General features: G+C 41.7%; 8 protein-coding genes across 11 annotated transcripts; 4 read left to right on the top strand and 4 right to left on the bottom strand.

The window, feature by feature from the left end:
* Positions 1-17282: 17282 nt before the first annotated feature.
* On the bottom strand, positions 17283-24109 carry slc52a3-1 (solute carrier family 52 member 3-1). The gene is made up of 4 exons (XM_069660457.1): positions 23832-24109; positions 21082-22171; positions 18704-18827; positions 17283-18490 (listed from the first exon to the last, which is right to left on the bottom strand). The coding sequence occupies exons 2-4, from the start codon at positions 22086-22088 to the stop codon at positions 18278-18280; spliced, it is 1344 nt and encodes a 447-aa protein (XP_069516558.1). The 5' UTR covers positions 22089-22171; positions 23832-24109; the 3' UTR covers positions 17283-18277.
* Positions 24110-28051: 3942 nt separating this feature from the next.
* On the bottom strand, positions 28052-31468 carry LOC138589437 (ubiquitin-conjugating enzyme E2 variant 1-like). Of its 2 annotated transcripts, none has more exons than XM_069659706.1 (4): positions 31423-31468; positions 30252-30400; positions 29633-29758; positions 28052-28683 (listed from the first exon to the last, which is right to left on the bottom strand). In XM_069659706.1, exons 1-4 carry the CDS (start codon positions 31442-31444, stop codon positions 28537-28539), a joined length of 444 nt encoding a protein of 147 aa, XP_069515807.1. In that variant the 5' UTR covers positions 31445-31468; the 3' UTR covers positions 28052-28536. The 2 variants fall into 2 exon arrangements, with proteins under 2 accessions (XP_069515807.1, XP_069515806.1); XM_069659705.1 differs by having other exon boundaries at positions 31417-31456.
* Positions 31469-32223: 755 nt separating this feature from the next.
* On the bottom strand, positions 32224-39245 carry peds1 (plasmanylethanolamine desaturase 1). Its single transcript, XM_069659704.1, has 6 exons — positions 39090-39245; positions 38088-38207; positions 37866-37957; positions 37574-37718; positions 37239-37451; positions 32224-35767 (listed from the first exon to the last, which is right to left on the bottom strand). Exons 1-6 carry the CDS (start codon positions 39223-39225, stop codon positions 35646-35648), a joined length of 828 nt encoding a protein of 275 aa, XP_069515805.1. The 5' UTR covers positions 39226-39245; the 3' UTR covers positions 32224-35645.
* A 3325-nt stretch (positions 39246-42570) lies between these two features.
* On the top strand, positions 42571-44565 carry cebpb (CCAAT enhancer binding protein beta). Its single transcript, XM_069660779.1, has one exon. It carries the CDS (start codon positions 42754-42756, stop codon positions 43633-43635), a length of 882 nt encoding a protein of 293 aa, XP_069516880.1. The 5' UTR covers positions 42571-42753; the 3' UTR covers positions 43636-44565.
* Positions 44566-57632: 13067 nt separating this feature from the next.
* ptpn1 (protein tyrosine phosphatase non-receptor type 1) lies at positions 57633-65519 on the bottom strand. The gene is made up of 10 exons (XM_069660876.1): positions 65462-65519; positions 65019-65331; positions 64282-64372; positions 62884-62984; positions 61825-61923; positions 61594-61731; positions 61296-61505; positions 61036-61197; positions 60710-60870; positions 57633-59652 (listed from the first exon to the last, which is right to left on the bottom strand). The coding sequence occupies exons 2-10, from the start codon at positions 65073-65075 to the stop codon at positions 59361-59363; spliced, it is 1311 nt and encodes a 436-aa protein (XP_069516977.1). The 5' UTR covers positions 65076-65331; positions 65462-65519; the 3' UTR covers positions 57633-59360.
* Positions 65520-66578: 1059 nt separating this feature from the next.
* Positions 66579-76333, top strand: LOC138589745 (kelch-like protein 12). 2 transcript variants are annotated; one of them, XM_069660174.1, is made up of 12 exons: positions 66579-66809; positions 67537-67763; positions 67943-68096; positions 68665-68882; positions 70248-70397; positions 70510-70624; positions 70728-70834; positions 70920-71115; positions 71234-71392; positions 73207-73305; positions 73390-73576; positions 75351-76333. In XM_069660174.1, exons 2-12 carry the CDS (start codon positions 67581-67583, stop codon positions 75496-75498), a joined length of 1716 nt encoding a protein of 571 aa, XP_069516275.1. In that variant the 5' UTR covers positions 66579-66809; positions 67537-67580; the 3' UTR covers positions 75499-76333. The 2 variants fall into 2 exon arrangements, with proteins under 2 accessions (XP_069516275.1, XP_069516274.1); XM_069660173.1 differs by lacking the exon at positions 66579-66809 and adding an exon at positions 66962-67019 and having other exon boundaries at positions 75372-76333.
* A 2036-nt stretch (positions 76334-78369) lies between these two features.
* tuba5 (tubulin alpha 5) lies at positions 78370-84665 on the top strand. Its single transcript, XM_069659825.1, has 5 exons — positions 78370-78494; positions 80131-80356; positions 82095-82243; positions 82982-83662; positions 84025-84665. The coding sequence occupies exons 1-5, from the start codon at positions 78492-78494 to the stop codon at positions 84322-84324; spliced, it is 1359 nt and encodes a 452-aa protein (XP_069515926.1). The 5' UTR covers positions 78370-78491; the 3' UTR covers positions 84325-84665.
* Positions 84666-86944: 2279 nt separating this feature from the next.
* Positions 86945-107791, top strand: kdm5bb (lysine demethylase 5Bb). Of its 2 annotated transcripts, XM_069659771.1 has the most exons (29): positions 86945-87265; positions 88632-88709; positions 89179-89301; positions 89920-90090; positions 90592-90648; positions 91507-91662; positions 91770-91863; positions 93018-93136; positions 93836-93889; positions 94167-94325; positions 94459-94578; positions 94671-94829; positions 95505-95686; positions 95789-95951; positions 96076-96195; positions 96286-96480; positions 96814-96995; positions 97173-97297; positions 98395-98545; positions 98689-98803; positions 101004-101359; positions 102619-102757; positions 102845-103024; positions 103618-103779; positions 103891-104376; positions 104468-104552; positions 104650-104858; positions 104949-105215; positions 106353-107791. In XM_069659771.1, the coding sequence occupies exons 1-29, from the start codon at positions 87113-87115 to the stop codon at positions 106488-106490; spliced, it is 4698 nt and encodes a 1565-aa protein (XP_069515872.1). In that variant the 5' UTR covers positions 86945-87112; the 3' UTR covers positions 106491-107791. The 2 variants fall into 2 exon arrangements, with proteins under 2 accessions (XP_069515872.1, XP_069515873.1); XM_069659772.1 differs by lacking the exon at positions 90592-90648.
* The last annotated feature ends 2783 nt before the right edge of the window (positions 107792-110574 follow it).

Below are 110574 nucleotides of genomic sequence, written 5' to 3'. Positions count from 1 at the left end.
GCACTCTATTGGTAGTGATGTAGAGGAACATGAAGAGGGCTAATGAGGTACACAATTATGCTTTTCAAACTGATACCACGCTCTGACAACACTTTGGATCGCCTCTCTCTGCGTTTGACATTCTAGCAGAAACGAAGCTCCGGCTCCGGCGACGTCCTGATTGTGATTCTCGTCTAATTGCTCTGCGCTGACGGATGACACTCAGCAAAACTGTCATTTTAATACGTCCAAACCTCAGAGGAGACAAGCGCGCTGTTTAAGCATTTCAGCCGACTAGAATTGAGTGAGCAGGATGTCGCAGTTGAATCCCTCTCCGTCCCAGAGGAGCTTTTACTGGGACGTTCCCAACAGAATCCTATCTCAAACCGAGCCAGTGTATCTGGCGCGCGCACACACAGTGGACATATGGCCAATCTCCCATCGTCTGCTGCGCTATTTACGGCTCAGTAGCCTGTCATTTGTTTTGCCTCTCAGAAACCAGTATGACACCTGTTTGAATTCTCAATAAAAGGCTTTTTTATGTCTGGCAGAAAGCTGTTGTCACTTAATCTTTCTCTCTACATCACTAATAATTGGTGCCGTGCTTTTCTCAGGAGATTGACAGTAATGCTTCTGGTTTTGGTGATGAGAATTTGGCTCACTGTGATTGTCAAGTCAGCTATCAAATGTCAGCGAATCAAAGAATTGTTGAAGCGTCCATGTGCATCTGCTCCATTTCCTCTTTACACACTGACAGCACACTCTGGCTAAAACCACATCTTTAGTGACACTATAGAGAGCTACTAATAAGGGCCGTATCACCAACGTGTGGTCCATTATCTCTTCCTCTTGCTTTGCTACCCACGTGAAGTCTTAAGCCTATCCCAGAATGCACTGGGCAAAAGATATAGACACCCCTGTACAGGTTAGAAAACAGCACTTTACAGTCGTGTATTATCATTTCTTATTTAGCTGCATGATAAAGAAAAAGGAAGCAAAAGTTGTGATTGCATCAGAACTACTGTTGATTTAATGTGCCGTGTTCATCCCGGCTGTGATTGGCTGGGCTCTGTCCAGGCTGTACTCTGCCTCTCGCCCAGTGTGAGCTGGGATGCGCTCCAGACTCCTGTGACTCTGCATATGATGAACAGGTATACATAATGGATGGAAATTTAACGCGGTCTGATTAACAAAGGCGCTGACAGCTTCCTCGTGGAATATGATTATATTGTTATGGATTTTATTCATAACAGCAAAAATTGAAATTATGCTAATTTGAAGGTTGTTGCTTAAGTAAGAGCTAAGCTGCTGATACTTGATATCACTGTGAGACACAAGTGTTAACAGTCGGGTTCAGTTGTACATCTGTGCAAGTTTCACGTTTGAATTGGAAAGTTTACACACACAAATACAGGTGTCAAAAGTAGTTTTTAAGAGAACAGATGGGGCTGCATCCTTCCAAGGCCGTACGTGAAGGCCGACTGCGTCACAGCGGCGCGTCGAAGGCTGTCCCAATTCGAAGGCTCCTTCAGATGCGGCTGACAAATGCGTCCTCCTTTTCCCGGGCCACGAAGGATCCATCGGGTGCATCCTTCATCTCCCAGTGTATCCCGAGATTCTAATTCGATTATAGTGGTGGACAGCCGAGGAATACACTTTAAAATGTAAAAGTTTTTGGTTTCAACTCAATTGAATAGCTAGTGTTACACATGTTTAAAAAATGAAATGGCACTTGAAACAAATTCTCTTTAAAATAATAGATTAAATTACGTGAGTAGTTAGTTATGCTAGCTAGTTAGCCCGCTAGCTACCTGTTGCTAGGCGACAGGAGCAGCGTTTGGTGACGCAAGGGCCGCAAACAAGAAATCCTCCGTAGACCAGCCCGTCTCATTTCTGTTCGGCCTTAGCGGCAGCCTACAAATGACTCGTCCTCCGTAGACCACCTCCTTGAAATACTGCAGCCTCTGGATTGAGACGCTGTTTTTTTAATATATATATAGATAAATATAAACTCAACAGGGTTCTCTATTTTGCATAAACTTAGAGATGCTGAACCACTTACAAAGGATTAGGAATACTTTTTGCTCTCTGTGTCTTTGAAATGTTGTTTGTTTTTGCTCCCAAATGTCTAAAATGTTATAATATGTACGTGACATCCTGCTCTGTGAAATGTAAGCCAATATAGCAGTAAGACTGTCATTCCCATTGATTTCATCCTCACCCAACAGAGGCTGTACTGGCTAAAAAGACACCTTTGATATAGTAACGCCTGATATTTAGTGCCTATTAAATTTGCGTATACTTATTACAGTTTCTATATGTTGTGTTTGTGGACCAGAGGACCCACAGGTCAGGTCGTGACCTTTAAGGGTTTGAGCACCCAGGGGGCGTGTTAATCTAAGGTCAAGGCCCTTTCCGTTTTTTTCGCTGATTCCAGTATTTGTAGGCTCAGCACATTGTGATTCCTGCCACCGTGGTTCATTCAAACCTCCATTAACACTTCATTTTACGGGTCAGTAGTTTACATGGTAGTTTCCTGGAAAGAAATGTAATATAATTTAGGTACAACTTACAGGGACAGAAGAATATTTAAGAGGTTATTACTTTAAAGGTATTTTAGTTGAGTTTATGAGCAGCTGTGTTCTTAAGAAATACATTTAATATGAAAAAGCGTGACCTTTTAAACACCCATTTGACCTCTGTAATTGTAGAAATGTGACTAGCCCAGGTAACAGCTCCTTCCTGTGACAGTATACACAGGTTTAATGGACTCACAGTGGGTGTAGTGTGTAATATTTTCTCTGTGACCCTCGCTGAGTTTGGGTCTCCTCTAACCTGAAACTCATCGATCCAGCGTGATAAGCTCACGAGCAGAGAAATGAATCATCCTTAACCTCACACTTCCACGCCTGATCAATAACAGGAAACCAGACTCCTCCGCTTCATTTTCGGCGTGTGTGATGATCCATTTCTTCATTAATTTGGTGGCAAGCCTCCTCTCTGAGATCAAAGGTTGTTTCCAGAGCAAAACAGATGTTTGCTCAGAGCGTTGTGGACCGGAGGAGGCTAATGCACGGGGCCCGGGGGGCGTCTGTGCCCTGGATGTGGAATCATCTTTTGTAGCTGCGTGGAAATGTCTTCCTCCTCCACTGGCTATGAGAGCGGGAGAGAGCCACAGGCATGATGCACATGAAGGAAAGGACAAAATACTCTGCAATAAAGACTGGTGTTAAATTAGGGTAAACAGATGGAGGGAGTGATGAGTTAGACTTGAGAGGTGTGTGAAAGTATATCTGATTGATCCTTGATTACATTAACATGCACAAAATATTCAGACTTTTGCCTAAATAAAAAAATAAAAACGTTTCAAGCTACTGAAAAAGAAAAGAACAACAACAAAATATTCCCTTTACATGCAGCCATGCATGCTTTGATTAACCGATGAACCAGATCAGCCTTACAGACTGTCGGCCTGTTGGTTTGTTCACACAGCGGACCAGAGACAGAGACAGACAGTGTATTGCTAACTCTTCAGAAAATGCTCCTTTCAGATTAAAGGGCCAGTTCGCCGATTTTCAACCTCAGTCCTATCATGCTATTATGTGGAGCTAATGCCATTATGGTAGGAAGAAATGCAGTTTGGCCCTGTGCCTTTGGAGGATGCTATCCGCTTCTCCAATGGGCCCTGGAAACCGCCGCCAGACTACATAAAATGCGTCATCTGGCGGGGGCCAGGGAGCTTGCGAAATTACATTTCCTCAATCTAGGACGCCCGACTCCGATGTCTCGTTAAAATCGTCAGGTTTGAAATGTAGACTGCAGACCTGAAGATTTTTTTAGACGATCCACCGGTATGTTCCTCGTCGTATTTTGGATTCTGTACCGCTCTGAGGCTTTCCTCCAGCGAAACAGTAGTATTTCACTCCAGCGTCTCTCGCTGGGCCGTTCCTTTCACAGGGAGGGGCGCAATGCACGCTGGGTGTTGTAGGAATGTAGAATGGTCGAAACCACAAACTGTACAACTTTCTCCACAGCTCTGGCACCAATTTCAAATATTATTGCTTCAATTGATTACAGAGAACACCAGCTTTGACTGACAGGGGCTTTTTCCAGGGGCGAATTGCTCCTTTAAGACTTAATTGACAATATCCATATGGAATATGCTGTGTACGTGACCCATATAACATTTGGAAGAGTATTGTAACATTAGTGTCCATGTAAAAGTATTCTTTGTAAGACAAAAAAGAAACTAAATCCATGCCTACAGCTCTTTGAGGCTGCAGCGGTGCTTTAAGCTAAATGCTCATACAGACAATGGTCTGATGCCAATTTAAAGCAGGTAAAACATTAAACATTTTACCATCTTCTTCTTTTAGAGTAAAATCATGTAACAAATTGCTACTCAGCATTTCTCACAATATTTTTGTTAACTGACTCCTCTATCTACTCGACATCATCTATTGTGTCCCTTTCTTCTTCTGGCAACACTCTGTTATTGATATTGGTTTGCACCAAACTGTCTAACACTGTGGTTTGGCACCCTTCCTGGTTGGTTACAATAGTAGCTGCTTGATCCTTTAAATGTCAGAAAACAGCTTTCTTCAACCTTTTTTTTTAATCCCATTCATCCAAACCTTACGTTTGCAGACTTTGGTGCTCTGTAATGTCACTTCCTCCTTTGCTCACGACAAACATGAATCACTTCACTTCCTTAGACTGCTATGGGTCTCTACCAATTGAACGTACACAGTTGACGATGATGATGCTGCTAGATGAAAAGTAATTGAATTAACAACCTTTTACCAACTGATCCAATGGAGACCGTTAAATCCTATGCCAAATTTTGTGTCCATGCAAAAGCGGTTGAGAGGTGTCACTTAAAACACGTGAACTCTGCGACATTGTGATACTTGACATGTTAAGTAGGCTAAAGATGTGAACATGCTGGTGGATCCAGATCAAACCAGACAGGATGACCGTGTTTTTACGATTCATCTTCAGAGGACCGTGAACTTCTGCACGTCATTTTCACTCCAATCGTTCGAGTAGACGTTGAGCTACTTCACAGGACAACGGAAACTTTGTCCGACTGGTGTTCCAAGAGGAAAAGTTGGAGGATCATCAAATTTATGAGAACACATCTTCAGGAGACGGTGGTTGCGTGTAGAAAATTGAATGGCAATCCATTCTATAGTTGTTGACGCAGCTCAGTCTAGATCATAGTGGGTGACTGACTGACCAACAACAGCCTCCACATTTGACACACCGCCATGTCGGCTAAAAGCTTCTTCAACTACCAACAAACTATCTCGATCTTTAGAGCTTTGATTTGAGCTTTACTTATCAGTAGATCCACTCTGAGCAAAGCCTCCTCTGCTCTCTGGCCTCTCATCACAGCAGCCATACTGTATCCACTCTACCTGTTATGGAGGGAGCAGGATGCAGCGCTCAGGTTTAGAGTGTCACCCTCAGGCCACGGAGTGCTGAGTCAGTCGCCACTCGCAAGGTCTCCTCGCCCTGCTTTCACCCTGACGGCTGAATTATTCATTAAAGCAGAGGAAAGCACAGGGGACCCTGCTAATTTCTCAATGGGATTGTTGGCCGTCCTCACAGCAGGCCGTCCAATGAGAAGACGCGCTCAGAGGGTGTGTTTAAAATGATCTGCGAGCATTTTACTCGATATATTTATGAAATGGACATCGCCCGCTGTCCACACAATTAAAAGTGCTCTCATTGACTCATTGAGGACAGATCTTGTGTTTCCTGAACTGATATGGCATTAGCTGCTTTCAAGGACGCTGAACAGTGCTGTGTGGGCGCCCGAATCAGACCCTCGCAGATTTATTGAGTGCACTCACACCATCGGATACATCCAGCAGAGGCTCTCAGAGTTGTTTTAAAGGTTGGGGACTTTGCCAGTTGTCGTCATCAAAGAGAGTGTCTCTGTGTTCGTGTCCTTTTCGTAACTGGCACCCAGCCATCGAGGCATGCAGAGGTTAACTTAGCATATGACATTCTCTCCAGAGCCGAAATCCCCATAATACACTAAATCACGTTAAAGTGAGAGCGTAAAGGGAGAGAGGGCACCGCTTGGAACATGTTTTTCATCTCCAACTCTGCTACTTACTGAGCAGAAGTGCAGGCATGAGAGAGATCAATAAACTGTGAGATAATTAAATAAATCACGAGAGCTTAAAAACCCAACATGGCTCCTGCTGAGGCCTTTGATAGTAATTAAAAGGAAATACGTAATCCAAATGCCACACACATTTAACACACGTTAAACACACGTAAATAGTGTTATGCAACAACAGCAGTTTCAGTTCATTATTTATCAGTTGTTACATGTTCTGCGCTTCACATACACCAGACTCAACACAGAACGACCCTGAATCGGGTTACCTATCGCACATCCATCAGAAATGTTCAATACCTACAAGGTCAGTCGTATCAGAAATCATATTCCCATGAGCTCTTTGGAGGCTGATATTCTTCACTGTAACGCACAGACACATGATGTCCATAACAGTCAGCCAGTACAGGAAATGTAAAGCTTTTACCCTTGAGATAAAACGCTTAGAATAATATGTGTAGCTTGTGCTGTAACTTATTACATTTGCAGAGTTGTCATCCATCAGTCCCGCCTGACGTCACTGGCTTGTTACCCCAGCTAGGAGGTTATGTATTGTGTGTTTATTATGTGTTTTTGTGGAGGGCTTTTTTGTCTTTATTAGATAGGACAGCTGAAGAGAGATGTGGGGTGACATGTGGAGCCGAACCTGCGATCAGTGTGTCGAGGACTGTAGCGTCTGTGTATGGGGCTCCTGCTCATCTGAGCTAAACCTGCGTCCCAGGTTGTGTTCTTTGGAGCTGTACGTTTGTTTGTCAGGATTTTGGAAAAAGTACTGGTAATTTTTTTTATGAAACTTTGTGTAAGAGTGTAGCATAAGGAAGATCAAATGTCACACATGATCGGGTCACAAATGACCAAAAACAGCAGAACCGATTCATGAAAATGAAATAATATTGCTTCAATTTCAAACTGTGTCACAGATCACACTCTCAAAGCAAGATGTGTATTTGATAAAAAGCTGCCATATCCATCTTATTCAAGCCAAAGCATTTCATAGCTATCCATATGTGCATGCTAATAGTGTAAAATGTAGACGTGCGTAATAAATGCAGTGTTAAGAGGGTGACGCTTGAGTTAGGCACGGCCATTTTTTGACATAATTCTAGTTGCTTTGGACATATATTGGGTGGCTGTGGCTCAGTGGTAGAGTCGAGAGTAGAGTCTTTTAATTAGAAGGTTGGTGGTTCGATCCCCAGCTCCCTCCGTCTACATGTCGAAGTGTCCTTGGGCAAAACACTGAACCCCAAATTGCTTCCTGTGGCATAGCCATCGGTGTGTGAATGTGATGACTGATTGACAGTTGGGCGTAGCAGCCTCTGCCATCAGTGTGTGAATGTGTGTGTGAATGTGTGTGTGAATGGGTGAATGTGACGTGGTGCAAAAGCAGCTTTGAGTGGTCGCAAGACTAGAAAAGCGCTATATAAGTGCTGTCCATTTACCATTTACCATATCCAGACATATGTAGAGGTAGGGCTAAACGATTTTGATAACTTTCAAAAAAAAATTTAACTTTTTAATTTTTTTTAACTTTTTAAATTTCACCTTTAAAGACCCCCTCCAGTGAAAATGAAGTGTTTAACCTTGTAAACATCCATGTGGTGTTCTTCATGTGCTACAAGACATATCAGGGACAACATCAGCAGTCATCTCCGTGGCTGGGCCTGTCTGCTTTTAAACTGCAGTGTACCAAGGACAGGCTGAACAACACGTTTTCAGATTGGCAGGTTTGAGACGTCACAAACCTAAGGAGCCAATCCCATTAATGGATGGGGGGACGCTATGTATATCAGTAACCTATGGCAACCACTTTGGCGATGCACGAGCCAGCTGTAACCATCATCAAACACACTACTGACTACTTACGTTAACGTTACTACTACCAATAACTAAATTTCAAGCTAGCTAAGTTTCAACAAGTTGCCGCTAAACGATGGCAGAGACGTGTTTTGGTTTCAGCTGTGATTCGGGATTCTTTAATGAGGAAGAAGGAGGAGATGTTTTGGGAGGATTTTTACAAGGTCATTAAATTTATTTTGCAGAAAAAAAACATATTAGACACAATTGATTATTTCAAGCAGAACGTTTTACGTCTTACAACATGACTGGAGCTGCTCTTTAACAAACATTGTGCCTCCTGCCATTTGAAAATTGCAGACGGCATATTGCGATTTCGATCAAATTTTGATTAACTGTTCAGCCCTGTGCAGTGGCTGCGTTTGCAGACTTTCATTTCACAGAAGACTGGACTGTTGGTCTGTGTTTACTTTATATCTTCTGGGAATGTATAAGATGGATCTTGTCTCTGCATCCTCTCTGCTGCTCCCTCCGCTAAATATTTCAAAATACTACAAAAGTATTGAATTAGTAAAAGTTTGTTGTAAACTTTGCAGGGTCGTTTAGTTTGCTTAAATGAGGTGCCAATGCATGTATTTAAAATGTGTGTACAGAGGAAAATAACAAGACTGTGGGGAAGCAGGGAGCTACGATTGGACATTTTAGATCATCAAGGAAATAGAGAAATAAATGTCAGAGTTCTGATATTCTAACAAGGGCTATGAATAAACACATAACAGTTCATTATAAGGGTGCTGTTTAAAGTATTAATTTGCCCCTTTTACCATTTAATTGCACAATAAGACAACACAAAACACAGAACAAATCCAGCATGGGCGAGTATCCTGTCTTTTTTTCTTACACCCCATTGTGACTCCATTGTTCCCCTCAGTCTTGTTCTCCACTGTACCTACACAAGGACATTAAGTCTTTATGTCATGATCACTTACATTGTCCTTCATTGCTGCTTTTTTCACTGAAATGAAACACTTTAAGTAAAAAGGTCTCAGCATTTCCACTCACCAACACACACACACAGAGGAGTCTTTAACGCTGAAGGCCATGTGACACCCCCATCAGAAGCCTCTCTCATGTTCTCAGAGGGGATAAGGTGTTCATGAGCAGCGGTTTAATGCAGACTCAGCATGAAATAAAAATCTGTTGTTACAGTGTGCATGAACAGACGCATCCCTTTGTCCTTTTTACCTCCGATTTCTTCACTTTATGTTCATTACATCTGCTTACAGGGAAGATAAAAGGCTTTAGTAGAATCTATAGGTCCTAGTGTTTCCCTCCAGCTCTCTAATGCTACCTCTGTTTGTACTAATTACACAGCCAGCATCTCGACACATTTGTTTGTCACCTCTTTTAGCTTTAAATATCAGTTTCATGATTACAGAGAGAGAGCTACACCTCTGGAAGCGGCGGAGTTGTCAACAGGCTCACATATCTTCTGCAGCCTCCCACCACCCGACAGACGCGTGCGCCGAGATATATGCCGACCTGTATGCAGACACACTCGCCCATAGCCACGCATCCTCGCAGCAACAGATGGACGGCCTTGAGGCAGTGCCTGAGAGACTCGAGTGAGGGCAGAGCTGCCAATTGATTGCTAAGATCAGGTGTGCGTCCACACAAAGGCACCTCCTGCTCTTTTCAAGTAGCAGGGTTATACTCGCCTCAGGACAAATGGAGACACAAAACAACAGTGGCATCTGTGGCAGGTAATGATCCCTTCACCAAAAATCTGGGTAATGACAAACCTCGACCATTTGTTGCAGTTAAAATCACTGTTGCTCTTTGTGAGCTCGGCGTGTGTCCTGCAGCAACATGTGCCGGAGCTGTGAGAGCAGCTCGGTCGAGTTACAGCCGTAGATCAGCCGGAGTTGGAGTGGAGCCAGAGAGAGCAGGGTCGGACGAAGCAGCGTGAGCTTTTTATCTGCTGCTGATCCTACCTGCATCCATACACTGGGCTGCACGCTATGTATAAGGTCAAAGGTGGATTAAAGCTCACTGCATCCGCTAATGAGCATGTTAAGGTTTTATCTTAATCGCTTTGTTACATCACAACAAACGCAACATTCTTCATTTGTCCTCCATAAGCCCATTACTCAATACCTACCCCTCATACAAGAATAACTTATCCCTTACCATTACTTACAGCCTCTATAACTGGTATTTGTATAGAAACTTCCACTTCTGTTGCACCACTTTTTACCAATTCACACGGTGGCCATTTTCCTCTGATGTCACGCTCAAGCATAAACGTCACACTGCTGTGTTCCAGGTTATAAATTGTATAAATGTAGGAAATCTGACAAATCATGATCATTTCCCCGTCTTCCCTTTAATCTGTAGCTTAAAAAACAATAAATAGTGAAAATTCATATGGACCTCGGGCCATATTTAAAGGCTTAATATGCGACTTTTATATCCACTAGATGTCGCACTTGAGCACCAGCATGAAACCAAAACAAACGCTACTCCGTTGTACCATTTCAGAGACATTTCTAAGTGTTTTGTTCGACTACGTAGCAGCAATTGAACAAAATTATAACAGAGCAAACAATGGAAAGTGGTTGTTAGGCCTGTACAGGCTCATCTAAGCAGAATGCATGTTACAGCTCGAGCTGCAACAGACCGCAGGCAGCATTGTACCGCTGCGGGCTAACGTTAGCACACTTTAGTTTACTATGCATGTTGCTACAGCCCCCCGCCAGCATGGTTAATCACACAGAATTACTGTGATATGATAACGCTACTGAACACTAAGCAAGCAAGCGTAACATAAGCAGTGAGTTAGCTATCGTCACTAATGTTACTCTAGTATACGAACATGAACTCGCATGAAACGGGAACGCAGAGCCGTCCGGTCCAGCCGGGGAGCTGAGAACAACACACACAGGGAGTTTGACTTCTCTCTCTTGTTTGGAGGTTATTTTTCTAGGATATATTTACATAAGACATACTTGATCTTGGATATATTAATGTGTAATGTGTTGTTGCATATTAAGCAAATAGGCAAAACAACATATTTGATAACCCATTAGCAACCGCTAAGGTTAGCATTACAGCACTTCCTCGCTAAAATTAACATTTGATAATGTTAAAAGATGTTTTCAGAGACGTAAATGAATTCAAAAATTATGTTTACACACTCGTTTAATAGATGAAACAGTCATGTTAACTTTAATGGATTATCAAATATGATGTTGTACCTTAATATATGGCTTAATTCCCCTCCTGATTTTCACACCCAATTGTCTCTTCAGTTGCTGATCAATTTGGAAGCAGTGAAATGGTTTAATTTGTTTGATTCCCTACGTTAACTTGCAACCTGGAACATGGCTATAATAGCAATATCACACGAGAGGGAGTGCTGTTGTACTGAATATTAGCACGGCTGTTATTTGGTTAGATAATCACAGCTGCAACTTTAACACCTCATGCAATATCCAAACACACCTGTCAATCTAATCTGATATTTGCTTTTCTGCACTAAAATCTCACTATTTAAAGACGTTGGGATGCTGCTTGGATGCAATGAGAAATGCATGAATGCTTGTAAGAAAATGAGCGATGCGTTTTCAGAATCTGGGAGAATTATCTCCCATATCTGACTGAAACAGATGAATGTTGAGTTTTGTCACACTGTACCGGGAGAAGGAACCTGAGACAAACGACATCTCGACACGCACTAAATGTCCTGTTCACCAAAAGCTCGACTGACTTGTTGAAACACAATCTCCACCTGTCTGTGAGTGATCCCCTGTCATGTTTCCCCACAATGCCACTGCGGCACGGCTCAGACAAGGACCCCGTCACCCCTTGACTCAAACATCAACCAACAGGGTCTCGCCTTGATCCCCTTCTCCTCTCCTCGTGCTTTAGTAAACACGATAATAGCAGTGCAGTGTTGGTGTGGGCTCCATGTTAACACTGTGGCTGTCAAAGGCCATCATGCCCCTTCAAAGGATGATGGCTCTCTAAAGTGGGCTCTCTCGGCAGCAGCCATTTTCCACTTGACTGGCCCCACACACACGAGGGGGACTGGTAGCCCCTAGCAGCTGGGCGAGACTGGTCACTGGGGGTGGGGAGAAGGAGATGAATGGGCTGGATGTAAGGGGAGGGGGCTAATAGGAAGAAGGGAAGGGCTTCTATATGCATCAAGAGGAGTGTTTAGTATTTTGTCCGTAGATTCCCCCTATTTTACCCTCTAAAACTGCGTCTCTCAAATGGGGGTACCCCAAGGAGTAGTTTTGGGTCCTTTAGTTTTTTTTTTATATGTTAATTTTCAAAGATATCGTCATGCATAACTCCAAGAATGATTTTACTATGATCAATTGAAAGTGAAAATCCAGTTTTTAACCTTGTAAACATCTCCATGTGGTGTTTTTCATGTGCTACAAGACATATCAGGGACAACATAAGCAGTCATCGTCATGGCTGGGCCTGTGCAACCTAAGGCGACCACTTCAGCGATGCACGAGCCAGCTGTAACCGTCATCGTCATTTTCGCAAACGCACTACTGACTGCTAACGTTAATACTATTTATTATTAGATTTCCAGCTAGCTGAGTTTCAACAAGTTGCCACTAAACAATGACAGAGACATGTTTTGTTTTCAGCTGTCATTTTACGAAAGGAGAAACGTAGTACATTTTTAATCAGGTGGAAGGAGGAGATGCCTTGGGAGGATTTTTAAAGGTAATTAAATGGATTTTGCAGAAAAAACATATCAGACACAATTTATTATTTCAAGCAGAGCATTTTAAAACATGACTGGAGCGGGTCTTTAATAAAAAAATGTAAGTGTAAGCCACATTTTATATCTAATATTCCAAATTTCAATGCAGTTATTAAGAGCAGTAAAACTGTCAGCTATTCCCACAAATTCGCAATCAGATTTAAATGTATTTTTTTTATCACAAAGCCAGTATTGATATTAAATGACGAAAATCAAGAAAATTGCAGTAAAGCTGAAAACACATGAAGTGAGAAAGAAAACAAAAACAAAGCCTACAATATTGCGCTCGTATCAGGAAGATGACGATTTAATTTGATTTACAAAAAACTTTTGCTGAGAAAAATCTGCCAAAACAAGGTTGTTGTTGAGTAAATCAGACACTGATGCTGTAGCGCTGTATTGTTTCCCTTTATTTAGGCTCTTTTAAACATAATATTTCGCTCTGGTCAGAGGTAACTTGGCTGAAAAATGCTCCAAAGGGGTCACACTACTGAAAAATGCTGCTCTAAAATCCTTCAGCTCCTACTCAGGTGTTTACACATAAAGGATGACCTCCTTATTGTTACTATACCTGTGTTTCATCTCCTCTCTAACATTAGCATAAAGCATCATTCTGCACGTCAGCTGAAACATTTCTGCTGCTCGGCAGAATCCTGGCACATCTCCTGCACTCCCTTGATGAGAAACAGACAGCCAATATCTCATCAGAGGCGGGAACAAAAGCCCATCGAGATGTTATGATATGAATGATAATTCGGCGAGTGTCTGTTTGCGCGGCCGTGTGGGCTTTGAGTCAACACTCCGGGTCCAGCCAGGTCTCACTCGGGACAGGGGGAGCGGGATGCATTTTCATAAATCATTTCTTGACACCACATCAAGGTTATGTGGTTGGCAGTGTGTAGCCTGTAAATTGCCTTTGCATTGACAATGCAAAGGAGCTCCGCTGGGATTTAAGGAGTTCAGTTGCTATTTATGGCTGGAAAATTAGGATGACCTTTTCCCAAACTGTGATAATGGTTCCTTCGATGTAAACCAATGAAGTGGAATGTCTTATCATATCCTGGAAATATGAGGCATTAATGCAGAAGCTTTATGCATGCACACAAGCTAGCTTTTGTTACCCCTGCACGATGCAGAGGCTCTTCACTACCCACAGTGTGGAGGTAATAATTAGCTCACTACAGCGGGGTAACAAGTTAGCACCCCCGTCCTGCTGTGCCGCTCTGTAATTGGTCCCCTCATGTGGCACAGTCGGGCCCCAGAACAAAGGGTTCCCAGAGGGGGAATCCATGCTGACCCATGCCGAACCCTCCACAACAATGACAGGCAGGAAGCATTTACATATGCTGACAGACTTGTCTCTTCCTAGGCTGGAGTGCTAGGCACTTCATTAAAGCAACATCAATACCTGCTGATAGAAAACGAGGAGTGGGCCCGCGTGCATCACTGTCTGCTCCGAGACACTATAGTGAAATGACATAGGGCTGTCACATCCAATTTCAAATAAATGGACGGCGTTTATTAAATGGAGTGTGTGTGGAAATTGATGGGAGAGATGCTGTCTGAGCTGTGCCCGTCTGTGAATTGTCTGCATGCATCAGCAATCGGTTTACCCACAAGCTGTTCACCTGAACATCAGCTGCCAAAATCTGTCGGGCTGCTGGTTCAGCCAAGCAAATTTCCACACTTCCTGAGCATTGTTTTGTTTATTTACACCAATAAGAGAACGGTCGACCTTCCTTTTGTGCGGCTGCGCTTTTACACAGTTTAAGATGTTAACATGCTCCTCTGTGAACCCTGCGCTCAGAGCAGGAAGCGCGTGCAAAGTCAGACACAGGTGACATATCTGTCGATTCAGCAGGAGTGCAGGTTGGTTCAGTCATTGCTTCATGCTGCTGTGGCTTCATTCTCTTATCCAGTTAAAGGAAGGGTAAATCCTCCTTCCATTTGACACGCTGCTCATTTAGCTGAGAGGCACAGAGGCTGGAAGGGGGGGGCTGTGGTGGTGGTAGTAGTAAGGGGTGGGGGGGGGCTCTTTGGGAGGTGTCGTCCTGAGCAGATGGACCTCTCAGTGGCGTAGTAAGTGGAGTCTTCACATGGCGGAGGAGTCTGCAGGATCTCACAGGACCGGGACTCAGCATCCAGGTGGCCGCAGCCCCTCCTGACCAGCTGGAGGAGCGATGGGACCATCTGACACTCGCGGGGAAATGATACACTTTTCTTTGCTGCTTTGTTTTGTCTCAAACACAAAAGCCCTGAGCCAATCAAGGAATTTAGCTAATGAAGCTTAGAGGAAAATCCTTTTGATTACATGTAAATACTCAAGGTCATGTTCACATCAGGAGATTGTTGTTACGTGCACGCTTCAGGTGGAAACTCCTGCAGACAGAAATAATAATATTGATGTCTAAGATTTTATTCAAATCTTGAAATCTGCATCGACTTCCGACTGCAGTGATGTCTGCAGCGCACACAACACCGCAATGTAGATTCAACAAATCCAAGTGAGAAAGTCCCATCTGTGCTTCCCCTCCGCTGATCCCGGGCCCTGGAGGCTACACAGGGCTAATTGTGGCCCCATTTTCCCTTTCCTTATCTTTTTGTTTTTACTCAGTGCCGGGGTCAGGGAAGCTCCCAAGTGACCAGCGGAAGGAGCAACAGCCATTGGCCCCCGCTGAGCATCAGTAATTAGAGCCCCCCTCTCCTCCTCCTCTTCCTCCTGGAGGCCGGGGAACCTCTCGCTCTCCTTCTGAAGGGCAAAGGTTCAGAGAGGAGGAACAGCTGCTGATGGGAAAGCACTCAGCGGTTCCCATGGATGACCAGCGTCCCTGCGTCCTCCTCCGAGGATGTGCTGCAGCATCTTTGATAGGGATGATGGGGGCTCGGATCAGACGTATTATAAGATCATTGTCTGTCTGGTTCTCGCGGCTGCTTATCTCCTGCTTTTTGTTTGTTATCACCATCTCTGTGACCAGTTGGTGATTTATTATTCTGTCAGAGATTTATTACTGACAGCATTTTAATCTGTATGTGAACGGAAATCATACAAGACTCTCACATGCATCATGTGATTAACATGGCCTTTAAAGGTTTAATAAGTAGGATTTTCCTAGAAAAATAAAATATTAACTTTTACAAATATAATATAAATCATCACGTATGGGCCTCTATACATGTGTGTTGATGAGTGTGTGTGCAGACCCTTGTAAGACCCTTCCCTCGGCATCTATTCTGTTGTTTTGCTTTGCACGGGACGTTTTCAGGAGGGGCGCTGTTGTGGTTCCCTGAGCCAGTCACAGCGTATAGGTGAGTGTAGGAGTGATTCAGATGAGCAACAGGGCCCCATTCAGAGCGTCGAACATGGCGAAAGAACGATGCAGAGTTGGTCTTCTTTCTATTGGACAGGTAGGTGCGTCAGACCGGGTAGCGCAAAGCGGTTAGCAGGCTAGCGCAAAACTAACCGGCGGTTAGCATGCTGGCACAACGGTAACAGTGATGCTGTCGGTGTTAGCTTGGCGGGTTGGGCGTGTTCTCGCACGAGAGAGTGAGAGTGAACTTCTGGTGCCCAGGAGGAGGGGCCCAGTTTGAATGTGTTGTTGACGAAATGCAAGTAAAATCCTTCTTACTATTCCTGTAAATATGTACTACCTTTGTGAAGCTTGTAATTTACCTTCAAATCTAATCTACAGGGCTATGAAATGATGGAATGGTCTGTTTTTCATACCAAATATTAGGTCCACCCAATGATGGAAGAATTACTCACATCCTATACTTACATTAAAGTACTCGTACAACATTGTAAAAGAACTTTACAGAAGGTCTACATTAAAAATGAACAGAGTTGAAGTGTGAAAAATAAAAGTAGTTCTGCAGAAAAAACCTGTTCTGCACCTTTCCTGTGTCTGATGCTTTTTAAGCTGATGCAACAGTGTTAGCAGCATTGTACTGATATCGCTGCTCACAAATAAGTTTATATTGTGTACATATAGTAAGGAAGTTTTGTCCTGTGATTTTCAACATAGAGGTTTTTCCACCTTCAACAGGTCTCCAAAGATAAATCTGGGGGTTGTTAGATGATTAACGGAGAGGAAAAAGAAAAGTTCTGCAGACCAAATTTGTTTTCTTGTTCTTCTCATTCTTGCTTTTCTCAAACTGTTATTCAAATGACATCATGTGAGAAGTTTAGAGATTAAATGTGTGTGAGGTGGAATTGATAAAAACTCAGAGGCATCTGAAACATAGCACAAGGATCCATCCTAACACAGGACAAGTAGCTGAGAATCACTGGTTTAATCTACACAATGTGTTTTATTTTCTAAGCTTATCATCTTTTGTGTCTTGTAAAATCTTTAGTTAGAAGGAAGTGGTTACTTTATCTGTTAACTATTTAATTCCTAACTTAATTCCCTCTGAAATGTCATCAAATAGAAGCGTAAAGTAACTTAAAATGGGAGTGCCCAAGTGCAAGTGCCTCCAAATTGTACTTAAGTACAGTTCTTCAGTAAATCTACAAACTAGAACTTAGAAATGCAGTAAAAATCGGGTCAAAAATAACAACATTTAACACCAAAGTTTATGTTTACTGCAGAATTTATATCGTCCATTCACTGTTCATCATATGCAAATGATTGTTCCCGAGCTGGAGGTGGTAGTAAAACACTATATGTAGCTGTCTGTCTCCCAGCTGTCTCTCTGTCATATTCATAGTAATAAATTGCATCAACAACCTGTTTCTATTAGCTTAACATTAGCTTTAAACATGCATGTTTACATTTAAAAGGAAACGTCCTGGATAATATCTGTATACGTGTCTGCATTAAGTCTGGAGCTTAAATGCATTAAATCCATTTAGACTGTTTTGTTTTTTTCATGCACACATTATGGATGTGTTTCTTTGGCAAGGATTCGTGGTTGCCTGCAGTGACAGGTGTTAAGGTATAGAAGTGTGCTTGCGCCATCTAGTGGCCAAACAATGTCTCAATTGATGCAATACAGTACTGCTAAAGAATGAATAGGGAGGAGTTGTGTCAGTGTGTTAAACCTCTTATATTTAATATTTACACACGTTAATAGCTTTTCCATCATCTTGTATTAAATGACAGAAACATTGATAAGTGCAAACAAGGTTTAAACATCACAAAGCTACAAAAGAAGGTAAATAAATGCAACTTATTGGACACAAAGATGGCAGCCTCTTAGTCCTGCAGACAGACCGTCAAAGGAGGTCCACATTTCAGGAAACTTGTTTCTTGCCGGGACTTTCAAGAAAAGATCGATTCCTCTTTCACTTCTTTGGGCGGCACTTGAAGCTAGAGCCAGTAGCCTGTTAGCTTAGCTTAGCATGAGGACAAGAAACAGTGTTTTTACACTTTGATTTGTGTATGGATAAGATAAAGAGTTGGACAGAGCAAGGCTAGCAGTGTCCCCTAGCTTCTAGCATTGAAGCTAAGCTAACTGAGCGCTGTTCCCCGCAGGAAGATATGGCAGTGGTATTGATCTTTTTATCCATCCCTCAGCGACACACTCAAACTACCCTTTCTCTGAGTGTCCCCGCCTCCTAAGTACTGTTGTTCTCAGATTAAATATCATAAAGGACACTTAGTGTTGCAAAAGTCTCCGGACTTAAACAGACTGTAGACGCTAACCAGCGGGAACATGGTGACCGAGCCGACCAGTGAGCCTATCTGCGCTGCAGCTCCACACCAGACGAGGGCGATGTGACTCCGGTCCCTCAGGATGACACCCACCATGACTTTGACGTAAGTCAGCGTCCCGGTGAAGAATAGCCAGGAGAGCACCTGAGGAGGGAACAAGAACAAAGTGGACTCAGCAGCTGCTCATCTGACTGTCCACACCTCAGAAACACATGACCTCATCATCTGTTATGAGAATAAGCCGAGTTGCTCAATACTCAGGTGTTTTGTAAAGGAGGAGTTGAACTTTGCTATGAGCATTCCTTTGATAAAGCCACTGTGAGAACTGTTTCATCACACATGTTTACGTTCACTTACAATAATTATCTCTCCCACCACAGAACCTTGAAGCAAAGGACACGGACTCAGAGCTGCCATGGCCATGTTGTAGCTGCCGAACCCTGTCCCCAACACCGCCAGCGCTCCTAGAAAGACCAGGGACCTGAAAACACAAGAGGTTCATTATCAGCAGCAGCTTCCTCCTTTCTAACATTCCAGAGATAACTTTTATCCCACATAAACGACACATGAGGCCATTTATCTGAGGAATATTGATACCCTGAAAATATTAGAAGTTAAAGAAAAGGTTAATTATTTATGAAGCCTGTCATAAAAGAATAGTTGGGTGCTGATATGAACGGCTCTAATCATTAATCCATTTCATACTGGCCGTTAAAAATGCCTTTCTAATGAGCGATCAATGCGAGTGATGGGGACAAAATCCCCAGTCCTCCTAAAAATATATTCCAGTTTATTTGAAGTTAAAGAGACTTTTAAGTCCGAGTTGGTCTAATAAAGTGGCTGTCTTCATAAGTTAAAGTCTGAGTGTGAAGTTCCCTCTTTTTATGCTCATGTGCTTCCTTCCTGAGCTGCAGAGGAGAGACACCAGAGTCATCATGTCCATGCACGCCTCTGTTCCACTCGCTTCTCTAACTCAATGCAACCTCTAATTCAGGACTTATTTCATCAATCTTTCTGAAAAAAGGAAGCATTGAGCTCAGGTTTACGTTAGATATTACTTAAAAAATAGGAAGTTGCTATTAGAAACTAGCTTTGCTTGATTGTTGTGAAGTTAAACAGTGATAAGTGCAATGTGCAGGTGTAACAGTTATTGTAACTCGGTTCCTTCCAGAGGCATAAAATGCACCAAAGCTCCACCGTTGCATCAATCACTGCCATCCAAAATGTTTACACCATTCACTTCTATTAGTCCTGCTTCTGCTGTTACAGCCTTGTCGGCGACCTATCTTTTAATTATGGTTTAATTATGATGTATCATTTATAAAGCAGGGCAGGGATTTTTTGGCACAACTTCACTCACTTTCAAGGTGCATGGAGGAGGGACAAAGTCTGGAGGGATCAAAAGTCAACATCAGTTGTGTATACACAAACAACTGATGTGTTCTAACATCATGAATATTACAAATGTTAAATACATTTACTTCATGAGCTCAGAGTGGAAGTTCAAGTTTCAGTTTTGCTAACTATCAGCTTTAGATACACTCATTCATGTTTTTGAACAGAATGAGGACCGGGCACACTTTGTGCATCACTTTTATAGGAGACGCATGTACACTATTATCGCTATCACTATTGCACCATTATCATGTAATGACTGTTCTGCCCTCTTATCTTTGTACTAAATTGTTCTTTATGTAATCATAATGTCCCTATGTTATTACCATATGACTTTATTATCATTATCATAGCGATAAGTTAGAAACAGTAGAATGTAATTTATTACTAATACTTTATCGTACTGCTCTAAATATAATATACATTTTGTTATAGGATTATATATATATACATACATGTCAGTGGTATTAGAATACAATTATGATAATAATTATGTGTGAGCGTGTGAATGGGTTTTTTTGTAAAACTTTTTGTCACCTTGCTCACTAGTTTGATGTTATTTCACCAATAAAAGCAGGACAATAATATTTACAGATATTTAAAGAAAAAAAGAAATCGCCTGATTTGAAATTTTTAAAAAAAATTTAAAAAAGGAAAAGCATGTACACTGTATAAGGAAATGTTCGTCACCTTAAATAGTCTAAATAGCTATTCCATAAGTGCCCTAAACCTGCATTGTTTCTACTGGCCAGCAGGGGGCGACTCCACTGGTTACACACCGAGAAGTCTCATTGTTTAGAAGCCTACAAGAAAAGCACCATATTTCTCACTGACCAGCACGTCATTAAAGATATTAATATTAAGTTCACGGTCTTGATCACTATTTCTGAGTCTTCTTCAACACAGCATGAAGTTAGTTATGTGAGTGATTCTCCCATTTAGAGTAAAACAGACGATAAAGAAAGGTATGTTTTACAGCGTGTCCTGCTTGTGATTGACAAGTCGTTGCCATGACAACCTGAAGAGTCTATCCATCCATCCATCCATCCTAGATTATGGATGCACTTTGCTAACTAAGCTAGCGCTGGTTGATAACTTGCTAGCTCCCAAAAAACACAATGTGCAAGGCCAAAATGACACTTGAGACATGAAAGTGATAATCCACAAACCAATGGGTGTCATCCCAACGGCCATGTCCAATTTATATGTAGAGCTTACGGAAGAGCATTAGAAAGCATTCTTAATCACCATTAGGACCAGCTGAATTATCACCTGTAGTCACACAGGCCCCTGGCTGCTGTTGACAAACAAAGAAAATCGAGTGAGTGAAAAATTCTGACCTGTTTTGGAAGAACATTGCAACAGTGCAAGCCAGCGGGTTGGCGACGGAGGACAGAGTAGCAGAGAGGTGATAGGCCAGGTTTCCGTAGGGTATACAGGAGTACGTCTGCACAGAAGGCAGCAGGCCGTTGGTTGCACAATTAATCCACACCACCAGGAAGTAGATGAAGGTCAGCTGGGACACAGAGTGTCTGTGGGCAGCCAGCAGAGGCCTGCTCTGTGCTGAACCCTCACCCTTGCCCTTCACATCCTCTCCATCCTTCTCTGCTCCGGGGTTATCCAGCCCAGAGCTCACAGATGCCCCAGTGTCTGTTACGAGGTTTTCCGTAGACAGCTCAAATGTCCGAGGAAGCCTGTTCAGTGCGGCGAACGCAGCCAGGCTTATGCACATCATGGCTGACAGGAAGAAGAAAAACACCATGGGGGAGAAATTAGGAGGAATATACTCTGTATGTATCGTCCACGTGTTCCCTCCTGTGTTGTTTCCTGCAGTCTGAGAGGAGTTGACACATTTGGCGATGCCCACACCTTGACCCAGAGCGACTACGGCAGGAATTAAACCACTTAACCCCTCTCCAATGAATAACGTAGTGATGTATTTTGCTGGAAGCTGCATCATGAAAGGCAGGAAGGTAACTGAGGAGGTGCAGTCCACCAGAGAGAGGAAGAAGGTGATGATGAAGAAGGCAGTGCTGTGCGGCGCCCCGAGCACTATCGTCGTCTTGTCCCAGAAGAAGGCGAGCAGGATGCAGGCGAGGACTCCGATGGAGAGGATTAAGTAAATGACGACACGCTCTTTAAGGCGGCCCGGGCACAGTTTGTGCATGAGGGTGACCAGCAGAGGTCCAATGTTGGCCAGCTGGATGATGACTGTCAGGTAGGAGGGGAGCTCCCAGCCCTCCGGGAGCGTGTTGACAATGAGCGGCAATTCCACCCACAGACCGTTCACCGCCACCCAGGAGCCCAGGCCAAAGGCGCAGGCCAGCATGTGGATGAGCAGAGCCATACTGCAGGCGGGTCAGTCTGAAGACAGTTCGAAGAGGAAGAAGTCGTCTCTCCAAATAGTTTCACCTCCGCTGGGAGTCATAACTGGAAAATAAAGTCAGGAGCATTAAACTCAGCCATAAGATACTGTAAGGTTTATGATGTTACACGATTTAGAAGAATTGAATCATATACAAAAGTCATTCAGCATAGAGATCTATCAAACAAAAACACTAAACTATCAAAAAGAAACGGAAATAACTTAAGAGCTACTCGAGAAGTTGAGGACTTTAAATTCAACCTTCGTGCAGTTCCTCATGAACCTGTGATCAGCTAATCAATCAGTTATCTGTCTCATGGTGTTGCTTTAATCATGACTGTGAAATGAATGTTGAAAATGTCGAGGAGAACATTAGATGTGTGGCCTGTTGACTCATAATTCCTCTCTTGCTTCGATCACATGAATCAGATCCAGTCAGTTGTTATAACTTGTGCTCGAGGCCGTGATGGATTAAGAACTCTGATCCTTTTTGAAAGCAACACATCAGCAATCTAAAAAATACTCTGTTTAAAGCTAAAATCAGTTTTTGACTATAGTAGACGACTTAAGTAAATTACAGATACGTGATAAATTATAAGATTGTTAATAGCTGCATTAAAAACATCCCATAAGAACAGTTTGCTGTGATGAAGCCGCTCGATGTGGCGCTTGTTTGAACTACTTTATGTACAATTACATAGCTCAGACTAGTATTTACACGAGTCAATGTTTTACACCTGTAAAAGTAGCAATAAAATACTGTGTTAGAGGTGAAACAAAAAGAGCGGTACTTAATGCAAGTATCAAAATAAAGGTACTCATTATGCAGGAAAATTAACCCTGTTAAACCCTAATTGAATATCATATTTAATCACTATTATACTGTAGTTCTTGCATCCATGTTGCAGCAACGTTATATTGTTGTATCTTGTGGAGATCAAGCAATTTGAGCTGCTTTTGAATTATCATATTCATTATTATAAATAGTCAATTTGTAGCAATGCATTCTGTTATATACTGTTTATATATTTGTGTGTAAAATCTTAATCCGCAAAGCAACTAGTAATTTTATTGTTCAAGTTAATGTAGTGGAGTACAAAGTACATAATGGCCCTCTGAAATGGTTTATAGTTCAGGTATTAAGTGGCATATTGTTTACAGGAGTAAAAGAAACGTTCCTGGCTGTTCCTTATGAATCCTGATTCCCTTTTTTCTCAAAGTGTTTCTGTCATTAGATCAAATGTCAGCTGAGGCCAGTTCAGCTACTTTGTCGTTATCAGTAAAACTTTGCAATTTCATGTGAAAGCAAGTCAAAACAAGTGTATATCTTTATAGAGAAAGCCCGCCAGAAATCAATATTATTTAATTTATCTTCCATAGTATGCTGTTTGAGTTTAAAGCTGATTCTCAACCGTTACACACGTTGTGAACCAAACCATATGCGCCTCCATGCTCTCTGTCTGTGCAGGTTTAGCGTTCACACTAATCTCATGATGATGGACACAAAGCAGAAAATTACTACTTTAAATGCTCACATGATGTTGGTTAAATAAAGGCTTGTTAGAAAAAGTAACGTGCCTTTAAATAACAGAATCACCTGGTGTAAAATAAGTGTGGTCTTAGTGCTGAATCTCATGTTACAGAGGGTCTGAAAGTACATTTGTTTACCATTCACAAACTACGGGAGCCGAAAGCAAACAAGCTGCCTTTTAGACATGTACTCACAAGTTTCTTCAGTCCCTGCTGGCGCTGAAAACGACTTGCTGTCATCTTACATAGAGGTTAGTGACAGACCTCCTTTGGCTGTTCTTACATAGCAGCACTGATGGGAATCACATGGCTCCTGGGTAGGTCAGAGTCCACTCCAGCCGTCGATAGAGCGCCACTGGATAACAGAGGGCAGTGACTGTATCCACCGAGCTGACTTTACTGCACCCACCTCTCAATTAGGTCAAGTCTGGGCTGAATCACCTCGAGGTGACTGTGACATTTCGGCTCACCTACATTCGCCTGCTACAGCAGAAAACACTAAATGTGCTGCAGCTAGAGATGTTTCGGTCCTGAACGATTCGTTCAAAAAGAACGAATCTTTTCAGTGAACGGAATGATCCGTTCACTTTCATGCATCAAAGTCGTTCCTTTCGTTCACTTGGCTCCGCTCGCGGCTCCCCACTTCTTGTTTTAGGAAACCAGACTGATTGATGTTAGCACGAGCCAATTGCGTTTCAGAGGAGGGCTGTTTGTATCACATCTAATGTATCAAATCACCATCATTGGTTAGGAGAACGACTGAACTCTCTGTCTCTCCCTCGCTCTCGTTCACTGAACGAAGCGAGCGACCCGATTAGGTGCATCTGTGTATACAGGTCAATTCACAGATGTGTAAACCACTGACAGATGAACACAAACTAAACTTATTTTTCGTGAACGAGTGAGAGTGAGTGAGTTACGGGTAAACCGGAAATGTCACTGAACGACCTGGTGAACGAATGTAATGAACGAATCGTTCAGCTGAACGAGATCCGAAGATCCGGGTCACTCAAGTGAACGAGAGTTGACATCTCTAGCTGCAGCACTTGTTTTTGTCCGTCTGTGGCTGCACTGCCCCCTGTTGGCCTCAGGTTAAAGCTACAGCTTGTACAAGGCGTCCACTTGTGTACACTGTAAAGGAAGTAGGAGTTTAGTACAATGAGGCACTAATTCATTTATTTTCAGTAATAAAAAAGTATTGTCCTCGTGTAAAGGAAGTCATTTTGACCTGCCATAGCAGGAGAAGCACAGGTATGAGTAATAATATTACAGCAGCTCTATTGGTACATTTTGTAGTATTCACATTCTGGGGAAGTGAAAGCTCGGAGCTCATGAGTTGTCATGTGTCTGCTGACATTTCCAGAAATGGTGGAAAACATGGAAGTTAATGTTTCAGTTCGTGGTAATTAATATTACTTTCATTATGTTGCTTGCTTGCTTGCTTGTTGGAATCTGTAATTTTAGATGCCGAATGTAACTTTGATTTTGCATCTATGTTGCTGTTACCTTGCAGTGTTGTTTCTTAACATATCCACCTGAAATCCAAGCATAATGTTCACACAACTTCTCATGTAATAACAAGCTAACTAGTTCCACTTAAAGGCTGCATCTGTCCTTTTAACCAGTAAGAACAGGGGTCCAAACTGGCTCACATGAATGGCATGAAGTTGTCAGTAATGTTATAATGTGACATATATAAATAACATTTTTCTCACAGCTAATACCAATTGTCAGTTGGGCTATTGACATGAATTTAGCTCGAGGCTAACAACCTATTAGACAAACATTTGCTCCCGCTCGTATTTTTCCGTACACCACCTAACTGGGTTTCTAGCCTGTGGATTTCAGGTACAGCTTTAGGTAAACCTTAAATGAGACGACATGGCACTTATCACTTATTAAGATAAGGTTATAAAGTGCTTTACGAAGGGCAGGCACAAAACAACTTACACAATAAAAGAGGGAAAAAATACAATACCAAATGCAAGATGCATGTAGTATGTCATGTGGGGCCTATCTATACATATACATCCCCACATTAAGATACCACATACTGTACAGAGATGTACATATGCACACAGACTTGTTTGCCTGATTAGAAAATAATTACTCTGGAAATATGACTGACATGTTAAACTAATAACAGCTGTGTGAAACCTTTCATACATTCTGTTATCTTTCAGGACTTGTTGTTGTAACAAGAACATATGTTGTTGTTGCTCTCTTTGACCGTCTCTATCCTGCATCTCCTTCTATCCCATTTTCGGCCCATCCAGTCGAGGCAGATGGCTGTTCAACATGAGTCTGGTTCTGCTCGAGGTTTCTGCCTTTTAAAAGGAAGTTTTTCCTTGCCAATGTGCCGAATATTGCTAAGTGCTACTCATGGTGATTCATGTTGGGCCTCTCTTTAAATAACATAACAAAGAGTCGGTCTAGACCTGCTCTTTTTGTGAAGTGTCTTGAGATAACTCTGGTTATGATTTGGCGCTATACAAATACAATTTGATTGATTGACATGAGTTGTAAGCATGCTGTCTTTTAAAGTAATTAAACAATAAAATGTAACTCAAACTTTTTCTATAGTTGTTGAAGCTGGAACTAACATGAAGGTTTGTGAACATGAAGTATCTTTAAGTTATCTCATCATAACAATTTACGTTCATATAGATCAGGAGTAGACCTTACTCTTTGTAGTATCATTTACAGAGATCCAACTAAATCCTCCTGCAGAACCTGACTCATCAGAGAGAACAGTCTTAACTGAGACAGGAAGACATCATTAGAACGATGGGCATCACCACAACAGAGGAAGCGTCACTGGTGGCACCGGAGGCGCAATGTTAATTATTGTCAATTAAAAACGTGCAGCAAAAAAGTGCCCTGCAGTGGAGAAACATGATGCAGTGACCCATAGGGTGCCCTTAAAGTGGAGAATACATGATGAAGGGGGTTCTATTGTGGTCCAGTGTGTAAGAAAACATGATGTGTCAATACAGTAGAAAAAACCTGATGGTGTTCCATGTGATGCAGTGCCCTCTGGGTTCTCTTTAAGTGGAAACTGTTAACTCCTTAAATGTGAGCCACATGTGCATCAATGTTGATCACACTCACTCATATATTGTGGCTTGACATGGATTCTAACTGGGTGATGTTTATGTCTGTTCCCAAGTGATAATCTTGTGTTGATTTATTACTGGAATTATCCCTCCATTTCCTCCTTCTTGAATGTAACATAAAAATGTTTTTAATGACTCATAATAAAGTCAAAACATTGGAAACTTTATCAAATAAGCTGTCTCAGCACAAACCTGAGCTATGAGCAACTGGAGTTCATCTAGCCTTCTGAAAAAGCAGAAACTAACTGGGGGTAAACTGTTCCCTGTACGGTTTAATGTTTCAGGAAATTCGCTTATTTCCTTTCTTGCTGAGGGTCACTCTTCTCTTCTCTTCTATCCAGTCTATTTATTGGCCATGTCACTGTTTGTTTTTACCTTCAGACCAGCCAGTCTAGTTGTTCCTCTTTATTTCCTGTTTATAGACATGAGACAGATATTAATTTTCTTATCTAACTTTACACAAGATAGTCAAAAAAAAACTTCAAAACTTTGTTCCCAAACTGTTGAACTTTATCTTTAATTGGTCTCTAAAAGTGCTTGCATCACCTTTCTATTGAATCTGCCAGTCATTCATGAGCAGAAGTTATGCGAATAAACACTACACAGAAGACTAGTCATCATTCAGTGGAAATGCTCCTTAAATAGATTGTTGCGTGTGATCCAACAGCGCCCACACGCAGTGATCTACAACCACACAAATGCATGAAAAGCATGACTTGAGATTTATGACAGAAGTGAATAAAGTCAAACAAATTGTCACATGAAGTAGCAAAGACAGTTTCACAGGTCAGATTACTGCTCTGACGTTACACAGGACCAAAAGAGGTAGCTGATTTCACTTCTCTATCCAAGCATGGTTAAACTGGGAATTCTGCAGACTGACAGTAGATTTGCATACTATGCTACTATGCATATTCAGATCAGATAACGTGGTATAGATACTGCACACAATGTTCACTTTGGAGTTTTACACAGAAGTGAAAAATAGCCATGTGTGACTAAAAGGTGACCACTTCCTGGCACCTTGCTGAGCAGCAGTCGTGCATTTACGAAAAGAAAAAATGATTCTGTGTTTGCCAAAGTGTCAACAAACTGAAGGAACTATTTCATTAGACATGTGGCCACATGACAGGACATACTTGACATGATTTGCTAGTTCAATGTGTTCTGGGTAGAGGGTTTCATATACACCTTGAAATATGAGGACTATTCTTACAACTATCATCAATCACATGTTCAGTCGACTATGTGCAATAAGTGGCCGTTTTCAATGTTACAAAAAGGCAACACACAGAGAGGTACACTCAATAAGATTATTTATGTTATTGTACAATCTGCATTTTTTAACAAATAATAATAAAAAAAGATTAGTAACATGTACAGTATTCGAATGATCAGATCTGGGGTGGACTCAGGACTCCGCCTGCCTCGTCACATCGAGTCCACCCAGAGCTCCAGTGATGGGAGGGGGAGGGGGGGCCAGTGCCTGGAATGACTCTCATGAATGCTCAAGAAGTGTGTATACAGATATATGTGTGTATGTGCATATGTGTGTGTATGTTTGCATGTATCTGTCATTGTATGCTAAGTCTTCTGCTGTGTGTGTGTGTGTGTGTGTGAGTGTGTCTGTGTGTGTGTGTGTGTGTGTGTGTGTGCTCAGCCAAGGTGTCTGCAGGAGGTGGAATGTCACATGGCGCAGGATGAGGGAAAAGGGAGATGAAAGCAAAACAGAGGAGTGGGGGGAGGGAGGGGGAGGTAAAGATGGAGGCAAAAGTAGCAGGGGCTCAGTTGGAGTAGATCTGGCCCTCGGGTGGCTGAGGAAGCTTCATGTTTTCCTTGCAGCTCATGAGCCGTCTCAGCTCCAGCAGCACCATCTGGATACTGTAGGAGTTCTGCCACTTGGACAGTGCAGGCACTGCATGCATGTCAACCTGCAGGACAGAGAACAGGGCAGGATGGACGTGAGGGTGAACCTTGACATCTTTTCCAAGTGACTTACTGTTTTGTCTATAAAACATGAAAACATTGTGAAGTAACAGTCAGATATGAAATGTTTGAAATAACCCAGAACCGAAACATATTGAGTTTATTACACGGTAAGACTGGACGAGGGGGTCATCCTCGCACTGGAGAAGCAGGTACCATTACAAGTTCTGAATTTCTCCATTGAAATGTGTCCTTCTGCGAAACTACTAATCGATTAATCCACTAACTGTTTCAGCTTAACAAGAACAAAGTGTTGCCGCCCATTTTGAAGTGCACATGAAAATATGGAGAACGAAAACTGGGCGGATGTCACCGCTGGGAGGGAGCGCAACCGACTCACAACAAGGTGAATAATCAGGTTCACACTCGACACTGCCCTCCTGGGTAAAGCTGTGATATTTTCTGTGCTTCATTTTTGAGAATAACAAATATGTACACTTTAAGTTGGGTGGATCTAAGCCCACTCCCTAAAGGCAGGAAAAGCAGTCATATTAGCAACATTTTTGGGCTAACTACATTTGGATTTGGGCTAAACTGCTTGTGTGAAGGCAGATTTAAACACCTGCACACCTCAGCACATGCAATGTTCTATTGTTCCAGAATGAATGCAAAGGTTGCATTCACTGTAAGGGGATTCAAGCATACAGACTAGGTATGGCAGTCTTTCTTTCACTGTGTTAAGTTTTAATATTTAGCATGCACATACTCCTAAATAATATATAATGATATGCTCTTGAACACAAGCAATTTGGGTTTGGACTTTGACATTACAAAATATACAAGAGTCAAAGGTTGTTCTTTCTCTAAACGTATTCATCGACTGTGAACAATAACAGGATCAAGGGCAATAAAATCTACCAAAATCAGGCAATCTGGTTCAGAAGTGATACCTACCACACCGTTGGAGGTGTGCACGCCATTCAAGTTTATCTTTGTCACAAATTTGACAAACGGTGGTGACTCTGGGTATTCTGGCCCACATTCAACCTTCAGATTGTACATCCTGTTTTCATAGCTTGTCTGTGGACAGAGATAGGTAGGCAAGAGGTGAGAGGAAAGCACACTACAACATCAACAAACAGCAGACAGTGTTCAGTGAATTCCACAGTACCGTACATGGGAGAAAATACCTCTGTTGAGCTTTATCTTCTAATGTAAATACATATACACTTTAGGAGAGTGTCTTGCAGCACTACAAAGTAAAGTCACTCCTACATTAAGCATTGAAAGAATCAATGCTAAAATCTTGATTTGATCTCCGTGCTTTGCGATGTGCAACCTGTTGCTTCCTGTAGCTTTGTGAAACTGCCTCAAATTCCGTTTCACAACTAAAATAGCTTCATTCATTACAATATTTCAGTCTGCCTGTAGATAAAGTGTTTTCATACACAACAGTGATAAACTAGTGCAAAACACTATTAGTTATGTGGTATAAGCACATGTTCACCTCTTGACTATTTTAAAGCTTATTATACATTAATCACTTAAGGGTTAAAAAATGTGCATATCTCACCCTTGGAGGGCCAAGGATCACCCCTCTCCATCGTGTTAAGGTCATGTCCTCGTCATCCTCCAGACCCCAGCTCACTGTTCCATCTCCTACACCTTTCTGGCCTTCCTCCAGCTCTTCCAGGAGCCGGAAATTGCGGGGGACTTTAACGGCTGTTTGTGGACACACACACCAAAGCCAGACTGTTATGCTCACACACGCACACTTGCAACAAGACTAAGGGATTTAGATACCACCGAGCTTACCAAACTGTCATTTTGCAAGAGATTCTGCCAGAGCAATGACTTGCAGTAATAAAGGTCATGGCTCACTGACTGACTCACTCAGACACACAGTGCGTGACAGGAAAATAAGGAATCCCTTAGTTGAACAGCTCAAAGCAGCCTTTTATAATGCTAGATGTTATTCACGTCCTCTTATTTAGCATCAGGCTTGGACGATGCTGCATCATTTGGCCTCTGCAGTGAGATATGGTGATGGTGCTGCACTGTCAACTGAGCCATGCATACAAACGCAGTCACACTGCCAAATGGTCAGCTCAGTTTAGTTCATTTCACCTGCATCTCAAGCTGCATGCACTGACAGTCAAGATGAATCATGTTTACTTGACTGGCTGGAAGTCAGTCTCTGAAAACGCACGTCATTGTTGATGTTAGACTGTCTAAGGTTAAAATGGCACTAAGGCGGTTTTTTGATGCACCAACCTTTTATAACAACATGAAATGCTGATGAACCGTTTGTTACTTGTTCGCTTTTAGAGTTATTAAGCATTTTATGTCTCAAATAAGCTGACACTTTACCTTGACAGTTGGGTGGCGGTGCTCTGGTTACCTAGCTATTACCATGCAAAATTACGTTTTTAAATGAATATCAATAGGTTTCATGATGTTTTATATGCAGATGACTGGGATTAATGATTCCACTCATATAACGGAACATGCAATCCCGTTATCTCGTTGAAATAACTTAACTAACGTTAGCTTAGCTAATAGCATCGCTTCCTATTCATTCTCTTAAAAGGTTCGAGCTTTGCGTTAGCTTGTATCTTTTCACATAGCAGGTGCGCCAGTAGTTAAACAACGTAATAATGGAACTTGCTAGCTACATCGGTTAAATGAATTAAACCAATTCTTCTACGACAGCTTCTTATGATTTATTTCTCTCTTACATTTACCTGATCCGGCGGCGACCGCCATCTTGTCGCTACACAGCGGGAGCGCGCACGTAGTTTTGCCATTGTGGCCAACGGTGCGTGCGCGAGGAACGAACGCTGAGCATCGCTTCCTTTGTTGTTGGTCATTCCCTGCTAGCTGCTAGCTAACAGTCCTAGCAACAGAAAGTATGTGGCTACCAAAAACAGAAGTGGAAGAAACTGAATGCTGAACAATGATTTAACATTTCAGGATTGTCACAAACTGGCAGAAACAAGATGTGACATTTTAAATATTAGTTTGATATACACAATCATAACTTTTTTAAATTTGAATTTGATGTCAAGCGTATGAGTGGAAAATGTCTCAAGTGTTAAAAGCAGGGCTGGCTTTAATGAGCCTGACAGAGGCTTGGTGTGCATTGATGTATAAGGCCTTTTCAAATAAGATATGTTGATTTATAACAGTAATATCAAGATCAGTTGTTACAAATAACATTTATGATAGCTCTGCTTACACCCGAATTTCATCCCATCTGGAGATTAATAAAGGATTATCCTATCTTCACAATTATAATAATTACAGCTGTGCTTTTCTTACAGCATTTCAACATGTCATCCTTGAAAACACCTTTTACCCTCTGATCTGACTGTAAAATCCTAAAAGACAGAGAAAATCAGATTATACACGCATTGATAGTCATTTATAAACGCAGAGCAAGAATAAAGTAACAATGTCCCTGCAGCCAAATTATAAAGCTACAATACCTTTAAACTAAAGCCAAGAAAGAAATGCATCAGAGAAAAGCAGTAGAGTAATTATCAACAGTTTATTTAGTTTATTTATAAATACAGTTTAATATATACATTGTAAGTCTCCCAAATTGAAGACAACAAAAAGGCATTAAGGCATTATTCTGATATCTAAAACTCCGTCACCACCAGCTTACTTAACCAACAACAACATCCATATGGGTCTTTCCTCAAAAGAAGTGAGAGGCAAGTGAAGGGCAATTTAAAGTCAACCAATAAATTGTTTTCCCATATCGCTGGCAAGATTTACAGAAGATCAGTTGGGGAGAGAATAAGGCAATTCAATTCATAAGTCCATTACAAAAATGATTCCAACACAGCATGTCAAACAAACCGATGACAACTGCCCACGCCACTTACCAACAAGTTTCACTTGCTTTCACAAACACACACTGTCACAAAATACCCTTCAAATCTACTGATGAAAGCCCATTGTCTCTAAGCAGAACACCAAACACAGCTTTATTACATTCTGCCTCAGTAATAAGAGGCAGAGTTATATGTACTGATATATGGCTGCAATAGAACCTATGATGCATCTAAAACCATTTGGCTATCTTTGGCCAACAAAATCTAATGAAAACTCGTGTTTGAAACACATTTATCTTTTAAATAACTTCTTAACTTCTCTAATGGCGGATTTGTTTTTAAACTAATTTATATTAAACTATTTTAATCACTCTAACTGTAAGCCTGAGACTATCTGGAGGAAAAGAATGAAGTTAATGCATGTTAGATCTATACTCACAGCCAGACTCCAACTGTGACAGCCACAAATAGCAATTATAGAAAGTCTGTCTCTAAGCAAAGAGTATCATGGTATGTTTTCAGTCTCCAAACTAAATATGTAATTTTAAGAATTTCTAACCATTATCCTAAGCTTATTTACCTACCTTTCAAAGTCCTTGAAAGGGTCATTACTTTTATCACAAAAAGCTATATGCAGAAGCTCGGACACATCCGGTAGAGCCAAAGGCAAGCTTCCTATTTAGAAAACAAGTTGTCAGTCAAAGTTCAAATGTGTCTACTGACTGCAGTTAGCCGTGCCTGAACAGTATCTTTCCTAAATCTGATCAAAAAGAACTACAGGAGCAGGCCTTAAACTATGATGCAGTCGCACATAACGGCATCCATTTACCAGCGTGTATTGCACTACCTAACGCACACAAAACTGCTTCTCACAATACTCTACAAGCTCTATGCAATCTGCAGTGTACTTCTGCTGCTGACCTATGGTGAATCATTGTGTATAATCAAGTATGAAGGATTCAGAAACTGGAATACATACATCATAAAAAACAGAATTTTGGCTTCAAAATCAACTAGCACTATAATTAAATTGTCTACTTTAAATTGAACCAGAAGCTTGATAATTCAGCCTTTAACCTGGTCCACCCAAAGCTGAACAGCAAGGTTTGCTTCTCCCTTTTAAACCTGAAACCTTAGCCAGGATTTCCTTGGAAGGAGGATAACATTTTGGTAGTTCAAACCTGGAACCATTTGGTCAAGGTTTAGGGTCATCTTTTGAAAGCAGCGAAATTAATTTAATCTTCCGCGAGCACAAAACTCCCTACTGCTTCACTCGAAAGGAAAGCTGGTGACCCAGTAAATTGCTTTGCACAAGCCGACATGCGTTATGCATGCATGCATTCTTAGGTCTGTGTGAAATCTTAATTAAAGTAATTTTGTCATGCAGTTCCTTAAGTAGCTAAATGTTTGAGCTCCAGTTGTCCAACTTATCAAATATGTGTAAACAATTAGAAAAAAGGCATTTCAACCTAATCTGATGACTTAAGACGAAAAGTTAAGGGCCTCTTATTACACTGCATAGTTATTGGCTGTACAATACATTTACAAAGTACAAATGACTAAAGAGTTAATAAAAACTTTCAACCAATCAATTAATTACATAATCTCTGTGACTCCTGGGTCGTCAGCCTTCACTAAAGCCCTCACAACATACCCAAGTTCTGCCTGACACGGTTACCAAGACGGTACACGGCGGCAGCATTCCTCTCAGGCGATGTTACCCTCTTTAACTGACCGTTCCGTCCTCACGATACAAAAGAAGAGCAAGAGGTGAGAAGTGAAAACAATGTTACATACAGTTGGCACATAACTTTGGAACATCTGTGTCTGATTTACTGAGACACAAGTCTTATAAAAGACAGAGTTACCACTGCAAACAACACAAACAAAGTGCTGCAAATGAAACAAAACAACAGAAAGACACAAGTACTGCATCTGTGGTGTGTAAGGCAGCTTGACAAAACTGAACTTGCCTCGTTCTTGCAAAACACTTAAAAATGCTTTTCAAACACGTGATCCTCATGTGGAAAGAAAGCTTAGCAGGGCCAGACGGACTCTGCAGAGCGACAGAACCATACATGTGTATCCGCCCAGATTTTCAATTTGACACTGACTACAGTTACACACACTTCAATGTGACTTTTCACACATCAAATTCTTTTTTTGTGTTTGCACTATCATCAAAGATAAGAATGCACATTTCTATGAAAGGCAGAGGAACTTCCTGAAAATAAACTCCAATCAAAATGCCAGAGTAGGATCTGACAGCAGAATGAGCTTCTGTAGCGATGACTTTACTGTAACTGTAGTCATTGTCTAAGGCTGACAGGACTTAACTGTTAAATATGGCTCCTAGAAACAACAATGGCTATTGATTAGTAGAAAAAAAAACATGATTCAAAACCAAATCCTGCCGTGACCTCTAATTAAATCACAGTCCCAAATGTGCAAGAATCAACAAATGTAACAGTAATCAACAAATTTGTTCTTTTGCTTTCATCCTTGGTAATGCGTGCAAAAATCCTATATCACCTCATGACTCGACGACTCACCATGGCCTAAATCCACTTTAACTGCTTGAAACATCAACTTATTAAAAGTGGAGATGCAAAGACTGATCCAGAGAAAATCAAGAAGTGCTAAAAATAAGGTGATTTATCTACTCCAAAGGAACAGTGGTGTCTCTGGAGGAGAAAAAAAGTGAGTCACTCTTTCAAGTATTCTCTCTCTCGGGGATTGTTTGACATTTTTAGACGTCAGGGAAATCTTTTTATCTCCTCAGAAAGCGATTTTCAAACCATGTTTCTGACCATACCTTCCGAGCAAAAGCATTTGTAAATCACCTCTTAAAAAGCTGATAAGTTGTGTTTGACATATACCAAGAGTTAAGGATATATTGCATTTTGAAATGATGATTTCCGTGAGTGAGTAATGAAAAATATTCCATTAACAGAGCCCTCCTCTTGTAAAAACAGACAATATGTGCAAGACTTAAAGCTATGGCATCAGAAACAGCTTGTTAGTTTTTTGTCCTATGGATTAAAGTTTAAGTGAGGCAAAGAAGGGGATGAGAAGCCTGGACGGAGCCAGCGTCTTCTGAGGTAGGGTGCAGTTAGCCTGCAGCGTTACTTGACTTTCTGAGCCCATTTCAGGTCGTCCGCTCTGGGCTTCTCTCCCGTCACGCTCTGGATCAGATCCTCCAGGTTCTTCCAGAAACCCAGCTTCTCCAGAGGGTAGTTCAGCCATCCTGGTGAGAGAAAGCCTCATGAAAAATCTGCCCGAATATCATCCCATAAAGTGTGAGATTTCAGCCCAATCCCAACTTCCCCGCTTTGCTCTTCCCATAGTTTAGGACTCTGTTGGAACACTTCAGAACAAGACACTAAGGGTGGGTTCACACCAGCTTTGATTAGTCTGATTGAAACGAACCCTGGAGCGTTTGTCCCCTCGGTGAGGTTCATTTAGGTTGGTGGGAACGCGGGAATCGAACTCTGGTACAGACCAAACAACCGGAATATGGTCCGCTAGGTCAGCTTCCGGAGGTCCGGAGGTAAACCAAAAACACTACGCATTGTGTGTTGTTTACAGGTGCTGACACTGGCAGAGACAGCCACGCAGCAGGATGAGTAGAGGACAGATGCACAAGAACACAGAGGTGTTCAAACGGTGCAGTGAAAAACTAAAGGCGATGGAAGTGATCAATCTGCGGAGCGATGTCGGTTAAAAGTGAGAAAAACTCAGGCAACAAAACATTAAATTCTGCGATTGTGTTGAGTGTGATCGAGGAGTGTTTTCCCTCTTTGTTAACTCCAGGTAGTTTACCTACGTGGAAATTCTGACCAATCAGAGAGCGGTTTCCTCGCGCATGAAAACTTTTAGTCCGCTGGTAAAAAGCCGGCGTGCGAACACAAACCAAACTCGAGGCAAAATGCAACATTGTAACAATCTTTGATTTGGATCAAACAAACGGACTTTAGGTGTCAAAGCACACATGTTCACATTGTATTTTTTTAAGCTTTATAAGCGGTACATGGAAATAACAGTAATGTTAGCTCATTACATGAAGTTCTATGGACATTGCTGATAGCGTTTTATCAACAGCTTGTTACAATAATCAAATGACATACTCCTTTGCATCAACTTCAAGCCAAACAAATTATGTCATTCCTCGAACCCGCTCTGTCTTTGTGTTCAATCCCACATCTCGGTCTGAGCAACAGAGTCACATTAAAGTGAATTATATAATAAGAATGGAAGATTATTATAAAGGCAGGATTAGGGACTATTTGACCACTGAATGTACTAACCTGTGTCTGAACAGAGCTAATTCAACCACTGATGGATTTTCTGTTTATCAACTTGTTCTTTAAAGTTAACTTTTTTATGCTGCAGTCTCTCAACTGTACAGTCATCGTTAAATAAAGGTAAAATAGAAAGAAAAGCTGAACATATCCTAACAGATTTCAGGCTTCTGTACCCACACTGAAAGCCATGTTATGCCCCCTCAGTGTGCAAAGCATTCCAGGAATTTTCTTCAACTGGTTTGTTTAGAGTCTGCATCTGAAACACTCCATTTTTGAGGGTTAGATCGATCCCAAAAGAAACTGAACACCCTACTATTTTGTAAAAAAGGGGAAAAAAAGCTAAGAGGGATTGGCAAAACACTACGCCACAAACACATTTTTATCTCTAATCCCCACAAGAAAACAAAGACGAACCTGTAGTGATGCAGAAGTACGTTTCGTGAGGGGAGACGTGGTGGACGCGGTGGTGCTTGCGAGGGAGGATGATGTGACAGTCCTGCAGGATTGTCACCCAGCGAGGCAGGCCGAAGTACGTGTGAGACCACTTGTGAATCTGGTTGGTAAGCGTCACAAAGATGGCTAGTGCAAACACGTAGCAGTACCAGGGGTAGATATGGTAAATCTCAGCTGCAAATAGGAGACAGAAGAAATGATTATGCATTGTTATTTTGAAGTAACAGCTCAGAAAATGAAGGAGAGTTTTCATGTGGAGGAAAATGTCAGGCTCGGTTTGTTGATCCAAAGCTCACCAGGGGAGAGGGTGAGGAAGTTGAAGGCCATGTTTGCTAGAGGGACTATGGTCAGCATGCAGTTGTCACCATTGGTCTCAATGAAATCGTGACGGGTGATGGCTGTGGGGTCGATGTGGTGCTCTCTGAATGGTCGTATAAAGGCCTGCAGGACAGATTGGACAGTCCAAATAGGGTGGGGGAAAAAGGAATAAAACAGTGTAAACAGAGGGAAATGTTCCAGATTATTTAGAGTACAAACATGGGATCATAGTGCCGGAAAAAAAGATAAACTGACTCATGCATGCGTTACCTTTCCAAAGATAGGCATATCCACTGAACCCCACGTATCAGCCCCCCAGTGAACGAGTCCTGACGCAAAGTCTGCGGTCAGTATTCCCGCCACTGAGGAGGAGAGCAGCACAGAAACACGATGAGAACAACCAACTCTTGTTTGGACTGCAGCTCTGCATAACAACAGAACTGACGACAATACAGCATCAGAACATTATATAATCCTTCTGTCAGTACTCACCAATACTCAACAGGATGAACCACACATGCCCCAGATGGAAATTGGCAAGCAGGTGAAGAAAATTGAAGGCCATGAGAGAGAAGCAGAAGACAACACTTAGCCATTCTTGACATCTTTTACCTGAAAATAAAAAACATGATTTAACACAGCAACTTTTCTGTTATGGTTATCAGTCGTGAACCTAAACTTGGTGTGACGTGACATAATCCACACTGTAAAGACCAAAGTTCAGTAAACTAGTCAGCATAACTCATTATCGGATGCTTCTCCACTGCAGTGACATTCAGCGAGGCAACATTCCTCTGCACTTTGCTTGTTACATGACCGGCGAGCAGCCGGGCTTGAAATACTTGTCCACATCCTGCAACTTCAAGAAGACAAACTTTGTGCCCAAAACAACTGTCAAGCAATATGATAACTTGGTTAAGATCATCCACTAATATGAGGAGCTTAAAGGCATCAAGTATTTGTACAATGGGCGTGAAGGGGTTATACTCTGTACACTGAAATCTAAATCACATGAATGAGAGTGGGAGCACTCGAACATTACTTTCTGGTTGTACATGGATCTTTGAGTTGCAGAGAGCTTTGGCTGACTTAGCAGCAGCCCTGTTATGAAAGGTCACAGCAGCTCCATGGCCAAATGAGGCTTCTGAGCCTAAAGCAGAAGCAGTGGATTCTTCTAACCTCTGCCTGATGCTCGAAATGTCAAAGGACAGCAGCCACTCCAACACCAATTCAACGAATCTCACATGATTCCTATTGTGCAACAACAAAAGTCTGACTGTGGCAAACACAACTGTCGCTGATTGTTTGTGTCGTTTTAGCCCAGCATTTAGAGATAAACTGACGTTATGTTTGAGATTTTAGTAGTTTTTTCCCCCTCAGTTTGTTACTTGGTAACTACGGTATGCAACGCTTGTCGTTATGTCACGCCACTCGTGGATACTTGAACCGGGTGAACAAGCCCATAAGACGGAGCTATTGAGGGAATCGACTCACCTGGCGAGTATAAAGTGGCCAGTTCTCGGGCACCGGCGTGTTGTGGACCCCATCTGGCCGTACCCCGGCCCGGTCCCTGCGGCTCTGGGCTCTGTGTTTCCACTCCACAGCCGTTCTCGTTAACCATTCTCGCCATTTCTCCACTGTGGGCCCAGCCCCTTCAATCTCTCTACTCACAATCAGGAACCAACGGAATCATCAACTTCTCAGCCCACAGACAGCGTAACGTTGTTCACCAATCGCGTGCAAGTCGATGAGCACAGCAGCCAATCATCAGACTGGAAAATGTTACACAGAAAGCAAAGTGACCAATGGGAGTCGCGAGTTGGAGGACCGCATTTCCTGACCCCACCCGTCCTGTCTGGTGCCCGCTCTGCTCTCAGCCCTCTGCTGGATGTACAGCAGATGGAGCTCTATGTATATGCAACACGATATGAAGCGCATGAAAACTGGAGCAGGTGTTCCGGCAACATATGTCACCCGTCAGATTTTGGGACGCTACAGCTGAAACAAGACCGGAAGGTTGATAATCCTTCAGGTTAGGTGTTCACGGCTCAACACTCAAAGTGAACGAAATATTGAGAGATTTTACTTAAAGCGAAATTAAGTGACTTTAAATACAAAAAATAAGACGTTCTTTCCCCACTTCAAAGTCCAACCCATGAACGTCAATTGAGGCTGTTAGTTGCTAACAGCCAAACTTGGTCAGGTATGTTGCTAAAAGTTGCTAATGGTGGCTAATGTTAGCAAACTTTATATGCTGTTCAGCTCTTGTTACTGAGTCAGTTCACAGAACTTACAATTACTTCGACTTTGTCACTATTTCCCTACATTTTACACCTTGTATTCATGAGTAGCCTACTAGTAAATGTTGACTCAAGCATCTAGATGAATCTATTAAATGCTTCTTGTTGCCACAGTTGGCTACTTCTATTAACCAAAGTTCACTATCAACGACTTGAGTATAATTAGCAATGCATTTATGTAAAAGTAGCTGTGTTACAAGAAGGCTAAAGGCCCTTGTTTCGTAGTTTTACAGTGGAAGTATTTCGGTGTTATCAGCAAAATGTACACACAAGTTAAGTGAAGTTAAAATACTTAAGTGTAGGTAGGGATGCAAGATATAGGATTTTTTGCCAATATCTGATGAGCCGATATTTTCCAACCTTTTTTGATGATTGCCGATTTCGATACCGATATTAGGCACACGTTTTTTACGTTTTCACATTTTTTACACAACATTTTCTTTCAAATAAAACTGTAATATTCATACAGCTTGGACAGGCTCGGATGATGAGATTTGGCTCCTCCTCGCATGACCGATGCTGAGCAACAATTGCGAACAGCAACCTTGCTGTCCGCTTCGGACACTTTGGAAAAACTGCCATAGAGCAGACATCTTGCATCCTTCTTCATGCTTGACGGAAGAGGTGGGGTGCAGGCAGTGCGTGCACACACTCGATTAATGTCATAGCATTACATCAGGCTTTTATAGGGAAACATCGAGCATTTAGGCATTATTGAAGTGCTGTTTTATCAGCGGAAAATATTGGCAGAAAAATGACATATCGGCCGATGCCGATATGTCATTTTCAAGCCCTAATCTGCAGATATCGATAACGTGCCGATAACATTGTGCATCCCTAATTGAAGCCAGATTGGCCCCTGAGAGTGTTATATTTCGGGATGTAATGTAGCTTATGCAGTCTCTTTGGGCTGCAGTTGTTGGCAGTCGAAATAGGGATTTTCAAATTAACTTTAACAGTTAGATATTATTGAGTAAATAAATTATGTTTTCCTTTGGAATATAGTGGAGTAGAAGTAAAAAGTTGTGTACAATGTAGATACTTAATTTAAGTACAAGCTCCTCATAATTCTTTTTTTTACAGTGCTTGCATATATTCAGTTTCATGTTATGTTTCACCTGTTGGTCGATACTGAAATCTTTGTCTCATTCACGTCACTCACTTTTAAAAAACAATTTCAGTGATAATGTGTAATATCTCCCTCTAAAGAAAAGAGAATTGAAAATAACTAAGAAGTACATGGTATCTCAGAATTGTACTAAGGCATGGCATTTGTCTGAAAGTACTAAGTTGCTTCACACCAGATAAGAACCATACTGGCAAATAGTAACAGCACATAATGAAAGTGACGTGTAGTGATGTTATTGAAATTACACGCACAACTGATTAGGGTCAGCAACATGTCATTCGTGCGCTGTGTTTCCTGTCTATGGGGTTGACATACTCACAGCAGATAGCACTTTATCCAAACAAAAATAGAACAATGAAATACAGCAACAAAGTCAAAGATAAACTCAAACAGCAGTGCTTGCTTATGCTGCGGATCCAAGTCGGTAAAAGTGGAGAATCAGTGTGTGTTTCTGGGAAAGGACGGAGATGTTTTGAAGACATTCCCAAACAAATCCAAAGTGTTTTTGGCTGCACGCCAATGAAATAGCTCCACAGATACACAAAGTATTTATGTGACCACTGCTTGTGTATTGTTGCTGATGTACACTCCTCTAGCTCACCACAAGATGGCAGTACGAGCTCACATTAATCCAAACCCCCTTCGCTTTTAATCAGGAATGAGAGTGTGTAGAACAAGAGCTGAGAGTCCAGTTCTGAACAGCCTGCGTGCATTAAGGCCCATTAGACTTACTGAGCATGTGTATATGACACCAAGGCACCTGAGCCACGTCACTTTGTCCTTTTATTATAATTAGTTTGTATTTTTAATTGTCAGATTGAAGAGAGAAGTCGTGATGCCTAATGAGACATTTGAGGGGAATCTTTAAGGGAGCTGAAACTTAAACCTCATTCAAAACACTGAACAGTTTTAGAGTTAAACCAGCCGGACTACATTTCTCACAACACCCACCGTGACCCCCTCAAACAGGATGTGAGAGGATGCGTAACACACCGGGACGTGCGGGTTTATGCTACTCTGTTTGGAAACATCTGTCCGGAGTGTCCAGGCTTTGGTTACAGATAAACTTATAACATTCTCAACAGTGACAGAGTTGGATTTTTCCATTATTATGATGAGCTGTGACTGTAGGGGGCGTACAAGGACGTGCTGCTGTCATCAAATGCTGGTTAAAAGTATTCAGTGTTTTGTTTTGACAGATGTTGCTTGGCGCTGGTTAAAAGTGTGGTATTAGTTTAAATTTTCTCTTTCTGTTTCCGTTTTATCAGTTTTCATTATGACGAATCACCCCTTAGGTTACATTCTCCCCTTTTAATCTGCTGCTGCATCCCAAAGTCTATGCCAGAGCTAACGGTCCCAAATTAAACACAAAAAAACAGTAAACATTTGTTTATTCTGTCCGGACATAGTTAAATGCGGGAAAGTTCGTCTAAAAGCAGCACAGGTTGTCCAGTTGGCTCCTCGCTGCGCGTCACACACCTGAGTCCCGCCCCCCGCGCGTAATAAAACCCCTCGAGACAGGAAGATCTGTCAATTCCTCCAATTCCATGCTCACTGCCTCCTCTCAGTAGTTTCACTGTCAGTCACAGACGGTGACACAGGGGATTTAAACTCAAAACATCTCAACTCTCGAGACTCATTTCACAACTGAGGCACAAGGACCAAAACAAACTCTGGGCGACTCATCTCAGCGCTCCATGCTCCTGCAATCCGGCGGGTGTTAAGATCCATGGAAGTGGCCGGCTTCTACGACGAGGGCAGCTTTGCTATCCACAATAGAGACAGCATTATCAGTCCCATCAACGGCGGCTCATACTGGAGGTGCGGAGACTCGATGACGGAGCTGGGCATTGAGGAGCGCGAGAGAGCGATAGACTTCAGTGTTTACCTGGACTCCGCTTTGCACTGCCCGCCCCAGCAGCAGCAGCAGCAGCAGCAACAGGGGGACGTTTTCTCTGATTTCCTGGCGGAGGGCAAGATCAAGAGAGCTGCAGCTTTGCACAACTACAAGAACTACTCGCTGCTGAACGAGCTGGAGACGAGTCAGTGCGACAACCTGAGGGACCCCAGGGAGCCCTACGCGCTGGGTTACACTGAGCTGCAGGAGACCCGCGTGGATAGTGTGCTCAGCCCTGAACTCATCCGCTACAGAGCTGCTGCTGCTGCTGCCGCCGCCGAGAGAGAAGACAGCCAGGAAGGCGTAAAGATGGAGAACGGGTCGTCTGGCTACGACATGAGGTCCTACCTTCATTACCAGTCCACCAGCGGCAGTCTTGGAAACATCTCCACTGCGTCCTCGACCTGCTCCAGCCCGCCCGGCACACCTGCCCCGTCAGGTAAAAGCAGGTCACCCTCGCACAGCGGCAAAATGTCCAGCGGGAAGTCAAAGAAACGCCTGGACAAGGACAGTGAAGAGTACAGGATGAGGCGGGAGAGGAACAACCTCGCCGTGAGGAAGAGCAGAGACAAAGCCAAAATGCGCAACTTGGAGACTCAACACAAAGTGCTGGAACTGGCTGCGGAGAACGATCGTTTACAAAAGCGCGTGGAGCAGCTGTCCAGAGAGCTGGCCACCCTGCGCAACCTGCTCTCCGCCACCGGACAGTGTTAGAAACCTGCACGCGGCTCTCCGGGCCCGCGTGTCTAATCATTGATGGACTTTAGAGCCGGAGGTGATCCACTGAGCGACGGTACGCTTCACAGGTGAAGACCACCAGTTTACAAGGACACTTTGAATGGGGGACTGAAGGAGTGGGTGCATGGATTGCGCAATCATTCACGATTCTTCTCATGTCACCTCAGCTTTTATTCTCAGATGTAATTTTTTGTGTATGCAGTATTTCTGTGCAGGTTTTACATACATGCGAGTGAATTTCTACATTTTGGTGTATCTGGAGCAGTGGTTGTCAAGGGAAGAGTTGTGCTGCAGTGAAATGATGCAACTCTTTGTAATAGTATTGGCAATGAATGAAATAAGTCTAATTATTTAATATTAAAACGGGAAATGCTTTAATTGTACTTGATATTTTATTGAATTAAACAGATTTATACTTTGTCTAAACAATTTCCTTTGTAATTTCTTCTTTTCTGTCCTTTTGAAGCAGGTGTGTGCTCAGACAGACAGACAGGGGTGTGTTATTCTCGCCTGGAATATTCTCACACATTATAGTCAGACTGTGTACTACAGTGTTCCAAATACAACATATTGCAGATGGAATTTATATCAGCATATTTGCATTCTTTTAATGTGCCAAAATTGAAAGAGACGTGTACACGCTGAAGGAATTTGATGTTTCATTTTGGATGTGGAGTAAATTCTATGAATTAATCATCACCAGTAAGGATACAGACATTTTATTAATGCCTCAGATATCCATCATCGCAATAATCATTTATTGCGATGGATGAAACCTCCCTGAATATTGAATAAAAACATAAGGGTGAATATGTGAAATTAGGGTTTTTCTGTTGTAATTAAATATAATAAATGTTGGGGTAATTCTTCAGTATCATTTTGTCCAAAATAAAAGCAACAAACAGACTCTCCACACTCTTTAATGCCGTTTGCATTCCTCTGTTTACTCACTGATTTGACACAAAAGTCCTCGGCTCCTGAAATACACCCAACCGAAATTTATACTGAAACGATACTGCTGAGAGCAGCAAAAAGGGAAAAAAGCCTCCGTCACACGGCACGCAGCGCAGAAATGTTAGCTTTATCTTTAGCACACGACTCTGTCAATAGTCTGCTGGGTCCACTGGCCCAGAGAGGGGTTCAAGGTTGCATGGAAATTAATCAGCAACTAACCTCCTCGCACCACCTCAGGTCTTCGCTTGAAGACCTGGCTGTAGGCGAGATAATCCTAAACAAACCTCGTTTAACCCGCCAGTGGAAAACATAGGAGTGACAAAGAAGGTTGCAAACATGACAGATAAGTCGACAATTGGTTTGCAGTGGAATTCACCAAGCCCATAGACTGCATGTCAGTGTGTGCACAATATGAAGCATATCTGTCACAAGCCAAGCAAACCCCAGACAAAGATAAAGAAAGAAAGAGGCATGGTGGGATTTTTGTGTATGTGATCCGTGACAATTCGGGGTGGGGAAGGTTTCCAAACTCGAGCAGAGGAAAAACCACCTCTGCTAGTTTTTTAAAAGGGGACACATTCAGTAGTTTGGCCCTGAAAAGTCACGTTATATCCTCCAGATTAAGCCTGAAAACTGTTTGTGCAGTGAGAGATGACATTTTGAAAATGCTGGATATTTCAACACACTCAATGATGGAACAGTTAAGCTTTGAAAACGTTGTGCAATATCCTCCCTTTCCAACACATCATCACTTGAAGAATGCTACACCCACATCTAAATAAGACATTGTTATCCTCCTTGTACAAGACAATAGCTGTGAGGAGTTGCTGCCTTACTGGGTACAAAACTTTTAGTAAAACAAAGTAAACATGATCCTTTTTAACAGATTCCTTAAAAGGTTGTTGATTTTTTTCCCCCCTTTTTAACAGATTCCTTAAAAAGTTGTTGATTTTTTTTTAACACAGCTGCATAAAACAGTAAATGTTCAAACAATGTGATCCTAATTTAACATCAAACACCCCAAAAGAAAGTGTGTTTGCGCACAGATCCTCCTCTCTCTGCTTCGTAGCTGTCAGCATTGGCACGAATCCATTCAAACATTGTGAGCATTCTTTCTTCGATGACCCCTTGTTTCCTCTTGGAGCCCCCAAGCAGTCTTTCCCTGTTCCTGGCTCACATGCTGACAGGAGAGAGGGAAATTCCCACACAGGATGACCTCTTTTCTTGAAAGTTTAGCCCAGCCCCCTTTTGCACATTTTACCGTCAGTGGGCAGTGTCTGTCCGTAAAGTCCTGGTTGCATCACAGCCCCCTCCACAAGCCAACTGTCCTCCTAAAAAACTCCTCTGATAACGCAATACAAACACAGACACACACACACACATACATGCATGCACACACCTGTCACCCTCATGTCCACTCTGTACAAGTTGTTAAGAAATGGAAGAATATTTGCTCGCCCAGTGATTCACGTTTGTATTTTTTTTGGCACTTGTAAGTAGTTTCTTGTTCCTCAAACACTTTTCCACAACCTTGAGTCAGATTGTTTCTCAAGTAATCAAATAAAGTTGATGGATCTTCTTCTTATTTTTTAATTATTTAAATTGGCCTTGGTCCAGTTTGTCTTGCTGACAGAACAGCACACCACAAGTACGTAGATGTGAAGTTGCAAAAACAAAACCGATAGATAAGGGGTTTTGTTGCATCTCCACAGATAAGGTTATTAAGCAACAGGTATGACACACTTCAAATTTAATACAGGGTTTTTAAACTGCAACAATTAGTCAATAAACAGACAATAACATTGCAACCATTTTCATAATCGAGCTAAAGTTAGAGCCATTCAAAACATGTCAACATTTGCCTTTTCTAGCTTCATAGGAGGGTTTGATGCTTTCCTTTGTCACACGATCGTAAACTTATTTGATCTTTGACTGTTGGTTTAAACAAAATGAGAAATTTAAAGATGTCACCTTGATGTGTGGAAAGTGAAAAAGGCTTTCTTAATATGTTTGCATTTTAAAGGAAAAACTATTAACAAAATCTCCCCCTAAAAACCCCACAGAAGTTATGTAAACATTACAAGTAATTACATTTGGGTATAAACCAACCGCAGAGGTGTAGGCTGAAGCTTGGGCCTATTGTGCCTACCCTTTTTACACAACATATTCTGTTAGGCCACCATTTCATTACTTAACTTTAGTTTTATCACACCAGAGCAGAACAAAGTAAGTAACATTTCCTACAAAAAAGAAAAGAAAACTGAGGTTCCAAAAGAGTTCATACTGAACAAGTAAGCAGCAAAACGAAGACAAAAAACAAAGAAAAACAATCGTCACATATTCTGGGCTTTTTTTCTTTATCACCTTTAAAATGTACTGACACAACAACACATTATAAATTCTATATCAAAGCTAATCCCCAGGTTTACCACATATTTTATTTTCAGTTAAATCGATCTAAACATTGCTACTTTGGACCAAGTTTATCAGTGCATCTAAAGGATAAGGCTGCTAATGTTCAATGTTTTTATTACATTTTACAAAACCTAAACCAACTGTGTTTTAGTGAAGTCTGAACGTTTATGCTACCCTTTTTTTTTCTGTGGAGCTCAGCCAAAAAGCTCATTACTTTCTACGGAAGACATAAATCTTTAAAAAAAAAATGGGTCACAAATATATTGATGCTCATTTTCTAAAACAGCTGGACAATCTTTTTTTTTTTTTTTTAGCAAACGTCACTCAAACAGGAGTAAACATGTGTTTGTTTGGGACTATTTTCAGCCAGGGATTCATGCACATTTGGTGCTCTAGCGAAACCTTAAAGCAGGATAGTTAATTTTGAATTGACTGAAAATAAACTACATAGCCCATACATATTTATCATCAAGAAGGAACCGAGTGCAACATGTTGACTCACTCTTGTGTTTTTAATAATTTTTGAATAGTAATGCAAGTCCAAGGCACAGAGGAATAAGAATAATATGTCAGGATTTAGCTGCACAAACATTACTTGTTAGTAGGAACAAGTCATGTGGATTTTGGTGGCACATCTTGATGAAAATAAGAAAAGAATATTAACAAAGTAACATATAATCTGTTTCTAACAGATAGCATTCAGTTTCCATTTTATTTACCAGATACAATGATCTCTTTAGGTATTTGTAATTCTACATCCATATGATCACAATTGCAGAGGAGCTGAGGAGTACCTCAAGGTTCTATGCTGGGTCCTGTTTTGTTTTCTATTTTTATGTCTTTATCTTAACATTTCTTTTCCATTTATGACTAAATTACGTTAGGATAAATGTAGTGAAATGTTTTTAGTTATTTTTGTATCCGGTGATAATCAAACTTGTGCAGCAAACAATGACTTGCTAATGTTAACCTTCTTATGATTCTCAGTTCTAGACCAGAGACAAAAAGTGGTTAAGATATATTGGAAAGTCTGGAGAGCTCTATCGAACGTAGCCAGTTTCGTGACATCTCTTTCTCACAGTTAAAAACGATATTAATAAGTGAGATTTCTTAGTATTGTTGACTTTAACACTGTGATTTTGCTTGTTCAATTACAGTTCCTCCTCTAAGTGAAAGGGACAGCAGATATCCGGACCATGGGCTGTAACGGGAAGCCACACCGCCTGAGCTACGGTAAATGGACGAGATCATGATCTGTCTTCAAGTGCACCAAGATTTCAACATCTCAGTCCACTTCTGCTATTTTGCCGTGGATGACTGTGAAAACACAAAACTGACGTGCAGAAGTGACTTGCGGTCACTACACAGCAAGTATCACTGCCCATATGTTGTGCAACTCCAGACCATCTTGCAAAAGGGCGTTGGATTAATTGTTGGAGAAACACTTGTGTGTGACGAGTTCATTTTGATACACTCGGGGTGTGTGAAGATTTAATCGATGTCTAAAGCAGAGGGATCAGAGGTGTTTACTCACTGAGAAGAAAACACTTAAAACCATGTGTCACTTATAAACCAGTTTTGTAGTACCAGTAACGTGACTGGGTAAATTATATAACTGATATATTTGTATGTGCCTTTAGGGACTAAGTTGCAATTATCTGTGTTTTTTTTGCAACCACTTTTGTTACAATAACAAAAAGTTTTAATCACTGTTTGAAAAAGTTGCTATAAAAGTGTCAAAAAGGCCTCTTAGTACTGACTCCCTTCATACATTATAGAATATTTAAAACATTTATGTAGCAAAAAACTGCTTCAAAAGTGACATTTTCAAAGGTCGTGGGTCATTTATTCAAACAAGACCGCTCTAATAGAGGACATATGCTTGTTTCCCCAAAAAGTAGAAATACTATGATTTTCCCTTTGCAAGAGAAAATCCAGCATTTATCTATTACACACAGATCACAAATATTACCACCAAACACATGTAGAAGAAGAAACACCAGCTATCAATGTGTTATATTATAAACAATGTATCGTTGGATTAGTATGAAGTGTGAAATAATAGGTGCATATCATTTTAATGTTGTTGGCAGAGTTTGAGCAATAGCGACCTGCTAGTTAGGGAAGGTTTCATTCATCTCAAAGCGTTAAAGTTTTACAATTTGATTTATGATCTGTATGTAAAATCTTCTTTTTTTATTATTCTTTATTTTGGGACGACAGTAAATATATGACAGCAGCTTTAGTTCCCCTGCCATCCACACATTCTTCAGATTTTAAGAACTTTAAGCAGAGGAAAAGTGTGCACAGAAGCAATAAGTAATTTATCAGAGGGAGACTTGAGAGGAAGAAATAAAGGAAAAGACAAAAGCAAAAACCAACAAGATACAAGAGTTATTCATTCAGTACCTCCACAAAACCAGGCAGCAAGGGCCTCACATATTTGACCAAACACATTTCTGGAGACGTAGAAAAAAAGTAGTGTTTTCCATAACATAAATGTCATTTACTACATCAGTCCACTCCTGTATTTTGGGGGATCAGGAAGCAACCAGCACCTTGCGATCGCTTTTTTACCAGCAGAGATCAAAATACCAAACAGATATTTATCAGGTCGCCCTGCCTGAAAACAACATTTCAATCAGGAGAGACTTCATTGAACAGAAGGTTGAACAATTATTTATTGACAAGTTTGGAAAGAATTAAATGTGCAAAGTCTTTGGCGATTAGACTCTATCGTGATGTCTTCAGGTACTTGAAGATGTCGAGAGGCCGAGAGCAGGATCCCCCCTGATGGAGTGTAGACACTGGTGGTGGTGATGATGGTGAAGATAAGATGAGCTGAGGAGCTGGACTTGGACACTGATGAGATGGACTGAAGGTGAAAGGGGTGGAGGAGGGTCGCAATGATCGAGCTGAAACGACAAACTGTCTGCGGAAGAGAGGCAGCTTTAAAATTTGACAGCAGCGAGATGATTGGTCGACAGACGTCGAGGCTGAATCTGGTTGGTTTAGTACTTACATAGAATACGCACATAATCAGCTGATCATTAGACAGGAAGGACAGAGAGGGAGAACGTGACATGAATGAATCATGCTATGTATGTACGGTCTTCCTGCTTGAACTTATGCTCAGCTACATTTGTAAAATAAAGGTAGCAAAGTAAAAAAGTGTCATATAACTGGTGTATAAAGTGGCCTAAAGTGGTAAATTGGTTTGAAATCAAAGGAAAAACAAAACCTAAATTCGTACACTGCATTTTAAAGATATCAAATAATGAACTGGTTGAATTTCCCCCTGATCAATAGATGTTTAATTACCAAATTTAAGCTCTTTCAATAGTTCAGGGTTCCCTCACATGAATTAAGTCATTCACAGTTAACAAATCACTTCTCACCAAGTATGAGCCAACACTGATTCAACACTGACACACTGATCTCACACTGGCTCCTCCACAAAGACAAGGTGACCTCAGTTTTTTTCTCGTGTTGTTCGTTATTGCAGGACTTGATAAAAAAGGAAGGTGAACAACAAGTCTTTTGAGGTGCGGAAGTTTCTATCGATATGAAAGTTCAGCCCATTGCTCTATTCCTCAAACTCTGCCCTGAAAACTTTCCTAGATTACCAGACACTCTGACACACTCTGCAATTAAGCCAACATCCCGTTTTATCTTGACAACCGGGCCTCAACAGCAGAAATGAACACTTCAGGAAACAGAAGGGCACTTTCTGTGATTTGTACATATAAATTTAGAGAAATAAAGTTACGTTAAACCAGCTCAGGGCTGCACGGTGGTGCCGTGGTTAGCAGTGGTTAGCAGTGGTTAGCGATGTTGCCTCACAGTTAGAAGCTTCCTGGTTTGAATCCCAGTTTGGACAGAGTCGGTCTTTCTGTGTGGAGTTTGCATGTTCTCTCCCAGGGCTGGGCACAGACATGTTTGGGGGCTCAAGCAAAAAAAAGGGCCAATTGCCCCACCAACATACAGTAATTCCCACCCTGATGTTGTCACACTGCCGCCATCCTATGCAGAATAAAACTAAATCAAAACAATGCAAAACTGCTAGCGAGTATGGGCTACAGAGGCTAATAATGAGGAAATTACAGCCAAGTCCTTGTGACCTACTTAATCATTTTTTAAAATAGAAAACATAAAAGATACGTTTTGGTTTGGTTTCTCTTGTCAGTCCCAGATGCGCAGACCCCACCTGGAGAGGTGGAGTCTGCTCGCAAGGTAGATCTGACCTGCAACAGGCCAGCCACCTCATACAGGCCTGGTGGAGGCCTAAAGCAGACAACAGCATAAAAACGACAGACAGGAGAGAGGTAATGGGAACAGAGGGAAAAAACAAACAAACAAAAAAAAACAAATACAAAACTCTGCCCACATCCAGCTGTCCTTCCTCAGAACCGCCCCGTGTTTTGTTTTGGTTGATTTCATAATTAAAACAGTGCCTACCTGAGTGATATCATTCACTGTAACCGGACTGGGGTGGGGCTGGAGTGATGTGTGCTTTTCATGACAAGTCAAGACACGTTGAAAAGTTAATCGATTGAGACAAAATCATTTGGGAGGGGAATGGGGAGTACTTCCGAAATTGATGAGGCATATTTTCCGTAGATACTACTTTACATTTCTATCTCTATATTGGATAGAATTAAAAAAGTAATGTTTTTTTCTTTTTTTAAATAAGGGCATTTTTCGACTCTGGTGGCACAAAGGCAGGGGCTCAAGCCCCCCCTGGGTCCTATCTGTGCACGTGCCTGTTCTCCCCGTGCATGCGTGGGTTCCCTCCGGATACTTCGGCTTCCTCCAACAGTCCAAAGACCTGCTCATTAGGTTCATCTGTGACTCTAAGTGTGAGCGTGAAAGTCTGTCCGTGTCAGCCCCTCTGCATGACACTGGAAAAAACTGACATTGTGACATTGTTTTAAAAGATATAGGGAATTATACCAGATAAACTACCAGATAACAAACCCCCCTCCTGCTTTTACCACACTTGGTTTAGCGACTCTGACAGCCTTATGATAAAGTAGAGAGAGTTCAGGTGGTTATTCCTGTCGGCACACACAACCTCACGCCGCGTGTGCGCTGCAGGTGTACCCGCTAAAAGTAAATACTCCGCGACACGTCCGCTCCATGAACGGTCCGTTTATGAGGCCACAGCGCAAACCAGCACCGGTACGAGGTGCTGCTGTTAACAGGAATACACGCACTTCGTGTAACGGAGCGTCTGCCTCGATCATCCCGCTGACATGACCTGTGACGGCAGCAACGTCACATGCATGTTTACAGTTGACAGAGAGGTGACACACAGACTCTGCAGCACAGCGGTCAGTCCACTCTGTGCTCTGTTAAAGAGCTGCACTAAGCTCACACGGACGTTTCCTGTAGATTAGTCATGGAAAACAAGAAACTGTCGATTTTTCGTTTTGCACCGATCAACAAAAAAATAGCAGCTTGACGTGTTTGCACTTAATCACACACAGTTTGTGTTATACCGGTAAAATGGTTAATTCAGGTCTTAAATTCCTATTAAGGAATGTTGGTATCTTGTGTACAATAAGAGGATATAAATTAATTTAGATGATTAAAACAAAGATAAGTCTGTCAGGATTGTTTGTCTCTGATCTTGTGACTGCCTGTCAGACCGCCTCAGGAGGAAGTTAAAAAATGTTTTGTTGGCAGGCTGCTGCAGAGAAACACCGTAACATGTACAGTGAATGAACAGCAAGTTCTCTACTGTACACTCCTGAAATCACAAATACCGGACATAAAAGAAGTCGTGTGGGCTTTGACATGTAGTGATTACTCAACAGGAAGTAGGGTGTGTAGGTGATGGTGGCAGCCGGGAAAGCATTCAACACCCACACCAGCTCAGCGATGTGACTATCCTCACGTTCGCAGCATCTTACCTTTCACCTCAATACAGAAAAAGTTGTTATTTGAAAACACAGAAAACCATTGACGAGCGTGCGTGTGCTTCGGTCATGGAGTCCCTGTTGCATCAGTAAACAAGACTCGCAGTCACGCATCGGATGCGACAAATGGTCGTCTTTTCTTTTTCCACTGTTGCCGTGAAGAAAACATAAACAATGAGCTAAAAGCACACAGTGGTAACATCTGTGGTCAGCAGGCAGGTCGGCCTTTGTTTACATGTGGACTTTATGTCGTAGTCAACGTCATCTCTCCTTGCTGCTGTGTCAAGAGGAAGGATGCGGGTCCTTGAAGCGCACTAAGGGGGAAGCACCAGCTCTAACCTCTAAGCATTTATACGCTCTGACCTATATGCATGAACTTAGCCTATGACAGCAGAGGGACTGTATGTCACTGCGAAGTCTGTGACGGTTGATCCTCAACAGCAGCAGCCGGGGGGACAGGAACAGGAACAGGAAGTGCTCACGGATGTCACAACAAACGTAAAGACATCTGACTCTCACTGAGACTCTGCAGTTTTATGAAAACAACAACAACATGCTTTTGCATTAGAGTCAAAAATCTAGTCATCATAATAACTTAAATCATAAGGTGTGGCAGGAAAAGCTGTTAAACCAAAGGTAGAACATTAAGCCACGTTTAAGTATGAATAGTGGTCCCATGCCAGTGCTGAAGAAGCAGCCAAAGCCTTTAGTTCAGTGCCCATACAACAATGTAGCAATGCTCCATTACAAGTGGAGGGGATATTTTATATCATACGTATGACCAGAGGAGCTGTCAGCAAAATGTGAATTATATGATCGCTTCAAAAGGGGCACAAGATAAATCTCAGGGGTTGTGCGATGATGATTAATGGGACAGGAAGGAAGAACAGACTTTTTTTATAATCTCTTCTTTTTTAATAAAGTGTTTTTTCTCTTTGGGCCTTGAACAGCTCTTTGAATGAAACCATGTGAAAAGCGAGGAAGGTACAGCTCCCGGCTTTTAATTAAGGGTCAAAAAAGTTGGGAATCCCTGGTGTAAGGAATTGTTCAACATATTTGCTTTTTGCCAACAGTAAGAAAAAAGCAACACCTCTCTTATATCTGTATGCTTAAAATGAACCTAGCAGCAGGTTAGCTTAGCTTAGCATAAAGACTGTAAACAGCTAGCTTATGTTTGTCCAAATGTAACAAAATGTGTCCTTTAAAGCTCATTAATTAACAGGTTATAAACCAAGTGTACACACAAATCTGTTCGTTCCGAATTTTTATCCAACTGTCTTCACTGTGTTTCACACTGGTTGCAACATTATGAAGCTATTTTACTAGAGAATAACGGCTTCACAATACTTTTAGTGCTGTAAGGGAGAGTTGGGCTCTCCCTTTCTTTCCCACTTGTAACTAAGGTCGTGCAGATAAAGTCTCCCAGGAGAAGTTGGAAAGCTTCACGCCACCACTTTCTGGCTGAAAGGCCTGATGGGAAACCTTTCCTTTTAGCGCTCTTAGCGTGTTATTCTTGGAAGGGACATCGTGGCAGAAGAGAAACAGATTGACTGACCAAAGGCTGGAGGAGAGTACATGTCGTGGGACACCAGTTTAGCTCAGTGGTTAAGACGTGCGCCGCACGTATAGAGGGTCAGCACTCGATGCAGCAGATCCGGGTTTACTCCGACCCTCGGCCCTTTGCTGCACGTCATCCCCACATTTCTGACTCTATCCACTGTCCAAAAATAATCTGAAAGAAAAATAGACTAAATGTGGGACAGGCTTTTAAGTCATTGGCAAGAGAGTGATTTGCACGACGAAACTGTAGAGGTGCCAAAAACACAGATTATTACATAATTGTGCTTTAATTTAAGAGGTTTGGAGCTGCATGTTAGTAAGTGGATTTTGTCACCTTTGAACAGAGCCAGGCTAACTGTTCACCCTGTTTCCAGCCTTTATGCTAGGCTAAGTTAAGCTAACCTAATCAGCTAGTGTCTGTAGCAAACACAGGCGAGTGGAAGTGATTATTTTTTTCAAATATGTAAACTTTTGTTTTAACAATGTATTCGATGTCTTTTTTTTATGCAGAGTAATGAAGTTTAAAACTAAAGGTAAATGTAATGGAGTAAAAATTACAATATTTCCCTCTCTAATACAGTTGAGAAGTGTGACGTACTTGAGTGGGTAAACATACTGAGCTACCTTTCATCACTGCCTGATGCTGTAAGCTGGCTAAGCCTCATTAACTCCCCTGGCTTTTTGAAGTTTTGAAATGATGAGGGCAAGAAGAAACACGGTACACCTGACGGATCACTCCTACTTCCTGGTACGAAGCTCCCATTGTGCAGCATTGTGCTGCGTTTGACGTGACTCAGATTTTGCCGAGTCACACTTGGAAACATTTGACTCCTCACGCATTTAGGAATTTCCTGGTCCTCGCTCGGCTCCCTGAGAAAACTATGCGCAGGCTACAAAAGAGACTTACAGTCACAGCTGGCCCCACCCACCCTCCCTCACAGCTGGCCTGCTATTGGGAAGTTCCAGGTTAATAACTAAACTCAGGCCACATGCTGGACAAGTCAGCGAGCCAGGGGAGATATCCTCTTTGGTCGATTGTGAATGTGGAGTCAGCAGTGTGCAGGATTTGGCTGAGTAAGGGGGCTCTGTTGGATAACACACAGTGCACTTTTGACGTCTGTTCAAGTCACTTTTTTTAAACTCATATCCTGATCGAAGAATTTAAATTTCTACACTAAACCACAAACCATGAAACACGTAGGCGTGTTAGATTACAGACTTGGATAAGACCTAAACTCATTTATAATCAACAAAGTTACAACATGATGAAATTCTTCTCCACAAACATGAGTCAGTCAGACAGACTTTACAAGAGCATTAACTGTGCCTTTAAGACGACTTCCGCTCCCTGGTCACACCTTCATTGTGATCACACCTTGCTTGTAGTTTTCCTATGCAGGCTGAGCAGCGTGTACCATCTTGCCTGCCCGCTTGACGTCAGCAGAGCGTTTGTAGGGAGTGCTATTACTCACTCACTGTTTAAGTTGCATTCCTGTACACTACGTTCTAGTGCCGGCCTCCTATTTCCCAAACAGGAAGTCCTCGCCAAAGACTGTTGCCAAATCATCTGTAATACACCAGAGTGTGTGGTGGAATTTACTCAAGCAGTGTGTGTGTGTGTGTGTGTGTGTCTCAAGACACGTTGTCTTCCTTCCTCCAGTGGTCATGAGCCACCCCTGCTGTGGTGACACTGAAACAAACCCGAAGCTGTTTAGACGGACGGTTTTTACATCCACATCAAAGTTTAGTGACTTAAATTGTATTGTATTTTACAACAATCAGTTTTTTTTTATCAGTGAGAGTCGTCAGAATAAATATTAGATCAGAGCTTTAGCAAATAGTTTTGAAACTTTCATGCTAGTAAAGCCTTTGAGTTGAATTGTATATATTTAGATTTAAAGTCCGTCTTTGGCGAGTAAAGAACAATTTCACAGAAAAATAACTTTAAGCTTAAAACTATTAGAATTTAAATAAAATAAGAGCTGTATTTGTGGTTTGCAGAGTCGCTTTCCCCTTAAAAACCAAAAGGCAGTATACAGTATGTTAGTATGCAGTATGTTCTGCCAGTAGAGGAACACTCCTAACTACAGTTCAGCGTTAATACAAAGATAATTGATGAGCTAAACCAGGTTCAATACAGAAAACAGGAAGGAGTGGGCTGCAGCTGAAGCCATGGCTCTTCATTTACAGAGAGAAGCGGAGCGTTTGCAGCTCCACAGCGCCACCTGGTGGTGTCTTCAAAACACTTAACTCAGCCCCCTTTTAAAACACTGCACGGAGATTTCCTTATATAATTGGATATAAATCAGAACTTTATATAAAAACATATTAAGTTAAAGATTTTGCCCTTCTAGTTCATTTTATTTTCCCCTTTGTGTGTTTCTCTACTTCCTATAAAGCTCTTTGAATTGTCTCAGGGTTTAAAGGTCGTATATACTATAAACAAACCCGCCTCGCCTTCATACCGAACATTATTTAACTGTAGCTTCAACAGGTCAGTTTAAATAAATGCAGAATATGATTAATGTATTTGATTCGTGCACTTTGTTACTATGGAGCGTTATCAATAACTGTTCATTATAATATCTCTGATTACAAACATTGAAAACCATTTTAAAACCTGTTCATTCAGGTCACAGTCTCACTGCTTCTGTAACAAGCAGCTGCTTAGTCGGTGAACAAGCTGTGACGAAGTCAGTTTTCTACTGAAACAGTGATTCATCAGTTTTTTCTATCCATACTGACCCAACAGTGAGATTGAAACAAGATGACGTGTGACTTATTTCACTTATTGGTATTCCCTTTTTCCACAGTAAGCCTGAGAGTGAGATCAAAGATGTAAATGGACTGGACTTTTTTATTGTGCTTTTCCATTCTTCAGACCACTCAAAGCTCTTTTACACTACATGTCACGTTCACCCATTCACACACTTATGGCAAAGGCCTAAGTGCTAATCTGCAATCAGATCCAGTCATACCTGTTGGCTATGCCCGAGAGCAGTTTGAGCTTCAGTGTGTTGCCTCAGGGCACTTCGACATGTAACTGTAACTGATTGAGAGACGACCGACTCTACCACTGAGCCCCCGACATAAATCTGTTCTAAAAGAAAACAAAGCGAAATCAACAGTTGGATTTTTTTTATTCAAAAAGTAAAACAACAAATGTAAATTAAAAAAATACATGTTTTTGAGCTCAGCATAAGTATAGAAAAACAGGAGAACCTGGTGCAATGGCTGCACAGGTGCTGAGATTTAATCCCTTGCTAAAGCTGAACAAAACAAAAGAAAAACTCAGCACGCTGAAACCTGATTGAAAAAAATATATTTCTCTCTAATAAGAGTGTGTCCCTGCAGGACATGTTTACATTCTAAAGAAAGGTACAGCTGTCAGACTCGCCATCGAGTCACAAGGTAAACTGAATGCTAGCAGCTTAGCTAATCTCTTCTTAGGACAAACCTGTTGATTCACAAATGCAGCATGCTAAAAAGAATCATACAACATAATGTTGCCAGCTCAGGGCCACGCTGCGACACCACCGATCATCACTACAGTGTTTTGTTTTCATCCCTGTGCTGGTGTTTGATTTTTGGTTTGTTCACAATCCCTGTTCAAACTCAGAGTTTGATACAGTAAAGGGCGACACATTAAGAAGTGTTTGTATTGCTGGCAAAGAGAGTTGGGTGTTAGCTACTTTGTGTGTCGTTAAGCTGGCATTCTGGTGTGTAACTCTGCTGACTGAACACACATTACGTTACAATGTGTATCAGCTCTATTGGGGTTATGTTACACATTTTTTTGTTGGCATAAAAAAGCCTCCACGCGTTAATCCACGGGAGGAAAAGATCCTCCTGAACTTTAACTCAGAAAAACAACATTCACACCCTTAAAAAGTCTGCAGATTTTTTTTGTGTCAGTTTGAGAATGCCAGGCGAATGGAGAGCGAGACACGCCACCCTGTCTCTGCACCATTTTGACTTTAGAAAGACCTTTGCTGAGCCGCTGTCCAGCCACTAGGGAGCGAAAGCGCAGAGGGAATCGGTTACCAGGAGCCGACCCCGTCTGCAGCTCACATATGATGAAATGTAAATGTTATATTTCTCACTGAGTAAATTTAACTCGAGCGTCAGTCGAGAGCTCTACTAACTACCACTCACACACATACTGTACTGCCTCCTGCAGCCCGACACAGGCCACTAGTGAGGACAGACGACGGTTTAATGCATGCATCTCTAACCAGTGGGGACAGTTTCTTCCCTCTTACGTTCATGTAAGTCACCTTACTGTCGGCTTTAACGTTGATCAATAACAGAAAAAACACTTTTTAAGTCTGGCTTATTTTCAGACAGGCTGGTAACAATCTGGCTCCATGATTTCTGATTTGTAAAAGCAAAAGAAAGTCTCCTAACGGACGCCTCGGTGAAGGCTGAAATGGAAGAACACATTTGGTAAATAAGAGGAGACGAGAAGCATTTTAAAAAGGTCTGACAGGCCGTTCATCCTGGTTCACAGAGCACGGGAGCTAAAACAAACCTCCTCCCTTCTACAGACCGCCGTCAAACTGTCTGTTTTTAAGTCAGCACATGTATTTGGGATGTGACACCTGAAAAAAAACAAGGCCCTGAGCACTCAAGATGACTTATTGAAAAAAGTTTGAGTGGATAATTGGCAGCCTTCGAACTCAGACTAGCCGACCCCTCGCACTGCATGTTGTAAAGTAAACGAGTGAAGCTGAAAAGTCCAAATAATCCACCCGCTCGCACAGTCAAAGCAGGCTGTTTGGCCAACCTAGTCCACTTTGCGACATCAGTGGAGAGACAGTGAGGAACCGAAACGAGGCAGAATGACAGACATCAGTGGAAATAGGCTCGATAACAGGCGTAAGCACTGAGAGCCAGCGCCGTGCACAGGCACACGTGGGTTAGTAGAGGGGACCAGGTCTCCGGCACAGGCGAGCTTTCCTTTGGCTGCTCCGCTGCCTCGGGCGACTCCTGATCCACGGGCTCGAGCTGCTGCTGGGATTTGGTCGGAGCTTTCGAGGTATGATCTTGGATTTCCACTTGGCCGTCGAGCAGACCGCCATCGTCAGGAGGAAGCTGTGGGGCAGCAATGTTCCTCTTACGCAGCTCCGACTCTTGTGAGGACCTGAATGAGGACAGAGGGAAGTTTTAGTGTCCTAATGGGGCCTTTTGGTTTACTTTGGTTTTCACAGTTGGAAGATCTAACTTGGACAATTAGTCCAACCTAGCCTAGTTACAAAGTGTCATCTAGAGATTTGTAGTTAAAGTAATAATCTCTTCATGTAAGTAAATGTCTGTTAAGTCACTAGCTATCGCTGAATGAGGTAACACAATGGTGATTGAGCCTATGGCCCACTGATGAAAGCTTTCGCATTTGCAGTATAGAGTATTTTTACGGACTGGGTGTCTGTGGTGACTTTTGCAGAAAAAAAATCACAAGCGGCGCCCAGTTAGTGACGCGTTTTCCATCACCCAGCAGTGGTTGGTCTGCCAGAGAGGGTAGGCGGAGCTAAGCGGCTGCTTTTCCAGTCTGTGCAAGTGCTGCGAGTAAACAGTAATCTACTACGGCTGAACAAACAAAGAAAAGATCGATGACGCTCAGATGAAGGCAAACAGTCTAAAAAGGAAAGCGACCCTCAGCCAGGAAAATGTAAGAGTTACAACCGGAGCCGACCGTGGACGTGTGCTCCCGCAATTACCGTTTATCGCCATAGGTGCCGCCAAAGAGAACGAAACTGAGATCTTCGAGATTATCACTTTAAAGTTACAGAAAAGATCTGAGACACTCAGAGTTAATTCATAAGAACTACAAACTCGAGTACTTCTTTTAGTACATTGCTGATTGCTTTTGATTGGACGTCTGAACGGCACAGACGCAACATTTCGCCCTGCCATTCCACCTTGGTGTAGCAGAGGCGTAACAGTCCCGCCTAGAGCTGGCAATGTAAGAGGGGCTTTTGATTATCTGCTGGGTGCATTTTAAAGTCATATCTGAAAATCCCTGTGTACTTAATTAAGCACACCCATTTCTTCACCCATGTCGCTGTTACAAGCAGCATTCCAGAAAACGCCAAATGGAGAGCATCCACTAAGAACTTAGGAATGCGACCTAATCTTGTTCTTGTTAACAGTAGTTTAAACAAACTATTTTTTATATTCTGAAACATTATTTGAATGATTACCCCAGACTGCGGATCTCCATCTGTTGGATGATCTCATCGTTTTCGGGGAAAAAGGATGGCTCAACTTTGCCGTTATGAGGGTCTCTGGGAGGAGGAAGAGGAGGAGGAGGGGTGAACTCCGGAGGATCATCTTCCTCGTTTGACAGCTCTTTCCATGACTCCTGGGGAAAAAAGAAAAAACGGTGAGTGTTTGCAAAAATACTTCGATTAAATAGAAACAAACAAGTCGTTTTGAAGCATTTTCTTATTTATCAAAGTATTTTTGTTGCGTTTTTTTACGTTAAGTTTCTTAAGAGCAGAGAGCAGAGTATAGAGGGAGGACTTGCCTGCAGAGATGTGTCTCCCTTGATGTACTTGGCACCTTCAATGACAGCGAGGTAGGAGAAGCGAAGTTGATCTGCCGTCTGAATCAAACCCATTCGATGGCATCGCATCTCCAGCAGCACATCGCGAATACGCACTGAAGACGGGTCCTTACGCATGGACATCTGAATATAACAACAAAAAAAAACACACATTTTAGCACTAAAGTCAGGCTGCTCACTCTCTTCATTAATGTCTGATTGTATCAATGATGTGTACAAACCAATAAGAGGCAGGTGTCCACGAGACAAAAGGTCCCAGAGCGTCCGATGCCGGCACTGCAGTGCACCACCACTGGTCCCTGGTCTGAGTTCAGACAACCCGACTCTCGCACCTTGAACAGGAAGTTAAGGAAGGAGGCAGGAGACTCTGGTACCCCGAAGTCAGGCCAGGTGGTGTAGTGAAAATGTAAAATCTCTCTAGTCTCTTGAGTCTGTGAAGGAAGATCAAAGGGAATATTATCTAAAACGTCTTCTTTTACACACACACAGACGATCAACTCTACAGATAATGACACTTACAGACAGATTTTCCAACTCCAGCTGACGGACTGTGTAGTAAGACTTGATGTCTTCTGAGACGAGAGTGAGCCTGAAATTTGTATCTTCAAAGATGGCATCTCTCTCCTCTCTGTGAGGCCAGTATTGGGCACATTTGATCTTAAAACAGAACCGACAGAGACATAGCAGTGAGCTTATAGGAGCAAACAACACATACATGGAGTAGCGACACTTTATGGACAGAGAACTTACAGATCCTTTCTCTATGACTCTGTTCAGCATCACTACACCGCGGGTCTGCTGCTCCCACACCATCTCCCAGAAGTGGCCGCATGTGTTTGGAAGGGGTCCCTGAAGAGAATGAACAGTGGATTTGTTCTGAGTAAAAACCGTGCATCTATTTAAAGATATTATTATTAAGAAATACTGATAAGAAAACAAACGTACATGATGTCCCCCTTATTTCTCAGAATGCTATTTTTGTTTGACTTACTCACTAAATTCTCCTTTTACTGCCAAACCGCCAAAATCTAGATGAGGGATGGGAATAGCTCGTCTGAGTGACTCACGTGTTTTATGAGCAGCGGCAAGTGATCTATGGGCCTCTCAGGCTAGATAAAGGGAATGAAAGCAGGCAACATGATGTGCATGCTTTTGTTAAAAAAATTATCCATGTTTTAATAATCTCTTAAAGAGTCGCTGGAGATGCACACCATCTAAAGTGAAGACATTAAAGCACAGTGGTCTCTGTTCATTTCAGTACATTATAAAGTAGTTGTAAGCTGATAAAAGGATTTTTCAGGGCTTATTTTTTGTTCTCCTCAACTTAATTCTTCATTGTCTGTTTTTACACCAGCGCCCACAACAAAGACGTGAGACTGTTTCACACGTCGAGTCGGCTCGGTAACCACCGCACGCACGGTAAAACAACCGTGTTGACGTCAACAGAATACACTTCACTTCCTGTCTCCTGGTCACATGACTACGGATGCTGCATAGGACGGCAACAAAACTCAGAGAAGTGAAATACATTAATAACTCATATTAAATATATGACTCACTGTACTTTAAGGAAATTAAATAATTCAAACAATATAAACCAACTTACTGACAGCTTAAATCTGCTTATAACTACTGTATCATATCTTATGAGTCATTTCATAAATATTCATAAGTCTGACTTAATCTGAAAGTCTTCGCATATATTCAAAGACACGATTACAAATATTGTCCAACATGACTGAAATCACAGGTCTGAGCTCTGTGTACGAGAGGATTCAATGTGTCTGACTGAAACACCTCCACGCTCACCTGAGTGAGAATATAGTTCCTCTCCGCCTCCTCTACTGTGATCAGGCTGGCATTAATGTAGTCGTTCGTACCCAGCTGCAGACAGATTCTGCTGTGGTCAACTGAGGGGAAGAGAAAAAGAAAATAAGCTTGTGTGTGGTTAATATGTCACAACTCCCACTGGACCATAAATGTTATTCTCAGACGGGCACAGCTGCTGAGAACGCATGACAAGTCTGTCTGTGAACACAACACTGGTGTTAAACTTCTGCCTTTAATATAGGAAACATTTGAGAACATTTCAGTTAAAGAGTAAACAACATGAACAAGTTCCAGCTTACTGATTTTCATATCTTATTAAAAGTTACTGAGAAACATGTTTGACAGTATTTACAGTAACTATATGCAAGCTGGTTTGCACAATTTGCATGGCTTATTCAGTGTGAAAGAGAGGAAACCACATAGTCAAGCTGTTGAACTGTGACGTTTAAGGAAAAACATTTTACTGAATAATAATTTATTTTAAAGACAGAAGTGTAATTTACTTCAAATAGTAACTCTTACATCAGTCGTCAGTGCAGCGATGACTGTACAGTGTACAAACTTAAGATACTTACTGACACTTTAATGTTCTCACAACCGTTTCTTTAAAAATGTTTATTTAAAATGACGGACACAGCGTTTTAAAAATGAAACTTTGGTTATTATCGATTGAGATATGACTAATGTAATGTTTTTATAGATCTTAGTATTGTTTATTTTTGTCTGCGTGTACTGTCACTTTAAAAATGTTTGGACAACTTGCTGTCACACTTCGTTGTCCTATTTTCATTTCAGCTTTGCAATTCGTTTTGCAATTTTTCAGTGTCTAAATGTGTGAGGAATAAGGTTGAAAATTGCAGCCCGGCATGTTTACATTCATGTTGTTAAATGTCATAGATGTTTAATGTTTACAGCTCATGCAAATAAAGAAATAAACACATTAAAATGAACTTGAGATTAGTCGGTTTGTCAAAAGACTAAAAATTCAGCCTATACAACAGGGGTTAAGCAGATGATTATGTTAAGCTCTACCTATGTGTATTATCACCCTACTGACAAGTCAGTAAATACACAGAAATATATTTACTGCCCTTGGAAAGTGAATAAAAGTTATGATTTATGAGTCCTTTAAAGCGTCGCTCCTTAAGAGTGACGCAATGCTTGCCTTTAGAGTAACACTGACATTGTATTGCTTAAAATAAATATTACATTGATTGCGTCAGAGGTCAAACAGTATATATTTGTATAACATAATCAACTGTTAAGACTCTTAAGAAAAAAGTCACAGCTGGCTGATGTTTGAACATAAATAAGCGCCAATGGAGTATATGGATTTAAAGGAACAGCGCATTTAGACAAACAAAAAGAGAAACTTACATGGGCTAACATCTCTGTAACGATTTCGATTCTTGTTTTCTGGTAATTTGGCAAACCTGCACGAGAGTTCACAGGACTGCTGACGAATATCCTGTGAAAAGAAAAAAAATCATTACATTTATAGAACATTAAAGGTCAGATGCGAGAAACAGTTCAGGCTTTTTCTACATAGCTGTTAAACAGAATCAACGCATGTGTAAAGGATCCTGGTGGAGTTGTTTATTCTTTTATCTAATTCTGTGGAAACTACTAGTTGTAGATATTAGAAGACAATCCCCTTAAAGTGTCTGACTCATGTGGGTGTGTGTGTACAGGGTGAGGTGTTAAGCTAATCTGAATTTACAGTAAAAATGATACCAGCTATTTCATGCTAAGCTGTGATTAATGGATGTTTTGTGCAGGAAACTGCAGGCAAAACAATAAAAATAAGCTGAAGAAGCGTAAATATTTTGTGCAAACACATTAGATTAAAAGTGACATGAGTTACATTTGTTTCTGACAGATATGATGTTCCGGTTTAGTGATGGGATGTGTTGCTTGTGTGGGACGCAGGCAGACCCATCAATCACCGGATTTGGTCAGAGAGCAAGCGGAACAGAGACTAAACAAGGCTGATAACTAGAGAACTGATACATGGGCTGCAGTAGATTAGTTATGCATTAGCGACCATTTGGCCTAAACGTGGCAGCTTCTCCAAAACAGTCACACTTCACCTTGATTTTGCCGTGAGGTCCTACCTGATAAACGGCACTCCAACTCCCGTTTTCATCGATTTCCCGAAACTCGGCTTCCATTGCTGACAGTCCAGCTGCCACTCCTTCTCCTTCTTTTTTTTCCCTCTGATGTGGGTAACCGAAACCCCCTGCAATCAAATATTTCAAGCTCTAACAGTGTATAGCAGTAGCTGACAGCTGTCCCTCCACTGTCCTGTTATTCTCAATACAGCAGCATAGATTTCAGTCCGCGGTGCCTCTCTCTCTGCTCGGCCTGGTGTTAGCGGAAACACGCCGCTGGCTCCTCCTACACGGTGTAGCTGCCGTGCTCGGATGGCTAAAAAAGAACAGAAAATGTTTATTTTACGAGATAATATTCCGCTACTTGTACTCAAGAAGTGATTCGATTTTTAAAAGTCCTCGTCAAAACAGGATGCTCATTAGTTTAAAAGAGATATTCACTTTACCATTCCTACGGCAGCTGTACAGACAGACCAGCGAGAACGCGCGGAAGGCATCTTGATTCTGGAACGCAGCGCGCATGCCTGGTTACGGGAGTGAGCACGTACATACGTACACCTACATCTGCTATTCTGTATGTTGACAATTACAAATTATTTTATGTCAAATGTAAAATTACAATGTTTACTGTTTAACATCATATATCAAGGAAAGGTTCCCTGAACTCGTACTTTGCTGTCGTATAAAATGTTTTCTGTTTATTGCTTTTTCTGTTGGGTCTTTTATCTGGACCTTGAGTCTGTAATATAGGTTTGAATTGAACTTTTGAATTTAATTATTTTAATTTTTCAAAGAAATGTTGCATTTCAAAGTCTTGCAAGAGTGGACGTTGTCAAAGTTAGAGTAATGAATAATGTATATATATTTTTTTATCATTGAACACATCTAAATGTACATGTATGTCTAAACAACATGGCTTACAGACCTTTGCATTTGTCCAAAAGGGATCAAGTGCATACACCAACACAGAAAAAGAGAAAAAGACAAAGAAAAGCAAAAAAGACAAGGGATTGGACTAATAATAACATACAAAAAGCGCACATTTAAAATGTAATTAATGTATTAAATTAAAAGCAGCATTAAAGCAATGGATGTCTGAAAATCATAAATAAAACATTATTGTTTAAAAGGAAAACTTATAACAAAGCGTTTTAATTTAAAAAAAATCTTCAACTGTTATTTAAAAGAAGATAGGCCTACTGATGTATGAAGACGGAGTTTCTCGTAAACTAATTATCTGTAATTTCCTTTGTTAAATTAAATTAAGTTCTGCTCGTTCAGCTCCAAACAATATCTGTCCATGCAGGGAATAAAAATAAATACTTCCCCCTTTCTCCTTGTTCGCGTATGCTGCTCATAGACTGTATAAATAAGATGCTGCTGTCATTAAGGAGTGTTTGCCTTTTGTTAATTGTTGATGTTTTAATAAAGTTTTTTCAAAAACCAAAAAACGTACGTACGTACACTCACGTAATGGTCTGTTTACGTCCAATCTGTGGAGCCTGCTGCTATGACCTGCTGCTGTTTAGTCAACGAAATATTCTAGGTGGTTAAACTCGTGTCGGTGATGATGATACGAAATTATTTTTGAGATTCAGGACATATATGTCTTCAAAGACACCTCCTATAGTGTGACCTAGTGGAGGTCATGATGGATTAGCTGATAGTTCAGTGGCTTTTCTCCAGGCAGTGTGACTGACAGCAAGAACTGGGACAAGGGACTTTGTGGCTACTAACGTTAGCTAGCAACGCAACTTAGCTAAACGTTTTGAATCAGCCTTACCGCAGCGACAGGTATTATGTAAATTCTTGACAAGTTCTTCTGTGTGTGTCGCTTCTTGTGTTGTCTTCCTCTGGCCACCAGCTCACTTTATATGGCTGTGTTTTCCTAGTTGTTGTCTGGCGTTGGCGTTAGCTCTCAGCTGTCGTTGGCTGCTGCTTTGCTAATGTGTAGCTATAGTTATTGCCTCCCAGTGGTGGAAAAAGTATTCAAATCTTTTAACGGTAAGTTGCATTAGCATTACCACAATGAAAAATTAGTTAGTGCTGCATTCAGGATTCACTCAAGTAACACTAAAGTATTGGGCACAAACAAATAAAAGACATGTTGCAGTAGAAAGGGCCCCTTGGTCCATATTATTAGATTTTTAATATATGCAATGCATGCAAAATCTTAATCTGCTGTCAGAAAAATGAAATAATTTAGTACAAAGTATAATATGTGTCTAAAAATCCAGTAGAAATCTTACAAAATGGACATACTGAAGCTAGGTTCCAAAACTTTTAAGCAATACTGAAGTACAGAACAAAAATATACTCAACATCTTTCTTTGTCAGCGTTTTCTAACTGTTCAAATGTGATTAATTTCAGTGTGCAACACTTTAACAAGTGATCTGTCTTACTAACCTTCTAAATGCAAACAAATATACACAAACACTCCCTTACCAGATAATTACACATATAATACATGCTGTATGCACAAATGATTATAGCAAAGCCTGACTTGTGTATCTCTTTTAGATTCCTGGAGTAGTTTGAGATCCTTGAAAGATTCTCAAGGCAGCATGGCTCCCAAGGACATCATGACCAATTCCCATGCAAAATCCATCCTTAACGCAATGAACGCACTCCGCAAGAGCAACACGCTCTGCGACATCACTCTGAGGGTGGAGAACACAGATTTTCCGGCACATCGGATTGTCCTGGCTGCCTGCAGTGACTACTTTTGTGCCATGTTCACTAGCGAGGTAATGCTATGTTTGTTTGAATGCTAACAATACTGTGCCCCAATTATATATATCCTAATGATCTGTTCATTCTTGCTCTAAGGCAGTTTTTGATTTTAATTAAGGAAACAAAGTTCACAAGAAAATTATGGGAATACCTGACCTATCACCTGACAGTCTCTGTTTTTGTGGCTCTGCAGCTTGCAGAGAAGGGGAAATCTTTTGTGGACATCCAGGGTCTCACTGCATCGACGATGGAGATCCTGCTGGACTTTGTCTACACAGAGACGGTGCTAGTCACAGTGGAGAACGTACAGGAGCTGCTCCCTGCTGCGTGCTTACTGCAGCTCAAAGGTAAGTTTAGGAGAGTCTTGATTGTACCTTCATTTGTAAAGTGTGTGCTTCAGCCTGCTGATATCACTGATAGCATGGGTAGAGGGTATCTGCAGGTCTTGTGTGGTCTTAAAAGCGTCAAGCTTAATACACAAACACTATCGCTACTGCCAGTAGCTAGGAAGCTCATTGTAAACTGACAAATATTGATTTAAAAACGTAATTGAACTTAAGTGAATTAATTACTTTAAATTGAATCCAGTAAACCCTAAAATCCATCCATCTATTTGACACCGCTTACCGAGTGTAGGTCACTTTAATTTAAGTAATCACATCTTATATACTGCTTTGACTGGTATGACTGAAACAGGTATTACATTTAATTCTATGTGGCTTTAAAAAGGTCTCATATTTATCCCTGTAGAAACCCTGAGGCACGGCTTGGCACCACTTTTCAAATGAAACATCTTCTGTATTTCCTAATTACAACTTGTTGAGTGACAGGAGGATCCTGTCTACCAGGATTTGTCTGGATTTGAAGGATACATGTGTCTGTCTGGGTCTACAAATGTATCTTTGTCTTCCTCAGGGGTGAAAAGAGCATGTTGTGATTTTTTGGAGAGTCAGCTCGATCCCTCCAACTGTCTGGGCATTCGGGACTTCGCCGAAACTCACAACTGCCTCGACCTGATGCAGGCGGCCGAGCTCTTTTCACAGAAGCATTTCTCCGAGGTGGTTCAGCATGAAGAGTTCATGCTGCTCAGCCAGACTGAAGTCGAAAAGCTCATAAAATGTGATGAAATCCAGGTAGGAGAACTGGACGTCATGCGGTTTTGTACTATTTGTGTAATTATCAGATGTACTGTGGAGGCTGCTTAATCTGCTGCTTGATGTTTTTTGAAATCCCCGAAACCTTAATGACATCTGCTCCCTGATGTTAAAGGGGCCGTATCTTTTGAATGGATATTCTCATATTGCTCATGGGTTTCACATGTTTGTGTGTTTATTGTTCACAGTGAAAAAGTGAAAACTGCATAATTCTGTGTTTTTCCAGAATGACATTTTTTAAAAACGTCGCCTCTGAAATGGGCCGTTCAGAACAGCTGCAGGTTTCTAAATAGAACCTTGCTGTCGCTGAAATCGACCAATCGTCATTCACCGTCATTCACCTCAGGCTGCCTTCTTGCTCTAGCTTGTAGTCAAGATGTTGTCAAGATTTCAACTTACCATTCTGATGCCTCCTGGCGATTCTGGCTCGTACATACAAGGCCGAATAACCGGTCCTAGAGCAGCCATGTTTTCTACAACTTTGGAGTGACAGTGCAGTGCGGCCGCTTCCCCATGTGGGATCGCACACATAGGGGAGGGGCTACGCGGTCACTCCAAATACTGTCAGCCAATCGTGGCTAAGGTCTCACCTTTGAATGGCAAAACGGCTTGTTCGTTTCAGGATGAAGGAGAGGCTCTGAAAAATAATTAAATTAAAATATGTACACAATTTTTAAAACCAAACAAACTTTAAAATACACATCAGAATAATAGAAAATTGATTGCATAGCTAGCATATGTCCCCTTTAAACAATAGTAATTTAATTTAACTTTTCTTTAATTGTATTGTGATCCTGACTTTCACACGTTTCTTTCAAACACCTGAGAGAGAAAAGCGTGTACCAACCTGCTGTAATCTCAGTCAGTGTGGCCCCCACCAGCTCCACTCACTTTTGCGGATCGGGGCTGACAATGAAATTGCAGAGAAGAAAACCTGATTTAAGTTTGCCTTTGTGCTCAGGAAATTCCTCTTCCCGACCACATGCCGTGCTTTGTGAAAACACAGTTATTATCACACAATGATTTATAGATCATCAATTCTCTCTCAGGGCTCCTCCTGTCAGTTTTGTTGTTTTTAAAATACAACTAGACCTTACATGTAAATCACAGCCACGCATAATTTGCCCCCAGAAAAACGATTCTCTTTGTGTTATCTTGTTCATGTTTCAGGGGCAGAATTTATGGCCTGTTTTACCTTCAGTTAACTGCGTGTTTGCATAAAGTCTCTCTGCATCCCCACTGAATATTGTGCAGCAGTTTTCACTACAGTTCTAAGCTAATAATTTAATTCATATGCTGATTTAATTGTAGCTGTAACTCACTGTTTACCCTGTCTGTGTGTAGGTGGACTCAGAGGAGCCCGTGTTCGAAGCCGTCTTAAACTGGGTCAAACACAACCGCAAAGAGCGAGAGCCCTACCTGCCAGACATGCTCGAGTTCGTCCGACTGCCGCTCCTGACCCCCCGCTACATTACAGATGTCATTGATGCTGAGGTGAGCCAGACGACACACAGCTAATCATAAGCCCTGCTTCCAGTGAAGGATTATGTGTTGACATGTTCATCACTGTTAGCACCATAATTAAGCAAGTTTTGACACGTTTTAGCCCCTCATTCGGTGTAGCCTGCCATGTCGAGACCTTGTTGATGAAGCCAAGAAATTCCACTTAAGACCCGAGCTGAGGAGTGAGATGCAGGGCCCGCGCACACAAGCTAGATTAGGTAGGAATCCTTGTTTTAATTGCAATTTAGGTTTATGCATGTCTGCTTTATATCTACATCGTAATCATTACTGATAGTAAAAGTGATTTATGTTTCCTCTCAGGTGCCAAAGAAGTCCTGTTAGTTATAGGTGGGTTTGGCAGCCAACAGTCTCCAATCGACATAGTTGAGAAATATGATCCCAAAACACAAGAGTGGAGCTTCCTTCCCGTAAGTTTGGATCATTTAAAAAAAGCCTTGTGACTTTTTTCATATCTGTGGATTTGGCTAATACAGACAAGTTTGTCTTTAATAGAACATTGCACGGAAAAGGCGTTATGTCGCCACAGTGTCTCTCCATGATCGAGTTTATGTGATCGGAGGCTACGACGGCCGGTCGAGGCTCAGCTCGGTGGAGTGCCTGGACTACACCGCCGACGAGGACGGAGTTTGGTACACCGTCGCCACCATGAATGTGCGCCGTGGTCTTGCTGGAGCCACAACACTCGGAGGTGAATGACTCCTGCCTTCATGGGTGTTTCCTTTCTGTGGAAAATCCCTTGTTTATGTTTTCTTTCCTCGGTGAAACAGTTATAACAATTTATATTTATCTTATTTGGCTCTCCGCAGATATGATTTATGTGGCCGGAGGCTTCGATGGCAGCCGGCGACACACCAGCATGGAGCGATATGACCCAAATATTGACCAGTGGAGCATGCTGGGAGATATGCAGACAGCTAGAGAAGGAGCTGGTCTGGTGGTGGCCAGTGGACTCATATACTGTCTAGGTATGGACTCATCTATACGTCTCAGTCAGTAAAAACTTTGAGGGGCTGAAATTTTATCATTTTTGTTCCCAATTATTTTCTGATCACTTTCATAATCAAATGTATTATTTTGTCATAAAATTTAAAAATGTACATAGATATAAATTTAATAATTTCCCCAAGCAAGAGGTGGTGTATTCAAACCTGAAGACTTTTAGTTTACCATAATGTAAAGAAAAGAGGGGCAGAAAATCCAAACATTTCAAAAGCTGGTGCCAACAAATGTTTGTCTTTTTGCTTGGAAAATGATGATTTCAAAAATATTAGTTGTTTATTAAAATCGTTTCCTTACCATTCACTTCTTGATTACCCTGCTGGCCCAGATAAAACACAACCCTGATTATAAAATAACAACCCCGCCTCCCTCTTCCAACACCTTTTATGGGAAAAATACTGAATGAAGATACGACAAACTTTTAGACTCCTGCTGGGAAAGTTTCCCTCAGATTACATTCTTTATCCTCAGAGCCTTTTTTCCTGTAAAAGTGAAACTTTAAATAATACAAATCATTATAAGAACCTGCTATTTGTGTAGCCTTCCTGTTAATCACATTATCGCTCTCTTCTGTCAAGCTCTTGGAAGTGATCAAAATTGTTATCTCTAAAGTGAGGAAACTTTTAGAGCCAGTTTCCTCTGTGGCAGCTGTACTTCATGGCTGCTCCACAGATGATTCAGTGCACGGCCCATTTCTGTTGTAAAGACCTGAAGATACACTTTAGTCTCCTTTTTGATGGTTGGCTAACTCAGAAAGATTCCCTAAATTTATAATGAATGGTCTTAAAGACACTCACTAAGCCAGCAACATTTAGGCTTATAACAACTCCTGTCGAAACTCTTTCCTGGTGTTCACACTGGTCTCCATTCATAAACTTAATCTGATCTTTTCAATACATAATTGTTAAGTGCTTAAAGTAATAATCTTGAAAATTTGATTAAAATAAATGTCTGTTAAGTCTCTATCTATCGCCGAATGAGGTAACACAATAGTGATTGAGCCTATGGCCCACTGATGAAAGCCTTTGCATTTGCAGTATTACAGACTGAGTGTCTGTGGCGACTTTAGTGGAAAGAATCACAACCGGCGCCCAGTTAGTGACGCGTTTTCCATCAGCCAGCAGTGGTTGGTCTGCCAGAGAGGGTAGGCGGAGCTAAGCGGCTGCTTTTCCGCTCTCTGCAAGTGTTGCGAGTAAACAGTAATCTACTATGGCTGAACAAACAAAGAAAAGATGGATGACTACAGATACAACTTCAACAATAAGTGAAAATCCAAAGAAAAAGAAACAAATTGGACGCTCAGATGAAGGCAAACAGTCTAAAAAGGAAAGCGACCGTCAGCCAGGAAAATCAAGAGTTATAACCAGAGCCAACCGTGGACGTCACACATGAAACACTGTCTGGATATGTGGGAAGTGTGCTCCTGCAATTACTGTTTATCGCCATAGGTGGCGCCAAAGAGAACGAAACTGAGACCTTTGGTTACAGCTGTAAATGTTTGGTTTATTCATTTTTTTGTTTTTTTTATTGGAAAACCCAAATTCCCAAAGTTGAAGATTTTGACATGAATCTGCTTATTTTGTCCTACAAAACCTCTAAAATCCAAATATATTATATATACTATATATATATATATATATATATATATATATCACAATACAATAGTAGTTAGAAAAGACTAACTGAATCAGTGATCAAAATAGCTGCTTGATAGTTTATTTTTTGTCAACTGACTGATAACTGCAGCTCTGCACTTGTCTTTTACCTGATTTCCTCTCAGGTGGATACGATGGCCTAAATATCCTGAATTCAGTGGAGCGGTATGACCCGCACACGGGCCACTGGACGAGCGTCACACCCATGGCCACCAAGCGGTCAGGTAGGTAATGCAACAGGAAGAAGATAAATATTACAGCTTACTCAGCATGTTGATATTTATCTGATGCTTTCCTGCTGTCATCAGGAGCGGGTGTGGCTTTACTCAATGACCACATCTACGTAGTGGGAGGCTTTGACGGAGTGTCACACCTGGACTCTGTTGAAGTCTACAACATCAGAACAGACTATTGGACCACGGTCGCCAGTATGACCACACCTCGATGTTACGTCGGAGCGACCGTTCTCAGAGGACGTCTCTACGCCATCGCCGGGTAAGAGAGAGCGTCCGAATGAAACTCTTCTCTGTGAATGTGTAATTACAAGATAGGTATGAATATTTTTATTCGGCGTTGTTCATGCTGAAAAGTTCAGCCAGGCTCATCCAGCAACGCGCTGGAAGATAAAATTATTAGGGATGCACGATATTGGATTTTTTGCCGATATCCGATATGCCGATATTTTACAACTCATTTAGCCGATTACCGATACCGATATTTTTTTCCCGCTCACCTAATTGCAGAGATCATCAACTCTCTTCTGTATTGGAATTAGCGTACAGTATAATGGTGATACTCTTATCACATTTGTTACAACGGTCGGGCTGACGGGTCTTGAGATGGTTAATCAAGTTTGTAGTGTTGAAAGACTTTGCCTCGGCTCCTCCTCGATCACCGAAGCTGAGCAGTCATTGCAAATAGCAGGTTTAATATCTTTTTCGGACACTTTGAAAAACACCACGGACATTTTGGCTTCTAACTCTCTCATGCTGCAGGTAGACACACGTGACGTCATCACGCTGCGCCGCGCAGGTCTTCTTCGCACCAGGGACATTGCGCCGAGGTCGGGCATTTAATCAAGTACGCAGCAGCCCATTATTTTATCGGTTAATTATATTGGCGGATATCGCTGTGTTGGCCGATATCCGATAACGTTTTTAAGCCTATATCGGCCGATACCGATAACGTGCCGATAATATCGTGCATCCCTAAGAATTATTTTTGTTTTTATAACCATTCAGAACAGCCAAATCTTTATTTGAGTTCTATGAACCTCTGCCGGTTTTTGGCTACTGATAAGCCTTCAAAATCATTAATTAAATTCAATGTTCATAAAGGCTCCTGACTGTTGTTTTGAGACAAACTACAGACACAAGATTCAAGTGTTTTCTATCACTCTCTCTGAGGGTATGGACCTTTTTATTATGATGTTATATTATCAGACAAGACATAACGTTTATCAGGGTAATTATAGTTTTGGCACTTCATTCACATCTGAACAGGAGTCACTACGTTAACTTGCACAAAATATTCCAGTTTTGGGGCCTTGATTTCAAAGTTGCAAACTGTTGGTTAGTTAGTTTGTTTACAAAGCGCAGAGCTGACCTCGCAGACAAGAGGCAGTGTGTTGCAAACTGTGGTAAAACACCAAATGAGAACCATATTCCAATTTCGCTCATAAATGTCCAAAGAATTCTTCTGAAACCGGATAATTTGGGAAAATCCCAAACGTCTTGTCTTTCTATATTCAGAATGAGGCTTGATCTAGCCCCAGACAGGACACCTCACCCTGGCTCTGCCCTCCCTGTCTTCTTTCTAACACACCTCTCTCTACAGACTCTTCTCTCTGTATTTTTCTCTTGTGTGTTTAACTCTAATGTGGGGGCCAGTAGAAGCCATGTGCTTGGGTGGGTAGTACCAGTGTTGTCAATACCTGGAGCCTGCATGAACTGAGCCTGGGTGTGTTTAAGTTGGCAATGCTGCTTGGGATGCGGCGGTAGGTAGGTTAATTATAAGTATTGGGATAAGGGAACAAGGGGAGCGGTTTCTTCACTGAGCGCTCATCCTTAAGTGTCTTGTGTTTAATTCGAACAAAAGAATATCCAAAAAATAGCAGTGGAAAATTAGTACGCATGTGAATGTATTAAGTGGTTTTGTAATTGTTCCTTTACAATCTGCTTATAAGATGTTTCACAAAGCTAGCTGTGGTGTGAAACAACTGTGAAATAACTTTTTATTAAACTGCTTCAGTGCTGGATAACGCTCTCAGTTGTGTCTCTTCCCTCTCTAGATACGATGGCAACTCTCTCCTCAGCAGCATCGAATGTTACGACCCTGTTATCGACTCCTGGGAGGTTGTTACTTCGATGGCGACACAGCGGTGTGACGCGGGCGTCTGCGTTCTACGAGAAAAGTGATCCTCGCCAAGAAGAAGAAGAACCACAAGAGGAGGTGCAGACACGAGGACAGGCAGCTAGACTTTGCTAAAATGCCACTAAAACAGAGCCACAGAGGGACATGTTTGTTCATCAGTATGCAAATAGGTACTCTCAAATGAACCGGTGCAGTTTGGGCCGTCTCCACAGGACGGTCGACCCTCTGACACTGAGACTGTGCTACAGAGATTCAGCTTCGCCGCGGTAGACGTCACCTCAAAAGAGGCCTCACAGGAGCCCATCACCACATGCATGACTCTCTTCGGTGGTATTTGTTGCTGTCGTTACCTGTGAGATTATTTTTTCAGTTTGTCTTCAAAGTGCAATATATTTCTACTCATCAAGAGAAAGGTAAAATGAAGGAGCCGGTGTAGACTCCAGTTGCTGCTATACGCCTTATGACTTTGGGCTACATCAAACATCCGCGCTGCCACCCATTCGACTTTGATGATAGTTGCAGTACATCGGCTTATCATCCAGTGTACTCGTTCGGCATTTGCGAGGTCATTAATGGGTTCAGCCCTTTTTGTAATTCTTCCTGTAAACTGTGCTTTTAGATTGAAATCACTTTATTATAAAAGTTTAATACTTATTGTCGCTCTCAGAATATATATTTAGAGATAAATATTGTTTTAGAAAATGACTGAATTGTAACAGTTGATTCTTTTGTCCCTCCATCCAGCAGATGCAAAATCACAGAGTAGTAAGTATGAGGCGCATGTGATTTGTTTTCCTCCTCAGCTTATAGATTTGGACATGTACGTGTAGGACACAAAGTCATAACATCACTGTTGCCTGGGAAGTGAATAAACACACTGAGAACTGACACGACTCATCTGTCTATGTGCTTCACACGCTGTCAGCTGAGTCAGCGACTTCTCTGGTCATGAAACTGATCGTTCGGAGCAAATGTGGAGAATCATCCTGCAATAGAGGCTGGAACGGACCTCTACTGTATCCCTGCAAAGCTAAAAATATCCAATTAAACACACGGAAACAGGAACACAAAAAAAGCCCAACCCAACCCAATTACTGGTTTCACTGTGTAACCTCCCAGTAACCTGATTTAACAGCATTAGCACTTGTTGGCTGTTTTGGGTCTCTATATTCTGGTCTGCTCTTGACTACTTTGTAGTAATGCTCGCACCGTGGCTCTGTCGGTTGGTCCACCACTGAATCTCATCAACTCTTTCTACTGGATTGCCACAGGTTTTTGTATAAACATGAATTGCCCCCAGCTGTTTCCTCACAGCGAGAAGGTTCTTAGTTCAACTTTAAATCAAATACAGACACGCACATCCCTTAGTGGGTGCTGGATCCAAAAACAATCAAGGATATAAAAAAAAAAAAAATCAAGATCCGCATACCAGGAAGCTCCCGTAAGGGGTTTTATTTAGCACAGAGTTTCAAGCAAACATGCTCTTCTTCAGACTTTTTTACACAGACAAAAAAGTTTGCTCGAAATGTCACTTTGTGCTAAATAAAACTCCTTACGGGAGCTTCCTGGTGTGCGGATCTTGATATATTTCTTAGTTCAACTTTCCCATTTAGAGTAAAGGAGAGGATAAAGCGAGGTAAGACCAGGGTTTTTGTTGTGCAATTGTCACATCAAAAACCACAATTTGTCAAATGTTTAAAGCTCCTGTGAGGAGTTTTTCACTGGATATGAAACAGACTGAAATTAATTCACATTACTCGATATGTCCTACAAAAGCAAACCAGACCATCAGCGACAAGAATGATTATTTCTATATAATTATTTTTAATGCCTCAAACCACTGGCGGGGGGGTAGGTGTCAGACGAAACGGTTAACCATACGCTGCCTGTTTACGCTTTCCAGGGCAAAAATTTAAAATGAGTGATACATATGACTGTTAAAGAAAGCAGGATGAGATTTTCTGTTAGAAACCACCACTTAAGCATGTACAGGAAAAAAGAGGTAAGACGTACAGCTTTGTCCACAGGGGGCGCCACAATCAACACAAACCGAAAGTTCCTCACAAGAGCTTTAAGTTACTTAATGACCAAAAACCTGCAAAACTAATGATGGGGGGCTTGACTCTCATCCTCTGCAGCATGCAGCGTGCCATCCCCACTCTCTCCTCCCCTTTTTCAGACACTATCAACTGTCCTCTCTCCAAATAAAGACATAAAAGGCCAAACAAGTAACTGTAATAATAATTAGAAGTAAAAGTCCTTTATCAATAAAACAAATTATTGTTGACTAAGTACTTTTAGCAGCCAGTAGTAGTAACTCTCTGAAAAAAGGCCCCTGTGACAGATTAGTTATTCTAGACTACATTGTTAATACATTACTGTTGTAGTTGGTGGATGTGAAGCAAGTTTGAACCACTTCATGCACAGTTGGTAGTTTCATCTGTGAGACCCCATTAATGGGGTAGAAACAATGAAAAACAAACCGCTACCGTGCAAATTAGAAATTTCACAAGGGGTCTTTTTTTATAAGCCATAACAAGCCAGAAAAAGTTACTAAATGTCTTAAATATTGGGTAAAAAGTAGAATATGTCCACCTAAAAGTGATCAAATAATGATGCATTTCAATGTGGTGCAAAATCTTTCACTAGTTGTTAAGTTAATTATTATTAAATCCCAACTTGTATGATGTCAGTTCAGGAAAGTAACTTGATTATGCTTATTCTTGTGCAAGCAGGTAACAAGCAAAAAAATGCTCAACAATCATTTCGAGGAGGAAAGTGTTCCCTCCCTCCCTTCCTCCTTCCTTCTCTCTGCTCCCTCCTCTCTTGTAAAACCTGAAAAAGCACTGTGACACAGACTCTCAGGTGAGCCCGTCTGCAGATATAAAGAGCGACTGGCAGCGGGCGGGACAAAGCAGAGCAGAGCTGGTGGAAGGATACGTTACCTGTCCCAGAACAGAGCACAGGAACTATTATCAGAGGTGTGTGGTGTTCACAGTATCCTGCACGTATCCCAGCTTCTATCATCTGAAACAACATGGTAAGATCATTTCAACTTATTGGACAAGTTTGATGTCTGTTAATATGTTTTCATGATGTATATATCTGCACGGGAAAATGTGCACGATAAGATAAGATTGTTATCAAAGCTACAAAACCTCCCAAAGCTCTTGTTGCATGGACGCTGTACGTGTTTTAAATGAGAAATGCAGATGTTTGTGCTCACACACAAGCAGCTGGAACATTAAGAAGGCCTAAATGATGTCTTTATATTACTCTTGACACATTGGCACATTGAGAGTTAATGGTTTTACAAGCCTGTAATCACTTTAAGACTGAGACAGCCAGCAGAAGGAGCACAAAGCTTCATCTTCAACCTCACAAATGTAAACTCTTAGAAGAAAAACCCGTTCTTTGTGACCCTGTGTGTGTGCTTCATCAGTATTCATAATCCAAACTTTAATCCACCCATGTCTCCCATATGTCACTCAACAGTAAAAAATCATCTAAGGGGATGTGCCTCCTTCAGGGAAAACAAAAGCTGAATTCTCGACATGTTGAAACCTGACTGCGGGAAGCACTTAGAAAATGCAACAGTACAGTGTCGGGATAAGCCTGTCGTGTTATGACATTGTTTACTCTTAACAGCGGGGAAAGCAGAGCACAAATGAACGGCTAATACAGGGTATCAGCAGACGTGTTTGCATTGCACACTTAGCTGATTTGTATGGAGGCAAAGAAAGGCCATGATAGATTCAATGTCATAAAAAAATGAATGGTGCTTTAATTGGTTGTTTTATTCTGCACGCTTAGAGGCAGCATTGACGTGTAATCACCACCTGTTAGGTTGCAAGGATAAACTTGTTGGCCCAAATCTGCACATGCATGACTTTTATTTTCAACAGCAGGTTTAAGATTTTAAAAGGATCTGAGAGAGATCTTAAAATGTGTATTTATTTATGAATGGCCAAAATATTAATGAATGATAATAAAATGTGCCAAAAGGTTTTGGTTTTTTTTATCGAATTTATCCGTCCATTATCTATAACGCTTATCCTGTTCAGGGTATTGTTGTGGTACACCCTGGACTGATCGTCAGTCAATCACAAGGCTGACACACAGAGACACAGTCACCAATGAACCTAACGAGCATGTCTTTGGACTGTGGGAGGAAGCCGGAGAACCCGGAGGGAACCTATGCATGCACGGGGAGAACATGCAAACTCCACACAGAAAGGCCCACTTCGTCCAAACTGGGGTTTTAACTAGGAACCTTCTGGCGGTTAGGCAACCACTGCACCACTGTGCAACCCCTTATCCAATTAAACTTTATTTATGTAGCACCTTTCCTACAAACGTAGCCCAAAGTGCTCACATAGGAACAAACAGATGGAAAATAAGAACAGACATTGACTATAGATACAACTTCGAAAGACAGAATAACAATAAAATGTTCAAAATCAATCAATAAAATCTGTAAAAAGTTAAATAAGACACAATACCAGACATAAAGAATGAAAAAGTGATAAAAACGTATCTCATGCTATGAAATGATTCCAAGTTAAAAGCCAGATTAAAAAATAAATGTAAAATACTAAGAGAGCCATTTTGACAGAAAAAAACAGAAGACTCGTCGGTTGTCTTCACTTCCACCTGTGTTGCTTTATTCTCCTCAGAGAGAGTGCATCTCCATCCACGTGGGCCAGGCAGGTGTTCAGACAGGAAACGCCTGCTGGGAGCTCTTCTGCCTGGAGCACGGCGTCGGGCCTGATGGCGTCTTCCTGGACAACCCAGCGGAACCGAACTCTCGTGAAGACCCTTTCAACACCTTCTTTAACACCGGGAGTTCTGGGCGTCACGTCCCCAGAGCGTTATACGTGGACCTGGAGCCCACAGTGGTCGGTGAGTCGTCCTGCATGTGTTTATTTTTATCTCCCTTATCGCTTATTTTTACTGCCCTTCCAGTTTTCCTATTCTGCGAGTCTCCATCCACATGGGTCATGTAGGTAACGGCAGGTGGGTACGCTGGTAACCAAGCAACAAGTGCAGAGGTGACTCCTTTACTTCTTATTTAACGCTGGCTAACATTTACAGAGGAGTATTATGTAAATAGCAAGTAGCAGAGAGTAGTATTGGATTGATTTTAGTCGACCTGAACCCTTTTTCTCCAGTATGTCCTTTAGCTTATGCTTCAGGTTTAAAGACAAAACATGTATTACATTTTACAGCATCGTAACATAATCTAAAACTACACATCCGTTACCTTGGTGAAGCTACATCACTAAAAGATGTCAGACATTTAAACTTCTATGATATTCAATGAAGTGATTATCTACGGAGCTCCAACACTGACAAAAAGTGTTCTGGTTTTTTTTTTAAATACAGAGAAATATACTTTTCCTTTCACCTCCAATCAGTTGGTTAAAATAAATAAAAAGTATCTTCTATCTAATCCATCTTGTAACTCCTCTGTTTTCCTGTTTTTGAAGGTCCTTTCCACACATTTCTCAAGTCTCAATAGCTATAGCAAATGTATTTATAAAGCACATTTTATTACAGGTAAGCTCACTGTGCTTTACACTGGGTGTGAAAACATAGGAATACAAAAAAAACCCAATCATAAATAACAGCTAAAAATCAAATCAATAAAGCATGTGTCCAATGTACATCAGACTCACCACCAAGCCATCAAACAGCAACAAAGCAGAAAGAGAATAAAATGAAAACATAGATAAACAAAGCTGCACATACAACCCTCGGCACAACTGATCACACACACACACACACACACACACACACACACACACACACACACAATATTCGTACGCTCGGGTAGACACAGTTGTGATGGACCTCAGGTCAACATGCAGTTTGTTCCAGAGAGAGGGACCACAGTAACTAAAGGCCCCCTCACCGCTACAGCTAAAAGATCTCCACCTGATGACCTGAGGGGCCGGATCGGGTTATAATATAATATATAATATAAGGACTAATAATAGGATTTAGGATGAATATGAGTCTGTATTGTACGGGGAGCCAATGAAGTGTTTTTAAGGTCTTGAAAGTGTTGAAAAGGAGGACTGATTACATCATGTAGGAGGTGCTTTAGTGTTCATATCAGCACCTGACAATTATAAGATAGACTGGAACTATCCTTTAATAAACTTCCCGTTCCTTATTTTTCCTGATTAACGTTTCCCACTTTAACTCCATACTTCTAATCTTGGTTGTATGATTATGAAAAGGGCAGGAACGTGAGTGTTACATGTTATTTAAACATGTATTTGGTTACATCTTTTTATCTTCTCTTAAAACATTAAAGTACATTTCAAGATATATATGGCTTTACTACACTTTCAACTGAAAATTGTCAATGCAGTGTGCATCATTTTCCCTTTAAATCATCCTAATTTTGCTTTTCATCTTTGGAAAAGTACAGACTTTGACAGGGAGTAACACAATTGTTGCTATAAGTTTTCTCTCTAAACTTAGCTGGCTTTGGAACCATCAATAAGTCAATAGGGTTGAAGGTTGAAGATAATGCGACAGTAGAGATGATGAACTACACGTCTAGACATGTCTGTTTCAGTGGTCTGAAGTTGATCTTATTGACCTTTCTGAATTGAACTTCTCTCTTCAGACCAGGTGAGGGTCGGAAAGTACAGAGAGCTGTTCCATCCCGAGCAGCTGATCTCTGGAAAGGAGGATGCAGCCAACAACTACGCTCGGGGCCATTACACCGTGGGGAAAGAAGTCATTGATGGAGTCTTGGAGCGGATTCGCAAAATGGTCAGTGATTAGAAAACGTGATCAATAAAAGCCTGATGCGATTTCCACAAAGAGCTATGAACTCTTGTTTGTTCTTGTCTTGATTATGCATTATTTGCTGTAGATTAAAAAAAAGAAAAGTGGGAAAATGACATGGTTACAGTTTACTCTCAGTAAGTAAGTTGTGAACTCAAAATCACGATTGTTTAATCGAACAGGAAGTCATTGTTTGAACAGTTTTACTTCTGTTTTTGTGAGGACTAAACAAACAAGATACAATGTTTTAATTTGTGAGCATTACAGGCGCTGGTGAGCAGATTCTGTTACAGAGCCAGGCCAGCAGTTTCCCCCTGTTTCCAGTCTTTATGCTAAGCTAAGATAACTGTTTCCCTGACCCTTCAAATTTAACACACAAGCCTTATACTGTATATAACAAGTGGACGTAGCCACCGTGAAAACATCTATTGGTTTTTGGACTTTTTGGGGGTTTTTTGGAGCCAAAAGTGACACTATTTGGAAGATATACATCACTTGCTATCCGGGTTGACAGCTTGACGAGGTGCCACTTGTAAATCACTTGTAGCCATGCCCTGAAGCAAGCTGCTCAGCTAAGCTAACAGGCTGCTGGCTGTAGCTGCATACTGAATGGACAGGCTTGAGAGTGGTATCAATCTAATCATCTTACTCTCTGAAAGAAAGCCAATAAGGTAAAATGTTGAACTATTCCTGTAACAGAGTCTGTCCTGTCTTTCTGTCCAGACGGATCAGTGCACCGGCCTGCAGGGCTTCCTCGTCTTCCACAGCTTCGGAGGTGGAACCGGCTCCGGCTTCACCTCCCTGCTGATGGAGCGTCTGTCTGTCGATTACGGAAAGAAGTCAAAGCTGGAGTTTGCCATCTACCCGGCTCCGCAGGTGTCCACCGCTGTGGTGGAGCCGTACAATGCCATCCTGACCACCCACACCACCTTAGAGCACTCCGACTGCGCCTTCATGGTTGACAACGAGGCCATCTACGACATCTGTCGTCGCAACATGGACATTGAGAGCCCTGGTTACATCAACCTCAACAGATTGATCGGTCAGATTGTTTCCTCGATCACAGCCTCTCTCCGTTTTGACGGCGCCTTGAATGTTGACCTCATGGAGTTTCAGACCAACCTGGTCCCATTCCCACGTATCCACTTCCCTCTGGTTACCTACTCGCCAATCATCTCTGCTGAGAAGGCGTACCACGAGCAGCTGACTGTGCCCGAGATCACGAGTGCTTGCTTCGAGCCGACCAATCAGATGGTCAAGTGCGACCCTCGCAACGGCAAGTACATGGCGTGCTGCATGCTGTACCGAGGCGATGTCGTCCCAAAGGATGTCAATGCTGCGATTGCAAATATCAAAACAAGACGCTCCATCCAGTTTGTGGACTGGTGCCCAACTGGCTTCAAGGTGAGAAACATCATGAAGGTAACAATCTCTATGAACGGATTCTCTTATGAACACAGTATCTATAAGTGAGGTACAAGACAGTTGGCGTTGGAAGCGTTCTGGTTTCTGTTTGTAGTTCCAGTAGTATCATTCACTAGAGTCAGAGTCGGAATGTAAACAAGGACGAGCGCAGCAAAAACTCTTGACCCAGATATAATTTCTAGCTCATCTGAATGACCACTGGCTACACCAAAAGCCCCTATAATTGGCTGTTGCTCCCAGAGGCTACATCATCGTCGGACAATAACAAAAGGGTTCAGAGACTGTGAAGGTAAGGCCTGCAGCTTAAGATATCTTTCTGATTGTTTTGTTTGTCTCAACAGGTTGGCATCAATTACCAACCTCCCACTGCGGTTCCTGGTGGAGACTTGGCCAAAGTCCAGAGGGCCGTGTGCATGCTGAGCAACACCACCGCCATCGCTGAGGCCTGGTGTCGCCTCGACTACAAGTTCGACCTCATGTACGCCAAGCGAGCCTTCGTCCACTGGTACGTTGGTGAAGGCATGGAGGAGGGAGAGTTTGCAGAGGCCAGAGAGGACCTGGCCTGTCTGGAGAGAGATTACGAGGAGTTGGGTCATTCAAGCGACGATTTTGAAAATGACGACGATGATCAAGAATACTGAACTATTGTGTTGTGACGGCTGGAGAGCAATGATTTTCTCTGATACATACTGGATCTGTTCTGTCGTTTTCTAAGCTAGCTATCCAAGCTGATGATCTTTGTCACTGCCATGTTTTTATAGTTCCAGTTTTAGATTAGACTCCTGAGACTCAAGCTTTTACGTGGGACAAACTTTTACTTTTTCGTGCTCCTTTGGGATACATAGGACCTTATTGGTATAAAAACAAAGCATAATTTTTTAACAGGAAGTCGTTTTTGAAAAAAAGTCCTCATATGAGGACAATGGAAAATGTCACTATAACACAATAAAGTTGCAATGTGTAACAAATTACTAACCTGTTTATTTTAATTTCTGACTGCAAAACCTATAATGCAAACAGCGTTGTTTCCCCATCCCCCACACTCGGCATTCAGCAATCTTTCTGCTCTTGACAGAAAAATATGTCCTGTAAATGCAACAAAACTAGCTCAGTGTAGACTTCAAAGGGCTGCACGATGGTGCAGTGGTTAGCGCTGTTGCCTCACAGCTAGAAGGTTCCTGGTTTGAAGCCCGGTTCAGAAGTGGGCCTTTCTACATGGAGTTTGCATGTTCTCCCTGTGCATGCGGGGGTTCCCTCCGGGTACTCCGGCTTCCTCCAACAGTCCAAAGACATGCTCATTAGGTTCAGTGGTGACTTTAAATTGCCCGTAGGTGTGAACGTGAGCATGAAAGGATGTCTGTCTCTGTGTGTCAGCCCTGTGATTAACTGGCTATCAGTCCAGTGTGTACCCCGCCTCTCACCCAATGACAGCTGGTATAGGCTCCATAACACTTTCACTTTGCATGAACAAACAGCACAGCCTCGAACAAGTACTTCCTAATTAGTAGTGTTGTAGTTTGTTGCTATATGTCAAATATGTACGCCAAATCAAACTACAAACATTGTTAAGTATAAATAAAGTTTCAACCATAAAATTCAATTAAGTTAAGTAGCGTTGTAATATTTGTTCTGAAAGTTACTACATTGAGCTTAAATTATAATGCATCAATAAATATCAATAATATAACAGTGACATAAGCCATACTGCATTACAAGTACTTTTATTTTTGTATTAGTTTTATTGCTAAAACTTCTCTAGCCTACTTTTACTTCAGAATGTATGACTTTCACATGTAGTGGAGTTTTATTGTAGAGAAGTATTTTATAAGTACTTTAACTTAATAAAACTTAACAAATATAATGAAATAACGTTAAACAAGTGGTTTACGAGTTAGCTGACCAATGTCCTGTGGTCATATACAGCAGCAGATGTTACAAAACGTTCATGGAAGCATCCAATCAAACTTCACACACTGGTTATTTAAACAATGAGTCCCGGTAGCCGTGAAGGTGTCACCTGAACAGATTCATCCGCGATAGTGTAAACATAAGACAGTCAACAAAGAAGAGAAATGTTTTCCTGTTTCTCAAAATCACGATGTTAAGTAAGTATTTGTAATGCTTTTCATTACTAAATGCAGTTTGTATATTTACGCACCAAGTAGTAATGTCAAGAAGCGTTACACTTTATCTTTCCAGGATTTTATGTAGCCTGTGGGGCATGACATCATTATCGCCTTTCCTGTTTTAAATATGGACACTTTGTGTTTTAGTTAAACTTATAACGTTTCATTTGTTATCCTCCATGTCTTTAAAATGTGAAGGTCTAAGATCAGAAATTCATTACAGTCATAGTCAAGCCCAATTCAAAATTTAAAAAACAGAAGGTTTTTTGTTTTTTTGGGGTATTAATTCATCAGTTAAAATAGTAGATTCTGGCTACAGTATGTAGTAGAATGTAACTAAGTACATTAGGTCAAGTAAGTAAAAATTTTATATACTCGTACTTGTGTATTCTCATTTAACTTTATAGGCTACTCCACTCCACTCCAACACACTACTAATGTACTTTTTTCCCCACTATGTGTCTGACAGCCATATCTACAAGTTGTTGTTTTTTTATTATGATTATATAAAATATTATGCTTTATAATGGAATTATACCCTTAAATATATACAGCATTTAAAATATGCTCCAGTTATACCAGCTATAGCGTTTAATCACTGTTGAGTACATGCTGATGCATTAGAAATAATGATCTTGTAATACAATGATAAGACACTGACTCACTTCATTCAGAGTCTGACAAACAAATACTTTTAATACCTTTTGCAGGCTACATTTTGCTTTTAATAAATTGTAATAAGCAAACTGATAACAAAGATATATTTTTTTTTTTAAAGTTAAAAGATGCTGTTATGTGTTATCAAAATGCTTAATAAATAGTTTCATCTAAATTTGAGGCTATGAGTAGATTTAAGCAAATTATGTCTTTATATAACATGGGTAGTGGGGAAAAAAAACTATTAACGACAGATTTATAGCATTCCAACACTGACAAAAATGAACCCATGAGCCTCTGCAGCTGCATATTAAGAAGTCACCCAAATATTGTGGAAACCAAGAAACCACAAGCGCATTAAGAAGAGCTGAGTGGTGACTAGTTTTTTCAGCGGACGTGCTCACTGCCTTGGAACATTCTCCTCACTGTGCATGGATGTGTGTGCGTGAGTGTGTGTTTGTGGGCTGTATGTGTGTAAGCTGCCTCCTCTCGTGTTGATGACGACTGACTGCCGCCGAGTCTGACGGTGAACAAACGGGAATAAAAAATTAAAATTAAAAAAACACCCCAGGAAACAACACGTTTACTTTTGTTAAGTGAGTGACCTCTCCTGTCCGAGCAACCACCGCCGGGTCGGTCCGACACGATGAGCCAGCCGCGGCCGGACGAGTTCAAGCCTCCTCCGGAGTGCCCGGTCTTCGAGCCCAGCTGGGAAGAATTCAAAGATCCGTTTGCCTTCATCAACAAGATCCGTCCCATCGCCGAAAAAACTGGCATTTGCAAAGTCCGCCCGCCTCCGGTGAGTGCGAGAAAAGACGTTAAAAATCGTTACACGGATGCTCAACCGTTGAGACGGCGGTTAGATGGAGCGAGCGCTTGGGATTTAAAGGGACTGTTCAACATGGCGGATACACGGCTATGTTCATTCTTTGTGCTGCCACAGCTTATCTACCTGCCTTCTGTGAATATTCCCTCGTAGCTGTGTTGTTTTGTCCAGTTTGAGCTCGTTATCAATAATAGTTGTGTGTCAGTGTGTTAAAAGTGGACGACAGCCGTGCTTCACCGTGTGTCAACAAAGCCTCAACGGTCCGGTCATTGAGCCACTTAGCTAGCTAGCATGCTAACGCTAGCTAACAGCTTTCCAACCAACCTGTCATAATTGACGCTTTGACATATAGGTGGCTATGCGGAAGCCATTCTGCTGCCTACAAAATTATGATATTGTCATAATATAGACGTGGTTGGTACAGTTTTTTATTCCCATTTGTCCTTAAATGTCCTAACAGCCTTGCAGCTGACGTTAATTATGGATTATTTGTTGAGCATCATGATGCAGTTGGGTCACCCAGTGTGCTTGTGATCCATCACTCTTCGGCCAACTGGCAGTTTGTTATGGTAATTTAAGGAAGTTTATGTTTTATTTCATGGGTCAAATAAATATTTCCTTGAAGGTGGATGTCAGAGAAATTACCCCATGATGGGAAAAGAAGTACATTGAATTATTTAACCACAAAGTCCACTATCATTGTTAAAACACAAGTTGTGACTTTTGTAGTGGTGTATTAACCCGTTATATTACAGCAGTGCAGTTGTGTTGCACGTGAATAAAATACAAGTGTCTTGTAGATGAGCCACTGTTCATGTGTGAGCCTGTGTTGTAGGGTGTTGTCCTCCATGTTGGCTTTGTGGTAAGCTGGGCTGGTGAGTGAGTCTTCCATCTGGCCATTTTGTGTGCCAGTGGGGGATGTTGGCTACTGACTTAATACAAGAACTTGGTTCTTTGGGTATTGCCATTGCAAATACAAGGCCAAGTGAAATATTGACACAAATATTGATTAGTGTTGTGAGGTATAAATTATATGGGATCACAGAGGCCTTCGCCTTTTCAGCTGTACGAGACTCTAAAATTAGTTTAAAATATGTGAAATGTAGTCATACACCTTTTAATCTGCCTATTTTTAGTTTGGTTTAGGCACTATGCATATAGAATTCGAATTTTCTCAATTTTGTGTCCATGCTTTGAAAAACAATGTCACAAGGGGCCCATCATGAATTGAACAACAAATAGACTCAATAATGGGATTTATCCAAAAATGAAACCGATAAAAATTGCCAACAACCTTGGCCTTCATGTGCTATCGTGTGCTTTTTTTGTTGCTGTTTAGGGTTGGCAGCCTCCGTTTGCTTGTGATGTTGACAGACTTCACTTTGTTCCTCGGATCCAGAGGCTCAATGAGCTGGAGGTGAGTGCATTTTACCAGTGGTTATTATTGACCACATGTATGTTTCTGTGTGAGTAATGTAATAAAATGTACATTTAATTGCTTTATTCTTACCTCTTTAATGTTACTGTATCTCTGCAGGCTGCACTGAGAAAAACAAAGAACAGTAATAACAGTGTAATGTGAAAGTGTTATGTAACAAAAGATCAATAACTAATTTATACTTTTAATTGCAATGCATAATTGTTGTGTAATCCAAATTTTAAAGCAATGAAACGGAAGCTGGATGTTTAGCTAAAACAAAAGGATGCATCACCCTGTGTTCTTGGATTCAGATCAGCCTGTCTGGATTAATTCTGTCCCCTGTTTAGTGTTCCCTAGAGATTGTCTCGGTTTTCATTGAATGCCTTGAATTCCTTTTCTCAGTTAATTTTCTTTTAAATAAATCTATTTTTAGCTGACGGTTACCATTTATTATGTGTTTTCCCAGGCTCAGACCAGAGTCAAGCTCAACTTCTTGGACCAGATTGCCAAATTTTGGGATTTGCAGGGATGTGCCCTGAAGATTCCTCATGTGGAGAGGAAGATTTTGGATTTATATAAGCTAAATAAGGTTAATAATGAACTCCATTGCACACTACATTTTACATACACTCCATGGCCACTTCATTAGGGACACCTATACAGTTTAATATGATCAAATACAACTGCTTTGCCTTGAATTCTTTTACTTTTGGGGCTGGGGCGGCTGTGGCTCAGTGGTACAGTGGCTCAGTGGTAGAGTCGGTCGTCTTTCAATCGGAAGGTCAGATTGACAGTTGTTCACTTTATGTAGCAGCCTCTGCCATCAGTGTGTAAATGTGTGTGTCAATGGGTGAATGTGACATGTAGTGTAAAAGCAGCTTTGAGTGGTCGCAAAGACTAGAAAAGCGCTATATAAGTACAGTCCATTTACCATTTACCATTTACTTTTACAAAGATTATATTTTTGTAATTCTTGTCAGAAATATAATTATTTTACTTAATGATCGTTATTTAGGTTGTATTGGGTGGTTGTGTTGTACTAGAGTGCATCATATTGAAAGGTTTTTCTTAATAATGCCACTCTCATTAATGTTGCTTGGTCAGACAAAATGTTAGAAACAGATTTTGTTGCATGAAGTGATATGGATATATTTTAAAAATGCATTAAAATAACTCACACCATTACCGAAACTCCCTGTCGTTTCAGCTGGTAGCAGAGGAGGGTGGATTTGACATTGTCTGTCAGGACAGGCGATGGACCAAGATTGCACTACAAATGGGATTCGCCCCTGGCAAAGCTGTTGGCTCACACCTGCGAGGGCATTATGAGAAAACGCTCTATCCCTACAATCTGTTTCAGAGCGGAGCTAACCTGCTGGTGAGTTGGACACATGCATCATTATGTCAGTGAAACCGTGGGTGGTCCATCTGTAAATAAAGCCCTAATAATGCTTTACTATACATTTTTTACTACTTGTTTAATTTAAGTAAAATTTCACATTTATTATTAAAAAAAAACGTTTTCACTTTAAACCCTGTCAAAGATCCAAAGGGATTATTGATTACATTAAGACCTGTTAAGATAAATGGAAACAAATGCATTATTAGGATATGCATGTCATGTGCTGGACTGCAGCTTATATTTGTGTTTTCTGTTGTATTCGATTAGAGCTTCTTTTTTTTGCTGTTTTTTCTGTTTCTTTTGGGGAGTTAACTAATCTGATCTGGTGTCTTGCCATGTAATTTGGATGCTTTTGCACCCTAATCGTCCAAAACATGTTGCAAGAGAGCTTATCCGCTGTTGTTGGATTGGTACTGTGTGACCTCCTGGGCAGGTCACTCTAAATTGTTTAATTACCCAAGCTCTCTCTTGCCTCAGGCACCAGAGGCAGCTTCCAAACTGATGCGTTTGGAGGCTGATCCTGAACTTGAAAAGGTATGTTTGTGTCATGGTCAGAAGCCACTCGGCCTTACAATTAACAAATTGCATGCGTAACTGTGGCTGGACAGCAGGCTGTATGTTCAGCCTCTTATTGTGATATCTGCAGATGTGGTGTTGCAAATTTAAACCCTTCTTAGGACAGTCATTAACCAGTTTAGTATGAAAGGATCATCTCAAACAAGTGATCCTCAACTCTATACATTAACCTTCTTTGACTTGTACATGTATCTTGGGATCAATTTAAATACAAATCTTTATTTTGTGACAGGAAGCAACAATTCAAATATTGTTGCAGATTTTCTCTTTTCTTCTGTCCTTCTCAAATGCTGCTGTCATTTGATAAACAATCAACTCACACACAACTCCTGCAAATTCGATATATATTGCTTGTCACCCTTCTCACAGCTCAAATCTGTCCTCCGACTTCTCATTGGCATGTTGCTCCTCAATTTCTGTGCTCCCTGTTTGGGTTGACAACTGCAACTAACCACATCCTTCTTACGGCCACTTTTGTCCTCTGGCTGTGGAAACTATGTTTGTACCAAACCCAGTCTTAGAGAGAGAGTATGTCCCAGTGCTTCAACCTTGTTTGGTAGCTCCCAATAGATTTTGTGACCTATTGTCCTTATTTATGATTATTAGTGCTTGTAATGAATTTAATCATATAAGGAGATCCCTTTTTAAATGTAGCCTATTGAACATTAACACTTCCTGTTTCAGACACATAGTCTATTGATTTCTTAGTGATTACTTCTTTTGAGCATACAGGTATTTCCAGTTAGGCACACACACACACACGTTTCTTTAATAGCAAGCGAGCTTTGGTTTTAATTAGCATAATCTCTTCTACAGTGTGTTCAGAAGCCAGTCCAGCCAGTGGAGAGTGCAGAAAGCGTGGAGAGTGTGGACACCAAGGAGCACAAGCTGCAGGACCAGGCTCAGAGGCAGCCCGCCCAGACCCCCGAACCCTGTCCCAATGCTCGCAGAGCCAAGCGCATGAAGTGTGAGGTGAGTGTTGTTGAAGAGTGTCACAAACACCTGACCTAAACTGTCTTCAAACCAGCAGTAGACACTTCATTCTTTGCCTGCACTTTCTCATCTCACTCTTTCTGTAGGCCGCCTGTGTGAAGACTGAACCAGGTGAGCCCGGTGAGAACAAGCCTAACCTGAGGCGGAGGATGGGCTCTTTTGTTGCAAAGCAAGAACCAGGTCAGGCTCTACATCCCAAAGTGAAAAATATAGTTATACAAGTGACATTTACAGTATTTACAGCAACTCCACTTTAACCCTTTCTCCTGATTTGACCTTTTGACATGATCTATAACACTCTATAAAGGTCTTTTCAGACGGGGGACATGGGGGAGACACGTACCCGCTTAGATCTGGGGGTGTCACTGTGCTCCTTATGTGAACAGACAGACACACAAGCGCTCCGCGAGTAAACGCCAGGCGCTCTACATGTGGTAACCATGGAAACGCCTTCTGTGCACTACTGTATCCCTGCCTGTACAACTGTATTTTCTCTATATGCTATAACAACTAGCTAAATTAGCATAGTTGTAACTTAGCCGTTACCAACTAACGTAACGTATAGCCTGGCTTAAGTTAAAACTAACGTTACATGTTAGGTTACTGTTCATGTTCCTTGTAACTGTTTACAAAATGGTTACATGTCTCAGAGAACTCACATACAGCAGGATCAGTCTCTCATCCATTGTGATTTTTGTGGTTACTACGGCGCAGAGTTAAAGAACTTTTAACTCTGGCAGCGGGCGGACGTGTGCGTGAGACGAGTACGAGTCCCAATCATGGGATTGCGCCCGCTTGTCGCTCCGCCTGTCAGATGGCCCCTCCTCCCTACCTGCCCGCTCGCCTGTCATTGAAAATGAATGACAAGTCGTGTCAGTTGCCCCCCGTCTGAAAAGACTTTAATATTGTTATAAGCAGAGATAAGGGTCGGTTAAGGAGGGACTGTAAACGAAAACATATTGGATTTTTTAAACTGTGAATCACAAAAGGCTAATCTAGAAGAGTCCCAGAATAACAATGTCGAGGTGGACATGAGCATAATAGGTCCCCTTTAATGTAAGTGGAGGCTGGTGTATAAATACATACTGAATGACATTATTAACAGTATGCTGTTGTTAGAATATAAAATATGGCTTCATAGGCTTAATTTTATTGTCAACAAATACGACACATTATTTAACATTTCAAAATATCCTCAAAGCAGCTTATAACAAATGTATAATATGTTATAAACTAGCTTTTAAATGTCTTTGTAACGCTTAATGTCAAATGCATGTATAGCAGAAGTGCTATGTTTTGCAATGATCTTAATAATGTTTCCTGCTGTCTTGTAGAAAAAGAGATTCCCATCCTGGTGAAACAGGAACCAGTAGAAATTAAAGAACCAGTAATTGAAGCTGAGAAAACAAAGTCACGGTACAAGAAATTCATCCCTCCTGTCCTTCTGAGTCCGGTGAGTAGAAACGTCTATTTTCTCCTCTTTGGATGAGATGTGGCTGTATGTCAAACAAGTGCCTGATCAAAAATTAATAGGCTAGTCTACTTAATGCGTCATCATAAGTACAAGCTCAGCATTAATCATTTAACATTAAACCCTGTAAAAAATAATATCTTGTATGTCCTTATTTCATTGAAACTGGTTTAGTGGGACCTCGTAGCTTTTGCTTCAGCAGTTTTTCGAGTGTTCCTGGACTCCACAATTATACCCATACAACGCACAGAGAACATGAGATTAACTTGACTTATAAGTACATGTGATTGCAAAACAATTTTTTTTAAAAAGAAGTAAATAAGAACAATTAGACCCTTCACTTAATGCGTCTTGCATGGATTGGATTGCTGTTTGACCTTAAAATAAATGTAAAAGCATGAAAGACGCATTCAAGACAGAGAGTGAAAACTCAGTGTTGAAACCACCTCAGGAAGTGGTTTGTGATACATTCTAGCCAAATGTAGGCGGCTTTCTCTGCTAGAGGCCTGTGTTATCTTCACTTCAACCTTAGTGTAACGATGACCATGAGAAATAGGTTACTATAGTCTGATTTCTTCATCCCTGATGTGAGTCCTCCATTCTTGTGAAAACCGGCAGCTAAAGTTGCTGCAAAAACCAAATTACACTGAAATTAGCCGTTTGTCTTCTGTCTCATTAAAGCAACAAGGAAAAACAACGGCTCCAGTGATTTCTACAGATCCAATCACATACCAGGTAATATGTCCAGCCCAGGTGCTCATATGTGGCAAAGTTTAAATGAAAGTGTATTAAATCTCATCTGGTCTGTTTCGCTGTGTAAATGGGCTGTACAGTGTAAATGAGGCCTTTAATTAGACAACATGTGCAAGAATATGTTTCACTTTCACTTCCATAAGAGGTCCAGTTTGAAAAGAATCTATATGGAAGAATGTCTTTTAGATACTCTGTTACTTTGATGCTTTGTCAGTCACTCTTAAAGAGAATCGTAACAGACTCCTCCCTTTGTCCTCAGGTGGATCTGGTCGTGTGTCTGGTGTGTGGCAGTGGGGGAGAAGAAGACCGGCTGTTGCTGTGTGACGGCTGTGACGACAGCTACCACACCTTCTGCCTGATCCCTCCTCTGCACGACGTCCCCAAAGGAGACTGGAGGTGCCCCAAGTGTCTGGCTCAGGTGAGAAATAAACTGCAGTGTCTTTTTAATCTGATGCAAATTGGCTCTTGAATAATGAGCTCTGCAAGTTATCCAAACAACGAGAACAACAAGTCTGTCTGCTACTCACAAATGTTTTTTATCTTCCCCTTAGGAATGCAACAAACCTCACGAGGCGTTCGGCTTTGAACAAGCGTACAGAGACTATTCCCTGCGTGCTTTTGGACAAATGGCTGATGCCTTCAAATCTGATTACTTCAACATGCCTGTTCATGTAAGTGGAGCGCTTTTCAAAATCTGTCTGTCAGTCTCCTCTGCTGTGAGTATTTCAGATTTGACCTTATGTCTTCTTCTTATTCGTTACAGATGGTACCCACAGAGCTGGTGGAGAAAGAGTTCTGGCGTTTGGTTGGAGCCATCGAAGAGGACGTTACTGTAGAATACGGAGCTGATATTGCCTCAAAGGAGTTTGGGAGCGGATTTCCTATTCCGAATGGGAAATTCAAGGTTTCACCAGCTGATGAGGTACAGCATCACACAACCCCCAAAGATTCACTCATTCCTCATTTAAAGGGCCAGTTTGCCGATTTTCTACCTCAGTCCTATCATGCTCTTGTGCAGAGCTAATGCCATTAGGGTAGGGGAAAAAAAAGCAATTTCACTTTGGAGGACGCTATCCGCTTCTCCAATGGGCCCTGGAAAACCTCCGCCAGACTACGTAAAATGCGTCATGTGGCGGAGGCCAGGGAGCTCGCTAAGCTACACTTCCTCAATTTAGGACGCCCGCCTCCGATGTCTCGTTCAAAATCATCAGGTTTGAAATGTGGACTGCGGACCTGAAGATTTTTTAGACGATCCACTGGTATATTCTCGTCGTATTTTGGATTCTGTACCGCTCTGAGCCACTGCCTTCAGCGAAACGTTAGTATTTCACTCCAGCGTCTCTCGCTTGGCCGTTCATTTCAGAGGGAGGGGCACAATGCACGCTGGGTGTTGTTGGAATGTAGAATGGGCGAAACCACAAACTTTCTCCACAGCTATGGCACCAATTTCAAATACTATCAATTACAGAGAACACCAGCTTTGACTGACAGTGGCTTTTTACAGGGGCGAATTGCTCCTTTAACTTTAGACACGTACTGTAGACGTACATGTCCACATGTAATAAAAATGATTCTATCTATGCTCTGTGTCTATCAGAAATACCTCAAGTGTGGCTGGAACCTGAACAACTTGGCGATGATGAACCCCTCTGTGCTGACTCATGTGACAGCTGACATCTGTGGGATGACGCTGCCGTGGCTTTATGTTGGCATGTGCTTCTCTTCTTTCTGCTGGCACATAGAGGATCACTGGAGCTACTCCATCAACTACCTGCACTGGTACTTAAGAAAAAAAAAGTGATGTGATGGTTGACATCAGATCCAGACCTTGTTATACTTGTTTAATTTCCTAAATCTTATGTTTGTCTTCTTCACTACAAGGGGGGAGCCCAAAACCTGGTACGGAGCTCCTGGTTTTGCAGCAGAACAGCTGGAGGAGGTGATGAGGAAACTCGCTCCGGAGCTGTTTGAGTCTCAGCCTGACCTGCTGCACCAGCTGGTCACTATCATGAACCCCAACACCCTGATGGCCCACGGAGTCCCAGTATGTTTATTTGTAGCTTTTTTCACATGTGCTGATGTTGACTATCTGCAGTAATGCACGGCTGATATTTTCACAAACAGATGGTCTCTCTGATAAGAACATAAATCATGTTTTTATCTCTCAGATTTACAGAACAAACCAGTGTGCTGGTGAGTTTGTCATCACGTTTCCGAGAGCCTACCACAGCGGCTTCAATCAGGGCTTCAACTTCGCTGAGGCAGTCAACTTCTGCACTGTGGACTGGGTATGTCTCACCATATGTTCAGTACTTTTTTTATGGATTCAACACATGAACTGTCCTTAAAGCAGTTTTCTTTCCTCTCTGTAACTCCAGATGCCTCTGGGCAGGCAGTGTGTGGACCACTATCGTTTGCTGCACCGGTACAATGTGTTCTCCCACGATGAGATGGTGTGCAACATGGCCTCCAAAGCAGACACACTCGATGTGGTCCTGGCATCGGCTGTCCACAAGGACATGGTGGCCATGATCCGAGAGGAGCAGAAACTGAGGGAGAAAGTAAAGAAAATGGTAGGATGGATGTTTTTATCCGGTCAATACAGAATCTGTGTATTATATAGATTTTTTTAAAGTTTGTTTTTTCTTCACTTGATCTTTTCTTCCATCTAGCAAAAATACAAAGTGTATATTTGAGCACAATCACCTTTCTGCATATTAAAGTTCTTCTCAGTGTGTAAATTCATACATTAGTTTGTCATAGTGTTTTGTTTGTAGCTAGCAGTGCAAGGTGTTCGGCTTTATCTCCAACATTTGCATGTTAAACACAGTGTACACAGAACAAGCTCATTGTGTTCTCTTCTTGGATATGCCTCTAACATGTAAATTGTTGTCCCACACCTTCAGGGCGTGTTCCTTTCAAAAGAGGCTAAATATGATCACCTCCAGGATGATGAGCGGCAGTGTACCAAGTGCAGGACCACCTGCTACCTGTCTGCTGTCACGTGCCACTGCAGCCCAGGAGTACTCGTCTGTCTGCACCACATTAGCGACCTCTGCTCCTGCCCCGTCACCAACTACACACTGAAGTAAGTCCCTCTGGAGCAGATTCAAAGGCATGTTAACAGGTTGTGTACACATGAATACTGTCTGTCAGTGATTAAGTGTGTATTGTGTATTCAGTTCTAAACATTTCTGAACCTCCTGAATTATATTTTTGTGCCTTTTATTTGTTCCTACATTTAGTGTTGTGATCTTTCCTGCAGTTACACATACACACTGGACGACCTGTTCCCCATGATGAGCGCTGTGAAGCAGCGAGCTGAGCTGTACGATGATTGGGCCGCACTTGTTTCAGAGACGTTAGAGGCTAAACTGGAAAAGAAGAAAGGTAAGCAGCAAGAGCAGATAAGAAAACAAACCATAGAGCCATATTAAATACTTCCTGCTTACAAACTCTGTTACTACAAAAACAACATATTTTCCCAAAGCATGCAGCTATTTTTCAACTTCTGTTTTCAACTTTCAACATTTTGCAGAATTGTTTCAATTTTCCTCCCACAGTCCAAAGACATGCTTGTAAGGTTAATTGGTGACTCTAAATTGCCCATAGGTGTGGGTGTGAGTGCGAAAGGTTGTCTGTCTCTATGTGTCGGCCCTGTGATTGACTGGCGACCAGTCCAGGGTGTACTCCGCCTTCCCCCAATGGCAGCTGGGATAGGCTCCAGCCCCCCGCGACCCTGAACAGGATAAGCGATATAGATAATGGATGGATGGATGTTCGTGCCGTGTTTTTGCATTGAATAGTAAATGTATACGTTTTCCTGAACGCTGTTATGCTCATCTAACAGAGATCATGAAATACAGCAGTACACTAGGAAAAGACGTAAGACAGACGTTGAACCTGTGCCATGCATCATATTTAATTGATGTTGTTTTTAAAGACGGCTCCGAAGCACAGATGTCACATTCTGTTAAATGTCAGTGCCTCGATTCCTCTCTTTGTGTTTCTTCCTCGCCTCCTCCGCTCCCATCTCACGTAGGAGGGACTAAGACGAGAAGAGACTAAGAAAGGATGGAAGGATTTTCAAACTGAGGAATGAATAGAGGTTTATATTTCTCACCTGTACTGTTTAGTTTTGAGTGAACAAATTTGTCAGCTCTACCTTTTCTTCTGATTGACTAGTTTTCATCTTCTTCTCGTCGGAGCTCCTCTGAACAGTAAAACTTAACTATCAGCACTTTTTCAATCTGACATTTAAACACTGTTGAGACCAAAACTTAACTGAGTTTAACAACAACAAGGGCTGACTTGCATTAGTATTTGTCAGTGATTTAAGTTATAAGCACATTGACTGTGCTGAACCATGTGTGTAGCTGTTCAGTAAATGTTACAGAACAATACCATCACAGGTGGAAGCAGGTTGTTTAAACTGTGAATTTATTCTTATGTGTCAGACTGTGATTAATCAGATATTCTCTCGTCAGGTCTGCCCGTGTTTCGCTCCCTTCTTGCGGAGTCAGAGTCCAAGCTGTTTCCCGACAACGACCTGCTGCGTCGTCTTCGTCTGGTTACACAGGATGCGGAGAAGTGCTCCTCTGTGGCGCAGCAGCTATTAAATGGAAAGAGGCAGACCAGGTAGGATTAATACACTCTACTACATCTGATGGGTTTATAGATTAGCTGTCTTCACATTTCCCTACGTGTTTCCTCAAGTCAGGAAATCTTATTAGTACCTTAATGGGGTTCACTTCTTTAATTCATCGGACGTTCTCCCTCAGGTATCGGTGTGGAAATGGGAAATCATGCAGCCAGCTGACTGTGGAGGAGCTGCGCTCATTTGTGAGGCAGCTGTATAACCTCTCCTGCAGTCTCCCTCAAGCCCCCCTGTTGAAGGTAAGCTGTGGAAACCCTTTAAGTGTTCTTTACCGCAGAAAAATCAGCAATCATCACATCGCACTGTACTTGAAAAATCGAGCGTCCACAACGTGGAGACAACATGATTACGCTAACAAGGCAGCTGCTTCATCAGTGTAGACAAAAATAGCAAAAGCAGCGTTTCTCAGTAAACTTGAACTAAAAACGTGAAGTAAAAAGAAGAAATGGGAAAATATAGAGCTGCGGGTGACTTAAGGATGCAAACAATGTGGTGTCTGTTCTGCTTAACTAAACTCAACTTTATTTCAAAAAATAAAACAATAACAGTTTTTTAAATCCAATCAACCCTTCGCTAAGCCCCTCCCTTGAACGGCCATTGTCCAATCCTACGTTAGCAACCGTAACTAGGCGCAGGAGGCCTGTGAAGCTTTCAGAACTTCAGAACTTTCTCAGAAGGAGAAATGCCGAAACTGTGCATATGAAATCAAATATCCTCAAAGTTAAGAAGGGCATGTCATATTTTTTGCTTTTCCAAGCCAAAAACTGGAGAGGAGAGATGTCGGACATGGATTAAAAGTTAAAAAAGACAGTAAACTGGTCTCAACATGGGATCCTCTCTGCTGTTCACTACCACCACCGACGATATCGGCACAGCCTTTATTTTACCACCCTTTGGGTTGTGCCATTGTTGTGGCAAACTTGTTCAGGATTTTGTCTGGCTTTCCTGTTGGGCCTTGAGGAGATCCAGTGTATGGATCAAGCCCATGACATGCGAGCAAAATCCTGACACGCTTTAAACAAAACGTTGGATCATTCAGTTTTGTTAGCAATGGGCTAAAACATATTAGATAATGAAAGTTATAGGGAGTCAACTAAACATTAGCTTAAAATAAAACAATATATTGACTTACCCTGCTGTGCAAGAACATTGTTGTCCCTGTATATGACTGTCTTTAACATGAATTGTCAAGGCGTGGGCTGCCTGACGCTTGCATTGTGACCGGTGAGCTTTTGCCTCGATTTTTATGTCCTCCTCTTTCTCGACACTCCACTGACAAATTAAATTGTGGGTGTAGCTTTCATATCAGTGTTGTAGTCCTTTCTACTGTCGGTCTGCTTCTCTCTGATATTTGGGAACTATTTTTCCAGAAAACTCTCACTGTTATAGTTGAAAACGGCATAATATTTACATGCCGGTGCAAAAGAAAAGGGTAGCAACAGTAACCAAGGGGGGCGGGACTTAGCAAAGGTATAAGATTTTTAGTTTAATCAATAATAAAAATGCAAATTCAAATAAAATGATAAACACCAGGAAGAAAAAATGAGAACAATACATGACTCAACCTAAAAGCCAGATTTGAAAGACGGGTCTTTTTAAAAACGGAGAGCTTGCTGGTCTTGTATACAGATGCAGTGAGTTCTACAGTTTAGGGACATAAAAACAGACTGCTTCCTCACCACTCCTTTTATGGGACACATAAGGAACGTTGAAAGAAAATGCAGTTAGTCAGTGCAGTTCAGTAACTAATTTTCTTTCTTTGAGTTGCAAAGTTCAGTTTTATATCTCAGACATCTCAGTCAAGACTACAGGTCGAGCCAGAAAATTGTAAGTTAACGACAGTTGAGAAGAGACGTCTTGACAGCAGCCATGAGGGAAGTCAAACTGTGGAGCTGTTAAAACTGCAAGACAGACGACAAGGATTTTGGAATGCCAGAAATCCAGTCATCCGAGAGCCGTCATTGGTTGTTCCAGCAATTACTGAGCCGCGGTGACAACCTAAAACCAAACGTCGAGTGACAGCTGAGCTAGCACAAATTTGGCCAGGTTCTTAAAATACACAGTGTCGGCAGATTAAAGGTTAAAGTGAGGCTAAGGGACTGATTCACAACCAGCAGAATTTCTTACTAAAAACACTGACTTGAGATGTTCATGGTTTTTAAGCAAGATCTGACTGCTGAAGCCTAGTAATACCTTTAGATAAACTTAAGGTTACATTTTTAAACAGAACAAGGACAGTCTGGATTGTGACACTCATCACTTAAAAAAAGGAATAATTTTAACACATAAAACTTGTCTGTTATTGGTCTGCAATTAAGTCAGTAGAGTCTGTTGTACTTTAGACAACATCATAGTTTTCTGTGGAATAATATATTATGTGACTTTGAAGTTATCAGGTGTGTAAAAGAGTCTGTTTTGACTGCCTATGTATTTCATTAGGAACTCTTGAATCGCATCGAAGACTTCCAGCAGCACAGTGAGAAGGTCCTGGCAGATGAGGTCCCCAGCGTGGCTGAGATCCACGGCCTTTTGGACGTCAGCTTCGACTTCGACGTGGAGCTTCCAGAGCTGCCCTGCCTGAGAGTGCGGCTGGAGCAGGCGCGCTGGCTGGAGGGGGTGCAGCAGGCCAGCGCTCAGCCTGCTACCCTGACTCTGGAGACCATGAGGAGGCTCATCGACCAGGGAGTCGGCCTGGCGCCTCATCCATCCGTGGAGAAAGCCATGGCACGCCTGCAGGAGCTGCTCACTGTGTCCGAGCATTGGGAGGACAAGGCGAGCAGCCTGCTTAAAGCCAGGTGAGGGCAGCACTGACCTATTCATGATGATGTAAGGCAGTGGTTCTCAACTGGTCTTGCCTCAGGACCCACCACCGCCTCCTTAATGACAAATTGCGACCAAAAGATTTTTTCAGCCACTGAAATTTATTTAATGAAAAATGGTGCAGTTTGGACCTGAGACAAAACAAAACATCACAAAAGAGAAAAGTATAATAGTCACCAACATGGTGGCAGTGCATAAGAGGAAAATATTCCCTCTGCAGAAATATGCTAAAAACTGCAACATAAACGCAACTTCTGTCTGCTCATCAAGTTTCAAGAATGTAACTGTAGCCTGGATTACCCAATCAGTGAATACATGGACTATAACTAAACTACACTACTACTGCACGCAAGTCAAAGGAAACTCATGTCCTTCAAAATAAAAGCGCAGCATTGACTTTTTCCGCAACTCCTTTTTTCCAAGCACACGTCCACTTAAAAACAGCTCTGTGACCCACTTTTGGGTCCCGACCCACCAGTTGAGAACCACGGATGTAAGGGTCTGAGCAAGTGGGTGGAACAACATCCAAAAACAACTACAACAAGACACAGAAGGACCAAAAACAAGTTACTTCTCAGATGTTATTTTGTATGCTAGCTGAAACTTTTTGTCCAGGTTTCAGCACTGATTGTAATGATTAATGTAACACTACGTCAGTGCTCCTGATTTTGCTTCATTTTAATTACAGCTAGTGCAAAATGCTGCTGCTAGAATATTCAACAAGATCAACAAAAAGTGAGCATTAATCTTAGTTCTGACCTCATTCCATTGGTTCTCAGTGCTGATCAGTATTAACGGTCATAAGTGCTTCTAGAAAGGCTTTAATAGCATGGCTGTCAGGAATGTGCATCTGTTCTCTGGATTTTCAGAAGAAAACTAATTTAAACTCGGGGCTTATTTTATAATGTCTAGGTTTTTAAACACATTATGTTCTGTCATCATGCTCAGTTTACTGCAGATTTAAAGTTTGGGTTTCACAGCACTAAAAATATTGTTTATAGTTTTATTTTCTAATGTTTTGCCACTGATGTTCTCCATATTAAGACTCTTGGTTTATAATATTTCTGCTGTTTATCACAAAAAAGTGTGTGCAGCACATTTTGAAAGGTTTAAAAAAAGGAACTTCCTGTGAAGATGTCCGAAGCAGACGCCATGACACTTTTTGTTTGTGATGCAGATATTGTGTTAGTTTAATACCAACAGTGTATCATTTGTGTTTTCTTGCCCAACACAGACCTCCACACTCCATAGAGACTCTTAGTGCTGCTGCTGAGAAGGCTTCCGGCATCCCCGCTTACCTCCCCAACTGTCTCCTCCTGAAAGACTCCATCAGAAAGGCTCGAGAGTGGCTCCAGGAAGCCGAGGAGCTTCAGGTGAGGACACAATGACAGCTTGTGACTTATTCTCTGAGTGGGTTCATGTTGGATTGTTATACTGATATAACTAAATACTTTTTTCAGGCTAGTGGCTGCATCCTGATGATTGACAGCCTCTCTGACATGGTGCTGCGAGGACAAGCCATCCAAGTCCACCTGGAGCCTTTAGACAGGCTCGAGTCTTTAATGGTGGAAGTGCAAGAATGGAAAGAATCTGCTGCTGCTACTTTCCTTCAGAAGGACTCCACCCTGACCTTACTGGAGGTAAAATCCCACAGAGGATGCAAAATGTAACCCACGAGGTCATTCCATTATGACTGCTTTCGTGATCACTTATTTGAAATGTGAATGAGCTGTTTTCATACCTTAACATAACATTTAGTATTTATTATCCACAATTAGATCACAGTTTCTTACTTGTTCCTTCTAACAACATAAGTATTTTTTCAGTAGTTTCTATCATCAGAGCGAGCTGGAGGTTTGGAGACTGTCTCCCTCCTTCCCTCTCCTGCTTTTAATCTTCTTTCTCTCACGAACTGCAAACGTGAAATATAGCTTTGCTTTGTCACTGGTCAGTCAGTAAGAATCATAGGTATAATGATGGCTAATAAAGAGTGTAGGGTGTTGTAAATGCTGACTTTCTGATGGCTGGATGAGAAGGTGAATCTGCTCCTTCCTCCTTTGCTGTAAAGATGTAAAGCTTTTATACCATATGTTCCTGCACAGGCCTCAGAGAAGTGAGCTGCTCTGGTAAAAAATAGACTTGGCGTGTAAAGATAGCAAACAAGAAAAAAGAGGAGGTGGCCTTTTCTGGACCTGCTTATGCAAAAGCCTGCGTGTTGTTTTGTTCAACACAGGTCCTGTGTCCAAGATGTGAAGTTGGAAATGTGGGTTCTCCAAAGAGGAAGGCGAAGAAAGGAAAAGAATCGCCTAAGAGTAACAAAAAGAAAACGCCACGGCTCAACACTCTCAGCGATGTGGAAAAAGCGCTCTCAGAGACGAAGGATTCTACCTCTGCAGTGAGTGTGTTTATTCTAAGCCTACAAAGATAAATGCATAAAAGCACTGGGCACTTATGAGCTCTCATTATCAAGAGCTGTTCTGACTCATACTGTCTGTTTTTTCACCAGATGGCAACTCTGGAGGAGCTGCGGGCGAGGGAGATGGAGGCTTTCTCTAATCTCAGGGCAGCAAATGAGTCAAAGCTCCTTCCCACAGCAGACTGCATGGACCTGAAGGTGTGTGTCTGTCAGAAGGCGCCCATGGGTGCGATGCTACAGTGTGAACTCTGCAGGGACGCCTTTCACAGCGTGTGTGTCAGAGACCCGTCAGACTCCTGCGAAACACAGCCGTGGCTCTGTCCGCAGTGCCAGCGATCAGAAAAGCCGCCCTTGAACAAAGCCCTCTCACTGCTCACGTCTCTGCGGCGGTTGGGCGTGCGGCTGCCGGAGGGCGACGCTCTGCACTATCTGGTAGAGAGGACAGTTAACTGGCAGCACCAATCACAGCAGAGCTCGCAGTCCTGTGACTTTCCAGAACTGGAAGAGAGACCAGGAACTCCTCCCACTTTAACTCGCTGGGCATCAGCTAGCCATGACACCCACAACAACTCTCAGGTCATCCTTCTTCTCCTTTTGGCACTTTTTGTCACAGTTATTTGAAATTATTTGCAGATTTTAAGTTTGAGATTTGATGTTTTTCATACAGGCTCCATGTTTGACTCCAGAGTGGAATAGGACAAGCCATGCTCAGACCGTCTTCTACACCGAGCAGAGATGCATCCCGCTGCAGGGTCAGTGTCTCTTAAATTGAGACTATCTGACAAGGAAGATTGTAAACATGCTTCATGATTTTTTTATTCATGTTCTGGGTGTTTTTCTATGCGACAGGCTTGAGTCGGGATCTGGAGGAGCTGATGGTGGACGGGCTCCTCCTGCAGGTCTCTCTGCCAGAGGTCCAGAGCCTCTACCACGTTTTACTACACAGAGCCAGCAGCCAGCACACAAACAGATGCATGTCGCCACCACAGGACGAGTCCACGGACTGTGACCAACACATGCAGTTCAACTCTCAGGGAAAAAATCTGCCACTCAACCAGGTACAAACTTGTCGCAAAGAATGAACTAATTGAAGCTCTCCTCCAAACTGCTTTAATACCAGCTTTAATTTGTGTTGTTTCTATTTTCAGGATGGCGTCAGCAGTGCGAGGGAATCTGCGATCGGCTCAGAAAAGAAAGCAAAGCGGCACATGGAGAGGGAAGGATCAGACGCAGAGCACAGGGAGAAGGTCAAAAAGCACTCTCACAAGAGACAGAAGATGAATAAAAAGAACCTGCAGCACAGGCTGACCTCGACCTCGTCCTCGCCGCGCTCTGACTTCTCGCAGTCTGATGACTCTGATGAGGAGATGGCTGTGTGTCCGGCAGAGACGTGTCAGCTGCCAGAGGGAGATGAGGTAAGAAAAACGTCTATATAACCTCCTGAAAAACACAAAATACCATTTTTCTGCAGAGGCCTTTAAACCCACAACTTCAGGGAGCCATGATCAAATATGATGTTACAAATTTAATTGGATTTAAACACCAATAATGATGATGTGACTGAACATAGTGCAGCATCTAGCAGCTAAAGAGACAGATATTTCCCTCAGGAACTGACCCTTAACTACGTCCTGCCCTCTTTGGTTACTTTTGCTATGTTTGTCAAGCTTTCACACTGGCATGTTAATATTATGCCGTTTTCAACTATAACAGTGAGAGATGCTCCGAAGGAAATAATAGCAAATTTCTGGAAAAATAGTCTTGACAATTCAAACGATGTTCTTGCACAGCAGGGTAAGTTGATATATTGTTTTATTTTGAGCTAATATTTAGTTATGACTCCCTATAACTTTAATTATCTAATGTGTTTAAGCCTGTTGCTAGCTAAACTAAATTATTCCACTTTTTCATATTGTTTAAAGCGCGTCAAGATATTGCTCGCATGTTGCGGGCTAAAGGCACAACAGGAAAGTCCAACAAAACCCTGTACAAGTTTGCTACAACAATGGCACAAACCATGCAGTGGTAAAATAAAGGCCGATATCATCGGTGGTGGTAGCGAAGGCCAAACGGAATTGCAAGCAGAGACCAGTTTACTGTCTTCCACAATTTATAATCCACGTCCGACATCTCTCCTCTCCAGTTTTTGGCTTCGGGAAAAGCAACAAATACGTCACCCCCTTCTAAACTTTGAGGGTATCAGATTCCATATGCACACCTTCTCAGCATTTCTCCTTGTTCTGAAAGTTTCACAGGCCTCCCCCATCTAGTAACAGTTGCTAACGTAGGAATGGACAGTAGCCTTTCAAGGGAGGGGCTTCGCAAAGGGTCAGTTGTTGGAGACCAAAACTGGGAGAGACTGAGAGACCCCAATTAAACAGTAATGTAGCTTTGTAATCGCTGGATGTGTAAATAAGCAACTGTCTGCAGAAAAACTTCACCATATAAACGTATAAAGTATTAAAATGTCAGTGTTGTGATTACAGCTTGTTTGTCAGGGTTGAATCCTCTTGGTGAAAACATCTTGTGTGTGTGTGTGTGTTTGCCTGCAGGTGGATTGGGTCCAGTGTGACGGCAGCTGTAACCAGTGGTTCCACCAAGTCTGCGTGGGGGTCACGCCCGAGATGGCAGAGAAGGAGGACTACATTTGTGTCAGGTGTACGCTGAACGATGGACACATGAGAAAATGAAGAGAACGTTTTTTTTTTGTTTCCTGAAGGACGGCTGAAGAGTTTTTTCCTGTCGTCAGTCCGTTTATTCGAGCCACCAGTCTGGATGTGTCACTGATCCTGTTACCCCCCGTCCCCGTCCCCGTCCCGTCCTGTCTGTACGACCCTTTTGTAACAACGGTGCTATCTCCTCTTTGACTTGTTGTCCAGAACTATAATGTTTAGTTATTTTTTTGTATTTTTACATATATATATTATATATATTTCTTTCTTCTTATGAAATGTTTGTGGTTGTCTAAATGAAAAAAAAAACACAGGATGTGAAGTGTGCTGCATGGGATTCCATTACATCGACGCAAAGGAGTCTTACAACACGACACACCCGGTAACGAGGGTTAATCGAGGGTTAATATTATCGTCTCTGGAATCTCCTTGCATGTTCAACCAGAGCTAACGGGACACAAGTCAAGGTTTTCATACACTTTCCCCCCAAAAAATGACTATTACAATTCTTTCTTTGAGATCCAGTGTTTAGTACATGCATCTTAATAATATAATTATTCCTGTTTTTTTTTTGTAGAATAGGTTTATTTATCTGAGCAATAATTTTTGTCTGAATTGACTTAAATGGCTTGATCTCCGCTGAGTTGTGTTGGTGCTGTAGAGATGATGGTGTCATGTACAGAAAGCTACACAGGTGGATGGATTACAGCTGTGGAGGGGCGATGTAGCACCGACAGAGACGCTGCTGACATGTGACGCCACGGAGTGTGACCCAGCAGAGAGTTACTGAGAGACGGATCTGGGGTTAGCTGAAGATGTTACAAGTTTATATTGTGGAATAAAAGCCCTTTTGTTCTATGGAGAAGTCTCGTCCTTTCACTCGAACGTCGTCGAGAGAAACCACCAGACGTCAAGGGAACATGCAGGGTTTAGTTTAGCTCATGGATGTGAGCATAAAGGAGGCTGCAACTAATGCTTGTTTTCCTTGTTGATTATTTTCTATATTCATTTGTTTTTCGGTCTATAAAATGTTAATAATGGAGAGACATTGGATCAGAGTTTCCCGAGCCTAAGATGGCGTCCTTAAAAGTCTTGCTTCGTCCACGCCCGGAAGATATTCAGTTTCTTGTCATAGAGGAGGAAAGAAACCAGCAGATGTCCTTCAAAGACTTCAGGCGGCTTGAATGCTTCAGGTTGCACAGTAAAGCGCTGTCTTGCTTTTTAAAAGTGAATGTAAGGATCATGAGGAGTTTAATGACAGCAGGTCCTACCACGAGGGATCATTCATGTAGAAGGATAAAGCATCCAAGGCGGGTCTGAAAAATAGTTCCTACGGACAATGTCGCCTGCATCGTTCAGCCTGCCTGTTATCAATTACTGAAGAATAAAATGATCTTAAGCTGCTGTCGGGATGATTTTAGAAGAATTATTTCCTATTTTGTCAGTCTGTAAAGTCTTTGATCAGCCATATTTTGGAGGGAGCAGAAAGGATAATCCTCGTCATATTACAAGTCTTGTTAAAATGTAGGAATCAGATGCAGCTGGTGCAGCTTTCAGTGAGGTTTTAGTTTTGCTTTTAGTCCTCAAGGATCTTCAAGTTTTATTGTTACAGCCGAGTGTTCAGATCTCATAAAACCAAAACAAACACTGATCAACTCCAGCAAGAGCTTTAAAAAGACACAGCGCAAAGAGAGTGACGTGTCAGAGAGATTAAAACATGTCAAAGTAATGCCGCGAACAGATGGAGGTTTCCCCCTTTTCATCCAAACAGCCACCAAACATGAACAGTGACAACGTGTTTAAAGCTGGTGTGTAGTGATGATTATACAGAAGCCGAGAGCTGCGTCGTTTAACGTGGTACTTGTAATCTGGAGATAAATGCATTTAACAAGTTGATTTTTTATCTTAAGAAAGCACAATAAGAAACCCAGTGTAACAAGAAAAGAAAAGGTTTTTCCTCTTATTATGTAAAATATCTATCATAGATCAGGAGCGCCTTTGTTCCAGCATTCGTTGATGGCATGTTGACAATTGTTGCACCGATATAAGCTTAAAGCCTTTACCTCGGTCATTATAATTGGCTCTATTTCAGCACATTAAACAGAGGTCAAAGGCCGACCTCTCACCTTTAGCGTCTAAAAACTGGTCTGCTCTAATGTTGGACTGAGGCAAACAAAACTACATATTTATGCCAGACTGATTGATTGGTTATGAATTCAGTTTTGATGTAAATTTGCCTTCGGTTTTAACTAGATAATGAGATCAAATGAATCTGTTTGAACAAAGAAAATTTAACATAATTCATTTGAGATGACAACGTTTAAAAATAGTAACTGCAATCATGGCTATAATCAGCTTCCAACTTGTTAAATGCAGTTTTATGTTCATCTGAAAGAAGCTGTGAAAAATCAATAAAGTCGGTGTTACAAATACAAAGAACTACATTCATAATTCAGCGCTCACATTTCCTGTATGTGAAGTCAACATATTCATCGATCGCTTCTCTGTCTTAATAGTTAAACAGATAAACGATTGATTCCTTATTTGCGTTTCATCACCATCGTCCACCTGCAGTTTTTCTTTACTGCAACCTGAAAGTGTTTGGACACATGAGCAGCACGGTAGCCTTTAAGACACTCAGCTCTTAATCTGCTTCTCACTGAGGGGGGAGCCATAACCCAGCAGAGCGAGAAGAGGAAGTCATAACAGTGTAAACATGGAGGCTATGGCTGCTGAGGCACCTTAATTACACTGACAGACACTTAATACTGACAAGAATGGTTTGATTGTGTGATAGATGGTAACAACTAAACCTTTATAATAGAGAGGAATTTATATTAAAGTAGAGAAGGATAAGAACAAATTTAAAACCTAAACTTTCAGCCTTTGTTATTAAAATAAATGATGTCTGCTGACTATCTGGCTCACGATCACACCATCATGGCATATGGAGTAACTTAAAGCTGATAGAGCCTTCGTTAATATTATTTTAATGTAATGCCTGTGCTTTTCCAAACATCCATCCATTATCGATAACGCTTATCCTGTTCAGGATCATGAGGACTGGAACCTATCCCAGCTGTCATTAGGCAAGAGGCGTGACACCCTGCACTGATCGCCAATCAATCACAGGGCTGACACATAGAGACAGACAAACTTTCACGCTCACACCCACGGGCAATTAAGAGTCACCAGTGAACCTAACGAGCATGTGTTTGGACTGTGCGAGGAAGCCGGAGTATCCGGGGGGAACCCGCGCATGCACTGGGAGAACATTCAAACTCCACACAGACAGAATCCTACGTCCGATCCAGGACTTGAACTAGACTTCAGCCTTCTGGCTGTGAGGCGACAGCGCTAACCACTGCACCACTCTGCAGCCCCTTTTCCAAACTTTTCCTTAAAGACCAGGACGGAAAAGAGCAAATGATGGGGATGCATAAAAAGATGACAAAAACCAGAGAATGTGATCTACCATCGAGGAGAAATATGGACGACTGACTTGTGAGGGGAAATCAAAAAAGTAAACTGTCACCAGTAGGCACAAACAGTTTCATACACTGGTTGTATGTGAGTGACACTGTAATGAAAACACACAGCGAACGAACGTAGAGGCCAATTAATTTAGCATGTAACCCAGAGGAAACATCCTTATGTTTTCTCTGCTGGAAAGGCACCTAAGAGGGCATTGCATCAAGTCTCCATTGAAAGGGCACCCTAAAGGGCACTGCCATACGTCTTATCCATGGAGGGGCACCCAAGAGGTTACTTCATGAAGTTTCCTCCACTGAAAGGTCACCCTAGAGGGCACTCTGTCAGGATTCCTCCATGGAAGGGCTCCTTAGATCGACTCATCATATTTCCTCCTAGTGGGCATCAGGGTTTTTTTTGCACACAGGGTTTATCATGTCTCAGGCAGTAGTTTGCATAATGAGGTCACAGAACAAAAGCTTGCTGATAGGGTCTGTTTGCAGGATGATAGTGCATATACTTCTATTTACTTAACTCCCAATTTTATTTCAGGGATGTCATCTATAAGCTCCCTATCTGTTTATGACTGTGGTAATAACCATTTAATGTGTTTGTTTTCAACAAGGGCAGA

Source organism: Semicossyphus pulcher, unplaced genomic scaffold (genome assembly GCF_022749685.1).
Source record: "Semicossyphus pulcher isolate SPU_LCO1_2020_fin unplaced genomic scaffold, fSemPul1.0.p SCAF_13, whole genome shotgun sequence".
Taxonomy (NCBI): Eukaryota; Metazoa; Chordata; class Actinopteri; order Labriformes; family Labridae; genus Semicossyphus; species Semicossyphus pulcher.
This window is presented reverse-complemented; position numbering and strand designations above follow the sequence as displayed.

Excerpts from the sequence above, each read along its gene's own strand:
- LOC138589745 (XM_069660173.1), top strand. The coding sequence starts at position 66,962 with ATGTGTAGCTATAGTTATTGCCTCCCAGTGGTGGAAAAAGTATTCAAA. Across the intron at positions 68,097-68,664 it reads GTGCTTACTGCAGCTCAAAG|GGGTGAAAAGAGCATGTTGT; the intron begins GTAAGTTTAGGA and ends TGTCTTCCTCAG. Across the intron at positions 71,116-71,233 it reads TGGAGCCACAACACTCGGAG|ATATGATTTATGTGGCCGGA; the intron begins GTGAATGACTCC and ends GGCTCTCCGCAG.
- slc52a3-1 (XM_069660457.1), bottom strand. The coding sequence starts at position 22,088 with ATGGCTCTGCTCATCCACATGCTGGCCTGCGCCTTTGGCCTGGGCTCC. Across the intron at positions 18,828-21,081 it reads GCAATGTTCTTCCAAAACAG|GTCCCTGGTCTTTCTAGGAG; the intron begins GTCAGAATTTTT and ends TTGTGTTTTCAG. Across the intron at positions 18,491-18,703 it reads TGGTGGGAGAGATAATTATT|GTGCTCTCCTGGCTATTCTT; the intron begins GTAAGTGAACGT and ends TTCCCTCCTCAG.
- tuba5 (XM_069659825.1), top strand. Across the intron at positions 82,244-82,981 it reads TGGAGCGGATTCGCAAAATG|ACGGATCAGTGCACCGGCCT; the intron begins GTCAGTGATTAG and ends CTTTCTGTCCAG. Across the intron at positions 83,663-84,024 it reads GGTGCCCAACTGGCTTCAAG|GTTGGCATCAATTACCAACC; the intron begins GTGAGAAACATC and ends TTGTCTCAACAG.
- ptpn1 (XM_069660876.1), bottom strand. The coding sequence starts at position 65,075 with ATGGAAGCCGAGTTTCGGGAAATCGATGAAAACGGGAGTTGGAGTGCC. Across the intron at positions 61,924-62,883 it reads GGAACTATATTCTCACTCAG|GGACCCCTTCCAAACACATG; the intron begins GTGAGCGTGGAG and ends CATTCTCTTCAG. Across the intron at positions 60,871-61,035 it reads AGGGAGACACATCTCTGCAG|GAGTCATGGAAAGAGCTGTC; the intron begins GCAAGTCCTCCC and ends TTTTTTCCCCAG.
- cebpb (XM_069660779.1), top strand. The coding sequence starts at position 42,754 with ATGGAAGTGGCCGGCTTCTACGACGAGGGCAGCTTTGCTATCCACAAT.
- peds1 (XM_069659704.1), bottom strand. The coding sequence starts at position 39,225 with ATGGCGAGAATGGTTAACGAGAACGGCTGTGGAGTGGAAACACAGAGC. Across the intron at positions 38,208-39,089 it reads GGCCACTTTATACTCGCCAG|GTAAAAGATGTCAAGAATGG; the intron begins GTGAGTCGATTC and ends TTTTATTTTCAG. Across the intron at positions 37,958-38,087 it reads GTTCATCCTGTTGAGTATTG|TGGCGGGAATACTGACCGCA; the intron begins GTGAGTACTGAC and ends TCTCCTCCTCAG.
- LOC138589437 (XM_069659705.1), bottom strand. The coding sequence starts at position 31,444 with ATGGCGGTCGCCGCCGGATCAGGTAAAT. Across the intron at positions 29,759-30,251 it reads TGATCCTTGGCCCTCCAAGG|ACAAGCTATGAAAACAGGAT; the intron begins GTGAGATATGCA and ends CTCTGTCCACAG. Across the intron at positions 28,684-29,632 it reads TGCACACCTCCAACGGTGTG|GTTGACATGCATGCAGTGCC; the intron begins GTAGGTATCACT and ends TCTGTCCTGCAG.
- kdm5bb (XM_069659771.1), top strand. The coding sequence starts at position 87,113 with ATGAGCCAGCCGCGGCCGGACGAGTTCAAGCCTCCTCCGGAGTGCCCG. Across the intron at positions 89,302-89,919 it reads ATTTATATAAGCTAAATAAG|CTGGTAGCAGAGGAGGGTGG; the intron begins GTTAATAATGAA and ends CTGTCGTTTCAG. Across the intron at positions 98,546-98,688 it reads AATGGAAAGAGGCAGACCAG|GTATCGGTGTGGAAATGGGA; the intron begins GTAGGATTAATA and ends GTTCTCCCTCAG.